The 144,179-nt window shown below is 47.1% G+C and overlaps 1 protein-coding gene across 1 annotated transcript; it reads right to left on the reverse strand.

The window, feature by feature from the left end:
- Positions 1 to 20,939: 20,939 nt before the first annotated feature.
- NPC1L1 (NPC1 like intracellular cholesterol transporter 1) lies at positions 20,940 to 88,038 on the reverse strand. The gene is made up of 20 exons (XM_075346261.1): positions 87,901 to 88,038; positions 82,508 to 83,842; positions 71,877 to 72,091; positions 69,322 to 69,422; positions 68,109 to 68,281; positions 67,748 to 67,876; positions 65,970 to 66,152; positions 64,146 to 64,260; positions 63,902 to 64,029; positions 63,649 to 63,786; positions 62,817 to 62,906; positions 62,256 to 62,446; positions 54,667 to 54,785; positions 52,428 to 52,551; positions 51,005 to 51,060; positions 50,755 to 50,905; positions 48,191 to 48,422; positions 47,567 to 47,680; positions 47,249 to 47,411; positions 20,940 to 22,902 (listed from the first exon to the last, which is right to left on the reverse strand). The coding sequence occupies exons 1-20, from the start codon at positions 87,952 to 87,954 to the stop codon at positions 22,694 to 22,696; spliced, it is 4,020 nt and encodes a 1,339-aa protein (XP_075202376.1). The 5' UTR covers positions 87,955 to 88,038; the 3' UTR covers positions 20,940 to 22,693.
- Positions 88,039 to 144,179: the final 56,141 nt, after the last annotated feature.

Here is a 144,179-nt window from a genome sequence, read left to right on the forward strand (position 1 = left end):
ACCCAGGATAGGAGGGGGAGGTGACATCACACACAGGAGAGCAGATTCCACCCACTTTTACTGCAGTTGTAATCCAGGCTAGGTTTACACTTGGTTTTCAGCAGCTGCTCCCCCTAGTGTTTAAGAGTGAAAAATATCAAACTTTTAAAAAAATTGTTTTATATTTTTCTCAGTTAAAACCAAATAATATTTAAACAAAACATTACATAGTTACTAAGGTTGAAAAAAGACCTAGGTCCATCTAGTTCAACCTTCCTCCACCAGTTCTACATTTGGTCACTAAGTCATTTATAACCAACAATGTTGTGTGTACTGAGGAAATCATCCAGCCCCTTTTTGAAAGCTGTTATAGTATGTGCCATTACTACCTCTTGTGGTAGGGTATTCCACAGTCTGACTGCTCTAATTGTAAAGAACCCTTTCCTATATAGCTGCCGGAAACGCTTTTCTTCCACTCGCAGTGAGTGCCCCCTGGTCCTTAGTATTGTCTTCGGAAGAAATAAGTCATGTGCCAGTCCTTTATATTGACCACACACATTTTTCACATTTTCTTAGGTGGATGAAAAGATCTGGACTGTGAAAGAATCCACGACCATCTGGTGAGTGACCACTGCACACACAGGACACCTATTATATCAGAATATTGTATCTGATGTTACTTAGGGGAATAGTTCACGATAAAGACCATTCCTCTAAGATAACAGAAGATCTGGAAGATAGAAAATTTCATGTTTCTTCTTATTTCTTCCAGGATGAGCCCGTGCCAACTGCCCAGAACTTCTTGCCTCCTGACCCATGCCTCATGTCTCTGCTGCTGTATGTCACCACGGCTGCCCATCAACACCATCTCTCTCTACACCATCTTCATGCCGCACCATTGCTAAAACATTAAAACATTAATACTTTACATTTTTTCAGTTTTTGTTTTTTTTTTTATCGACACCTTCCCTTTAACCCTCTGAGCCCTGTCACTACTGTATACCTGAGACCTAAGCTTCCCCTTCCAACTAGGGAACCCAGGACTGGTGACTAATGGTGGCTGATAGCACTGCGTCCGTAGACACAGACACGGGAACTTAACTTACTGTCACTACACATATAAATACACATTATACATTCTACTAAAAGCCATGACCTCTTCAGGGGGCTGCAGGGCACAAGTCACTCTCCTATCCATGGATGACATCTGAGTGCAGTCCGATGCACGCTGCCAATTGTGGCATGCTGCAAATTTTTTCTCGTGATGAATTGTCATGAAAAAAAAAAAACCGCTGGATGACACTGCCCCATAGTATAAGATCAGATAGCACTCATCTGAGTTATACGCTCATGTGAGCGAGCCCTTAGTCATAGCCTTCCAAACGTTATTGGAACTATGTCTGAACGGGAAAGCTTTGTCTACCTGGAGATACATAGGATGAATAATTCTGTGAGATTGCTCCATATATCCGGTACATTGAGATCATGTGGAAACTCTCAGTATCTCGTCTGCCTTAGTTTAGGAATATTCATTCTGTTAGCAGTACCAGCCCAGACTTACGGCTTACTCAGCACCCGCCATAGACACTCAGCGGCCAACATTAAATCCTGGGGCGTCACACCTTCATGACTAATACTGGAGACATCCAGTACCTATATTTATGTCATTATTTACAGCATGGGCTGTCAGTGAAAAGTAAATGAATTCTATATGTTCATTATTTATAGCTCTGTAGATGATACTTTGGAAATAATAATATCTAAAGGGTTTGTTCTGTAAGAAAAGTCACCTCTGCAGAGCTCATCCACATCACATTGGCTGAGTCGTAATGCCAGTGGATTCTTCAGTGGTCCAAACAGGGTTCAGAAGGTCTGGCAAAAGGCAACCGAACCCCATATGAAAAAACTATGACCCATGTATATACTAGTAGCAACATAATGTAGGATGCAATTAAAAGGAATCTGTCAGCAGGTATTTGCTATGGAATCTGAGAGCAGCATGATGTAGGGGCAGAATAGTTCTGGTGGAGACAGAGTTCTGGAAAAAAAAAAGGGTTTTCAGCTCACCAGTTTGTTGTAAATTCAGCTGGATGAAAGCTCCTGGACGGTGCTCAGTAGAACAAGGGAGGCTGTAGACAATCAAAGTAAGGAGGTGCTCCGGCACAAAACGTCCATGCAGACAGAAATTGTTAAAGATTAAAAAAACATCTTTAATTCCTAATAGATAAAATACATAGTGAGGATAAAATTTCCTATGATTGACGCGTTTCAGACGCTGGGTCTTTAGTCATAATCATCATAATCATGACTAAAGACCCAGCGTCTGAAACGCGTCAATCATAGGAAATTTTATCCTCACTATGTATTTTATCTATTAGGAACTAAAGATGTTTTTTTAATCTTTAACAATTTCTGTCTGCATGGACGTTTTGTGCCGGAGCACCTCCGCACTTTGATTGGAGACAGAGTTCTACAAGTTTAGATATTTCTCAATAACATTTGCTCTGTTGCCCAGTGTAAGCTATTGTTCTGAATTTTCTATTGTTTTGAGCTGGGTAGAGGTAAGGAGATAGACTAGGAAAAAGATGCACACAGTTAATGTCTAACAGAGTGACTGCAAGCTAACACCACCAACTGCTGGTCAAAGATTATAGAGAAAGTGCAAGCAGAAAGAATTGCATTAGAAGGAACTCAGAGGTGAAGTACATGTTCCCTCAGGAGGAAGAGATTGAAGATGTCAGGTCAGATGACATCTGTGACATAGTTAATAATTCTAAAGAATCTGAGAAAGCTGAGAAGAGGATAAGTCAGCACTTGGACCTATAGCAGAACGGTCGTGTGAGCAGCGGAGTTGGCTTATAGGCGCCATTACAAGAGACCTGGCTCGCGTTAAGGAATTGAGAGATCAGACAGGAGAGAAAATTTGAAAGAGACTAGATCTGTCACGCTAGGTACAGGGAAGTACCAAGAGCACGGTGACAGGGAAGGGAAACCCTGTGTTTAGGAAGAGGGAAGATGGTGACCCCGGATCTACCTACTGCTTGTCGCTGGGGTCCCTCACCACCCTAGATAGGTTATGCACCTATGCGCCGAGGCAGATACCTGACCCTAGGTATCCCTAGTGCAAGGCCCTAAAACGGGAACAGATGGGATGAGCTCTTCGTCAACCCCACTAAACAGAAGAAGTATTTAAACACCAAGGGAAAACTGACAATGAACAAATGGGATTGACATCAAGCTCCTGCTGGTTCCAAAAGGGAGATGGATGTGTGGCGCCCCTGACCTGGTCAGGCACCACTGAGTACTGCACCCATGCTGGGGACAGTACAATACAGGTAATCCAGAAGGCTGACTGGGGTGTGGAACACAGGCGCATAGTGACCAGGTCTCACACATGTACCCATGAGAGGACCCCTGGGGATCCCAGGAGGGGGCAAGCCTTCACCTTCACTGGAATAGTGGAGGGGGTAGAGCCTCCATCTCCTCTCAAGGGGTGTGGTGGAGAGTCTGGTTGCTAGGTGGCGTAGGCAAGAACAGGAGAGGAGGAGCAGTGAGCCAGTTCAGTGTAGAGTCCAGGGAGCTCAAGTGAGGAGCGGATCCCTGGAGCTGTGCAATCTGACAGCGTCCGCGCAGTGGCTACAGACGGGGGAGAACGGTCAACTAGGAGTGCTACCTGAAAGCCAGCTTCAGCTAGAGAGTGCAACGGAGTGGGAAGTAAGGAGACTTCTAGAGAGCACCAGGCCCAACCGGGCGGCAGATCCCGAAGCGAGGATAGATTCACCTTTCCCTGCTAAACCTGCCGGTGTGGGGCTCTTACAGCCCACACCACAACAACCAAAAGCCGCAGCCACGTAACCGCAAGTAGGGCCCATAGGTCACAGGAGGCAAGAGGCTGGAGTGGCCTGGCCCGGGGAACAAGCACACGGCAAAACAAGAAGGGGAGAGAGGCTTGGAGCATCTTCCCTGGGTGACCCCCATAGGGACTCAAAGTCGGGGTCACCCCAAACCACCAAGGGCTAAGGAAGGCGAGTTTGTAGTCACCCTCATACAGTCAGCCGGAAGGATACCTGGTTCCCACCCGGTTCATCCCAGCTACGCCCGGGTTACTCACCCTGCCACCTGAAGTGAGTAAAAACCCTGAAAGACACTTTGCCTGTGTGGTCATTCTGCGACTTGTGGTACTACAAACCTACACCGGGCCCTGGGGCTTGCCTCACTCTCAGGAGGCTACTACATCCGACTGCACCCACCATCAGCCCCAGGCGTCCCCTAACCTGCAGTGGCGGTCCCCACTGACCGCAATACTGAGAGTGGCGTCACGATCAAACAAGAAGATTTCCTACCAGTGACGGAGACCCAGCAACGTGGAGTCCCTGAAGGTAATGCACCGACACCGACACGACCCCTGGGGGCTTCACATCTGGCGTCACGAACAGGATAAGGACTAGACCTGTTCAGACAGGTGACCATGTGCCTGGGCGGTTCGCTTGGAAAATTGGAAGCGCCGCCATATTGCCACCATGAAAAGCGCGCTGAAAAACAACAGCAGCCCGCGCTGGAAGAAGTTACCGCCCACGAAGAGGTGTGGCTACCCAGAGATCCCCTGCAGAGTCCTGACCTTGCCAGCTATGAGAGTGGAAGCGTCGAGAGACGGCGGGAAGGAAAGGAAGCCACAAGCCTGCTGCTGGGAGAGGAGCTACTGAAAGAGGCAGAGCAGAAACTGGACCGCTTGTTACAGGAGGCAGCGAAGAGTCCACTGCTGGGAGACCGTGCAGAAGACGGCGCAGAAGAAATGGCGTCTGACCGCAGGAACCCAGAACCAGGCTCCGCTGCCTGGTGGTACCGAGAGCTGGCCCAGTTTTGCAACCGGCTGGAGACCCGGGTCGTGGAGCAGATTCGGGAGGAACGGATGGAACTGCAGGAGATGACCGCGGCGGTTCGGGCCTATGAAGGGAGAGCTGCGCGCCGGGTGTCAGGCGGGACGGCGACGACGCAGACCCCAGTGCTACCAACAACGGGTGAGTCGAATGATGCCCCGGCCCGCGCAAGTGCCCCGACCCCTGCTGCCACGTCCGCGGTCCCTGAAGAGGCGTCCGGTGCGGCGACGCTGAAGCAGGCCGCAGCCACGCCAGGTGCGGCCCTCCAAGCCCCAGCGGCTGCAGCGATGCCCTGCTCGGCCCACCAAGACCCAGTCCCTGCAGCGATGCCCTGCCCGGCCCGCCAGGACCAGGCCGCCGCCATACAGGGCGCGGCCCGCCAAGCCCAGACTGCTGCAGCGACGTCCAGCCCAGCCTGCACAGAGCCCCCTGCAACAGCGACACTGATCCAGGCCGCCGCCATGCCAGGCGCGGCCCGCCAAGTCCAGGCCGCCGCCATGCCAGGCGCGGCCCGCCAAGTCCAGGCCGCCGCCATGCCAGGCGCGGCCCGCCAAGACCAGGCCGCCGCCATCCAGGGCGCGGCCCGCCAAGACCAGGCCGCCGCCATCCAGGGCGCGGCCCGCCAAGACCAGGCCGCTGCCATGCCAGGCGCGGCCCGCCAAGAAAAGACTACCTCAGCATTTACCCCGGCCTGTAAGGCCAGAGCAGACACCGCTCCCCGGTCCACAGAGGTCCCTGATAGGCAGCCCACGGTGGGTGAAGACCCTGCATATTGGCAGATGAAGGCTGACCTGGAGGCCAAGTTCCCACAATGGTTGGTGAGCCAGTACATACCCCCTCCGCATACCCCAAAGAGTCTCCTGCTAACTCCTGCAGCAGCTACACCAAGGAGTCCCTCACCTGGGCCGGCCGAAGAGCAGCCATCCCCGGCACTGCCACAGCTGGAGTGCCAGGAAGAACTAAGGGGGAGAGGAGGCCAGGAAGCAGAAGGGTTGACTCCGACTCCAGTGTCACCAGTAGCAGTTGTGTATTCAGAGCCGGAAATGCTGCCATACGCCCGCTGGGACGAGGAGGACCTGACCCCCTCTGCAGAAGAAGAGCTGCCTAAGAGCTTCACCTGGGAGCCCACAAGCATGAATCCAGCCCGCAAGACACGGCGCAGAAGAACACAGTTTGCTCCAGCACCACAGTCTCCTGAACAGAGAGCAGTCACCGCCAGAGACCTAAAGGAGAAGCGTTTGTTGAGAGAGTCCAAAGCCCAGGCTAGAGGACCCCTGTGTTATGGCGTAGTGGAAGACTTTAATCTGAAAAGCGGCTATGGATTCATTGTAGCACCAGGAATAAAAGAAGGGATATTTGTAAACCGCAGAGATGTGAACGCTCATCTGCCAAGAGGACACCCTTGCAGAAATCTAAAGATGGGAGATTCCGTTCAGTTCACCCTGCATCAAGGCGAAAGAGGATTGTATGCTCTGGACGTAACGCTATGTCCCAACAAACCTTACAGCCATCCCCTGCAACAAGAAAGACAAGAAAGACAAGAAAGACAAGAAAGACAAGAAAGACAAGAAAGACAAGAAAGACAAGAAAGACAAGACAGAGATAAAGAAACAGATACAGAAAAGGAATCAGATGCAGACCAAGAAAGGAAAGACACAGAACCTACAGATGAGGCAACCACAGATGAAGACAGAGACAAAGAGCAAGAAAGTCACAGGTGCCAGTGCCCAACGTGCCCTCGCCCTAGTGAAAAAGAGGAGTAAAGTAAAGGAAAGTAAGAAGTTTTGACCAGTTAAAGTTTTGAAAGTTTTGTTTGCAACGTTTAAGAAATGCGCCCACAAGAACTATTGTGAGAAACAAACTTAAGGCTATGAACTTGCTATAGCCACAAACTCTCGCAGTGTAAATAGTTACACCAGTGGCACCACCACCAGGGCCAGCCTGTTTAGGGGCTTGGCTCGTCTGCAACCAGGGGGGCCCGTCCGTAGAAAAGGGCCTTGGCTCACCTGCGACCAGAGAGCACGCCTGTTTATGGGGCCTTGGCTCGCCACCACAAAGAGGGTACCTGGTCAGCACCAACTGTGGAGGCCGCCTCTGCATCCTGCCAGAAGAGGCTGACGGCGCGGATCCACCAGGCCAGGTATACCCTGAAACCACCAGCCCATGAAAGCCGCCTCTACATCCTGCCAGAAGTGGCTGAAGTCGCGGCCAACGGGAGAGGAAGATTGGAGGAAAGGTCTGGGGAAGTAGATGGCCCAGATCTGGTTACCAAAAGGACCGGTGACCTGCCTCCTGAGAGGGTTTGGGTGGGTTAACGGACTTGTGGGTGGAGGGTGGTGATGTCTGATACCTGGTGCTTTTAAATGTTTTACATGTTTTAATGTTTTATGCATTTTAAAATGTTGTCTTGCAGCCCGAGGACGTGCTGGTGATAACTAAGGGGGAATGTGGCGCCCCTGACCTGGTCAGGCACCACTGAGTACTGCACCCATGCTGGGGACAGTACAATACAGGTAATCCAGAAGGCTGACTGGGGTGTGGAACACAGGCGCATAGTGACCAGGTCTCACACATGTACCCATGAGAGGACCCCTGGGGATCCCAGGAGGGGGCAAGCCTTCACCTTCACTGGAATAGTGGAGGGGGTAGAGCCTCCATCTCCTCTCAAGGGGTGTGGTAAGAGAGTCTGGTTGCTAGGTGGCGTAGGCAAGAACAGGAGAGGAGGAGCAGTGAGCCAGTTCAGTGTAGAGTCCAGGGAGCTCAAGTGAGGAGCGGATCCCTGGAGCTGTGCAATCTGACAGCGTCCGCGCAGTGGCTACAGACGGGGGAGAACGGTCAACTAGGAGTGCTACCTGAAAGCCAGCTTCAGCTAGAGAGTGCAACGGAGTGGGAAGTAAGGAGACTTCTAGAGAGCACCAGGCCCAACCGGGCGGCAGATCCCGAAGCGAGGATAGATTCACCTTTCCCTGCTAAACCTGCCGGTGTGGGGCTCTTACAGCCCACACCACAACAACCAAAAGCCGCAGCCACGTAACCGCAAGTAGGGCCCATAGGTCACAGGAGGCAAGAGGCTGGAGTGGCCTGGCCCGGGGAACAAGCACACGGCAAAACAAGAAGGGGAGAGAGGCTTGGAGCATCTTCCCTGGGTGACCCCCATAGGGACTCAAAGTCGGGGTCACCCCAAACCACCAAGGGCTAAGGAAGGCGAGTTTGTAGTCACCCTCATACAGTCAGCCGGAAGGATACCTGGTTCCCACCCGGTTCATCCCAGCTACGCCCGGGTTACTCACCCTGCCACCTGAAGTGAGTAAAAACCCTGAAAGACACTTTGCCTGTGTGGTCATTCTGCGACTTGTGGTACTACAAACCTACACCGGGCCCTGGGGCTTGCCTCACTCTCAGGAGGCTACTACATCCGACTGCACCCACCATCAGCCCCAGGCGTCCCCTAACCTGCAGTGGCGGTCCCCACTGACCGCAATACTGAGAGTGGCGTCACGATCAAACAAGAAGATTTCCTACCAGTGACGGAGACCCAGCAACGTGGAGTCCCTGAAGGTAATGCACCGACACCGACACGACCCCTGGGGGCTTCACAGATGAATCTAGCAGGAAAGCTACCTATACCAATGAATACTGACAGCAGGAACAATTGAAAGTCAGGGAGCATTCTGCTGTGACCTTTGATGGCCAGAAACCACGATTGTCTGTCACACATGACTCCACCCGTGACAAAACCTGAGGGAAGACGCGAGAGAGACCAGACCCGAGAGTGACCAGTCTCAAGAAAAGACCCCAGGGAGACCAGAGTCAAGAAAGGTGAAGTGAGTGAGCAGAGTGACGGCTAGGCCACAGTGAAGGGACGATTGGGCCACAGCAAAGGGACGATTGGGCCACAGCAAAGGGACATTTGTATGGGATGTCACTTTCAGTGTAGACGTACATTACAAAATGGGGACGGGAGCCGCGCTTCAGGGATTGAAAGTGGCCATTATAACGAATGTACCAGGTTACTCACCAATATGGGACTTCCTCCTTTGATGCGCTAAGTAATCAGACCCCCGTGGCGTGAAGCACTTGGGGATCTCAGTGTCAGTAAAGTGTTCCGTTCTGTATGCTGATAGCGAGGTTCTGTTGTGGGGCCGGTCCTTAACCCCAGATCCTGTTTGCTATTTGCTGTAGACTCAGTGGGATGGGTCCGGTGACTGTTCTAGCCGTTCCCCGCAACCCTTGCAGAGTTGATAGACAACATGAAGTGTATCTGTGCCGCCCCGCGACAGCCGACGGGCTGCTCTGATCCGGATCCGCAGTGGCTCGAGGGGTCTCTGGACCCGAGACGGGGTCGCGTGGCCGCTCGAAATGAAAAAGGGGGAAAAGATATTTACAAAAGGGGGGGGAAAGGATTGGATAGTGTTTGTGACGCCACCCACGGGTCGTGGTAAGGCAGGATACCACCGCTGCTGCTTTTGGGGGAGAGCGCCCGGGAGCGATGGAACGGCAGCTTGTGATGTTAACCCCTCCGTGGGCAAGGGAATGGTGTCCTGGGGCTCGGTGATGGATGGCTGGGGACCCGTCGGGAGTAGTGGGGCACAATGTACTCACATAGTCCAGAGATGCTGACACTGACACCAGGTAAACCAAAGTCCTGAATGCCTTGCAACCTTTGTGTGAGCACGCTGGATCCATGCCCTTTTGGCGTTGCTGGTTGGTCTGAAGCCTTGTCCCTTGGCACTGTATTTTTCTTTGTGTGGATCCCTCTTTCCTGAAACTACTTGGGTCCCGCGCACCTGCGTGGCTAGCAAGGTGAGCTTGCTCTCAGGGTTCACGCTTGGGATTTTCTGGACAGATTTGGGAAGTCCTATCCCCCTCGTTGCGCTAGTCCCCTATTTTGGAGAGGCTGGAGAACGGTTTGTGAAGATTCAGTCCTCGTCGGGTGCATTACTGGGCTGCATAAAGCTCCTTCCCAGCCTAGGGTCCACGTACCCCGTCGTGCCCTGGCCCCTGCCCGGTTGTAGCACAAGGCTGTCGGTCTGCCCTCCATGGCAGTACCGTGCCCCTTGTCACTACCCCCTGCAACCGGGTATCCAGCTCCTTCCAGGCCAGGCCAACGTCTGGCACCTGGGACGGGTACAGGAGCCCAGCTCCGCAGCGTGACCTTGTCCTTTCACCACTCACTGACACTCTCTGACTACTCTGACACTTCTGGCCCTCCTTTTACCATCCCCCCATCTGGGTGGCCCTCTTCCCCTCAGGCTGCCCAGTGGGTGTTTGGTGGGTGTGGTGCAGTGTGTTCCTCAGGATTTGTGTATACCTGTTCTTAGCAACACCAAAGGGACAGGACCCGTAACCAAGGAGTAGCGGGTACCATGCAGAAGGGCAGATTGCACGGCACCCATGTGACGACCTGATAGGCCCGGGCATCACATATCTGCCCTAGGACAACAAGGAAGAAAAACGGGCACTGCAGCACGATTGCTGTGGAGTGGAGTCGTACTTACAGACCTTGTAGATAGCCCTCAATGGACTGATGTAGCAGCCCCAGGTGGTGCTCAGCCCGCAACGCGGTCAGTGTTCAGATGAATTCAAGCGGAGAAAGAAAGGCGGCATCTCACCTTGAGTTTTTTCCAGCTTTAATTCAAAGCATGTGCATTACAACATGTGGGGGAGAGGAGAGTGCAGGAGCGGCAAGCGGACGACGTCCGTTTCGCGCTGTAACAAAGTGCTTTGACTAGTCCTGAGGACTTGGGCCACAGAGCTTGCGGCATGTCCACTCTGCTCTGTGTCTGTAGCTGTTCTGTTTCTGTTTTAGTTGTGTTGTGTGTTCTGAGCTGTTGCCCCCAGCCGCTGCCACCGGCTGGTTCACTACTCTCACTAGGTCAACCTGCTCTTCCCACTGTGTGCTCCTGATTCCCCCAGGTGGTTGCTTTTCCCGGACCCTGAGTCCCCGGTTCCAGTGGATCCTCTGGTGCGATGGCGTCCTGTAAACCCACTGCTATAGTGACCCCCTACTGTGATCCAACCCTGGCCCGGTCCCCATTGGGGAGGGCAACCCAGTGTTACTGTATGTTCGTGTGAGTGGAAACCAGTACCGACCTCTCTTAGACCCATGATAAGTACTACACCCTAATGGAGGTGCAGTACCCTGTGGCGTCTGAAGCCTCAGGGGCGCCACACTTGCAGCCTAGCGGGTAGACTCAACGACCCCCATTAGGGCCTGTGTGATGTTTTGTGTTACCTTGAGAGTGACAAGGGTGACAGGCCTAGTTGTGACAGTGATACCAATTGGATTTGGGTATTACGACTAAGATATCACCGACAATAACAGTTATTTAATGGTAATAATAGAACTATAGTGTTTTAAATAGCATTGTGTTAGTATTCTGTTAATCTGAATTACTATATTTTACTTGTAACATAACTTGTTCCAATTTCACTGCTTACGCTATCCTCTGATAATGTGCCGAAAACATCACTTTGTACTGTGTTAAAATAGTGGCTGGTTTAAGTACCGCTGTTTACTCATTGTCTGCTCTGTTGCATCCTCATACTTGTTTACATAGAGGCAAGTAACTAACCTTGGGAAGTCAGCTCTGCAGGAAAATTAATCTCTCCATCTTTTTCCGCACCGGTGCTCCGATTCTCGCATGCGAGATAATTGGATCTCAGTGACTAAGGCGGGCTTTGCACGTTGCGACATCGCAAGCCGATGCTACGATGTTGCACGCGATAGTCCCCGCCCCCGTCGCAGGTACGATATCTTGCGATAGCTGGCGTAGCGAAAATTATCGCTACGCCAGCTTCACATGCACTCACCGGCCCTGCGACCGTCGCTCTGGCGCTCCTTCCTAAGGGGGCAGATCGTGTGGCGTCATAGCGACGTCACACGGCAGGCAGCCAATAGCGGCGGAGGGGCGGTGATGAGCAGGATGTAAACATCCCGCCCACCTCCTTCCTTCTCATTGCAGCCGCGAGGCAGGTAGGAGATATTCCTTGCTCCTGAGGCTTTACACACAGCGATGTGTGCTGCCGCAGTAACGAGGAACCACATCGTACCTGTCTCTGCACCGGCATTATGGAAATGTCGGAGAATACACCGATGATACGATAACGACGCTTTTGCCCTCGTTAATCGTATCATCTAGGATTTACACACTACGATGTTGAAAGTGACGCCGGATGTGCGTGTCGCAGGCGGAGGAGGGGGCGCTGCGCTCTCCCACTGCTCGGGTCCGGCTGCTGCTGCTGCGGCTGCTCGGTGGTGGCTCGAGCGGTAGGCCGGATCCCAGGGACTCGAGCGGCGTTCCTCGCCCGTGAGTGAAAAGGGGGGATTGATTGTGGGGAGCTGATATTGTCCGTGACGCCACCCACGGTTGTGGTGAGATTGGTGACACCACCGCTGCTCTGGACGGGGATCCCGGGAGCGAAGACAGGGAGCAGCCTGGTTGTTAGTTCTCCACTCCGTGGGTAGGGGGTTGGTGGTCCCGGGGCCCGGTGATGGGGTAGGGATGGATGGCAGGCGGGTTACGGGGCCTGGCGAGGTGCAGGGTCGCGGGGGCAGCGCTTTGCCGCACGGCACGGTGGTACTCACTCAGCCAATGATGTACACAGAGTCTCCGGTAAAACAAACGGCTGGATGGACGGGTCCCACAGACGGCTGCGGTGTTGTTTCTCCCGGCAGGTTGATGGTGACTGCCTTTCCCTGTACCTGTGTAGTGTAAATGGTTCCAATGGGTTCCCACCGGTAACCCGCTCCCCAGCTTGAAGGTTGCTGAAGGAGCCCTTTTTGCCCACAGGCTCTGGCCCTGGGAACTTTAGCCTTGGCGGTGACTGTGTTTCCCTCTCTCGGTTGGACTGTTGCCTTCTGTCGGGACTTGGCTGCTGGGAAACCCAGGAGGTTCCCTTCGCTAATGGATTTGGCAAATTCACGGCGACTCCTAGCCTTGCCGGGGTCCGTAAGCCCCTGCCGGATGGTGCTGGCTTATCTTTGCGTACCGGTCCGGTACCGCCGGGCCACCGCCCGTCCACGGTCCTCACGGCTAGCTCAAATAGGCCACTCCTGCAGACGGTCACCACCGTCTGCCAACCTTGCTGTTCCGTCCGTGCCACACACCTGGACCACTTTCTCTCTGTTCCTTTACCACCTCACTTCTCAAACTCTACAACTGATCTCTCTTACACTAAACTGACTCTTTTTTCCCACCTCCAGGACTGTGAACTCCTCGGTGGGCGGGACCAATCGCCTGGCCCACCCCCTGGTGTGAACATCAGCCCCTGGAGGGAGGCAACAAGGGTTTTTGTCTGACTTCGGTGTGCCTGACCGGGAGTGTGGGGTGTGTTGGTGTTGTTCTGTGACGACCTGGCTTGTCCTGGGCGCCACATTCCCCCTTAGTAAAACACAGACCGTCCGCGGGCTGCCCGTCCATCACCGGTTTTATTTTCACAAACTGGAAAAGATAAACGGTAAAATAGGTTACAATTATATTAACTTCTTCCCACATCGGGAGGCATATTCTTAAACGTTACTAAACGGTTTCGGCTTCCGCTCTCTCCCACCCAAGCAACCTGGCCCTGATGCTGCCCCTAAGCAAATGGGCAGCATCCCTTGACCCCAGTCCAGCACAAGTTACCCGAGCGGGTTCTGTCCTTTTCAGGGGACCCACGTCCATGGGGAACCCCTGAAACCCCCAGAGGATCGCCACCGGTTCCGGTGGTGGCTGGGCCCCAGCCTACTCCACTGCGGGCCCTTCCTCCAATCTGCCTCTCCGGAGGCGGTCACGGTAAAGCCATAAAACATTTTTATTTACAAACTACAAGTTCGTGGTTGCCCTGCCAGTTCTCGGGCTTGTCCGTAGTAGTCTCTACGCAAAAACTTTTCAAACAGTCCCCACGGGGACAACAGTTGCCGGCAACGACCAGTTTCAATCACTCTGTAAATCAGATGAATCTTCAGTAATCATTCTTATCATTCATAACTTCCAAACTTTTAAAACGGTACTTTCTACAAACAAAGTTCTGGTGGTCCCAACGGGGACAACTTGCAACGGGACTCCGCTGCCCTCATGGTGCACTTTCATCCTCCCCACCCGGCTCTGGGTGGAAGAACACGGGCACCAGCCCCTCCAGCGCATAGCAGGCGCGGCGAGGAAGAGCCGCCCGATACCCGTTATTTCCGCTCCGAGGAATGTAAGTGGCCTCCATGTCATGCAGGGCGACGACTCCTTCGTCCTCTGCCGAAACGGGCTCGGTATCAGGCCCGGAGTCTCTATCGTCCGGCCCTGCGCCAGGCGGGCTGCCGCCAGCTGCCGCAGTCTCCAGGCTCGCCACTCTCACGGCCACTGCTACGAAGGGGTGTACGCCCGACGGGCCAGGCGCAGCGTGGTGCACGGGCAAGAAGGACGGAGGCGGCATGGGGGCCAGGGGTAGACCGGGTCCCTCAGCAGGAACAGCCGGTCCCTCGGGGACACAGGGGCGTGGGTCACTCACCAGCTCCTCCATCATGGCCTCCATTCCATACACCCGGGCGACTGCAGCTACCTCCTCCACCTCCGCGGTCCACTGCTCCATCAGCCTACATATCTGACTCCGGTAGCGTCGGCAGATCCCTGCCGTTCGGGCCCTCAGCCATGCCGCTGTTCCGGGCACCGGCTCGGTAGCCTCCGCATAGCTGGGTGGAGCGGACATTCTTTGCAGGGGTCAGCAGATCGTGGGGTCCTGGCGTCCCTGCTTGTATAGCCGCGAGCTACATGCGGCCAGACGCCATGAGTCCCCCTTAGTCTTTTTCCGGCTCCTCCTCTATCGGGGCGGGGTTTCGGCCTTCGCGCCTCCCTTGCTCGAGGAGACGCTCGAGCGGGAATCTTTCGCGCCAAAGATGGCGGCTTCTCAAATTTTCCGACCAGACACCTCCGGCGGTAACAAGGCGCACCTCTACCAGACGGCAGAGCGGTAAGATCCTGTTCGTGACGCCAAGTTGTCGCGGGCGGAGGAGGGGACGCTGCGCTCTCCCACTGCTCGGTCCAGCTGCTGCTGCGGCTGCTCGTTGGTGGCTCGAGCGGTAGGCCGGATCCCGGGGACTCAAGCGGCGTTCCTCGCCCGTGAGTGAAAAGGGGGGATTGATTGTGGGGAGTTGACATTGTCCGTGACGCCACCCACGGTTGTGGTGAGATTGGTGACACCACCGCTGCTCTGGACAGGGATCCCGGGAGCGATGACAGGGAGCAGCCTGGTTGTTAGTTCTCCCCTCCGTGGTTAGGGGGTTGGTGGTCCCGGGGCCCGGTGATGGGGTAGGGATGGATGGCAGGCGGGTTACGGGGCCTGGCGAGGTGCAGGGTTGCGGGGGCAGCGCTGTGCCACACGGCACGGTGGTACTCACTCAGCCAGTGATGTACACAGAGTCTCCGGTAAAACAAACGGCTGGATGGACGGGTCCCACAGACGGCTGCGGTGTTGTTTCTCCTGGCAGGTTGATGGTGACTGCCTTTCCCTGTACCTGTGTAGTGTAACGGTTCCAATGGGTTCCCACCGGTAACATGCTCCCCAACTTGAAGGTTGCTGAAGGAGCCCTTTTTGCCCACAGGCTCTGGCCCTGGGAACTTTAGCCTTGGCGGTGACTGTGTTTCCCTCTCTCGGTTGGACTGTTGCCTTCTGTCGGGACTTGGCTGCTGGGAAACCCAGGAGGTTCCCTTCGCTAACGGATTTGGCAAATTCACGGCGACTCCTAGCCTTGCCGGGGTCCGTAAGCCCCTGCCGGATGGTGCTGGCTTCTCTTTGCGTACCGGTCCGGTACCGCCGGGCCACCGCCCGTCCACGGTCCTTACGGCTAGCTCAAATAGGCCACTCCTGCAGACGGTCATCACCGTCTGCCAACCTTGCTGTTCCGTCCGGGCCACACACCCGGACCACTTTCTCTCTGCTCCTTTACCACCTCACTTCTCAAACTCTACAACTGATCTCTCTTGCACTAAACTGACTCTTTTTTCCCGCCTCCAGGACTGTGAACTCCTCGGTGGGCGGCACCAACCGCCTGGCCCTCCCCCTGGTGTGAACATCAGCCCCTGGAGGGAGGCAACAAGGGTTTTTGTCTGACTTCGGTGTGCCTGACCGGGAGTGTGGGGTGTGTTGGTGTTGTTCTGTGATGACCTGGCTTGTCCAGGGCGCCACATGCGTCACTTTCGATTTGACCCCACCGACATCGCACGTGCGATGTTGCAACGTGCAAAGCCGCCCTAATGCTTGGCTCACACTCGGATCAGAGTTTGAGCGGAGTTTCATTTGGATATAACATCAGATTCTCTCGCATTATGCTATACTCCAGTGTGAGCAAACCCATAATCTCAGGCAGGAAAGTGATTTCATTTTAATCAATTCACCAAATATTTGTGAAGGTTGATGTTGTCTTTCTTGTTTATGAGCAGCTCCAAATCACTTGGTTTTCTACACAAATACGTGTTGCAGAAAGATAAAATTAAGTCTTGCTGCCACTAGGGGGAGATGATCGCATGGGAATTATATATTATTGAACTCAATAACAAATTAGCAAGCAGTGCACTCCTAGTGGTGGGAGAAGAATTACCGTATATCCTTTCAAAGGCATAGCTATGGGTTCAGTACATGGGAGACCACTAATCCACGTACAGGGTAAAAGGGCAACACTGTTTTAAACTTTTGACTTTCAGTCTCCATATGTCGCCATCCACTACAGCTCTGATCGTGAGACTACCTTCATTTCATGGACAACAATCTTGGCTATCTGAAATATAAATTCAACTTGCAACTATTTAGCATCTGATTAGTTATGCAGATTCTTGTCATGTCAGTGCATTGTTACTGTTTTGCTCCCATAAATCTAAATTTAATTTTTATTATTTTGTTAGTGTTTTTTTATTCCACCTTTTGGCTTTCATCACTGCCTGAATCCTTCTGGGAATGCTCTCAATAAGATTCAAGCATGTCTCAACCGAAATGTGAACACAGGTCTCTTCTACACATTCCTAATGAGGGACCTCAAAGCTGGGACTCCTTGTTCTTGGCCGTGGGTGGCCGAAGTTGTTGTTTTCCATTCCTCATGTTTAATTGCACACATTGTGCATTCCCCTGCTGGATTATGGAACATTTAGCTGAGAGTGGCTCCTACACCTTTCATCCTGGACTGTGGCCAACCAGCCAGCCATGGATTCTGCCTCCAATCCCCATGGGCTTTGCTCCAATACCCTAATGGACATTGCCCCATAATGGACTCACGGCCTTTTATGGACTTTGCCTCATCCAACCTTAGACCTTTCCACTTATGGACTATGTCCTTGACATAGGACTACTGTTTCGGGTAGGGGGGAAGGACCACATACTGTCCCAAACAGGTTGAATAAAAAGGGACTGTGCCCTAGAACTGAGAGGACTACCTTTTGTGTTGGCCTAAATGCCCCTAGTTAAAGAAACTTGAAATTTATGTTTCAGGGGTCCCGACCTATTGGAACCGGGGTCGTGATGACCCAAAAGAGGAGAGGACACATCCACCTATCGAGAAACCAAAATAGAGACTGTTGTTTTTATGTTTTATGTGGTGTGCATTAGTGTTTTCTGGGTCCCCAAATGGTCGAGGCTGACCATTATTAAAAAGGAGAGAAATGTAAGAGGGGTGTTCTTGCCCCTGGAAACATCAATCACATTGTAAATAATGGCTTGCATCTTTTGTAGATAATATGTTATGTGAACTGTGGTGATAATCCATGGATTGTAATGTGTTCTTGTGTAATGTATAGTGTAATATGATTTTTAGTTTTGATAATGTGTAATGGGAAGCATGTCAGAGAACTTGTGTAGGAAGCTACCAGACCATGGGGTTTGCAACAGTTAAGTGTTGGGACTAGCCCACAATGGGTGGGGTTAGTAGATAGGGTAAGAGTTGGTTCATTCTAGAAGAGTCAGTTGAGTTTAGGGAGTGAATATCTAGTAAGCATCAATTATGGATGGATAGTCTGTAGGTCATGAAAGTTGCATACAGTGGGTGGCTTGTGGTACTAACAGGAAGAAAGGAAACTGGAGAAGAGACAATATTAAGCCTGAGAGTTAACTGAGCCATGGAGTGTGAACAGCATTGAAATGAGAGAACGATCCTCAAACAGGACGGACTCAGATAATAGGACCCAGAGGACAGGACTCTAGTGGCCAGGCCCATTAGTTGTCAAGGTAACAGGTTTATTCTAACGCCCACGACTACTTTCCCCCTCCACTCTACACCTACAAGACTAAGGTGCACTTTGCACACTATGACATCGCAGCTGCAATGTCAGTGGGGTCAAATCGAAAATGACGCACATCCGGCGTCGCAGTCGATATCGTAGTGTGTAAATCCTTTTTGATACGATTTTTGAGCGCAAAAACGTCCAAATCGTATCATCGGTGTAGCGTCGGTCATTTCCATAATTTAGGAAGGACCGATGTTACGATGTTGTTCCTCGTTCCTGCGGCAGCACACATCGCTGCGTCCTGCGGCTCATGCCGGCTATGCGGAAGGACAGAGGTGGGCGGGATGTTTACGTCCCGCTCATCTCCGCTCCTCCGCTTCTATTGGCCGCCTGCCATGTGACGTCGCTATGACGCCGCACGACCCGCCATCTTAATAAGGAGGTGGTTCGCCGGCCAGAGCGACGTCGCAGGGCAGGTGAGTGCATGTGAAGCAGCCGTAGCGATAATGTTCGCTACGGCAGCTATCACTAGATATGGCACCTGCTACAGGGTGGGGCCTATCGCGCTCGGCATCACAAGCATCGGCTTGCGATGTTGTAGTGTGCAAAGTGCCCCTAAGAGAGTTGCATCAATGTTCTGTGGATGCTGATACAATTTTCAATTGTTATTGTAAGTCAACCAAGTATCTGGGGCACTAGGCTGACTCCATCATGTAGGCAGACTTGGATCCTCTGCCCCCTGCCTCACACCCAGCTAGCTATGCTACTGCTTTAAAAGAGTTTTCTGGTTTTGAAAATGCCCTTAATTCTGGGGAATGTTTGTTTTAAATAAAAAAAAAAACCCCTATGCGTTAGGGCTAGGACACACGGCGAGAAAAACGGTGCAAGTGGAATGCGATAAAAAAATCGTATTCCACTCGGACCAATATGACTCTATAGGCCCGCTCCCATGAGCGATTATTTTCTAGTCGCAGCATGCTGCAAGTGTAATGCGATCATGTTTCACTCGCACCCATTCAAGTCTATGGGGCGAGAGAAACATCGCATTGCACTCTCGATACAGCGGTATAATTTGAGTGCAGTGCGAGAATCGCAATAGCCGGCCACGGAGGAGAGAGGGAGATAAATCCCTCTCTCCCCCCGCAGCGCCGACCCTCTCCTCCGCAGTGCCAGCTTCCCCCTCTGCAGCTGTGGTCTGATCACACGATCGGACCACAGTCGCACGACCCTCGCATAACATTCGGCTCCCGCTGTGCTGCGAGTGTGAGCCAAGTGTCATGCGAGGACTCGCTCATAATCCCGTGTGGCCCTCAGCCTTACACCCCCTCCACAGGTCCAACACTGAGTCCCTGCAGTGCAGCAATCATGTTTAATAAGTGAGTTCAGCAGCTTTGAACGTTTCGTAATGTCAACTCTGGCAGAGCTCCTGACTTCACTGAATGTCTGCAGCATTATCGCTGTTTTTTACGGAAACAGCAGCAGAAACTCAGCATTGGACCAGGGGAGGGTGAGCAAAGTAAATGAGTATTTTTTTGTCAAACTGTAGCCAAAGGAAAGGGATGTTCGGATGCAGGTCCTAGTCTGCCAGCCTACATCTGCCTCTGATATACAGTAGAGCTGGATCAAAGAAGGGACAAAGAAGAGAGAGACTCCATAGCAAAGATCAAAATGGGCTCTCAATTAATGGTTTTGTTTACCGATAGACCAAGGATCTTTTATTCGTTTCTCCCCACTGTAACACTATGTCCCTGCGCTCCTTGCTCTGTTTCAGGAACGTGCTCAGTCACTCACTACCACGGCTGGGTCCATCCACGCTGCCCGGCGTCTCTACCACTCATCCACATGGTTTCTTCTCCCCGCCTCCCAGAGTCTTTGCACGCGTCACAGCATCTCTGGGAACGCTTCCAAGGAATGTGCACGTGCCGCTGCCCCTCTCTTAAAGAGCCGGCATGCCACTCCCAGGAGGTGTCTTTCTTGCCTATTGCTGAGAGGCACTGGGTATTTAGGGCAATCTCACACTAAGGAGTTGCCTGTTCAACACCATTGTTCCAGTTAGTCAGTTTGTTCTGTCTAGTCAGTTGTTAGATCACTTTTCCCATGCTGTATCCTGGTCCTGTCCTGTCCCGTACCTGGTTCCCAGCCGGTTCATGCTATTGGCTCCTGGGGCCAACCTGCCTGTTGGTACCTGGTTCCCACCAGTTCAGCCTGTTGGTTCCTTAGGCCAGCCTGTCTTGTCCCGTACCTGGTGCCCAGACCATCCTGCTTGTACCTAGACTCTGCCTGCACTTTTTGTACTAGAGTCTGCCTACCTGTCCTGCCCGTACCTGGACTCTGCCTGCCTGTACCTTGACTCTGTCTATTTGTCCCGGTCTTGCCTGTACCTGGGCTCTTCCTATCTTATCCCGATCCTGCCTGTACCTGGACTCTGCCTGTTTTTCCTGCCCTGTGCTACCTGCCTTGAGCCACCCTGGTGGTCCCTGTCCACACTTGAGACTCTGTCCTGTGTGGTCCTGTGTCCACCCCTGTCCTGGGAGTCAGCTGCCACAGCCCCAGTCCTCTACCCCACATTAGATTAGGCCCGGGGTCGCCCTGTGGTCCAGTGGGTCCACATTCTTTCTCACCGCAGTGCCATCACCCGGTGGGCAAGTGTGACACCCATTTAGTGTCACTGAATCTTCTGCCAATTTTTAGCAATGCAGTCCTTCTGCCAAGAAGAATCCTGCATGGATTCTCAGTAGCAAAATTGATTAGATCAAGCAAGCTTTTCAAGGGTCATACCATCTGCATGCCTTTGAGTTAAACAACATAAGTCGACACAGTAGGACCAGTTTTACTCCCAAAAACGTATCAACCAGAACACTTGACTTTCGAGCAGCTTTTTACCACTGCTTGGTAATACAGACAAGGTGCAAAAATATTATTTTATTGTACAATATTTGTTGATATAATATTAACGGAAACAAACAGAAAAAAATTAAACTGCTTCCACATTGTATCCTGCCTCAGATAGTCCTGCTGGGCTTAAAGAACAGTCCTACTAGCAGCGGCTTAACTACCACATGCTAACTATGATTTAGAATAACAAACTTGGGACATTTAGGCCATGTTTGCATGGAGCAGAAATGTTGTATTTTTGTCCACTACATTTATTTGTACTAAAATCTGCTGCATTTAACATTTCGAGCAAATTGGACGCGATTTCATGAAAACGTATGCCCATTGTGCGTTTAAAGATACTCTTTAAATTTACTTTTTTTCAGTTGTGTTTAATTTCCCTAAGATTCATCATGGTGGAGAGCCTGACAACTCTAATAGCTGTGAAATACCCAGGGTCAGTATTGGGCCATCTTCTTTTTAATGTCTTTATTAGTAACAATCTAAATAGAGAGTAAAATTTCAATATTTGCAAAAGATACTAAACTCTTCAAGGTAATAAACACAGAGGGATTGAATGATACAGAACGATTTATGTAAACTGGAGGCTTGGGCTGAGAATTTGCATCTGAGGTTTAGGTAACTTGTAAGGTCACATATTTGGAGAGAGGAAACAAAATGTACAGATATTTACTAAATGGTAAAACATTGAGCAAAACTGTTACTGAAAAAGACTAGTGCATTGATGAGAAGGTCAAAGATGAACTAAAGCGACCTAGGTTTTAAAGGGAAGGGGTAACTGCAATACTAATGTTATTAAACTTGGGTTACTCAGTTTGGAAAAATCAAGGCTTAGTGGGCGATCTTATTACAATCTACAAATATATACAGTACAGACAGTACAGAGATGTTTCTAGTGACCTTTTTACACCTAAGACTATGACAGGGACAAGGGGGCATCCACTACATCTAGAGGAAAGAAGGTTTGTTCTTCAAAGATGCAGATTCTTTACTGTTAGAGCAGTGAGACTACGGAACTCTCCGCCACATAATGTTGTAATGGCTGATTCTCTACAAAAAGTAGAAGCAGGCCTAGATGATTTTCTTAAAAAATATAATGGGGCGTTGATCCAGGGAGATAGTCTGATTGCCCTATGTGGATTGTCAAGGAATTTTCCCCTAAAATGGGGCGATTAGAATCTAACTCATGGGGTTTTTGACTTTCCTCGATCAGCATGTCTGGCTATGGGTTGAACTTCATGGATTTGCATCTTCTTTCAACCGTCAAAACTACGAAGATATGAAAACCCTTAAAAAAATCATAGCAGCAGGTGATGCAAACACCTGTAGAAAAAGTGCAACTGAAAACAAGACATTCACGGTACGCAAGAATATGGCTTATGCCTACAAAACATCCACTTTTAAGGTTTTTTTCCCTAAAGCCCTTGAGTCTGTCCTTGCGAAATCACCACTGTTGGCGAGTGAGTTATGGAGGGTGCAGAACTGGCTGTCGCACCCTGGTTCTGGAATCTGAGGTCCGATGGTCCTTCAGTCCATATGACGAGACTAGTGCTATAAATTGAGTGTGCTAGCTGGAGGTCCTGATAGTATTTTGGCACCCAGAAGATTACACCTTTACATAACGTCCATCAGTAAAGTCTACGATGACATGACTGCATACATGTCACTTATTGCAGAAGTTGCTGGATCTTGAAATAGTTCTTGAAGTAATGGAAAGCACTAGCAGTCGTGAAAAGTCTGTCCTTAAGGCTAGCGTTTCTTTTAAGGTTTTCCGTTCTTTTTTGTGTTTTTCTCTTCTTCCTGGAAGGCCATGTTACTGTACACATGGGTGCCGTTCTCCTCAGTCTTGCTTTTCCCATCTCCCGGGAGGGTGGTCTCATAATACGCATTATCAATCTGCTCCTTGTTCTCCTTGGATAGCTGTTCTTTCTCCTGGTACTGAAGTAACACTGCTCGGTTTACATTGGGACCTGCAATGGAATAAATTCAAGCGTCAGAGCATAAGACAAACCTAAATACACTTAAATTCTTTGTCTATTTTATTACATTTTACTATAAATATCTATATATATAATTGCCTTATTCTGTCTGTCTGTCTGTCTTGCTCCAAAATTGTGTCTTACGGTGACAAACAGTGGATTGGCCGCTCGCCTCGGCTCCACCCCCCCGCACGGATTGGTGTGGCGCCCCTGACCTGGTCAGGCACCACTGAGTACTGCACCCATGCTGGGGACAGTACAATACAGGTAATCCAGAAGGCTGACTGGGGTGTGGAAACACAGGCGCATAGTGATCAGGTCTCACACATGTACCCATGAGAGGACCCCTGGGGATCCCAGGAGGGGGCAAGCCTTCACCTTCACTGGAATAGTGGAGGGGGTAGAGCCTCCATCTCCTCTCAAGGGGTGTGGTGGAGAGTCCTGGTTGCTAGGTGGCGTAGGCAAGAACAGGAGAGGAGGGGCAGTGAGTCGGTTAGAGCAGAGAACTCCATAGGGCTCAGTGAGGAGCAGACCTGTGGGGCTGTTGCTGTCTAACAGCGCCCGCGCCAGTGGCTACAGACGGGGGAGAACGGTCAACTAGGAGTGCTGCCTGAAAGCCAGCTTCAGCTAGAGAGTGCACGGAGTGGGAAGTAAGGAGGACCTGCTAGAGAGCACCAGGCCCAACCGGGCGGCAGATCCCGAAGCGAGGATAGATTCACCTTTCCCTGCTAAACCTGCCGGTGTGGGGCTCTTAAAGCCCACACCACAACACTACAAAAGCCGCAGCCACGTAACCGCAAGTTAGGGCCCATAGGTCATAGGAGGCAAGAGGCTGGAGTGGCCTGGTCCGGGGAACAAGCAAACGGCAAACGAAGGGGAGAGAGGCTTCAGCATCTTCCCTGGGTGACCCCCATAGGGACTAAAAGTCGGGGTCACCCCAAACCACCAAGGGCTAAGGAAGGCGAGTCAGTAGTCACCCTCATAAAGTCAGCCTGAAGGATACCTGGTTCCCATCTGGTTCATCCCAGCTACGCCCGGGCTACTCACCCTGCCATCAAAAGTGAGTAAAGCCCTTGAAAGACATTCCTGCCTGTGTGGTTATTCTGCGACTTGTGGTACTACAAACCTACACAGGGCCCTGGGGTTTGCCTCACTCTCAGGAGGCTACTACATCTAACTGCACACACCATCAGCCCCAGGCGACCCTCAACCTGCGAGTGGCGGTCCCCACTGACCGCAATACTGAGAGTGGCGTCACGATCAAAACAGAAGATTTCCTACCAGTGACGGAGATCCAGCAACGTGGAGTCCCTGAAGGTAATGCACCGACACCGACACAGCACCTGTGGGGCTCACATCTGGCGTCACGAACAGGATAAGGACTAGACCTGTTCCGACAGGTGACCATGTGCCCTGGGCGGTCCGCTTGAAAAATTGGAAGCGCCGCCATATTGCCACCATGAAAAGCGCGCTGAAAAACAACAGCAGCCCGCGCTAGAAGAAGTTACCGCCCACGAAGAGGTGTGGCTACCCAGAGATCCTCTGCAGAGTTCTGACCTCGCTGATGAAGAAAGCGGAAGCGTCCAGAGACGGCGGAGCAGAAGAGAAGCCAGCAGCTTGGTAGAGAAAATGGAGTCCAGACGCGGATACCCAGAACCAGGCACTGCTGCCTGGTGGTGCCGAGAGCTTGCCATCTTCTGCGACCGGCTGGAGGCCGGGATTGTGCGACAGCTTAGGGAAGAACGCACGGAGCTCCTGGAAATGGCTGCGGCGGTGCGGACCTATGAGGAGGGAGCCGCGCGGAGCCTGCCGGATCGAGCGGCGACGACGATTCAGACCCCGATGGGTGAGTCCGGTGTTGCCCCGGCTAGAACAAGAGCCCCGACCCTAGCTGCTGCGACCGCGGTCCCAGAGGAGGCGCCCGATGCGGCGACGCTGAGTGAGGCCGCAGCCACGCTAGATGCGGCCCGCCAAGTCCAGGCCGCTGCAGCGATGCCCCGCCTGTCCCGCAGGGCTCCGACCACCACGGCAGTGCTCATCCGTGCTGCAGGTGTGACGCTGACCCAGGCTGCCACCCTGCTAAACCCGGTCCGCCAAGACCCCAACGCAGCAGCGACGCTAGTCCGCGCCGCAAGTGATATGCTGAACCAGGCCGCAGCCCCGCCGGGTGCGGCCCGCCAAGCTCCGATCGATGCAGCGACGTCCAGCCCAGCCTGCACAGAGCCCCCTGCAACAGCGACACTGATCCAGGCCGCCGCCATGCCGGGCGCGGCCCGCCAAGACCAGGCCGCCGCCATGCCAGGCGCGGCCCGCCAAGACCAGGCCGCCGCCATGCCAGGCGCGGCCCGCCAAGACCAGGCCGCCGCCATACAGGGCGCGGCCCGCCAAGAAGAGAAGACTACCTCATCATTTTCCCCGGCCTGCAAGGCCAGAGCAGACACCGCTCCCCAGTCCACAGAGGTCCCTGTTAGGAAGACCCTGATAGGAGAGGACCCCGAATACTGGAAGCTGAAGGCTGACCTAGAGGCCCAGTTTCCACAAGAGATGGTGGATCGGTACCTGCTCCCTCCGTATACCCCCAAGGAGATTCAGACAACCCCTGCAGCTGCGCCAGAGAGTCTACCGCCCAGACCAGCTGAAGACAGCCCATCCCCAGCACTGCCACCAAAGGAGTGCAGCGAAGAACTAAGGGGGAGAGGAGGCCAGGAAGCTGAGGAGCTGACTCCAGTGCCACCAGCAGTGGACCCATACCCAGAGCCAGAGATGCTGCCCTACTCTCGCTGGGATGAGGAAGACTTGACACCGTCAGCAGATGAAGATCAACCTAAAGACCTCACCTGGAAGCCTGCAAGCATGAATCCAGCCCGCAAGACACGGCGCAGCAGAACACAGGTTGCTCCAACACCACAATCCCCAGAGCAGAGGGAAGTCACGGTCAGAGACCTGGAAGAGAAAAGGTGCCTAAGAAGGTCCAAAGCCCAGGCTAGAGGACCCCTTTACAGAGGAATAGTAGAGGACTTCAACCTGAAAAGTGGATACGGCTTCATTGTAGTAAAAGGAATAAAAGAGGGCATATTTGTAAATCGAAGAGATGTTCAAGCCCACCTGCCCAGAGGACATTCAGGCAGAAATCTGAAAGTTGGGGACTTAGTACAGTTCACCTTACATCAAGGAGAAAGGGGCTACTATGCCTTAGACGTAGCACCATGTCCCAGACAAGAAAGACAAGAAAGACAAGAAAGACAAGAAAGACAAGAAAGACAAGAAAGACAAGAAAGAAAAGACAGAGATAAAGAACCAGATGTAGAAACAGACGAAGACCAAGAAAGGAAAGACAAAGAACCTACAGATGAAACAACCACAGACAAAGATCCTACAGATGAAACAACCACGGACGACGACGGAGAGCAAGAAAGTCACAGGTGCCGGTGCCCTACATGCCCACGCCCTAGTGAAAAAGAGGAGTAAAGTAAAGGAAAGTAAGAAGTTTTGACCAGTTAAAGTTTGAAAAGTTTTGTTTGCAACGTTTAAGAAATGCGCCCACAAAAACTATTGTGAGAAATAAACTTTAAGGCTATGAACTTGCTATAGCCACAAACTCTCGCAGTGTAAATAGTTACACCAGTGGCACCACCACCAGGGCCAGCCTGTTTAGGGGCTTGGCTCGTCTGCAACCAGGGGGGCCCGTCCGTAGAAAAGGGCCTTGGCTCACCTGCGACCAGAGAGCACGCCTGTTTATGGGGCCTTGGCTCACCACCACAAAGAGGGTACCTGGCCAGCACCAACTGTGGAGGCCGCCTCTGCATCCTGCCAGAAGAGGCTGAAGGCGCGGATCCACCAGGCCAGGTATACCCTGAAACCACCAGCCCATGAAAGCCGCCTCTACGTCCTGCCAGAAGTGGCTGAAGCCGCGGCCAACGGGAGAGGAAGATTGGAGGAAAGGTCTGGGGAAACGGATGGCCCAGATCTGGTTACCAAAAGGACCGGTGACCTGCCTCCTGAGAGGGTTTTGGGTGGGTTAACGGACTTGTGGGTGGAGGGTGGTGATGTCTAATACCTGGTGCTTTTAAATGTTTTACATGTTTTAATGTTTTATGCATTTTAAAATGTTGTCTTGCAGCCCGAGGACGTGCTGGTGATAACTAAGGGGGAATGTGGCGCCCCTGACCTGGTCAGGCACCACTGAGTACTGCACCCATGCTGGGGACAGTACAATACAGGTAATCCAGAAGGCTGACTGGGGTGTGGAACACAGGCGCATAGTGATCAGGTCTCACACATGTACCCATGAGAGGACCCCTGGGGATCCCAGGAGGGGGCAAGCCTTCACCTTCACTGGAATAGTGGAGGGGGTAGAGCCTCCATCTCCTCTCAAGGGGTGTGGTGGAGAGTCTGGTTGCTAGGTGGCGTAGGCAAGAACAGGAGAGGAGGGGCAGTGAGTCGGTTAGAGCAGAGAACTCCATAGGGCTCAGTGAGGAGCAGACCTGTGGGGCTGTTGCTGTCTAACAGCGCCCGCGCAGTGGCTACAGACGGGGGAGAACGGTCAACTAGGAGTGCTGCCTGAAAGCCAGCTTCAGCTAGAGAGTGCACGGAGTGGGAAGTAAGGAGACTGCTAGAGAGCACCAGGCCCAACCGGGCGGCAGATCCCGAAGCGAGGATAGATTCACCTTTCCCTGCTAAACCTGCCGGTGTGGGGCTCTTAAAGCCCACACCACAACACTACAAAAGCCGCAGCCACGTAACCGCAAGTTAGGGCCCATAGGTCATAGGAGGCAAGAGGCTGGAGTGGCCTGGTCCGGGGAACAAGCAAACGGCAAACGAAGGGGAGAGAGGCTTCAGCATCTTCCCTGGGTGACCCCCATAGGGACTAAAAGTCGGGGTCACCCCAAACCACCAAGGGCTAAGGAAGGCGAGTCAGTAGTCACCCTCATAAAGTCAGCCTGAAGGATACCTGGTTCCCATCTGGTTCATCCCAGCTACGCCCGGGCTACTCACCCTGCCATCAAAAGTGAGTAAAGCCCTTGAAAGACATTCCTGCCTGTGTGGTTATTCTGCGACTTGTGGTACTACAAACCTACACAGGGCCCTGGGGTTTGCCTCACTCTCAGGAGGCTACTACATCTAACTGCACACACCATCAGCCCCAGGCGACCCTCAACCTGCAGTGGCGGTCCCCACTGACCGCAATACTGAGAGTGGCGTCACGATCAAAACAGAAGATTTCCTACCAGTGACGGAGATCCAGCAACGTGGAGTCCCTGAAGGTAATGCACCGACACCGACACAGCACCTGTGGGGCTCACATCGGCCGTTCACCTCGCCTCGGCTCCTCCCCCCGCACGGATTGGCCGCTCACCCGGGCTCCGCCCCACACACGGATTGGCCTCTCGCCCCAGCCCCCTCACGCATTGCACGCTCGCTCTGACCCCGCCCCCCGCACGCATTCCCCGAACCGATACGGAGACCCGACTCCCAGGTGAGAACAGACACACACACACATCAGATCACACTCACTCTCACACACACACCTCACACACACATCAGATCGCATCCACATACTCACAACATCCCGTGATATCGCTTGCTTCTCGGCGGCGATACTGTGCAGTGACCTTCCAGGACCTGCCGGAGGATCACATGGCCGGAAGCATGTGGTATCTCCGGATGTTGTGATTGTGTTAGCGCGTATGTGCAATATCTTCAGTGTGTGAGTGTATGCGATCGGATGTGTGTGAGTGTGTTCTGATGTGTGAGTGTGTGTGAGTGTATGCGATCGGATGTGTGTGAGTGTGTTCTGATGTGTGAGTGTGTGTGTGTGTGCGTGTATGCGATCGGATGTGTGTGAGTGTGTTCTGATGTGTGAGTGTGTGTGAGTGTATGCGATCGGATGTTTGTGAGTGTGTTCTGATGTGTGAGTGTGTATGTGTGTGCGTGTATGCGATCGGATGTGTGTGAGTGTGTTCTGATGTGTGAGTGTGTGTGTGTGTGTGTGAGTGTATGCGATTGGATCTGTGAGTGTCGGCAGAGAAGCACAGCGTGCAGCACAACTGCTGGGACCGCCCGCATGGGGGATGGATCACGATGGGGAGTGCGCAGCATGGGGGATGGAGCACGATGGGGAGTACGCAGCATGGGGGATGGAGCACGATGGGGAGTGCGCAGCATGGGGGGATGGAGCACGATGGGGGAGTGCGCAGCATGGGGGATGGAGCACGATGGGGAGTGCGGCAGCATGGGAATGGAGCACGATGGGGAATGTGCAGCATGTGCGATGGAGCACGATGGGGAGTGCGCAGCATGGGTGATGGAGCACGATGGGGGGTGCCGCAGCATGGGGGATGGAGCACGATGGGGGGGTGCACACCTCCCCCCAAAAACACACACACGCACTGCACAACACACCACACACACAATGGGAACCACAAACACTGCCCTACACAGACACCCACACACACAGACAACGCCGCACACACACACAACACCCAACACACAAACATACGCACATACCGCACAACACACACATTGCACAAAACATACCTCCCCCCAAAACACACACACACACACCCCACACCCACACAAACCGCGCACAACACACACACACACGCTACAGACACACAGCGCTCCACAAATAACGCAACACACAACACTGCTCTCACCCCCCCGCCACACCAAGACAACACCCAGAACATGTACAACCCCTACACAAACACTTGGTAACTACACACAACAACATCTAACTATATATATATATATATATATATATATAACAAAAATCATACATTAACTACACAATACGTAAATTCTAGAATACCCGATGCGTAGAATCGGTCACCTTTTAGTGTAATATATATATATATATATTGTGGTAGATCCACTCACTCAGCTGCAGTATGAGGTAGACACAGGAATGTGTGGCGCCCCTGAGGCTTCCGTCGCCACAGGTCATTGCACCCCATCCAGCGGTGTGATGCCCCATTCTGAGAGAGGAAGAGAGTGAACTCCGGTCCCCTGGTAAATCCACACTACACCAACTGCTAGGAACACCTGGACCAGGGAAAGTGGCAGACAACCCTCCCATGCTGCATGCTGGGAGGGGTCATAACGACCCATCCCTGCTCCTATAGGGTAGAACAGGGCAACTGGGGAGGTGGGAGGAGCCATCTGAGAGCAGACACAGAGAGGAAGGTCAAGTTTAGTGAGTCTACCTCAGGGAGTGAGAGAGTGAGGAGCAACATGTAGTTGGAGAAGAAGAACGAGAGAAAGGAGGGAGGAGGAGGCCTGCTGGAGGCAGGCAAGGAGGAGAAAAGGAAAGAAAGAAAGAAAGAAAGAAAGAAAGAAAGAAAGAAAGAAAGCTCCAAGTCAGACAGGAGCAGAGAAACAGAAGGAGACGCTTCCTGGTGAAGATCATGGGACCCAGAGGTCCAGGTGACACCACGTAGAAGACAGAAGGAGTCGCAGGGCCACGGGTAGTCTGTATAGCTGTCGGGGCAGTTTAGAGCTACGGTGGCCTGTTCCACAAGAACATCGGTGGAGTGATCAAGCTGCGACAGGGGACAGTCCCTAGAGACTGGAGGAGTGCAAAGATCATCTCCAAACAGTAAAAACCGAGGCCCAGGGAACGTTGTAGACTCCCAGGGCCAGAACCCATAGCAGACCTTTCAGAAAAGGGGTAATCAGCCGACAGGTGACCCCCCAGCCTGGAGGCTGTAGTGGAGGCCAAGCCAGGTTTATCCTATCAAAGGCAAGGCTAAGGAAGACAGCAGAAGGAAGAGACACTAAGAGAAGGGTACCGGCTTTCACTCTCAGAATCACCCAGAAACGGCGGAGGTCCCTGACAGTGGTCCCAGCAGTCCAAGGGTCCCTACAGTGCTGTGACAAGAAGTGTGAGTAAAGAACTTGAACTGCACCCTTGAAGTGGTCTCTGTTATTTCAGCTGCATAGACATTCACAAGCACCAACTGTGCCCCGGGGATTGCTCCACCTGTGGGGAGCAGTACCACCATTGCTGCTATATCATCCCCCGGAGGCCTCATACAGCAGCGGCGGCTTCCTCCAACACAGAAAAACACAGAATAATGAGTGTGTTCAGAGGCCTGGCTTTTACCTCTTGGACCACACCTCAAGGTGGAGATATGGTGAACAGCCATCCCACCCATCTCTTTAGCTGTTCACAAAAAACCCGGCCCAGTTGTAAGCAATTTAACCCTCTCCGCACCTAGTATGCTGGAGCATTACATCCGGGTTCACATCACTGATTTTAGTAGTCTCAGCGACACATACCTCCCCTCTTGCACTTTACCAGTGATCATATCACTATATACATATATATATCTATATATATAATTGCCTTATTCTGTCTGTCTGTCTTGCTCCAAAATTCTGTCCTTACCGTGACAAGCGTCTCATTGGCCGCTCGCCTCGGCTCCGCCCCCCCGCATGGATTGGCCGCTTGCCCAGGCTCCGCCCCCCACACGGATTGGCCTCTCACCCCGGCCCCCTGCACGCATTGGCAACTCGGCCACGTCCCGCCCCCTCACGCATTGCACACTCGCTCTGGCCCCGCTCACCCGCACGCATTCCCCGAACCGGACACGGAGCCCCGACTCCCAGGTGAGTGCTGTACCCCCGGGAGCCCACATCAGCGTACGCCGCCAACCCAATCGACACATACCCTCGCATTGCTGGGGTTTCCGGCGTACGCTGGTGTGGGGCTCCCGTGCGAGCGGGGGGCGGGGTACGCTGGTAACCATGGTACACATCGAGTAATATTGTGTAGCATGGTTACCAGCGTACACCGGCTCCCAGGTGAGCGCATCAAGGTCCTGCAGCGGCGGAACACACACACACGCACACACATAAGAACAGACACACACACATCAGATCACACTCACTCTCACACACACACTCACACACATCAGATCGCATCCACTCACTCACAACATCCAGTGATATCGCTTGGTTCTCGGCGGCGATACTGTGCGTGCAGTGACCTTCCAGGACCTACCGGAGGATCACGTGGCCAGAAGCATGTGGTATCTCCGGATGTTGTGAGTGTTTAGCGCGTATGTGCAATATCGTCAATGTGTGTGCGCGTGTATGCGATCGGGTGTGTGCGTGTATGCGATCGGGTGTGTGCGTGTATGCAATCGGGTGTGTGAGTGTATGCGATCGGGTGTGTGCGTGTATGCGATCGGGTGTGTGCGTGTCGGCAGAAGGCAAAGGAGCACTGCGTGCAGCACAGCTGCTGGGACCGCACACCGGAGGGCACAGGCAGAAGTGGGGTGTGAGTGTATGCGATCAGATGTGTGCGTGTATACTGTTTGATATGTGACTGTGGAGCATGGAGTGCGCAGCAAGGGGGATGGAGCACGATGGGGAGTGCGCAGCATGGGGGATGGAGCACGTTTGGGAGTGCGCAGCATGGGGGATGGAGCACGTTTGGGAGTGCGCAGCATGGGGGATGGAGCACGATGGGGAATGCGCTGCATGGGGGATGGAGCACGATGGGGAGTGCGCAGCATGGGGGATGGAGCACAATGGGCAGTGCGCAGCATGGGGGATGGAGCACGTAGGGGGGTGTGCAGCATGGGGGATGGAGCACGATGGGGTTTGCGCAGCAGGGGGATGGAGCACGATGGGGGGTGCGCAGCATGGGGGATGGAGCACGATGGGGGGTGCGCAGCATGGGGGATGGAGCACGATGGGGGGTGCACACCTCCCCCCAAAACACACACACACACCGCCACACACGCACTGCAGAACACACCACACACACACTGGGAACCCCAAACACCGCCCTACACAGACACCCACACACACAGACAACGCCGCACACACACAACACCCAACGCACAAACACCGCGGCACACACAAATATACGCACATACCGCACAACACACACATTGCACAAAACATACCTCCCCCCAAAACACACACACCCCACACCCACACAAACTGCGCAACACACACAACGCTACAAACACACAGCGCTCCACAAACAACGCAACACACGCAACACACAAACAACACCGTTCTCACCCCCCGCAACACCCAGAACATGTACAGCGCCCTACACAAATACTTGACAACTACAGACAACATCTATATATATATATATAACAAAAATCATACATTAACTACACAATACGTAAATTCTAGAATACCCGATGCGTAGAATCGGGGAGCACGTTTGGGAGTGTGCAGCATGGGGGATGGAGCACGATGGGGGGATGGAGCACGATGGGGAGTGCGCAGCATGGGGATGGAGCACAATGGGGAGTGCGCAGCATGGGGGATGGAGCATGATGGGGGGTGCGCAGCAATGGGGGATGGAGCATGATGGGGTTGCGCAGCATGGGGGATGGAGCACGATGGGGGGTGCGCAGCATGGGGGATGGAGCACGATGGGGGGTGCACACCTCCCCCCAAAAACACACACACACACCACCACATACGCACTGCACAACACACCACACACACTGGGAACCACAAACACCGCCTACACAGACACCCACACACACAGACAACGCCGGCACACACACAACACCCCAACACACAAACACCGCGGCACACACAAATATACGCACATACCGCACAACACACACATTGCACAAAACATACCTCCCCCAAAACACACACACACACCCCACACCCACACAAACCGCGCAACACACACACACAACGCTACAGACACACAGCGCTCCACAAAAAACGCAACACACACAACACAACACACAAACAACACCGCTCTCACCCCCCGCCACACCCAGACAACACCCAGAACATTTACAGCCCCTACACAAACACTTGGTAACTACACACAACAACATCTATATAATATAATAAAAATCATACATTAACTACACAATACGTGAATTCTAGAATACCCGATGCGTAGAATCGGGCCACCTTCTAGTATATATATATATATATATATATATATATATATATAAGCTTAGTTACCCTATAGATACATCTGGTACATCTTCTCACTCCACCGCTCTTTTAGGTTAACACCTGCATATAAGGGCACAAACACATCAGCGGTATTCTGCTGCACTGCCGGATCCGGCATAAGGGCAGTACAGTACAATACAGTTCACAGCCAGTGCGGCAAGCCCCGGTCACATGCTGTCACATGCTCCGGTCACATGACCGCATGTGCCCGAAGCCTGCCAGTGAACTTTAATGTACTGTACTGTCCTTATGCCGGATCTGTGAGTGCGGCAGGAAAACACTGATGTGAAACTAGCGTAAGACATAAGTCTTAATAAGCTGAATAATTAAAGGAAACCTGTCAGAAGATTTGGGGCCTATAAGCTGCGGCTACCACCAGTGGGCTCTTATATACAGCATTCTAACCAGGGCCGGCGTCAGCACTCGGCATACCCGGGGCAAATGCCGGGGCCCTGGAGAGCTAAGGGGGCCCACTCGGCCTCGTCACTTCAGCTGCCCCCAGGCCCTGCCCACTCTCCTTCAGTTCTGCTGCCCCCGGGCCGAGTTCCGGGGACCGCAGCCCTGGGCAGGAAACTGTGGCTGCCGTCCCTTAGCTAGTTTCACACTTGCATTGCAAAAAGTGTGATAGTAAAGGCCACGGATTCCAGTGAAAGTTTTCTTTAGCCGAGAGAAAGAGCCCTCATCATCACCGCACACATTCCGACATCACCGCACACATTCCGACATCACCGCACACATCCCGACATCACCGCACACATCCCGACATCACCGCACACACCCCGACATCACCGCACACATCCCGACATCACCGCACACATCCCGACATCACCGCACACATCCCGACATCACCGCACACATCCCGATATCACCGCACACATCCCGACATTACCGTACACATCCCGACATTACCGCACACATCCCGACATTACCGCACACATCCCAACATCACCGCACACATCCCGACATCACCGCACACATCCCGACATTGCCGCACACATCCCAACATCGCCGCACACATCCCGACATTACCACACACATCCCGACATCACCGCACACATCTCCGCACACATCCCGACATTACCGCACACATCCCGACATTACCGCACACATCTTCACCGCACACATCTCGACATTACCACCCACATCTTCACCGCACACATCCCGAGATTACCGCACACATCCCAACATCACCGCAAACATCCCGACATCACTGCACACATCCCGACATTACCGCACACATCTTCACCGCACACATCCCGACATTACCGCCCACATCTTCACCGCACACATCCCGACATCACCGCACACATCCCGACATCACCGCACACATCCTGACATCACCGCACACACCCCGACATCACCACACACACCCCGACATCACCGCACACACCCCGACATCACCGCACACATCCCGACATCACCGCACACATCCCGACATCATCGCACACATCCCGACATCATCGCACACACCCCGACATCACCGCACACATCCCGACATCACCGCACACACCCCGACATCACTGCACACATCCGACATCACTGCACACATCCCGACATTACCGCACACATCCCGACATTACCGCCCTCATCTTCACCGCACACATCCCGACATTACCACCCACATCTTCACCGCACACATCCAGACATCCCCGCACACATCCCGACACTACAGCCCTCATCATCACCGCACACACACCGGCACTACCGCACCCATCATCACCGCACACACACATCGGCATTACCTCAGTGATGTCCCCGCTGACAGCGCGATTCACTTCAGTTGCTGCGTGGAGCTCACAGGAGCAGCGGTGTTCTACTGCAGCTCCTGTCAGCTTCATGTAGCAGAGCTGGATGCGGGACCACGTGTGGATTACACCGGACCTGGAGGGGTATTTGGGGATTTTAATAAAGTGGTGAAAGAGGGTGGTTTTTTTTGTCTTTTATTCCAAATAAAGGATTTTTTCAGGTGTATGTGTTTATTTACTTTCACTTACAGGTTAATCATGGAAGGTATCTGGGGGAGACGCCTGCCATGATTAACCTAGGACTTAGTGGCAGCTATGGGCTGCTGCCATTAACTCCTTATTACCTCGATTGCCACCGCACCAGGGCAATTCGGGATAAGCCGGGCAGAGTCCCGGGACTGTCGCATCTAATAGATGCGGCAATTCCAGGCGGCTGCTGGCTGATATTTTTAGGCTGGGGGGCTTCCCATAATGTGGGGCTCCCCATCTTGAGAATACCATCCTTCAGCCGTGTGGCTTTACCATGGCTGGTATCAAAATTGAGGGGGACCGCACGCCGTTTTTTTAAATTATTTATTTATTGTACTGCACAATATAGACCCGCCCACCAGCGGCTGTCATTGGTTGGAGTGAGACAGCTGTAACTCAGCGTAGGGGCGGGTCTGACTGCAACCAATTATAGGCGCCGGTGGGCGGGGGAAGCAGTGAATACGAGATTGAATAATGGGCAGCCAGCTTTTTCAAAAGAGGAAAAGCTGCCGGAGCAGTGTGAGTGTGTCTGTATGTATGCAGCAGAGCAGTGTGTGTCTGTATGTATGCAGCAGAGCTGCGTGTGTGTGTGTCTGTATGTATGCAGCAGAGCTGTGTGTGTGTCTATGTATGCAGCAGAGCTGTGTCTGTATGTATGTATGCAGCAGAGCAGTATGTGTGTGTCTGTATGTATGTATGTATGCAGCAGCAGTGTGTGTGTCTGTCCGTATGTATGCAGCAGAGCAATGTGTGTGTCTCTGTATGTATGCAGTAGAGCAGTGTGTGTGTCTGTATGCAGCAGAGCTGTGTGTGTCTGTCTGCATGCATGTATGATGTATATCTATGTATATCAGTGTATATGACTGTATAGATTTGTCTGTTTATATGTATTTTGTGAGTTTGTCTTTAAATATGTATATGTACGTATCTGTGTATGTGTGTGTGTCTGCGTGCTTATGGGGCCCACTGGGACTCTTCCGCCCGGGGCCCACAAAAACCTGGAGTCGGCCCTGATTCTAACATGCTATGTATAAGAGCCCAGGCTGCTGTGTAGAGCATAAAAATCACTTTATAATACTTACCTAAAAGGTCGCTGCGGTGGAGTTGGGGCATATGGGCATCTCCATTCTCCAGGTCTGGAGTCTCCTATTTCAGCCATCTTTGTGATCGTTCTTCTGAAGCCAAGGTGCATGACGCATCCTACATCAGGGGTCTCAAACACGCGGACCGCGGTCCGCATGCGGCCCGTCAGGCTGCTTCGTGCGGCCCCCAGGCCCGTGCCCCTGGTCACTATCGCAGCCGGTGCAGGGGCCGCAGCCACTGTCTGCACTTTGTTAGATGAGTGTTTTGCCGGCGCTGCGTTCTCAGAGGCAAGGACTGTGCGCGCGCAGCGCCGGCAAAACAACCATCTGATCTGACATAAATCGCTGCCAGGGGCTGTGGCCCCTGCACCGGCCGCGATAGTCACTGGGGCACGGCCTGCAGACAGCAAGAAGCAGAGATGAGAAGCCGAGGGAGCGCGGGACAGGTGAGAAGAATGGTGTTTTTTTATTTTTTGTGTATGTGAAGGCCGGCACATTAACCCCTTAGCGACCTATGATGTACTGGGTACATCATGGCTCCCTGGTACTTAAGGATCCATGACATACCCAGTACGTCATGGCGAAATCGCAGCCCCGGTGGCTGCGATCGCTGTTTGCATTGCAAATAGCAAATACCTTAGATTCGGGGCGGAGGGGACCTCAGGAGGGGTGGTGTCTCCTCCCCGGACCTACGGAGGCTGTGATTGGCTGTGCGGCGTTCGTCAGCCAATCACAGCCACTGTAATATTGAAAATGGCTGTAACATTGAAACCCAACCATGATCAGTGCAGCTGTAGCACCAATCATTGGCTGGAGCTGGGTGACCTCAGTTTCACCCGCCCCCAGCTCTGATTGGAGAGACCGGCCTTGTGACCGATCTGTCCAATCACTGTGGATTTGGGGCCAGAGACCGCCCCCTCAGCTTCACTCAGGAATCTGTGGGTGGAAGCCGAGAACGATCGGTAAATTATCACCTTTCACCCGCCGCCACTGCCCCCACCACCCATTACTACAGGATGGGGACATTACTATAGAATAGGAACAAGGTGGGCACATGACTATATAATAGGGACAAGGTGGGCACATGACTATAGGATGGGGACAAGGTGAGCACATGACTATAGAATAGGGACAAGGTGGGCACATGACCACAGGATGGGGACAAGGTGGGTACATGTCTATAGGATGGGGACAAGGTGGGCACATTACTACAGGATGGGGACATTACTATAGGATGGGGACAAGGTGGGCACATGTCTATAGAATAGGGACAAGGTGGGCACATGACTATAGGATGGGGACAAGGTGGGCACATGACTATAGCATGGGGACAAGGTGGGCACATGACTATAGCATGGGGACAAGGTGGGCACATGACTATAGGATGGGGACAAGGTGGGCACATGACTATAGGATGGGGACAAGGTGGGCACATGACTATAGGATGGGGACATTACTAAAAGATGGGGACATTACAAGGATGGGCATAATACTATTGGATGGGGACATTACTAAAGGATGTTGGCCAAAATTTCTATATAGTGATAATTGTAACACTATTAGTTACAAAAAAGGGATAAAATGTAAAAAGAAAAAAAAAAAAAAAAAAAAGCATGACTTTTTTTTTTAACATCACATTTTTTTTTTTTTAGATTTAACCAAAGAATGTGCACATTTGTTATAATAAACAAGTGAAAAATGTTGAAAATCAGTCATCCAAAGGTGTGTAAAAAAATATATATGGTACCAATAAAAATGTCACTTTGTCCTGCAAAGAATGCGGCCCCCCAAATTATTTTTTTTCCTCGGTGCGGCCCATACACCCAGCCGAGTTTGAGACCCCTGTCCTACATCATCCACACTCACCAGCATTGAGGTCCTGCACAGGCGCACTTTGATCTGCCCTGGGCAGGGCAGGTAAAGAAGGGAATTTTGTTTACTTACCGTAAATTCCTTTTCTTCTAGCTCCAATTGGGAGACCCAGACAATTGGGTGTATAGGCTATGCCTCCGGAGGCCGCACAAAGTATTACACTAAAAGTGTAAAGCCCCTCCCCTTCTGCCTATACACCCCCCGTGCTCCCACGGGCTCCTCAGTTTTGGTGCAAAAGCAAGAAGGAGGAAAAGAATTATAAACTGGTTTAAAGTAAAATCAATCCGAAGGAATATCGGAGAACTGAAACCATTCACAATGAACAACATGTGTACACACAAAAAAACAGGGGCGGGTGCTGGGTCTCCCAATTGGAGCTAGAAGAAAAGGAATTTACGGTAAGTAAACAAAATTCCCTTCTTCTTTGTCGCTCCATTGGGAGACCCAGACAATTGGGACGTCCAAAAGCAGTCCCTGGGTGGGTAAAATAATACCTCGTGATAGAGCCGTAAAACGGCCCCTTCCTACAGGTGGGCAACCGCCGCCTGAAGGACTCGTCTACCTAGGCTGGCATCCGCCGAAGCATAGGTATGCACCTGATAGTGTTTCGTGAAAGTGTGCAGGCTCGACCAGGTAGCCGCCTGACACACCTGCTGAGCCGTAGCCTGGTGCCTCAAAGCCCAGGACGCACCCACGGCTCTGGTAGAATGGGCCTTCAGCCCTGAGGGAACCGGAAGCCCAGCAGAACGGTAAGCTTCGAGAATTGGTTCCTTGATCCACCGAGCCAGGGTTGATTTGGAAGCCTGTGACCCTTTACGCTGGCCAGCGACAAGGACAAAGAGTGCATCCGAGCGGCGCAGGGGCGCCGTCCGAGAAATGTAGAGCCTGAGTGCTCTCACCAAATCTAACAAGTGCAAATCCTTTTCACATTGGTGAACCGGATGAGGACAAAAAGAAGGTAAGGAGATATCCTGATTGAGATGAAAGGGGGATACCACTTTAGGGAGAAATTCCGGAACCGGACGCAGAACCACCTTGTCCTGGTGAAACACCAGGAAAGGGGCTTTGCATGACAGCGCTGCTAGCTCAGACACTCTCCGAAGTGAAGTGACTGCTACTAGAAAAACCACTTTCTGCGAAAGGCGTGAGAGAGAAATATCTCTCATTGGCTCGAATGGTGGTTTCTGAAGAACCATCAGCACCCTGTTCAGATCCCAGGGTTCTAACGGCCGCTTGTAAGGAGGAACGATGTGACAAACCCCCTGCAGGAACGTGCGTACCTGTGGAAGTCTGGCTAGGCGCTTCTGGAAAAACACAGAGAGCGCTGAGACTTGTCCCTTAAGGGAGCCGAGCGACAAACCCTTTTCCAGTCCAGATTGAAGGAAGGACAGAAAAGTGGGCAAGGCAAAAGGCCAGGGAGAAAAACCCTGAGCAGAGCACCACGACAGGAAAATTTTCCACGTCCTGTGGTAGATCTTGGCGGACGTTGGTTTCCTAGCCTGTCTCATAGTGGCAATGACGTCTTGAGATAACCCTGAAGACGCTAGGATCCAGGACTCAATGGCCACACAGTCAGGTTGAGGGCCGCAGAATTCAGATGGAAAAACGGCCCTTGAGATAGCAAGTCTGGTCGGTCTGGTAGTGCCCACGGTTGGCCGACCGTGAGATGCCACAGATCCGGGTACCACGACCGCCTCGGCCAGTCTGGAGCGACGAGTATGACGCGGCGGCAGTCGGCCCTGATCTTGCGTAACACTCTGGGCCACAGTGCCAACGGAGGAAACACATAAGGGAGCTGAAACTGCGACCAATCCTGAACTAAGGCGTCTGCCGCCAGAGCTCTGGGATCTAGAGACCGTGCCATGAACGTCGGTACCTTGTTGTTGTGCCGGGACGCCATGAGGTCGACGTCCGGCACCCCCCAGCGGCAACAGATCTCCTGAAACACGTCCGGGTGAAGGGACCATTCCCCTGCGTCCATGCCCTGGCGACTGAGATAATCTGCTTCCCAGTTTTCCACGCCTGGGATGTGAACTGCAGAGATGGTGGAGGCCGTGGCTTCCACCCACATCAAAATCCGCCGGACTTCCTGGAAGGCTTGCCGACTGCGTGTGCCGCCTTGGTGGTTGATGTATGCCACCGCTGTGGAATTGTCCGACTGAATTCGGATCTGCTTGCCTTCAGCCACTGCTGGAACGCTTTCAGGGCAAGATACACTGCCCGTATTTCCAGAACATTGATCTGAAGCGAGGACTCTTGCTGGGTCCACGTACCCTGAGCCCTGTGGTGGAGAAAAACCGCTCCCCACCCTGACAGACTCGCGTCCGTCGTGACCACCTCCCAGGATGGGGGTAGGAAGGATTTCCCCTTCGATAATGAAGTGGGAAGAAGCCACCACCGAAGGGAAGCTTTGGTCGCCTGAGAGAGGGAGACGTTCCTGTCGAGGGACGTCGGCTTCCTGTCCCATTTGCGTAGGATGTCCCATTGAAGAGGACGCAGGTGAAACTGCGCGAAAGGGACTGCCTCCATTGCTGCCACCATCTTCCCCAGGAAGTGCATGAGGCGCCTCAAGGGGTGTGACTGGCCTTGAAGGAGAGATTGTACCCCTTTCTGTAGTGACCGCTGCTTGATCAGCGGAAGCTTCACTATCGCTGAGAGGGTATGAAACTCCATGCCAAGGTATGTCAGCGATTGGGCCGGTGTCAGATTTGACTTTGGAAAATTGATGATCCACCCGAAACTCTGGAGAGTCTCCAGGGTAGCATCGAGGCTGTGTTGGCATGCCTCTTGAGAGGGTGCCTTGATCAACAGATCGTCCAAGTACGGGATCACCGAGTGACCCTGAGAGTGGAGGACCGCTACTACAGTAGCCATAACCTTGGTGAAAACCCGTGGGGCTGTTGCCAAGCCGAACGGCAGTGCCACGAACTGCAGGTGTTCGTTTTCTATGGCGAAGCGCAGAGAAGCGCTGGTGCTCTGGAGCAATCGGTACGTGGAGATAAGCATCTTTGATATCGATCGATGCAAGGAAATCTCCTTGGGACATTGAGGCGATGACGGAGCGGAGGGATTCCATCCGGAACCGCCTGGTCTTTACGTGTTTGTTGAGAAGTTTCAGGTCCAGGACAGGACGGAAAGACCCGTCCTTCTTTGGGACCACAAACAAGTTGGAGTAAAAACCGTGGCCCTGTTGCTGAAGAGGAACAGGGACCACCACTCCTTCTGCCTTCAGAGTGCCCAGCGCCTGCAGAAGAGCCTCGGCTCGCTCGGGAGGCGGGGATGACCTGAAGAATCGAGTCGGGGGACGAGAGGTGAACTCTATTTTGTAACCGTGAGACAGAATGTCTCTCACCCAACGGTCTTTTACCCGTGGCAGCCAGGTGTCGCAAAAGCGGGAGAGCCTGCCACCGACCGAGGATGCGGAGTGAGGAGGCCGAAAGTCATGAGGAGGCCGCTTTGGTAGCGGCACCTCCGGTGGTCTTTTTAGGACGTGACTTAGACCGCCATGCATCAGAGTTCCTTTGATCTTTCTGAGGCCTTTTGGACGAGGAGAATTGGGACCTGCCCGCGCCCCGAAAGGACCGAAACCTCGACTGCCCCCTCCTCTGTTGGGGTATGTTCGGTTTGGGCTGGGGTAAGGATGTATCCTTTCCCTTGGATTGTTTGATGATTTCATCCAAACGCTCGCCAAACAATCGGTCGCCAGAAATTGGCAAACTGGTTAAGCGCTTTTTGGAAGCAGAATCTGCCTTCCATTCCCGTAGCCACAAGGCCCTGCGTAGTACCACCGAATTGGCGGCTGCAACCGCCGTACGGCTCGCAGAGTCCAGGACAGCATTAATAGTGTAAGACGCAAATGACGACGTCTGAGTGGTTATGGACGCCACCTGTGGCGCGGACGTGCGTGTGGCTGCGTCAATTTGCGCTTGACCTGCTGAGATAGCTTGTAGCGCCCATACGGCTGCGAATGCTGGGGCAAAAGAAGCGCCGATAGCTTCATAGATGGATTTCAACCAGAGCTCCATCTGCCTGTCAGTGGCATCTTTGAGTGAAGCCCCATCTTCAACTGCAAGTATGGATCTAGCCGCCAGTCTGGAGATTGGAGGATCCACTTTGGGACACTGAGCCCAACTTTTGACCACGTCAGGGGGAAAGGGATAACGTGTATCCTTAAGGCGCTTAGAAAAACGCTTATCTGGACAAGCATGGTGATTCTGGACTGCCTCTCTGAAATCAGAGTGGTCCAGAAACATACTCGGTGTACGCTTGGGAAACCTGAAACGGAATTTCTCCTGCTGAGAAGCCGACTCCTCCGCCGGAGGAGCTGAGGGAGAAATATCCAGCATTAGATTGATGGATGCAATAAGATCGTTCACTATCCCCGTCAGGAGTATCAAGATTGAGAGCGGCCTCAGGATCAGAATCCTGATCAACTGTCTCCGCTTCATCAACCAGAGATTCCCCCCTCTGAGACCCTGCACAATATGATGATGTCGAGGGAAATTCTAAGCGAGCTCGCTTAGTCGGCCTGGGGCTGGGGTCTGTGTCAGAACCCTCAGCCTGGGACCCATGAGATACCCCGGGAGGACATTGTTGGTCCAACTGAGGTGGGCCAGGGAACAAAGATTCAACAGAGTCCCTGTGCTGAGATACCGGCCTGGACTGCAAGGCTTCTAGTATCTTAGCCATAGTCTCAGAGAGTTTTGCAAACTCCGTCCCCGTCACCTGGACAGTGTCAGCAGGTGGCTCCCCCTGGGCCCCTCTTAGCAGAGGCTCTGGCTGAGTAAGTGCCACAGGGGCCGAACAGTGCACACAATGAGGGTCAGTGGAACCTGCCGGTAGCGGGGTCGTACATGCGGCGCAGGCAGCATAAAAAGCCTGTGTTTTGGCACCCCTGCCTTTCGTGGGCGCCATGCTATTATCTTCCCTGAGCAACACAATAGGGTATATAGCCAGAAATCAACTGTGCACCATACAGTGTAAAATATATATACCATAAACATATAATGTTACACTACTGCACAATGGGGCTAGCACCACAGGTGCTGCTTACCACCCGCTTAAAGCGGTTGTGAGGCCACCAGAGTCCCTGCCTGGGTCTCCCAGACTTTGTCCCCCTCTGCAGCGTCCGAGGAGCTGACAGGAATGGCTGCCGGCGTCCTGAGGAGAGGAGGGAGCCGTGGGCGTGACCCAGAAAGTGCGGGAACTGGTGCCCGCACTGTGCACAGTGAGAGGGGTGGAGTATGCAAAGCATGCTCCAGCCCTCAGTGCTGCTCGTTCTGTGCAGCATCCCGCCCTTCCCCTGCCTGTCAGGGCTGGGGGTGGGAAGAAAGGAAACTAGGCCGCAAAAAGCCGGGGACTCTAGTAATAAACGCGGCCGCCGTAAAAGCGCGGCCGGCGTGGAAGTCCCCGGCGCACTACAAGTCCCAGCCGCGCCGAGGTGTTTCCATGGCAGCGGCGGTCAGTGCGGCAGTCCCTATACATAAACACACTCAGCAACGCTGAGTGTGTAATGGCACATATTAACCCGGTCAGCGCCGCGGTCCCCGGTGCACTAGCACACCCAGCAAAGCTGGAGTGTTGCTGTGCGCTGTCCCCACAGGGATACAGAGTACCTCCAAGTAGCAGGGCCATGTCCCTGAACGATACCCGGCTCCTATCCAGCAGGCTCCACAGGAGTTGTGGATGAAGCACGGTCTCAGTGCCTGGAGACCGATAGGATCCCACTTCACCCAGAGCCCTAAGGGGGATGGGGAAGGAAAACAGCATGTGGGCTCCAGCCTCCGTACCCGCAATGGATACCTCAACCTTAACCACACCGCCAACAAGAGTGGGGTGAGAAGGGAGCATGCTGGGGGCCCTATATGGGCCCACTTTTCTTCCATCCGATATAGTCAGCAGCTGCTGCTGACCAATCTGTGGAGCTGTGCGTGCATGTCTGCCTCCTTCGCACAAAGCAAAAAACTGAGGAGCCCGTGGGAGCACGGGGGGTGTATAGGCAGAAGGGGAGGGGCTTTACACTTTTAGTGTAATACTTTGTGCGGCCTCCGGAGGCATAGCCTATACACCCAATTGTCTGGGTCTCCCAATGGAGCGACAAAGAAAGTATTGTAGTGCGCCTGCGCGGGACCGGCGAGTGTGTATGACGCAGGACGCATCATGCACAGAGGCTTCAGAAGGAGGATAAAGATGGCTGAAAGAGGAGGTGCCCGTACCGGAGAACGGAGACTCTCATATGGCCAAGCTCCACTGCAGCGACCGTTTAGGTAAGTGTTATAAAGTGATTTTTACATTCTACACAGCAGCCTGGGCTCTTATATACAGCATGTTAGAATGCTGTATATAAGAGCCCACTGGTGGTGGCTGAAGCTTATAGGCCCCAAATCTGGTGACAGATTCCCTTTAAGCACTGCATGGTGCTCTGGTGCTATAAGAAGGCTTCACCACAAGTTATTTCCCTTGGCACCATTCAACCTAAAGGCCTAAATACACAATAAACTAAAGAAGCCAACAGTCTAATATGTTTGGTGGTCTCCTGACTCTCCTCTGATGTAGGGGGGGAGGAAAAATCCGGCCTGCTGGATTTCCAATGGCAGTACCTTTGTTCTCCGAGAGATGATTTTGGCAGCGACTCTCTCACAGAGAAAGCTGAGCTGTACCTTCCTTTGTATGGGGGAGTCATGGAGATATATTATATGGGGGGCTTAAAGGAGCTGTCCACAACTAGGAAAACTCTTTCTGATTCCTCTTGTTTCCCCAAGTTAAAATAAAAGACCCTGTACTCACCTTCTGTTCTGGCATTGTTCAAGAAATGTTGGTAATCGCGGTTCGGGAGTCACGTGACGTGACATCATGCAAGCCCCACGTTTAATCACCGCCGACTACTCTTTCCCCGCCTTCGGACCAAATGAACAATCAACAGGAAGTGAGTGCCAGCCGCAGCATCCCTTCCTGTTGATTAACTCATTTGGTCCGAAGGAGGGGACAGATGCCGGCAGTGATTAGACACAGGGCTCGTTTCACATCACAATGTCACATAAGCCCCCGAACTGCGATTACTGACAGCGCTTGAATGGCGCCAGAACGGGAGGTGAGTACAGGGTCGTTTTCTCCTGGGGGAAAGAGATGGAACCAGAAGGGGTTGCCCTAGGAGAGGACAACTCCTTTAAGATTGGCTTTAGCAGAAGGACAAGCATAATCTGCCTTCTATGTGATCCATTAATGGCGCTCACAAGTGATGATGCAATGTGGCAGAGCATGATCAAAGAATACTGAAATAATCTTATGACTTATGGTACATGTATAAGCATCTAGATATAGTATGTCTATAGAAGAAAGGATATAAGCTTTTTTGTTCTTTTTGCACCAGCCATGCTATAGGCCTATTAAGGCTATGTGTCCACGCTGCGGAAAATGCGCGGATTTTGCCGTGGATTTCTCGCGGAAAAGCCGCGGATTTCCCGAAAATCTGCAGCTCAGGCACTTCCCAGCCATTTCTATGGCATTTTGGAAATGCTGTGCCCATGCTGCGGATTTTTCCGCAGCGGATTTCGTGCGGATTTTGATCCGGAAAAATCTGCAACATATCAATTATTGTTGCGGATTTTCATCCGGATTTTGGCTTTAAAATTAAAAAAAAAAAAAAAATCCGCACCAAAATCCGCATCAAATCCGCGACAATTCCGCGGTAAATACGCGGCAAATCCGCACCTTTGAAAAAGTGCGGATTTTGCGGGAAAGCCGCGGATTTTGAAGCAGAAAACTCCGCAGCTACATTCTCCCGTGGACACATAGCCTTAAGGGGGCTTTACACAATGCGACATCGCTAATGCGGAGTCGTTGGGGGTCACGGAATTTGTGACGCACATCCGGCCGCATTAGCGATGCCGTTGCGTGTGACACCGATAAGCGATTTTGCATCGTTGCAAAATCGCTAATCGGCGACATGGGGGTGCATTCTTAAAAATCGTTACTGCAGCAGTAACGAAGTTGTTCCTCGCTCCTGCGGCAGCACACATCGCTGCGTGTGACGCCGCAGGAACGAGGAAGCTCTCCTTACCTGCCTCCCGGCTGCTATGCAGAAGGAAGGAGGTGGGCGGGATGTTACGTCCCGCTCATCTCCGCCCCTCCGCTGCTATTGGGCGGCGGTTCAGTGACGTTTCAGTGACGTCGCTGTGACGCCGCACGGACCGCCCCCTTAGAAAGGAGGCGGTTCGCCGGTCACAGCGACGTCGCCGGACAGGTAAGTATGTGTGACGGCTCTGGGCGATGTTGTGCGGCACGGGCAGCGATATGCCCGTGTCGCGCAACAGATGGGGGCGGGTACCCACACTAGCGATATCGGGACAGATATCACAGTGTGTAAAGTAGACTTTAGGCTCCTCAGAAGACTCCACAATTATTTTTCTTGCCTAAGAACCACATGGAACTTACCAAAGTAGCTGAGTGCGACGGGGAGGAAGACGAGGCCATGCACCAGTCCCAGCAGAGTTATCGTCAGATTAAGGCGGAAGAAGAAGATGTGAATGAGCTGAGCTTTGGCAAATGCTAAAACAATAATTCCTGGAAGGTTTGTCATTGCTACTCCTGCGAATACCTGCGTGCAACACAAAGAAATGGAATCAGATAACAAGAATTCCTTCAGGGGGATTTGAAAATCTGTTTATTAAACTAGACAATCCCTTTAAGACATTAAGATGCCTTCACTCTTTGGTGTCTCCCTCTTGTTCCCATCCCGTCTCTTATACTCACAGCGCTGCCCATATAGATTGTCGCATCTCTTGCCCGATCTACTTTGGTGGTTTTGTTGCTCATGGCAAAAGATCTTGTAAGGTGAGAGACAAATTCCACTGAAATCCCAATGGCCTATAAGGAAAATAACAAGGATAGAAGGGACATTAGATAATCTAGCCATTAAAGTAGTGAGAAAGAAACTTCCTAACATCAATACACCCCTTTATGTCCTCTTATAATGGAGTTAAACAAATCCAAACAATAAAATGCTTTGTGCCTGAAACTACCACTAGAGGGAGCTCTCTACATGAGTTCAATGGTAGCTATATCAATATGTAGTGATGAGCTCCCCCATATTGTGAAGGCAGGAATAAAGAAATGCATTATTTACTATGGACATCTATACAAATATTACAAATAAATGATTAAAATAATAAATGGAAATTAGGACCACTGCAGGTAATATTTTATGTAACCTCTAATAAACCCTAAATCGCTAGGATAGTTACTCTATGGTTTAGTGAATAATACTAATCTGAAATAATTGTTAACCCCTAAACAACGATTATTATAGTGGAAATCTCCCTTAAAGAGCCCACACTTGGCCTTGCACAATATAGATACTCGATAGGGAGCACTCACCGTTACCAGGTTGATAAGTGAGACAGCGTTATAATCAATGCCCCATATAGTCATGACGCCAACTGTGTCAATGATGATCATAAAAATGGTAATCAGGTTAATTAATCCCGAGCGCAGGTCCATGCCCAGAAGGATGCAACACACAGCGAAGGTGGGCAACAGGCAAATGGCTAAGGTGAAAAGCCCCTCCTGAACAACGGTTAGATACTGTTCATAATAGACATAGGTTATCCTGTTGAAAGAAGGGTTATATATGGTGAGAATGAGGATCATCTTATGGGAAATATTGTAAGCCAAGCAACGCAAGGCTAATTATATATATTTACAGAAAGAGAGAGCATAATTACAATGGCACAGATTCATGAATGTTGGTCCATCCTTTCTTTCAGTGGCGTAACTAGAGTCCAATGGGCCCCGGTGCAAAGTTTGTTTAAGCCTGGGCACCCCCCATGTTGGTCAGATATATGGGCCGTTGTAGCGTTCTAAATCATATAAAGATATCAAAGTTGACCCCCTTCATTGTATAGTACTGACTTCTATCATGTACTAATGTCCCCAATCCTGGGCCACTCCCTGGTAAATATGTCCCCCATTCTGTTGTATGATCTCATCATGGCTATATCCTGAAATATATGCAACTATCCGGGTATATATGTCCCCATCATAGCCCCATCCTGGTATATATGTCCCCATCATGGCCCATCCTTTTATATATGGCCTTTCTTGGTATATGTGTCTCCATCATAGCCCCATCCTGGTACTGTATATGTCCCCATCATGACCACATCCTGGCGCATGACCCCATCATGGCTATATCCTGGTATATATGTCCTCATCATGGCTCATCCTGGTATATGTTCACATCCTGGCACTATCATGATATATGTCCACATCCTAGCCCCATCCTGGTATATTATATGTTCCCATTCTGGTATATATATCCCCATCATAGCCGCATCCTGCTATAGATGTTCAGGGTTTAGATTACATACATCAAAAAAGAACATGTAGCAAAAGGAGTATTCACTGTACATAATGTTATGGCATATCACCAAGACAAACCATAATATTAAAGGGCAATTCTAAAGTATAGGGAATAATTTACTAATTGCTGGGTATCCGACTGTTGAAACCCCCAAAGATCCAGTGAGCAGGACTCTGGAACCCAGTAATGGGCCCTTTAAAGCCACCAAGGAAACAGAGGTGGACATGCTCATATTCCCCTCCATTCATTGCCCATGTACATTCATTGCTGTACAGGCCTTTCTACAGCAGTTCCATAGACAATGAATGGAGCGAAGTCGAGCATGAATACTTCCACTGCTTTCAAGAAGGAGACCGCTCTTTGGATCAATGGGGATCTCAGCAGTCAGATCTTTAGTAATCAGTAAGTTATATCAGTAATATAAACGTCTGCATTCACTAAAGACAGATTTTACCTGGGAATGGAGAATTTTGATAAGGAAAGATCAGTCCAGGAGGAGAAAGAGGCAGAATTGTCTGATAAGATATATTACAAAGTTGCTTACTTTTATGTGTTCTATTGATTTATGAAATAAAAATTAAAATGATGGTTATGCTTTAAGTGAATAGGGATGTGCTGCAGTTCCTGTAGTCTCCTGGATGGCAGGCGAAAACATTAAAGGAAACTTGACAGCTGAAAAAACGTGGACAGCGTGTTTGATCATAGTCAGGTATGTTTGGCTCTGAAATGCTGCTGCATTTAAGAGAAAACCATGCATTTATAGCTGCTGGAGACATAACGGCATGGCAGACTAGTTGGATAGGCAGATTCCCGGCAGCTGTTCCCCACCCGCTGCCTATGTGTGCATATAAGCAGAGACCTGTCATTTCTGGGAAGTGGGCAGCGATAAGCCGCCGAGGACCCGACTGTAAAAACTAGTCAGCCATGCTGTTCCATCTCCAGCAGCTATTAATGTATGTTTATCTCTTAAATGACACAGTATTTCAGAGCCAAACATACCTGACTTTGATCATACAGCCAATGTCTGATACATGCTGCCCGTGACTTGGGCAGCATGTATCAGCTGTCAGGGTCCCATTAAAGGCGACATAGTGCTAAATTAGTGCTATGGCCCTATTAATTCTGAGGATAATTGTCCTAGGAGTGAGCGCGCCCTCCACCCATTAATAGCAAATCATTTGTAATTGATGATACTTAAAGTTAAAGTATTGTAGGACTCTGTCCATCGGCCATGTCATTAATCTGTGGGCAGTGGACGGGATCCCTGAGAATGACCTGCTACCTCTCAGCATCTGCGGCTCCTCTTCTAGTTAGCCGATCTGGCGCAACGTAATTGTTGTGGCGTGATACGGATGTGACGTCACACCAGGCCGGCTAATCAGAAGAAGAGCCACGGATGCCGGGAGGTAAGAGATGGTTCTTAGGGTTCTTCTTGAGCAGCCACATATTAATGAAGTGGCCGATGCATCAGGTCCTGCGAATAGATTTGCACCAACTCCTTTTAAAATCAATCACAAATTATCCTGATTTTGGTATTTGTTTATGACCATTTTTAGGGAAAAAAAAGTAGAAAACTCACGTGTAAGGGAAAACAGCAAAATTAGGATCCGTGCCTGGTATTTTTCTCAATGACTCTGTGATATCAGCAGCCAGTTCCCGGGCATATTTCAGCGCAGCTGTGTACTCCTGAGAGTTCTTCAGGGGTGTGTGATAGGCCATGAAGCGCGTTGCTGCACCAGATAATAAACCAGAGTAAGTTTATGAGTATCAAAAAGGTATTAGAGACAAGAAGGGGCATTTCATTGTACAATGCAGGTGATGCTCCTTACCTAAAATTTCTCCCACATCATTCCTTCTAACCGCATTATCATAAGCGCCCAGGCCACTGGAAAGAAATAAAAAATCATATCATGTTTGGAACCATGTGCAATGTAAAGCAGATTTGTGATGACTGAAACAATCAATGGGGAAAGCATTGATGGTGTCTCATTGCCATAATGCACGGGGGACCTGGGTGTCATGAGTGTGTCCCGGGCTGGGGATACCTCTGGTATGTCTGGGACCAGAAAGTCACAATGTCTTGTTGTTTGTAGGCTATTTCTGGTATTTGAATATGTCTACTTTCTTTTAGTGCTGGACTCTTTCCTCTCTGGCTGTTCTTTGTAGCCTTAATCTCAGGTACTTTTATGATCACTACCCTTCACTATAAATAGTCAAGTGTCTTACCATCCAATTCCAGTTATAGATTTTCATTCTATTGCTGACCACTTTGGAAGAAGACTTTGTAGTGCATTTTTTCTAACTAAGTACTCCCCCCTATAACCAGGCTGTGTCCATCCTCCTTTATAGCTGGAACCTAGATGCCCAGACATGTAGGTTTTTAACCCAGATAGAGGCATTTAAGTTATGTTCCCGGTATATAGAGATATACCTTGCCATTGGTTACCCGGCTCACATGAATTGGCCAATACATAAGCTATGTATCTCTTTTTTCAAATATTCCTATAGCAGTAATGCAATACCAGAGTTCCCTTATTCAATGTTCGCATTCTAGAGTGCAGCTGTATGTATTTTGTAGTTATATTGTGTTTTCAGCTAGCACCTATACACACTTGTTGGATGTGAGGGTCAGTCTTTTGATACACTTTGGAAGAAGCCTGTCTCTGGAAGAAGCTGAGGAGTCTGACTATTGCAGCTGCGGTGTTTTACTGCATTAAAGAACCTTGGAGTGTTTTCATTTTTGTGTCATTATTCCCATGTCAATACTTTGTGTTGTATTATTGCAGTGGTGAGACTAGTGCTCTCACCGGCCATCTCACTAGCCAGGGTGAGTTCAGTGCAAGCAAGGGCCTAAGCATGTAACAGAGACAGGGGGAAGGATCCCTATAAGGATGTTAGAAAGCTTAGGGTGCAGACTCAAGTGAGTTGCAGGAGGTGTCCCTTCTCCCTATCGACAGGGTCGTCCTTCTATACCAACCCCGTTGTCACCCTTGTTTTGCGCTGCACACTGAGCGTCTGTATGCTCTGGCATGACACTGGGTTGAAATCTGATCAAGGGAAATTCTTCTCCTTCATATTTTCTTGACTTTTTCAGTTTCTTTCTACACTTTCACAAACACACTGATTGGCTATTGTGCCTTTTAGATCATTACTGCGGAATATTGGTGCCACACAAGCAAAAAGAAAAGAATACATATCTTTTCATGTACATATGTATATCTTGGAATGCTGGATATGGCTGGTTTTACTCACCCTTTTGGACATTTTAGATTTGGATAATCTCCCAGGAAATCCGGCAAATATTTGTTAAAGTCTTCCACTGTTGGTCGTAAAGGTCCATTTGGAGTTCTCATACAGCTCCTTCTACATGGTGCGGCTGTCATAAAATGAATCACAATTAGTTTATACAGTCCAAATCATAAAAAAGCAGATTCTATATTGATGAATCTGTATCTATATCTTAGTGACTTTTTTATATTTTAAGACTTATATTATTTTCCTGGGCACTTTTGTACCCCAACGTAAAATCGGTGTGACCCCCTTTCCTTAGTTGCCATTATATCGGTGTTTTCTTATGACCTTGGTGCCAATTTAGCCATTGGCACCACGGCCATGATGTGACTAATTCCCATACGTAGCTGCAACACTAATTACGTCAGGCATTGTTCACATGTGGTTTTTCATTCTGTCATAGGCGTACATCAACAGTAATCCCCATCACATACTTTTATCAGATAGCTGCGACATATGCCACGGTACAGGAAAACCATTGCATACATCATCCATGTACTCCCATTGTATAGTAAAGTGCAGCAGACTATGCTTTTCAGGTGAAGCATATGACAAAAAAGATACCCTTTGTCATACACTGACTACACAAGGCCCTATGGATGATACATTTAGTGTTTTCTTTCCTGGCACATAGGCCGTGTTTCCTCATATAAGACATCCCGCGAGTATACAACATGTCTTCTATATAGGAGTCATGGTCTTTTATATAGGAGTCACATCTCCTGCAACCAGGTAAAGCATATATGGGGAGGTCATGTTAAAGCTTCACCTGGCAGAATGTGGATGAGAGGGATCTCGGTGTCCAAATAGTTGGAGGAGTCGGTCAGAAGCGGGCCCCACTTCACCTGTCAGACCTATATTGCATATATAAGGACCTGCTGTTGTTATCTACATTGATTAGATGTCTTTATGATGTAGAATTTTTTAAATGTATTTTAAAGCTGATCGTACACATGTTATGGTTGATGACCGATATTCCTAACCAGGGGTGTAACTACAATATATGCAGGGGTTGCAATGGGACCCAGACCCTGGAGCCTAGAGGGCATGAAAAGTCCCTTTGGCCTATATAAAAAAGACTAATGGTATTAAAGACTTGCAATAATTGGGAGCCTCCTTGAAGTTTTTGCGTTGGGGTCCATGTGCCATGATCTTTAAGTTATTCCTAACCTCCCCATTGCTCTTGAATGCTTAATTGAGCTATGCATGTATGTGTTCTACAGGGACAAAAGGGCTGCAATCCAACAAGATTTACATTTCCCCAATATCATCTGTTGGGGGAGAGTTAGGAAGCCCCATACACAACCTGACGAACACAAGTTTGGCTAAGTTTGCTCAACTGAAACTAAAAACCTCCTTTCTTCCTGTCTCTACCCACAATTCCCCAGACCTGTTTTTTCTTAAAGAGACAGATATAATCATTGTACATTACAATACTCACCTTGGTTCCTCTCCTGGGGATCACATGACATTGTGATCCCTGAGGTCAATCAGTGCTGTCTTCACTGTCCTCTCCTACAGTCTTAACCAGACATCTTGAGGAAGTGAGAGCTGCTGCTCCTCTTTCACTCCTTCCAGATGTTATTACATCTGAGGAAGAGGAAAGTGATTGGCACCAGGGATCATGTGACATAACAATGTCACACGATCCCCGGGAGAGGCACCCATGTGATTATAAGTTTTTTTATTTTACTGGGGAAAATATATGGATTCAGAATGGTTTGGCCGAGTAGTTGATAACTCCTTTAATGTCTTTAGGGCTGTCAAATCTATTGAATTCTGTTATTTGCTATTATGTGTAAACTAAAATTTTGTACAGAACACTTATATTCATGAAGTGTATAACATAAACGGACATTCAGGCAACACCTGGAGGTTGGTGGATATCTCAAGCCTGTACGTTTGTTCTTTTCTTACCAGCCATAAACTGAATCGCCGAAACTTCTAAATTGGGATTAACGCTGATGATAATACCTCAACTTTTGACACAATTGTGTTCCCATTCTTCACCACATGTAGGCATGGCTTTTGGCCACATCATGGGATCTTACCCTAAAGACAACTGACTGACTACTTTGACCGACAGTCTCAGTTGTTAGACTATATACAGCTAGTAACTGAAAAACGTGTCCATATTTTTGCCTGGTAGTCGTGTAGTGATTGCCTTGTGTTGGTTGCTCGTGCTCTAGCTAATACTTACGGGCGGTGGAGGAGCAGAAGGTGCCATTGCTGTTAAATAATCTGCAGCAACCTGATGAGGGATTTAACCAGTCTACAAAATCATCAACCCAGGAAGATGCTGGGACCGCCAAGTAGGATCTGCAAAGACGATACAAAGCACAGTTAATTTTGCTTCAGAACAATGTACAAGACCAGCAACAGGGGGGGGGGGTTGATCCATAAGATCAATTAAAGATTTTTTTTTTGGGCCCTTATGCATGTACCTCTAAATGAGTATTCCCATGTCCTCTAGATACACCATTAAAAGGGTTGTCCAGGAGCGAATATTTGATGACTTATCAATATGTTATACCATTGATATAAGATTTAGGGGTGGAGATATCATTGGTGCAACCCAGGGCTCAAGACGTAATGGGGCTACTTATATCTCCAAAGCAGGAGGAAAAGGGCATTTTGATGAGTTATTGGACTGAAACGGGCATACTTTTTTGCTTTTGGTTCTTGTCTATCTGTGTGTACCGGTGATAAAGATTGGAGGGGATCCAATCCCCACATAGACCAGCAAAGAACAAAGGGGTGTACACGGCAGAACATAGTAGCCCCCTACTATGTTTGAGTAGTAGATGAAGTGCAGTATTCGGCAGAACCCGGTGAATCGTGTACGGTGCTGGTGTGCTCCGGTCTGTACTTTAATTGGTTCCAGCCGTTGCCGGAGCAGTTTCCAGCTGTGTACAGTGGTGGTGCCAAATGTTGGACACCCACACGTCTCATATTAAAGACCCCTATTGTTCAATCTGGGACAAGCTTCTTATTGTCAGTCCATAATGGTCCCACCTCTGGGGGCTGCACCTTTTTCATGAACAGCTCCTTGCTTTACAGCTGCTGTAAATAGAGAGGAGTCCTGCACGTGCAACTCTTTCCATTCACATCTGAAAGTAGGGGCTACATTGTATAAAAGTCTAATCAGCCATGTTGGATTACACTTTTCCTGAGGGTACCGATAAAATGGCTAACCTTCTATATTTCTTTGTATGATGGATGACAGATGGCCAGTTTGGCCGCTTAATCTTTATTTTAGAAAATGTGTTGTAGATATGTTTTTGTGGCAGTTGTTAATATGTAAGAATTGGGCTATGTTCACATGTTGCGTTTTTGCTGTATTTTTGTTCTGGGTCACCAAAAACGCAGAAAAAAATCACAAAAATGCAGCAAAACTCACTTTTTTGAAGCAGCTTTTTTTTACTGCCAAGAGAGCAAGTTTTGGCTGTAGCAAAAACGCAACGTGTGATCATAACCTTACAGATTCTCCTCCTTTGTGAAGCGTTGCCCTCCTTCCTCACATACTGCACAGCTCTTCTGTTATCAATAGAAGCGTTGACGGAAGAGCATGTGACCTGACCGGCCCATCAGCCTCATCCAATAGAATAACCCTGCATGTGATTAAGCTATTTTTCCATTGGATGAGGCCATTGGACATATCTGGTCACATGCTCCTCCATGAGCAGCCATTTTGAGATGTTAAGAGCTCTGCATAGTGAAGGCTGTATTAACAAAATCATGTCCCCTTTGCATTTTGTGATCCAAAGATAAAGGGGCCAAGTCCTTTAAAGGTGTATTACCCCATTTATCTATAGACCCGGGCCCCATAGCGTGCTGCTATCACAGTTCCCATACAAACTAATGGAATTTTTTCCCATCTCTTCATTGTGACTTGTTGAAATAGGAGCGGGCCCTTATTAGTGAGACCTGCATTTACTATACATTTATGGCGTATCTTGTGGATGTCATGGGAATACCCCTTTAAATATCTTTCACAAGTGTTCAAACCAATATGATAATTTTCTCAATTTCCAGGAACAATAATTATAATATGCAATGTAGTATATAATAAATTGCGATGAAGTCCAAAGATTAAACTATGTATTATACACTATCAAGGGGCATGATTAGAGGAGCGAGTGTGCACAGAGGTAACTGGGTGCTCATAGGCGATAAGCTGTGACTCCGGGTGTGAGGTAGCACCATGATAAGCACAGATAAGGTAGATAATGTTTACAGTCCATTCACACGTAGGAATTATCATTAAAATGGAAGATGGCTATTTTTTCCAACAACTACCATTAGGCAGTAGCAGTACATTTCCTTATATACTTTCATGTCCCTCCATGTCAGATCCTTTTTTGATAGACTTTTCATAGTGAAAAACTTTGTAATGCACCAATCAGCCAGACTGGTTATTATCTGACAGACTGGCCTAATTAACAGTGGATATGTGGCAAGATATATATCTAACATTCAATCCTGGATATTCAAAGACCAAACTATTACATTGAAACCTGTCAGAGTGTATGAATCTAAAGGCGGCGTTACACGCTACGATATATCTAACGATATGTCGTCGGGGTCACGTCGATAGTGACGCACATCCGGCATCGTTTGACATATCGTAGCGTGTGACAGCTACGAGCGACTGTCAACGAGCAAAAATACTCACCTTATCGTTGCTCGATGACACGCCGTTCATTTTCAAAATATTGATCAATTTCCTGGATGCAGGTTGTTCGTCGTTCCCGAGGCTGCACACATCGCTACGTGTGACACCCCGGGAATGATGAACATAGCTTACCTACGTCCCGCCGGCAATGCGGAAGGAAGGAGGTGGGCGGGATGTTATGTCCCGCTCATCTCCGCCCCTCCGCTTCTATTGGGCGGCCGCTGTGTGACGTCGCTGTGACAAGGAACGTCCCTCCCCCTTCAGGAAGTGGATGTTCGCCGCCCACAGTGAGGTCGTTCGGGAGGTAAGTACGTGTCACGGGGGTTACCGACTTTGTGCGACATGAGCAACAAATTGCCTGTGTCGCACAAACGATGAAGGCGGGTGCGAGTGCACATGCGATCACACGAGAAATCGTAGCGTGTAAAGCGTCTTTTAGTATAAAAATTATATCTGTTTCATAATAATCCAATGCCATCGCTGAGAAATTAAACTGAACCCATCGCACATGTGATGCCCTGGACTAGCCAGGTAGTCCCATACATACCAACATACACTCCCCCACCCTAGACAGTTACAACAGTCAGACAAAAACCCTTGTTGCCTCCCTCCAGGGTCTGATGTCCACACCAGGTGGGGCGGAGCCAGGCGGTTGGCCCCACCCACCGAGGAGTTCACAGGCCTGGAGGCGGGAAAAGGAGTAGTTAGAGTTTGGAGGTGAAAGTGAAAGGTCTGTGTGTGCCTGGGTAGGAGCCCAGGCACTAACAGTAAGGTTGGCAGACGGTGGTGGCCGTCTGCAGGAGTTGGTGGAACTCCGCAGAGCCGTAAGGACTGGGGTCAGGCGTCGGCCCGCCGTTACCGAACCGGGGAACAGAGTGAAGCTAAGCACACAGGCAGGGCCATCGGACCCCAACCAGGCTTGGAGCCGCCGTCAATAGTCAAATCCGAATGTAACAGGAACCCCAGGGGTTTGCTAACAACCAAGTCCCGATTGAAGGCAACAGTCCACCCAGAGAGGATATACAGCCACCGCCACAGGCTAGAGATCCAAGGGCCAACGCCTGTGGGCAAAACAGGCTCCTATGGCACCTATACGCCAGGGAGCGGACTACCGGTGGGCAACCACAGGAGTCAGAACATTCTAACAGGTGCAGGGAAAGACAGCCACCATCAGCCGTCCGGGGAGAGCACAACATCAACACTGCAGCCGGCTGCGGGACCCGTCCATCCGGCCGTTTTGGTTTACCAGCGACTCTGTCAGTGATTGTCTGAGTGAGTACACCAGTGCCGTCCGGCACTGCGCCGCGCTGTCCCTGCAACCATGCACCCCAGCCAACCAGCATCCCCGTTACCTCACCGGGCCCCGGGAGCACCGACCTCCTACCCACGGAGGGGACAACATCCTAGCTGCTCCCTGCCATCTCTCCTGGGATCCCCGTCACCAGCAGCGGTGGTGCCATCATCACCACGTCCCGTGGGTGGCGTCACGAACAATTTCCCTAACCAAACCACCCCTTTTCATTCACAGGTAAGGATCGCTGCTCGAGTCCCTGGGTCCGGCCCACCGCTCGAGCCACCGAGCAGCAGCAGAAGCCCCGGACCCGAGCGTGGCAAGCACGCCCCTCCGCCCGCGATATATACTCTAAAAAATTGAGTTAAATACCTTGTAAAAAATCTCTGAGCTCCTCTGAGTCTGCAGCTCTTTTTCGTTTTTCTCTGCGTCACTCCATTGCAGAGATATTTACATTTGTTTTCTGTGCACACTATGTAAAATCTCTGATTACAGATCAACAGTGTGTTTTTTCAGAGTCTTCTCTGGGGGGCGTGTGCTTTCACCCCTCTTTCCCCAGATGCTGCCAATCACAGTTCAGCTGCTGACCTAGCAGTCTTGAGATGTGATTGGCAGGATTTGGGAGGGAGAGGTGAAAGCATGCGCCCTCAAAGAAGAATATATAGAAGCGCCCAATTGGACTGCAAAGCAGAGATTTCACATTCAGTGCATTCCAGAAAAAAACAAATGTGAATATCTCTGCAATGGAGCAACGCAGTGCAAAACGGAAAAGAGTGTCAGAATCAAGGTAGCTCAGGGATTTTTTCGAGGTACATAATACAATTTTTTTAAAAAAAGTAAAATGTTCTCTTTAAACTTTGAATTCATATGTAAACTATCCTGGATGTGCACTGGAGGGTTGTGGTTGCATTTAAGTTGTATCAGCATCTTATCAGTCCACTTCCTACAAGAGAGATATGTTTATTTTGTAACTTGGGTCTTTACCTCTATATAGCTAATTTTATTATTAAAGGGGTTGTCCAGTCTAATAACAAATAGAGTAAGGGGTGCTTCACACACAGCGAGCTCGCTGCCGAGATCGCTGCTGAGTCACGCTTTTTGTGACGCAGCAGTGACCTCATTAGCGATCTCGCTGTGTGTGACACTGAGCAGCGATCTGGCCCCTGCTGCGAGATCGCTGCTCGTTACACACAGCCCTGGTTCGTTTTCTTCAAAGCCGCTCTCCTGCTGTGACACACAGATCGCTGTGTGTGACAGCAAGAGAGCGATAAATGAAGCAAGCAGGGAGCAGGAGCCGGCGTCTGACAGCTGAGGTAAGCTGTATCCAAGATAAACATCGGGTAACCAAGGTGGTTACCCGATATTTACCTTAGTTACCAGCCTCTGCAGCTCTCACGCTGCCTGTGCTGCCGGCTCCGGCTCTCTGCACATGTAGCTGCTGTACACATCGGGTTAATTAACACGATGTGTACAGCAGCTAGGAGAGCAAGGAGCCAGCGCTAAGCAGTGTGCGCGGCTCCCTGCTCTCTGCACATGTAGCTGCATTACACATCGGGTTAATTAACCCGATGTGTACTGTAGCTAGGAGAGCAAGGAGCCAGCGCTCAGTGTGCGCGGCTCCCTGCTCCCTGCTCACACTGGTAACTAATGTAAACATCGGGTAACCATACCCGATGTTTACCTTAGTTACCAGTCTCCGCAGCTTCCAGACGGCGGCTCCGTGCAAGCGCAGCGTCGCTTGCACGTCGCTGCTGGCTGGGGGCTGTTCACTGATCGCTGGTGAGATCTGCCTGTTTGACAGCTCACCAGCGACCATGTAGCGATGCAGCAGCGATCCTGACCAGGTCAGATCGCTGGTCGGATCGCTGCTGCATCGCTAAGTGTGAAGGTACCCTAACTGCAGACTACTGAAACCTCACATCGCATGCACTGAGGATTTTCCAGTGTTAGCGCCGAGAACGATGGTCACGTGATCCAAAGTATGCAATATGATTACTCCCGGCCAGAATCTGACTGGACTATTTCTGGCCTCATGCAATACACTTGCATTGAGTGCTCTGATACAGGATAATATTCACAGCGCGCAGTGTCCACAATGTGAGGATCCATAGGTCTGCAGTCTCATAGAGTGACTGCAGACTTGTCGTTTTGTGAAGGTGGTCTGAGCTATAGCTTGTTTGTTTAAACGTAATAAGAATATCTATGTATGTAAATAATCAAAATATAGATGTAGTAGCATAATTATCTGTCTGTCTATGTAGCAATTGCACAGACCTATAATATAATTCAAAGCTGTATAGTCATGAAGGGGTTACCAAGAATAAGTGAACAGATGTACAAATAATGGAAGTCTTTTAATGATGAGTAAAAGTCTTATCAGTAGTGTTCACACAGAATGTTTTAACGAACAAAGATGTGTTTCATAACATGCTGAGAGAAATTAAGGAGTGGAACACTCCTTACTCCCTGTTTAGCTTCAAGGCCAACGTGGCATTTTGTATAATTAAGTTTCTTTCAAAATACACGAGTCAGTTGATGAAGGAGAGAACATGTCTGTGTGTTCATTATCTGATACATTGATATATCGGCACTGATATACAGGTAATATGACACCGTCTCTGATTCCCTGTATGAAGATACCATTAGCAGTCTTCACCCAAAAATCTCTACCTTGACAGTTTTAAGGCCCCGTCACACTAAGCAACATCGCTAGCAACATCGCTGCTAACGAACAACTTTTGTGACGTAGCAGCGACGTTGCTAGCGATGTTGCTGTGTGTGACATCCAGCAACAACCTGGCCCCTGCTGTGAGGTCGTTGGTTGTTGCTGAATGTCCTGGGCCATTTTTTAGTTGTTGCTGTCCCGCTGTGAAGCGCAGATCGCTGTGTGTGACAGCGAGACAGCAACAACTAAATGTGCAGGCAGCAAGAGCCGGCTTCTGCGGAGGCTGGTAACCAATGTAAACATCGGGTAACCAAGAAGCCCTGTCCTTGGTTACCCGATATTTACCTTTGATACCAGCCTCCGCCGCTCTCACTGTCAGTGCCGGCTCCTGCTCTGTGCACATGTAGCTGCAGGACACATCGGGTTAATTAACCCGATGTGTGCTGTAACTAGGAGAGCAAGGAGCCAGCGCTAAGCATTGTGCGCTGCTCCCTGCTCTGTGCACGTGTAGCTGCAGCACACATCGGGTAATTAACCCGATGTGTGCTGTACTAGGAGAGCAGGGAGCCAGCGCTCAGTGTGCGCTGCTCCCTGCTCTCTGCACGTGTAGCTGCGTGAGCTGGTAACCAAGGTAAATATCGGGTTGGTTACCCGATATTTACCTTAGTTACCAAGCGCAGCATCTTCCACGCGGCGCTGGGGGCTGGTCACTGGTTGCTGGTGAGCTCACCAGCAACTCGTGTAGCCACGCTCCAGCGATCCCTGCCAGTTCAGGTTGCTGGTGGGATCGCTGGAGCGTCGCAGTGTGACATCTCACCAGCAACCTCCTAGCAACTTACCAGCGATCCCTATCGTTGTTGGGATCGCTGGTAAGTTGTTTAGTGTGACTGGACCTTTAGACTGGACAACCCCTTTAATATTATTCTAACAGGTTCCCTTTAAGATAATTGAACCTGTAGCATTATCACAATGAGATAATCATCAGTACACATTATAGGAGTGGTCAGGGGTGCTCACTGCTGGCTACCACAATTTGAGCATTTTAACTGTGACCACTCCATGAACAATACTATACTATAAGTACAGTATGTAATAGATAAAACAAGCTTGGAGATTCATGGCTACTTTCCATGTCATGCTTATCTCGGAAGCATTTACCTGTCAGGATAATCAGTAGCATACTGTATCTTCTGTGTCATTGAGTTATTGTTACAGCCTGCGCTGGAGCAGATACCATTTATTCCATCTAATGAGGAAAAGTTATATCCAGCTGTGGTCACAAAGTACGTAGGAACTCCGACCTCAAAATACTCGTTTAGATGATTAAAATAAGTAAGTACATAGGAATCCTGTGGAGAGGTAAGACATGGAGAAATTAGACGTATGAAAGATATGTATAAAAATAAAATAAAGCAGCACTTACCAAAAAGGGTAAATTCTTATGCCCAGACATCACTATTAATTATAATATTGGTGTAGTCTGGGCATTAAGACCCCATAAGTCACTAGAATGAATGGACAGCAATTTGACCAATTTGTGGGGGTATCAGTGACCAGATGAAGGATGTCCCCTAAAGTGCTCCTCTATTGTTATAATAGGGACAATTAGTTTTTGTAAAAAAAGAACTGGATCCAATCTTATCATCTATTTATGTATATTTTAATCATCATCATCATCATTTTGGTTTGCTATCATTTATGCCCAGATAATGTATTTACCAGGGGTACAGACAGCTCCTGATTTAGGCCCACACGAGAATACATCATGAAATATATGCCACAGCAGAAGAGGAACATGAACACAATCATCTGTGAAGAGAGAAGGACACGGCGGTCAGTAGGGGATGTAACATGGAAGTAAAAAGTCAAATAAAATGTATCATGTTGTCATGAATGTGCCCCAACCTAATGTCATCTCTGTTGGACCTGGGGTCAAGACTTAGAGGTCTCAGCGTATAACTGATTTCAGACCTCCTGTAGGGCTCACTTGACTGTTGTCTTGTTGATGTATCTTTCCTTCTATGCTGAAGGGGATAAAAACACTTTTCTTATTGGCTGAGAATTCTCTTAGCCATTATTTCAGCTGCAGCTTGTAATTATCTCTCCCTTCTGCTAGATCTCCCTGCCCCTGGCTTTACTCCATGCCAGATATAGAAATTTTTGTATTCGGACCACTGTGAAGAAGCTCGTTTCTGTTAAGCTGAGGTGTTCTTTCTTTTAGAGCAGTGCAGCTTTCAATTGGAAAAGATTTTGGAGTTTTGTCATATCTGTTGCCTTGCCTAGATTACCTGTGTGTTTCTCTGGTCTCCTGTCCCTTTACTACCTTGGGAGAGAGGGGACATTTAGGTGAGTCATATTCAGGAGCTTAGCAAAGTATGAGACTCAGGCATCTCCACCTTCAGGGGTTATCCTGAGGACAGGGATTAGCCTAGGTTCCCTAGTTTTAGGGACAGCTCAGGTGCACACTGTCACTACTACCTAACCGTCACTGGCTTGACACGTGCAGAAAAAAAGACACACGATTGAGTATTATAGATTATGGATTACTCACCACTATCACTCGACTGAATGAATTCAGAAGAATGGGACAATAGACTTTCTTCATGAAAGAAACCAACAGTCCCTTAGATTTCTTCTTGCGTTTTTCAGTTTTGCTTTTGATACAGCAGCAAATATCAAATCTATTTGCCTAGTGGAAGAGTACAGTAATAATCTATTAGATGAAGTAATGTATAATGTTATCATAAAGTCATCTGCCCATGATGTATTTGTCACCCCCAGGGCCCCAGGTTTTCTCATGTTACCTCTTCCCGCTTAGCATCCAAAGACACGAGGGCCACAAACACGGTGATCTGCAGGGCAAAATCAAGCAGTATGGAAAGGGCGGCATTAAGGGCGAAGGTCCGAACAGCGGGCATCTGTGTCAGGGAACCTGGACCAAAAAAGATACGGTAATTCAAGATGTGACATGGTGCAGACTGTTTGACAATAGGAAAGCAGTCAGTAATGATAACTATACCCCAATAGACATATGGAAACTGTTATTACCCAGGAAAAAACACAGAGACTCCGACAAGCTGCAAAGTAGCATGCTGGGGGCCACACCACCAAGGACTCTTCCAATTTGTTCCTCTCGTCGTTCACCTTCTCGACGTTCATCTCTCTAAAAGAAAAGAAATATTTATAGTGCAGATAAGAACTTACTAGGTTTAAAGAAACAGTCCCATTAAAGTTTTTATCCTCTACAATCATCATATTATATTGCACTGTGCACTTGCAGTTGCTTATTTTGCCTTTCTACCCAAAAAATTCTTCTCCTGTCTTTCCATTATGTAGAAACAGGAAGTCTCTTTTCACTGTATGAGTCATCCCCCTCTTTAGCTCCTGTCCCAGGTATACCCCTCCTCCACCTACAGTTGGCTTTTGCAGTGATGACTCATGCAGGGAAAATAGACTTCTTGTTTGTACATAGAGCTTAGGCTGCTTTCACACTACGTCTTTTTAACATGCGTCCTGAACATTTTTTTAACGCAGAAACGGATCCAGTGCAAATGCGTTTTCATTTTAATGCATTTGCAATGGACTCGCGTTAACATGCGTTCACCTGCGTTTGCGTGCGTTATAGTGAGGATCCAGCAACTTGCAGTTTTTTAACATCTTTCAAAAACGCTACTTGTAGCGTTTTTGAGCTGCGTCCAACTTCTGCAAATTGCTGGATCCTGACTAAACAGCACGCAAACGCATGTGAACGCTGGCGTGCTGATAGGCAGGATCCTGCTTGCTCTACTGAGCATGCCCAGAACCAGCCTCCGTGATCAGTCTCTCTCTCTCCTACCTCTCTGTCTCTCTCCCCCTCCCTCTCCCCCACCTGAGAGCTGCGGACACTCGTAACCAAGGTAAATATCGGGTAACCACTTATCTTAGTTACCCGATGTTTACGTTGGTTACGTGTGCAGGGAGCCCGGCTCCTAGCAGCTGCAGACGCTTGTAACCAAAGTAAATATCGGGTATCCAAGCAAGTATACCCGATGTTTACCTTGGTTACGAGCCTCGCAGCTGTCAGATGCCGGCTCCCAGTCTGGCACGTTTAGTTCCCCTCACTCCCAATCACATGACTCCAATGCCCGCCCCTAAACATCCAGTGACAGGATCCTGCAAAGTAACACATGCGTTTGCATGCATTTTTTGCTGTAAAAGCAGGATCCGCTTTTGCAGCAAAAAAACGTTCAGGACGCATGTTAAATAAACGTAGTGTGAAAGCAGCCTTAGAAGGATATAGCTAGTTAGTTTTTAATCATGTGATGTCATAGATCTAATGGAAAAGAGAAAAATTAGCTGGGTAGAAAGGCAAAATGTGCAATTGAAAGTGCATCGTGCAATATAATATGATTGCAATATATTAAGAGGATAAAAACTTTGACGGAAGGGCTTCTTTAATATGACATACTGTATTGTCCCCAACCTTTAAAATATGTAATGTAATGTTTATCTCACGGTGATATTATATGTGCTAAACTATTAAACTGAAATGGGGTATCCACACACAGTTGAGTGAATATGTTTATACATAGACAAATATATAAGAGGAGGGATCCCTTTTATTGTTCCCATATTGGGGCAGAAAGTTTCTTCGTTTTTGTAACATTTGGCAAGGCACTTGGGAAGTTCAGCAAGCTCATGTTTGTTAACATTATAATGCAGATTGCTGCTTCAGCCATCCTAAGCTAGATCTCTCTTCTCATGATCTCCACAGTCATGGTAGGTACATACTGTATGTTGACGATTTCTTTTTTTTTTACTGTCAGCCCTTTTATCACAAGTAGACTATATAGCATTCAGTAATAATGATTGTTTTTAAAGAATTTATCTTACCTGAAGCTCAAGGACGAAGATAAAGATGTTGTCTGCTCCAACTGCTAGAACCAAGAAAGGCACCACTTCCACAATGATGAGCGATGATGCTATTCCAATGTAGCTAAAGAAACCCATTGATGCCAGAACAGCACCTAAGACAACAAGAATTCCACCTAGACCGAGGGTCACTTTAGAGTCCACCTGGGGAAAAGTAACAGTCATTACAATGGTGTGCGTTGGAGTCATAGTAACAAGAACATGAGTTTGGTTGAGGATACATTTCAGTATTTATTGTGTGTCTGATCTTAAACTTGAGGTTATTTACTTATTAAATCATGAAAGGCCTGGTGTGGACACCTTATTTTCCTTTGGAAGAGAACTTAGGCTTTGGGTGAACTTGGCATTGTGGAAGTATGGAAAAGTCCACTCTTCATGACAATTGATAACATAGGGCCCAAACACCAGGATACCCACAATCTTTAAAGAACCAGGGCCAGATCCCTCAAGTGTTTCTTCTAAACACAAATACTGTCAGAAGAAAGCTGTCCCATGTTAAAGTAAGGATATCCTTGGAGTGTTGGGATAGTGTCTGTAGCTGCCCAATAAATTGGTCTAAAATATTCATGTAGGTATGTAGACTGTCTGTTAAGGATAAAAGTCGATTGAAACGAGCATCGGGGATGGCCAAGCCACATTTGGAACTAGAATTTACTGGGGAGAAGTTCTACTTAAAAGGTCTATGGTAAATCTCTCAAATAAGAATATTTTATACCTTGGAAATAGGACACAAGAATGTAAGAGAGAATCAGAGTCAGAAGGTAGATAGGCATAAACAGTTTTTGAGCTCCTTGCATTTCGACTGTGGTTTGGCAAGAGTATAATGATTGCCATAAGAGAACTGTATTTTTTTATTATGGTGCATGGTCACATTACCAGTAGGGCTTCTGTGTAACACTAGTTGGGCAGATGGTGAACCTGTTGTCACGCTGTACTCTAAGATGTACAATAGCAATACAGCGCAGTAATGTGGGACTGAGAGGATTCCTGAAACTATCTGAGAAGGTAGTTAGCTGGTAAACCACTAGGGGGCGTAAAAGTGGAGGAAACGTATGAGCAGGGAATTCCCTAGCAGAGGTAATACTAGTCAAGCCCACCAGATGGCAGTAGAATTGTCAGAAAGCCATGTCACAACATGAGGTCTTGTAAGTACACAAGGGCAAAGTCTAAACGTAGTCAGAGGGAAGCAAATAGTCAGTAGCCGGGAAATCAGAGCCTAGAAGCGAGGGGGAGTGGGAAGACAAGACAGAATAAAGGTAAACAGATAAGGAACAAACAGGGAGACAGCGGGAGAGACACTGATGGAAACAGACAACAGAGGAGGTTAACAGGTCAGGTGAACACGGAGGTCAGGAGGGGGCAGAGCAGACAACAGGTCACTCAAGAGCAGAACACAGCAGAGCCAGAAGTATCACTGGCGAAGTCCAAGAGAAACAGTGCCCTAATAAAGCAGCCTGACCTCCAGAACGAGGCAGAAAGGATTAACCCCTAACGTGACTTGCATCAGAAGTGAAACTAAAAAAAAGGCTCAGCTCCAGCTGAGCCAGGAGTCAATCATGACACCTGTCTTTTAAGGATGCAGGAAAAATAGTGAAGTGTACATTTTTAGCATTCCATTGACATCATACTCCAGCCCAACAGGTCATTAGCTTGTCAATGGATTCTGCAAAATTTGAACAAGTCTAACAAAAATATCTAATTTATATTGACGGAATAAAAAAATATGAAGTTCATCTCACCAACACTCTCCGACAACTGCTGTACTCTCCCAAGGCAAGAGCAATGTACAAGAAGATCACCAGGTAACTGATGGCAAAGATGGGAATGTCTTCTGTTGTGGTTCGACTGATTTCATCCTCTAGAGATCTCTGGTGACAAAATAGGATTAGAATTACTTTAAAAAACAAAACAGAATTTTATTAGTTAAAAAATGGAAACACCATTAAAAAGAGGATTTAAAAGAAGATATAGTTCAAAACTACTAATCACAAAATATAAAGTGAGGGAAAAATTCAAAAATTTCAACCAGTAATGAAAATTATCTCACTTGGTCATGTCCATTTGCTTATTTAGCTAATGCTGGTGTGGTAAGACACTTACTTCTGCCATATAAGCGAACGTGAAACTACTTTTTGGATTTTTCACATATTCTTCCAAAATGTCCAGGAATTTCTGCTCCCAAACCATGACATAGTCAAACTTAGGATCAGAACGAGGGAAATTGTTCAAAGAGATGGTCAAAATCAAAGCTTTGGATTCTGAGAAACGATTGTCTGAGGACAAAGAGTAAAAGATTGTTAGAGATACTGGCATAGGGGTAGTGCAAACCAAGCCAAAAGTTATCTCCTGTCCTTCCAAAACTATTGAGGGCAAAAAATGTTACCCATACATGAATAAATCTCCTGGCTTCAAATCTGAATTCTTGGGATCATCCCATGCTGATACTATAATTTTGGCCATATTTAAACTTTTTCATAGTCTTCAATTAACTAATAACGAAACTCACAAGCCATTACCAGACATGGCCAACAGACGTTGCAACTAGTTATACTTGTCCCCTCCATGACAGCCATTTGAATTATAGGCCAACTAAATGATGGCTTAGAGAGGACATTCTTATACGGAGTTACCCTAATGTGACATCTAGCTTGGTATATTTAGGATGAGTAGATGATTACTTCTAGCTTAACTTTTGCTTGCACTGGGTAAAAGATGGAAAAAAAAAATCTAATTTGTTGCAACTGGTGTTTGTCTACGTTCCTGTCTTAAAGGGATTGTCCGGGGCTATTATTTTTTAACTAAATGACTAAGAACTAATAGCCAGATAGTTATTAACTACCTGTCTGATATACTTGGTGCTATCTCTGCCAGGACAGAGTGGTTATAGACCAGTCATGCCGGCGATTCAGGGGCTTCCACTAACGTCGTGTCTACAGAGAAGTGGGTTCTCTTCCACCTTATACTGGCGTTAGGCTGATTGACAGCTGGCTCCTCGCGACCTAAGTGCGGGTAGTCGGCTGTCAATCAGCATGGAGTCTGCAGTCATGTCCAATGATAGAACACTCTGGAAGAGGAAGAGCTACTCTGTTGACATGGAGCAGCTGAATCGCCGGGAGGAGATCAGTGACCGCTCTGTGCCAGTGGAGATCGGTACCAGGCACAACAGGTAAGTAGTTAGCAACTACCAGCCTCTTAATTTTTAGGCCTTTAGTACAAAAAGAAAAAGAAAGAAAACAAACCTGGCTAAGTCCTTTAATTTCATAAGAACCAAGTTACTATATACTGTATATATAAATAAAAAAAAAAGAGTTACCATCATAACCTCCCACAGCGAGGAAGGGGAAGACCGGTGCACCATAATCTGCCATACAGCTCAGTTCCAGGTCTGTAATATCCTTGAATGACAGTGGTGAGCTACAATAACAAAAACATTATTTGGTTTCATTGATTAGGTATATAGTGGACTCTACATCAACCACTGTGACCACAACCAATTCCAAGAATGAAAGGGCCACATTTTGTCTGCACAATGACTTTCCTGACTAGTTAAATATGCCCCACATTTGTGAAGGTGTTGGGAGATGGGGGCAGTATGTAGCTTTAGTATAAATCAGGGGCGTAACTATAATAGGTACGCGAGGTGCAATCGCACCTGAGCCCTGGAGACTAGGCCAGCCTGATGTATCATGTGACATGTCACACAATCCCCTTGATAAATTATGTGATAGGTTACATGGTTAATGTACAGGTACAAATCTGCAGATATAAAATGAGAAAGACAGTCCCTAGATACAAGATGAGCCATCACATAGCCCCTATATAAAGGACAAGCCCTCATATAGCCCGTATATATAGGATGAGCCCTCATATAGCCCCTATATATACAATTTGCCCTCATATAGTCCCTATATATAGGATGAGCTCTCACATTGCCATTATATGTAGAATGAGCCCTCACATAACCCCTATATATAGGATGAGCCCTCACATAGCCCCTATATACAAGATGAGCCCTCACATAACCCCTATATATATAGGATGAGCCCTCACACAGCCCCTATATACAAGATGAGCCCTCACATAGCCTCTATATATAGGATCAGCTTTCACATAGCTCCTATATATAGGATGAGCCCTCACATAGTCCCTATATATAGGATGAGTCTTCATATAGCCCCTATATACAAGATGAGCCCTCACATAACCCCTATATATAGGATGAGCCCTCACATAGCCCCTATATAGAAGATGAGCCCTCACATAACCCCTATATCTATAGGATGAGCCCTCACATAGCCCCTATATACAAGATGAGCCCTCACATAGCCTCTATATATAGGATCAGCTTTCACATAGCTCCTATATATAGGATGAGCCCTCACATAGTCCCTATATATAGGATGAGTCTTCATATAGCCCCTATATACAAGATGAGCCCTCACATAACCCCTATATATAGGATGAGCCCTCACATAGCCCCTATATACAAGATGAGCCCTCACATAGCCTCTATATATAGGATAAGCTTTCACATAGCTCCTATATATAGGATGAGCCCTCACATAGTCCCTATATATAGGATGAGTATTCACATAGCCCCTATATATAGGATGAGCCCTGACATAGCCCCTATATACAAGATGAGCCCTCACATGGCCTCTATATACAAGATAAGCCCTCACAGCCTTTATTTACAAGATGAGCACTCACATAGCCCCTATATATGTAAGATGTACTCTCAGATAGCTCCTATACAGTATATAGGATGTACCCTCACATAGCTCCTATATATAGGATGAGCCCTCACATAGCCGCTCCATACAAGATGAGCTCTCATATAGTCCCTATATATAGGATGAGCCCTCACATAGCCCCTATAAATAGGATGAGCTCTCACATAGCCCCTATATATAGGACGACCCCTCACATAGCCCCTATATGTAGGATGAGCCCTAATATAGCCCATATATACATGATGAGCCATCAGATAGCCATTATATATAGGATGAGCCCTCACATAGCCCCTGTATACAGGATGAGCCCTCAAACAGCATCATATACACAGGATGAGCCCTTATATAGCTCCCTATATACAGGATGAGTCCTCAAACATTGCATACATACATGTATTAAAACAAACAACACATACTCACCTCCCACTCGCTCCCTACTGCTCTGGTCCCCATGGATTCACTTCTTGTGGCTGGCACATACATGCTCGTGCACACCGGCTGATGACGCCATCACGCTGGTAACTCACAGAATGGGCAATGGGAGCTCCAGATAATATGTCTGTCCGAAGATGTGCATTGGCCGAGCAGAAAAATTATAACGTGACTAATCTGCTCATGGACTTCCCTAATGTCTCAGGGCCCAGCAGTATCCCACATTGTCCTCATTATAATCTGCATATGGCCTTAACCATTATACTTAAGTTACTGTAATGTCCTGCACATGAGGTAAGTGACATAACTTATCAGGAGAACTATATGGTGGGGTGCATTGTGAAATCCCTGCCCTACTGGTCCTATACAAAATATGTAGTATCCCCAATAGTAATAACATTTCTGGTCACCCAGCACTTGAATGAACCAAAGCATGCTGAATAGTGATGGGCGAATAGTAACTATTAGTGTTCGGATAATGCTTACTGAATACCGGGTACTATTCCAGTATTCCTAACAACAAGAAAAAATGCTTGGGTTTCCCATTGACTGCCGTTATTCGTGAGGAATACCAGAATAGGACTTTGGGATCTGTTACGAATAATCCAAACACAAATAGTTACTTTTCCCCCATCACTTATGCTGAATCATGACTTTCAGATGTGTATGATTTTGGGATCCTTGCCTTAAGCGCAATACTTACTTGACACAATACATGAAATGATCCCTCCAGCCCACACGACCCGTTTCTCCAGATATTGTTTGTGTCACCTCCAGGTTGAATCTTGTTTTGTTGTTCTGGAAGTATTGCATCAAGCTATTAACCGCACAATCTGTTGTTGTAGGATTTGTAGGGTTCAGGGGCGCGTAACAAATATCCTTTATGGTAACATTCACTTTATGCTTCTCTGACCATACCTGGGGGGTAAGAAAAAGAAGACAAAAAGTAAACCTCATGATGTATACAAAAGCTAGGTTTGCCTACTAAACCCTTCAAAGATCAGTTGCTATCACCAAAAAATGTTGTTATTCGGTGCTGGAGAAGAAAAGCGGGGTTAATGCAATACTGCTGCTGAATTAAGAGATTGTTGATTATTGATCATTTTTGTTTTATTTCATAGGTCTACGCGTTTCAGGGCTCAAGGCCCCTTCTTCAGGACCAAAAGGAGGAATCAACAATACATGTATTGTTGATTCGTCCTTTTGGTCCTGAAGAAGGGGACTTGAGCCCTGAAATGCGTAAACCTATCAAATAAAAGAAAATTATCAATAATCAACAATCTCTTAATTCGGCGGCAGCGTGGCATTAACCCCGCTTTTCTTCTCCAGCACCGAATATTGACCTATGTGGGGCTACGACAGCCGCCATTTCTTTACAAGCCTTCATAGGGGTTGTGACTTTCACAACCCCATTAGGTGAGTGTAATCATTTACATACTACAAATTTATATCTGGTAAGACCCTATTTGTGCTCCTTTTTCTCAACTTTATACAAGAAAAGTTGTTGGCTTACCGTATGTTTAGTACAACAACTCCAATCCTGTTTATTAGTGTTCAGTTGCTAGGTTTATGTGCTGTTAATAAAGTTATAACACAAAAAAATGGAGAAAGAGGCAATAACAGGAAGAACATGTGACTGTATGCTTTTAGCCTAGTTTCCTGTGTCTATGTGAGAAGAAGCTGCCTGCTGAGCTGCAGACAGACATACAGAAATGATTACTTGCTGATTTATGAAGCTGATTATATTTGTTCCTGATTGTTCCTGAATAAAACCCACATGCTTGGACAGTATTGTTGATAATTTGCTGCCAACAAAAGAATGGAGAAAAACAAATTTCAGATGAATTGGCATCCATCTGACATCCATCTGACACATGGCTGTGAGATGACCACCAGTGTGGGTGCCACTCTATGAAGCAACTTTCTCTTTTATCAAAGAGAGGGGTGTCTTTAAGCCCCTTCACCCCCGCGTTTGGTTTTCACCTTTCTGAAGAGGCCAATTTTTCTAATTCACTTTATGACGTTATAACTCTGGAACAGTTCCTGGTATTTCTGAGATTGTTTTTTAATGACATATTGTACTTCACGATAGTGATAAATTTAAGACTATTTTTTGCGTCTATTTGTGACAATATTGGAAATTTGGCAAAAATGTAGAAAATTTTGCAATTATCCCTTCACCCCCGAGACCATTTTCATCTTAAAGGGAACCTGTCACCACTTTTTTGGCCTATAAGCTGCGGCCACCACCACCAGGCTCCTATATACAGCGCCCAGGCCGGCGGTATAACATAAAAAAAACTTTATAATACTTACCTAACGGTCACGGGGTGGGCCTTATGGGTGTCTCCATTGTCCGGTGCTGGCGCCTCCTCTTTTGGCCATCTTCGTCCTCTTTCTGAAGCCTGGGTGCATGACGCGTCTACGTCATACACACTCGCCGGTCCTGCGCAGGTGCACTACGCCTGCTCAGGACGTGAATGCCGGCGAGTGTGCATGACGTCGGACCCGTCATGCACCGCGGCTAGAGAAGAAGGAGCACAAAGATGGCCAAAAAAGGCGGCGCTGGAACCAGACAACGGAGACGACCATAAGGCCCACCGTACAACTGTTAAGTAAGTATTATAAAGTGGTTTTTATGTTATACCCCCGGCCTGGGCTCTAATATACAGCATGTTAGAATGCTGTATATAAGAGCCCGGTGGTGGTGGCCACAGCTTATAGCCAAAAAAAAGTGATGACAGGTTCCTTTTAATGACAGAACCAATTTTTGCTATTCTTACCAGTGTAACTTTGACAGGTTATAACTCTGGAACACATCAATGAATCCTAGTGTTTCTGGGACTGTTTGTTCATGACATATTGTACTTCATGATAGTGGTAAATTTTGGTCAATATTTTTTGCTTTTATTTGTGAAAATATTGGAAATTTTATAAAAAAATGTAAAATTTCGCAATTTTCAAACTTTACTTAAACCAAAGTTATGTCATACAAAATAGTTACTGAATAATATTTCCCACGTGTCTAATTTACATCAACGCAATTTTTGAAACATCTTTTTTTTTTGTCAGGAAATTAGAAAGGTTCAAAGTTTATCAGCAATTTTTTATTTTTCCAACAAAATTTCCAAAACCCTTTTTTTAGACACCAACATCACATTTGAAGTGACTTTGAGAGGCCCATGTGACAGAAAATACCCAAAAGTGAGAGCATTTCAAAAACTGCACCCCTCAAACTGCTCAAAAACACATCCAAGAAGTTTATTAACCCTTCAAGTGCTTCACAGGATCTAAGGCAATGTTGAAGGAAAAAATGAAGATTTTACTTTTTCCCACAAAAATGTTAATTTAGCCCCATATTTTGCATTTTCACAGCAGTAACAGGAGAACATGCACCATACAATGTGTTGTTCAATTTCTCCTGAGTTTGCCAATACCCCATTTGTGGTCAAAATCTAATTTTGAGGCACAGTGCAAAGGGAAGAAGTGCCATATTAGAATGCAGATTTAGTTTGAATGCTTTCGGGTGCCACGTCACATCGACAAAGCCCCCTGAGGTGACAGAACAGCAGAAACCCCCCATAAGTGACCCCATTTTGCAAACTGCACCTCTTAATTAATTCATCTAGGGGTGCAGTGAAAATATTGACATTACAGGTGTGTAAGAGGTGGTTATATCCCTACAGTTTTATGTTGATGGTGTTGATGATGGATATGTGACGCCCTGGACCCCAGGGGTCACAGAACAACACCACATACACACACCCCCTCCCCCGCTCAGGAACACCAGTCAAACAAAACCCTTGTTGCCTCCCTCCAGGGTCTGATGTCCACACCAGGTGGGGCGGAGCCAGGTGGTTGGCCCCACCCACCGAGGAGTTCACAGGCCTGGAGGCGAGAAAAGTAGTTCAGTTCAGTTGTGGAGTTGAAGTGGAGAGGTGGAAGTGTGAGGAGTAAAGACTGTGTGTGTCTGGGTCGGAGCCCAGGCACAATCAGCAAGGTCGGCAGACGGTCGACAGGAGTTGGTGGAGGTTTGCGAAACCGTAGGACCGGGGTACCGAACCGGGGAGCAGATTAAAGCCAAGCACCAAGGCAGGGTACTCAGACCCCGACTAGGCTCGGAAGCCGCCGTAAAGGTCAAATTCTCTGATTGCGGTCTGGATCTCAGGGGTTCATTCCCAACCAAGTCCCGTCAGAAGGCAACAGCCCAACCCGTCCGGATAAGAGCCACCGCCAACGGCCAGAGATCCAAGGGCCAGCGCCTGCGGGCAAAACGGGCTCTCCCGACACGTACAAGCCGGGGAGCGGACTACCCGTGGGAATCCATAGGAGTCAAACACTTACACATAGGTGCAGGGAAAGACAGCCACCATTAACCCGTCTAGGGAGAGTGAAGTTACCGCAGCCGACTGTGGGCCCCGTCCATCCAGCCGTTTGGTTTACCACAGACTCTGTTCTTGTCTACCTGAGTAAGTACACCAGTGCCATCCGGCACCGCACTGCACCGCAACGTCACACCCGCATCCACACTGCCTCCCCGCATCGGCACCTGCACCTATCCCTCCTCCCTACTCGCCAACCGGGGCCCCGGGACCAACAGCCCCTACCCACGGAGGGGTCAACACCTTAAGCTTCTCTCCACCATTTCTCCCGGGATCCACCCTCACCAGCAGCGGTGGTGCCCACCATCACCACAACCCGTGGGTGGCGTCACAACCAACATCCCACCTCAAACCTTCCCCCCCTTTCACTCATGGGCGAGGAGGCGCTGCTTGAGCCCCCGGGTCTGGCCCCGTGCTCGAGCCACCGAGGAGCAGAAGCACCGGACCCGAGCGCCAGCGAACCCCCAGGCGAGCGGCGTTCCCGACCCCTCCGCCCGCGACAGATACTAGCCTGAAGAAACCAGTTAGTGTCATGCACCTCACCTAAAGTCACACCCGTATGGCCCGGTGTCCATTCCTTCCTTCAGGTGTGTCACAAAATGTTTTACAATTGGGCAGTGAAGAAAAAATATTTACATTTTTACCACTAAAATGATGTTTTAACCTCAGATTTCCAATTTTCACAAGGGGAATTTGCGGACTCCATTTGCAGAGCCCCTAAGTGCCAGAACAGATGAAATTCCCCTCAAATAACCATATTTTGGAAATTACACCCCCTCTTAGAGCTCATCTACAGGTGTAGTGATGATTTATTCTCTGGAAACCGCTTATAGAGTGAAACGCAATGAATGTTGCAGAATTAAAAATTGCAAATAAACTCTTGTCGTGCCCAGTACATTGTAGTGCCCGTACATGTTGTCCAGCTCGTGCTTCTTACAACCTGTACTCCATAAATTAAGCAGGCTCTCCTGACTACAATACTGTGCCAGACATGTGGACGTTAACTGTAATTTAGGCACATTGTGGGGTTCAGGAGGGAGAGGGGCATTTGGATTTAGGAGCGCAGATTTTGCTGGATTTCTTTTTTGGCGGGAGTCATAGCATTATTTTCAGAGCCTTTGTGCTACCTGTAACCTGGAAGACCCCAATATTTTCTTTAACAAAGGACAAACCTGAGTGGGGACTTGTGTTTTTGTAGGTTGAGTTGAATGCTATTTGGTAGGGATTTTGGTACAGAACATTTTGGATCAGTCCACATTTATCCTGTGCTCTATGCTAAACACTTAGGCGGGCTTTGCACGTTGCGACGTCGGTAACAATGTGTTACCGATGCTGCAGCAATAGTCCCGCCCCCGTCGCACGTGCGATATCTAGTGAAAGCTGCTGTAGCGATTATTGTCGCTACGGCAGCTTCACACGCACATACCTGCCGCGCGACGTCCCTCTGGCCGGTGACCCGCCTCTTTCCTTAGGGGGGCGGGTCGTGCGGCGTCACAGAGACGTCACACGGCAGGCGGCCAATTGAAGTGGAGGGGCGGAGATGAGCAGGATGTAAACATCCCGCCCACCTCCTTCCTTCTCATTGCAGCCGGGACGCAGGTAAGGTGATGTTCCTCGCTCCTGCGGCTTCACACACAGCGATGTATGCTGCCGCAGGAGCAAGGAACAACATCGTACCTGTCGTACCATCGGCATTATGGAAATGTCTGAGGCTGCAGCGATGATACGATAACGACGCTTTTGCGCTCGTTCATCGTATCAAAAAGGTTTTACACGTTGCGATATCGACTGCGACGCCGGATGTGCGTCACTTTCGATTTGACCCCATCGACATCGCATGTGCAATGTCGCAACGTGCAAAGCCGCCCTTATATCAGGGTTTCCATCTAAATCATGATTCTGGTGAAACCCCCAAAGGAGCCATTCACAATAATGAGGGAGCAGAGTTACTCCAGACTCTGTTTGGCCTCTGTTTAGCGGTGTCCGTCTTTTCAAAGGTGAACAAAACTGTTGATGACCGCACTTTTGTGCACAGAAGGCAGTTCAAAGTGACTCCCTCCGCCTCATTACAGTGAATTTTCAGTTGGGAATTTTATCTGTATTACGATTTTCAGAGATTTACTCGTAATCCTCAGTTTAAGCACTCAGCTTAGAGCGCAGGATAAATGTGAGCAGCGCCTTACTGCGATCTTTGGGAGGCAAAATGAACAAATCAACAGCAGTTGAAGTAATATGACAGATTTATTCTTTGGGTAAGTATGATTACAGTGATACCACATTTTTTATAGTTTTTTTTATGCTTTAATGCCAATGATATTACCTGGTTATACCATAAAAACTATTTTATAAAAAAAAATGTTTTTGCATTGCTGAATGCTGAGAGCTTTAGCTTTTTTTTTTTTTCACTGAAAGAGCTGCATGGCGGCTTGTTTGTGGCTTGTACCATGACTTTATGATTGTGTTTTATTCCATTTTTTTTGTCAGCTGTATGATGAAAAGACAATTTTTGCTACTTATTTTATTTTTTTTTTATTGTGTTCACTGAAGGGGTTAACAAATGTGACAGTTTGATAGATTGTGTTGTTATGGATGCAGCAATACCAAATAGTTAGAAATGCCACAAGACAAAAAACAAATTGTGACATAAAAGCCCCCCCACACCCCTGCAAATGTTGAATTGGGGTCTTAATGTCTGATCATGAGAGTCCAATAATGCAGAACACAGTGTTCAGACATTAATCTATGTGTTCTCTTCTTATGAGCAAACCCCTTAAATTATCATTTAGAAAATTTAGAAAGAAAGATGTAAAGCTTTAGGGCGGCATTACACGTGACGATTTATTGTGCGATCACATGAGCAATCGCACCCGCCCCCGTCGTTTGTGCGTCACGGGCAATTAGTTGCCCGTGGCGCACAAAGTCGTTAACCCCCTGTCACACGCACTTACCTCCCGAACGACCTCGCTGTGGGCGGCGAACATCCTCTTCCTGAAGGGGGAGGGACGTTCGGCGTCACAGCGACGTCACACAGCGGCCGACCAATAGAAGCAGAGGGGCGGAGATGAGCGGAACGTAACATCCCGCCCACCTCCTTCCCTCCGCATTGCCGGCGGGACGCAGATAAGCTGTGTTCGTTGTTCCCGAGGTGTCACACGCAGCGATGTGTGCTGCCTCGGGAACGATGAATAACCAGAGCACAGAAGGAGGAACGACATTATGAAAATGAACGACGTGTCAACGAGCAACGATAAGGTGAGTATTTTTGCTCGTTCCCAGTCGTTCATAGCTGTTACACGCTACGATATGTCTAATGATGCCGGATGTGCGTCACTAACGACGTGACCCCGACGACATATCGCCCGATATATCGTAGTGTGTGACGCCGCCCTTAGTCTTGTTTCCTGGTCATTCACATTATTTTAAAGATAACACAGCCTTTCCAATTACAAAAAAGTATTACTTAAAGGGGTATTCCCATCTCCAGGATCCTATTCTAATATGTAGTAGGTGTAATAGTAATTATATTAGAAAATACCTCCAATTAGAAATGTAGTATAGTTCTCCTGATATAGACATGTCTCTTACTTCATGTGAAGGATATTGCAGCTTAGGTATCCATGGTTATGAAAACAAGCAACTAACTAACTGTCACTATATAAATGGCTGTAACCATGGATACCTAAGCTGCAATGCCCTGCACATGGGGTAAGAGACATGGTTATATCAGGAGAATACTACATTTCTAGTTGTAAATTGTGTAAATTGAAGGTATTTGCTAATATTATTATTATTATTATTATTATTATTATTATTATTACACAGACTACATATTGGGATAGGTTCTTGGAGATGGGAATACCCCTTTAAATGAAGCGCTGGCGTTGATAGATATTATTGTAGGCCAATGTAAAATCAATCACCTTTGTGATATACCTCTAAATCTGAACATACGTCCCAAAACATCACTGATATCAATGACAAGCAATGAATATCATATCTTGGAGCTTTAGAATGAAATAAAATGTGAATCACTGTGAAGTATCTGCTCATTTCTCACCTTGTAGCTGCTCATTTTTCACCTTGGCCAATGAGTCATCTTCGAAAACAGGCGTGCACCAATTCTTATTTTAGTCTGATAGTTTTTAAATATTTAAAATGTCGGGGACTTTTTGTCCTTCTCATATGAGTAATGGGTTCATTAAGTATTTTTCAGATTCCTCTAGTTTGACCCAATTTCACTCCTCATTTGGCTTCTATTCCCTGCCAGCTTTGGTTACACCTTTCGCAAGAATTCCCCCAGCCTCGACCCCAAATTTTGAACATTAGCCTATATCTGTCACCTTGGTGCTGAGATATGAACTTCCCTCCTGTCTTTAAATCAACTATTGTAAACAGTGACTATTTCGGGCAGTACCCTGGGGATTCCCTCTGTAAAAGTCCGTATCATTAGGCTTAAAGAGAACATGCCACATTGTACATGAACTCTGATCTACAGACACCAAGGAATAGAGAAGGAGATGCTGGGCAGAATGATATATAGGTTTGTTGAAAAAGATTGAGTATAACTTGGATTTTCTTCATTGAAATCCCTGGTTTTAGTATATATAGGGGCCAAGTGGGCGGTCCTACTAGTGATTGACAGCTACCCCCTTATGTACAGTAATAAATAAATCTTTATTTGTATATAGCGCTAACATATTTTGCAGAACTTTACATACATTAGCAAAACTGTCCCCATTGGGCTCACAACTTAAATTCCCTAACTATATATCTTTTTGGAGTGTGGGAGGAAACTCAGGCAAACACGGGGAGAACATACAAACTCCTTGCCGATGTTGTCCTTAGTGGGATTTGAACCCAGGACCCCAGTGCTGCAAGACTGCAGTGCTAAGCACTGAGCCACCCAACAGGAAAGACTGTCAATCAGTAATAGGACCGCCCACTGGACTCATAAATACAAATGCCAGGAATTTCAATTAATAAGATGCAAGATTTACTGGATCTTACAAAAACCAGATCATCTCCTGCTGCCCAATAATATTCTGGTGGAAGGTCGGATATCATTTCCAACATGGCAGGTTCCCTTTAAGGTTGAAGAACAGATAATTTCCAAACTTTGCGCCCTGGTCTAGTTTATGCCAAATCTATGAACAACTCCGATCCTATTGTCCTCCATGACATGAACGTACACACATGAGTATACTGAATGCTGTGAGTAGCCTGTGAATTATTGAGCAATATTTCATAGTAGATCGGAAATCAGTGAATGACGCTACCGTATATCACTACATCTAGATAATCAGAGGAAGCCATGTATATTGCTATGCGTTCCCTCTGCCTGTGTAATAAATTCAGGACTCCTTCTCGTTAACATTGACTGAATGAGAATTTTTATGAATCACTTTACTTACTAATGTACAGATCTAAATCCAGATCTATGGGTCTAAATCTAGAACTATTATTTATTTATTTATTCCAAAAACTCTGGTGCTTTCCTTGACATAAATATCACACAGACAGCCATGGTAGATGGTTTGTGGCCCTAAAGAAGAGGCACCCAATAAGTGTAGCCCTGTCTTCTTTACTACGGGTTTTGCTATCCAGCAAAAATCTCCCTCTCCACAGAGACTTCCACCAAATATAGGAATGGGGAAAACAAATGGTTTTAAGGGAATCTGTCACAAGGTTTTTTCACCTAGTCTTCAGTTTAGTGATACATTGTTGGAATCAGGGTACAAGACCCAACATTGTTTTGCAAAAGCCTAAAATCTGGTGACCGATTCCATAGGTAAAGGAATCAATAAGCACCCATCTCTCCTGTTATCAGGATGGCATGGAACTACTATCAACCACCACTAGACGGTGACAACTCCTTAATGATTCTTTCAATTATTATTCCTCCAGTTCTCGCTCGAGCATTAGATCACAAAATAGAATCAAGACATATGACCATCATTAAAAATTAGAAGCTTTAGTAAGTAATAACTTATGTATTAGAATCGTCGTTAGATGCCACCTTTTAGATGACCATAAACCTCCAAGTGTTGTTGACCCACAGCTATTTTTCCCGACACTCATGAACACTTGGTACAACCATGGGAGAGCTAAAGGATTGGGTATTGAAATTCAACCCGCTCAACATTTCTTTCTCCTGACATCATATGCTGGATCAAATGCAAAAAAAGCCCAATCTCCGTAAGATAGTGGCCCATCCCTACCACAATCAGGGTGTTTGGATGATTTTCTCTAGTGTGTATTTGAGCCTCTAAGTTTGCCATGTAAATGAAATATTAACTTTCAGACTATAGACATCAGATTCTCAGCAGATTTAATCAAATTTAGAGGGTGTCACGATTCCTCTGTGCAGAGCATCTCGCACACTATGAGAGGCTCTGCTGTGTTTACCTGGTGTACTGAGCTGTTAGTAGTCGAATTACAGCAAAGGCTTCCATTCTGGTTCTGGGAGGTGCTGGATGGCTCAGGTGTTTCATCTTCCCTGTAATGGCTCTGCTTCTTAACTGAGCAAGCGCTCCCAAAACCCTGCCAGTCGTACATTCTGGTTTTGAAGGCATGCTGTTAGCCTGTATTCCCGTGTTCTGATTCATGTTGCCTAACCCTGGATTGTTGTTTGACTCACCTCTGCCTGCGCCCCGTTCTTGACGTGACCTCCTGGTATTTTGACCTCATAACGTTACCTGACCATGTCTGAGTTTACTCCCTGTATTCACTATGTGCCGTCCTGGATTTCTGACCCTGGATCGTGGCTTAACTACTCCTCCGGAATTCATTACGTGTCCTCCTTTTACCTGACTCCGGGGTTTGTCTGACTACTCTCACGTTCATACTACTCATAAGTAGTGACTAGCATCATAGAGGGATTTATCAAAAAATAAACATCTAACGACATGAGATTTTCATTTCCAAGAGGTAATGACCATAGTAGTTCACTTACTTCAATACTTTGCAGCCTGTTCTGTAGGTCCAGAAGTTCCAGTAGGATATCCGGGGAGAGAATTCCACTAAAATTCAGTTTTCCGAAAAAGAGGGAATCGTAAGAGTACGAAGGCCTGTTCTTAGCTGTGATGATTAGCTGGTTTGTTCTGAAGAATGGACCAAAATTTGCATCATGGAAGTCTTTTTCCTGTCTGGCTCTACTGTTTGGTGCTGACCACAGTTCCACTGGATCGGTAGTCAGTTTAATTAATGCCATGCCCGCTGAGAGAACAACAACTACTACTGTGCAGATGGCAATGACAGTTTTAGGGTAAGTAGCTATACGAGTGCCCCACCATTGAAATGCCCTCTCCAATGAGCGATTAGTCATGTAGCTCACTTTCTCGGAGCAGTTCAGGTCGGAACGTTGGACACGTGGTGGCTCTTTGTTTTTTTTCTTGTTCTTGTTGCATTTTTCTGCTGCGCAATTTATACCCAAAAACACTACAAAGAATAACAACAGAGTACCAAAAACTACAATGCTTATGATCAAGTACCCATCTACAGCGCCTAACTTGAAAGGGTCTGGCAGTGGCTTTGGTGGAGGGATTTTTGGGCATGATTCTTTACAGTCCTGACAAGTACAAGCAGATTCTGGATCTCCCCCTGGTCCAACGTTACAACTCCATACTGTGGTATCATGTGGTATGATTCCTTCAGGAACATCAGTTTTATTGTCTATAAGTTTGAAATCAATGACAAGCGGTGCCAACCCATTGCTGATGTCTCCTTGAAAGTCAAGCCAACGTTGAGTGGTGCAAAACTCTGCTCCATATTTTCCACACATTGTAGAAATAGCAAAGCCACCAGTGGAGGGCAAGCGAACATTCCTGCAGGAGTCAAAGGTTCTGTCAGCAAATTGGGTCTCATAAAAACACTGATATTCCAGGACGCCCATTTTAATCTCATTGCTGATATTGAAAGGGTGCGTGCGGACGACATTAATGAAAGTGCTCTGGTTTGGGCTGCAGGTGTTCTGGCAATGAACGTTGATAAAGTTTTCAGCACATGACGGACATCGATTCAAGATGGCCTTAGAAAGGGACATGCTTTTTGAAAGGCTTTGCAGTTGTGCTACGGAGCAGCAGGCATATGTATCATTGTCTCCATTGTACAGCATTGGGCAAATTTCTTTCAGACGATTCAGGTGTAACCCAGATAATTTCCTGGCTTCGGTATTGGATTCACAAGGAATATTTGTCTCGAGCAATGCACCAGAAATCTCAGGATTTTTACCACAGTCCTCATAAATGGAGCAAACTCCATTCTGTTTTATGGTGGTCTTTCCTATAACCTGTTAACAAAAAAAATATGTAGCTGACATGATAATATATGGCAATGCTCTAACTGGGCAATAGCAGTAATAATACAATACCATAAAACCTCATAGGACATTATAACCAGGACTAGCATTGCAGATAGAAACTCAAAAACCATGTGAACTTGATATGTGGAAAGAGACAAAACAACAAAAACAAGCAAAAAATAAAGAGAAAAGTGACTATACAAAGTAATAAGTAAAATATATCTTTGTACCGTGTTAGCCAGTAGAGATAAAAAAAATTGTTTAAAAGATCAGAGAGTCCTCAGTGGTTGATACCTTTTAATGGCTAACTGAAAAGATGGTAATAATTGCAATTATTACCATCTTTTCAGTTAGCCATTAAAAGGTATCAACCACTGAGGACTCTCTGATCTTTTAAACAATTTTTTTTATCTCTACTGGCTAACACGGCATCTTTATGGAACTAAAGACACTTCTGAAGAAACGCGCACAACTGGACAGCGACATATTTTTCTTATCCAAATGCAAAAAGGAGAATCTGATCCCCAAAGGACTCTGGATTACAAACCCAATTCTACATACCTACAACACCCATTATGCACAAAACCTTTGTCACAGGACTTCTGAGAGACTAAGGAACCACCTTTTGCATGTCTTCCACAGCATCAAGAGTAAAATCCAGAGAGAATTTGAAACACAAAGGAAGACACTTCCAGAAAGCACAGAACAAAAAGTACAACAATACTACAACAGACTACGAACCCTTCTGATCCACAACAAGGAAAAGAAGCTACATAGACTGCGCCTCAATTCAGGACTTAATACAAACAGGTGGAGAACAAAGCCAAAACCTGACAACTTGGACAACTACTCCATTCAAGGCACAAAAGCATCTAACTGTGTTATCAATCTCTCGGATTACAAACCAAACAAAGTGGAACTTGCTGTGCTTTCTAGAGGACTCTCATTTTGTCCTACTAAAGCTCTAGACAAAATTGAACTCTGCAGCGACATGGAAGATTACTTCAGGAGACTACGTCTGAGGGAATATTTTAGCGATGCAGATGTTTCAGAATCCACCCAGACTGAAGGAAGACGGATCTTGACAACCAAGAAAAGATCAGATTGGACACCTGCACCTGGACGCAACCCTCATCTGGATAACTATATAGACACTTTCAGACATTTGGTAAAATCCACTTTCCTAGACACACACAGGAGGCAACCATCCAACATCAGTGCCCAGGAGAGAAGGGCCATAAAATCTTTGAAAACCAACAAAGAAATCATCATTAAACCTGCAGACAAGGGGGGTGCAATAGTCATGATGAACAAATCAGACTACATGAAGGAAGCACACAGACAACTGATGAGCACACGCTACTATAAGAAATTGGAGTCTGACCCTACACAGGACTATTACAAGGAACTTAACAAGTTGGCCTCTTGTCTGCCTGACATATCCATAAGAACTGATGAACTGATACCGGTGAGTCCAAGAATAGGCACATTCTACATGCTTCCCAAAATTCACAAATCTGGAAACCCAGGAAGACCCATCATTTCATGTGTGGGCACCCTCACTGAACAAGTCTCTGGATGGGTAGAGGGTATCCTTAAACCCTTGGTAAGGGATACAACCAGCTACATCCAGGACACTACTGACCTATTGAAAAAACTATCAGCAATAGGTCCTCTTCCAGAGGGAACCATCCTTGCTACCATGGATGTGGAATCCTTGTACTCGAATATTCCACACCAGGATGGATTAAATGCTTGCAAAGTTTTCCTGGAAAATACAGGAATTGATGCCAATTCTGTGGTGAAGCTTACAAAATTCATCCTCACCCATAATTACTTTGCATTTGACAATGACATATATCTACAGGAGACTGGGACTGCAATGGGAAGCAAAATGGCACCACAATATGCAAATCTTTTCATGGCCAAGCTTGAGAGTGACTTTTTATCCTCTTGTCCTATCAGGCCTCTGGCCTACTACCGTTACATTGACGATATTTTAATCATCTGGACAGAGTCTGAGGAGCAGCTGAAGACCTTCCATGAACACTTTAATCAGTTTCATCCCACCATCAACTTAACACTCAGCTACTCCTGCACGGAAATCAACTTCTTGGACACCATCATTAAACTACGGAACAATGAAATAGAGACATCCCTGTACAAGAAGCCAATTGACCGTCCAACATACCTGAAATGGGACAGTTTTCATCCAAAACACATAAAAAACTCTATTGTATACAGCCAGACTATCAGGTACAATCGGATATGTTCCAACAGTACAGATAGAGACAATCACCTTGAGGGCCTCAGAAAGACCTTTCTGAATCAAGGCTACCACCCAAGAACAATTGAAAACCAGATTACAAGAGCCACCAGAATATCAAGAAACCATCTCCTACATTATAAAACTAAAGAAGAAAACAACCGGGTCCCTCTTGTAGTCACCTACAATCCACATCTGGAGGTGTTTAGAGGAGCTGCAAGGAAACTACAACCATTACTGCAAAAAGATGCCCAGTTAAAATCTATTTTTCCAGACCCCCCACTTCTGTGTTTTAGACAGCCCCCAAATCTAAGAAGCATCATTGTCAGAAGCTCCCTGTCCTCTCCAACAACAACAGGAACATTTCCCTGCAACCAGAAAAAATGTAAGACCTGTCCATTAATATTGACAACGGACAAGATAAAGATTCCCAGATCACATCAGGACTACAAGATCCCAGGTACCTTCAGCTGCATCACAACTAATGTGGTGTACTTAATTATATGTACCAAATGTCCAACTGGGGGTCTGTATGTAGGGGAGACCGGACAACAGCTCAGGACAAGGATGAATTCTCACCGCCACACAATTAGAGAAAAAAGGATGGATTTACCTGTGGCCAAACATTTCTGTAACCCAGACCACAGCATCATGGACATGAAATTGCTGGTATTGAAAGGAAACTTCAAGTCCCAGAGAGATAGGAGACTATGGGAGTACAAACTTATGATGACCTTTGACACATTCAGAGTAGGAATGAATGTGTCTCATGGATTCATGTATTTTTACATCAATTAAGAGATGTGCTCTTCTGACCATCCGAGCGTGTCACAGCCTGGACCAGACCCTTATGAAAGGACAATAAAACTTTCACACTGAACTGCAGCAAAATTTATGGCCACAACAGTTTGCCCCCTGCCATAGTGATAGTTCTGTTTTATATAACTTGTTTTTTTTTTTTTTTTACTGCACTATTCTAAGACCTGTTGTGTATAAATATGTGACTCTTCAGATTTTGTGTTATACCATGCCTGATGAAGAGACCTGAGTAGTCTCGAAAGCTTGCAATTATTACCATCTTTTCAGTTAGCCATTAAAAGGTATCAACCACTGAGGACTCTCTGTTCTTTTAAACAATTTTTTTTATACAAAGTAAAAAAAGAAGAAAATACACGATGGAGTCTTGGAAATGGTAATCAGAACCTCCTAAAGATATCTACAAGCCAACGATGCCTGATTTCTCAAAATGGTTCCAAACTTGCTGACCGTAGTTACGGAGAAATTGGTCCTCTTTACTTACGTCTTCTCGTAAACTGTGGTTTAGAGATATAATAAATAAATGTTGATCAAAGCTTACTTAGACAAGGGTATGAAATGTTTGGTCTAAAAATCACAAAAATACAGAGTATCCTGACTTAGTCATACATATGTACTCAATGCCGATTACTACGTAAGACAAGCCTTCATAGTTCATCAACTATAAATGACCAAGAACTCAAATAAATACTAACAAGAAACTATTGAGTGGTCGTAGCCTTGATATTTGGTTCTACTGGAAGCAAGTTTGGATGGATGATTCAAAAATTAAAAAATATTCTATCCATTATCACGGTAACCCTCGTGGTGTGCACAGACCAAGCATCCGAGGTTGGCATTTCGCGATCACTATATATACATTGCATAAACTACACATACTGCTGATTCTTCCACTCAAAAATTAACTGCGTTCTGAGATCTTCCAAATTTATCAAAACTACTCAGTTTTTAAATGGATACCAACCTGAAGAGGGAAAACAACTTCCAGTATCACCACTATGAGAATCCTGGGGAACATCTTGCTTTCCTACAAACTAACCCACCGGGTGGGCGTCAGAAAAGCTGGACGATATCTGTACCAGGAGCCGGGATGTTCAACTGTACAAGCCACACTTACAATGTAATATTGACCGGAGTTTTTCTAGCTCAGACTTTTACACAGGAGCCAATTGGGACTGACCGATGTGATAAATCCTGCTTCTTATTAACTAGGAAAGGAGTGGGTGGAGGGATGGCTCAGTCCACAGCATTCACTCACAACGAGGGACAATACTGAATAAACAGTGACTAAGGGACTCTGCCAGATATTTACTGTAGATACAGAATATCACAAAAGTCAGTACACCCCTCACATTTTTTTAAATATACTATTATATCTTTTCATAAGACAACACTGAAGATACAACGTAAAGTAGTCAGCTTGTATAACAGTGTGAATTTGGTGTCATCTAAATAACTCCACACACAGCCATTAATGTCTAAACCGATGGCAACAAAAACAAAAAGTGAAAATGGACAAATTGTAACCCAAGTGTCAATATTATGTATGACCATTATTTTCAAGCACTGTCTTATCTGTCTTGGGCATGAAATTCTGTAGTGCTTCACAGGAGCCACTGGATCCTCTTCCATCCTCCATGACGACATCATGGAGCTGGTGGATGTTAGAGACCTTGCGCTCCTCCACCTTCCGTTTGATGAGGCCCCACAGATGCTCAATAGGGTTTCAGTTCAGCATCTTTACCCTCAGTTTCTTTAGCAAGGCAGTGGTCATCTTGGAGGTGGGTTTGGGGTCATTATTATGTTGAAATATTGCCTTGCAGCCCAGTTTCCATGGGGAGGGGATCATGCTCTGCTTCAGTATGGCACAGTACATGTTGGCATTCACGGTTTGCACAATAAACTGTAGCTCCTCACAGCCGGCAGCAATCATGCAGCCAGAAACCATGACACACCCACCACCAAAACTGACTGTAGGAAAGACACACTTGTCTTTGCGCTCCTCACCTGGTTGCCGCCACACATGCTTGACCCCATCTGAACTAAATATGTTTATTTTGGTCTCTTCAGACACAGGACATGGTTCCAGTAATCCATTTCCTTAGTCTGCTTGTCTTCAGCAAACTGTTTCTTATTCATCTTTAGAAGTGGCTTCAATCTGGTATGACAGCTACGCAGACCAATTTGATGCAGTTTGTGGTGAACGGTCTGAGCACTGACAGGCTGAACCCCACCCCTTTAACCTCTGCAGCAATGCTAGCAGCACTCATACGTCTATTTTGAATAGTCAACCTCTGGACATGACACTGAACATGTGCACTCAGCTTCTCTGGTTGACCATGATGAGGCCTGTTCTGAGTTGATCCTGTCTTGTTAAACCTCTGTATGGTCTTGTCCACTGTACAGCAGCTCAGTGTCAGGGTGTTGGCAATCTTCTTATAACCTAGACCATCTTTATGTAGAGCAACAATTCTTTTTTCAGATCCTCAAATAATTCTTTGCCATGAGGGGCCATGTTGATCTTCCAGTGACCAGTATGAGAGTGTGTGTGTGAGGGATAACACCAAATGTAACACACCTGCTCCCCATTCACACCTGAGACCCTTTAATATTAATGAGTCACATGACACCGGCGAGGGAAAATGGCTAATTGGGTACAATTTTCACTTAGGGGTTTACTCACTTTTCTTCTCAGTGGTATTAATGTCTCTGTGTTGAGTTATTTTGAGGGAATCAAATCTGCATTGTTATACAAGCTGTACACTGTCTACTGTACATTGTGTCCCAGGGTCAGATCTTCAGTGTTGTCTCATGTCAAGATATAATAAAATATTTCCAAAAATGTGTGAAATATTGTATGAAATGGATAGATAGATAGAGAAAGGGATAGATAGATAGATAGATAGATAGATAGATAGATAGATAGATACATTAGATAGATAGATAGAGGGATAGATAGAGCGATAGATAGATAGATACATTAGATAGATAGATAGATAGATAGATAGATAGATACATTAGATAGATAGATAGAGGGATAGATAGAGCGATAGATAGATAGATACATTAGATAGATAGATAGATAGATAGATAGATAGATAGATAGTGACAGATCAGTACAGAAGGTGAGTGTACTCTGCGTGTGAGAGCTCACTGCCTACCGTACATAGGGAAGGAAAAACTGATAGATTGCATATATTAATCATATTGCAAATCTTCATTACATTTGTGACCATAGAAATAAATTTACAATGAAGCTTGATATAAGGTTTACAATACGCTCAGCTTGTATTAAGACTGAAGTGGTCCTATAAAAATATAGTTTTATAATACAATGTATAACAAGAAAATCTGCGACAACAGTTGAAAACATATTTTTGTTTCTAGGAATAAAGTTGTCCTATTTTTATCATACTTTTGTCTTTTTTGACACACAAGTGCATTATTCAACTGCACAGAGTTCCGAGGTTTCAGAACTAGGAATCTAATCGTATTTTGATGCGTCATTTAAGTGTCAAAATAGCCAAAGAAACAACCTAATATAATGTGAATACCATCAAAGCACATAAGGCGGCATACACCGAGCAGAAGTCAATGTAAATACCAGACTTTCTCGGTTGCTGTTTTGTTTTTTTAATCATTTCCTTATTTGATTGTTTAATTTGGAAACTATTTACTTTGATATGATGTGTTTTCTCAAGTAAGGGGACTTATAGCTGCCACGCCCCTCTAAGAAATATTCAAATTGTCTCTCCAGTAAAGGAGACAAACTCTAGCACAGCGCCACCTATTGGAAGTAGCGATCCTAAAAGTCACAAGTGGATTTTTAACAATCCTTTGCAATATGACTCAGGATATATAAGCCAGATCAGAATCCCAATTTGCAGACACGGTGTTTCGGGGTGCTTGCCCCTCGTCAGTGCAAAGTATGGGGGTGTCTGATCTGGCTCATGAGAAAACAGTTGAGTTTTACATCTTCTAATATGGAGCAGTAGCTCGGGAGTCATACTTCCCTGTGCATGAAACCAGAGCTGTAAGCAGCAGCACGACAATTGTGTGCTAGGGGAGGACAATTGTGCGCTAGGGGAGGACATTTGTGCACTAGGGGAGGTCAATTCTGCATTAGGGGAGGATAACTGTGCACTAGGGGAGGACAATTGTGCACTAGGGGAGGTAAACTATGCACTAGGGGAGGACAATTGTGCACTAGGGGAGGTCAATTGTGCACTAGGGGAGGACAATTGTGCACTAGGGGAGGTCAATTGTGCACTAGGGGAGGTCAATTATGCACTAGGGGAGGACAATTGTGCACTAGGAGAAGTCAGTTGTGCACTATGGGAGGTCAATTGGGCACTAGAGGGGGTCAATTGTGCACTAAGGGAGATGAATAGTGCACTAAGGGAGATAAATAGTGCACTAGAGGATGTCAATTGTGCACAAGGGGGGGGTCAATTGTGCACTAGGGGAAGATAATTATGAACTAGGGGAGGACAATTGTATACTGGGGAGAACAATTATACACTAGGGGAGGACAACTGTGCACTAGGAGAGGTGAATTGTGCACTAGGGGAGGTCATTTGTGCACTAGGGGAGGGAAATTGTACACTAATGAAGGACAATTGTGCACTAGGGGAAGATAATTATGAACTAGGGGAGGACAATTGTAGACTGGAGAGGACAATTGTGCACTAGGGGAGGATAACTGTGCACTAGGGGAGGTCAATTGTGCACTAGGGGAGGATAACTGTGCACTAGGGGAGGTCAATTGTGCACTAGGGGCGGTCATTTGTGCACTAGGGGAGGAAAATTGTGCACTAGGGAAGGTCAATTGTACACTAGGGGAGAACAATTGTGCACTAGGGGAGGACAATTTGGCACTAGGGGATGTAAATTGTACACTAGGGGAGGACAATTGTGCACTAGGGGAGGACATAGCAATCCTGGAACTTAGTGATTGTGTCAAGATATCAAAATCATACCAATGTTTGTTAATGGAATTTATAGGATTTTAGGAAAGTTGCCTAAGAGCTGTAAAAATATATTATATAAAAAATATAAAACCTTCGGCATCAGTATATATTGTTGTAAAATATAAAAAAAACCTATAAGCAGCGGTAAAACTATTGCTCACTATGGAAGGCCTAAAGGGTGCTTTACACGCTGCGACATCGCTACCGATATATCGTCGCGGTCACGTCGTTAGTGACGCACATCCGACACCGGTAGCGACATCGCAGCTTCTGACACCAAGGAGCAACAATCAACGAACGCAAAACTACCAAAATCGGTGATCGTTGACACGTCGCTCCTTTCCTTAATATCGTTGCTGCCACAGGTGCAATGTTGTTCGTCGTTCTTGCGGCACCACACATCGCTATATGTGACACCGCAGGAACAACGGACATCTCCTTACCTGCGTCCACCGGCAATGCGGAAGAAAGGAGGTGGGCAGGATGTTACGTCTCATCTGTACCCCTCCGCTTCTATTTGACGGCTGCCGTGTGACGTCGCTGTGACGCCGGACGAACCGCCCCCCCCCTTAGAAAGGAGGCGGTTCGTGCGGCAGCGATCACTACAAGTCGCCCGAACCACGGCGACGGGTGCTATCGCTCGCGACATCGCTAGCAATCGTTAGCAATGTCGCAGCGTGTAAAGCATCCTTTAGAATTCCCAAAACTTAGTACTGGTGTCAAAATATCAAAATCACTGATGGTTATAGGGATACCCCCCCCAAAAAAAACCAAAACAGTATGATCTACAACATTGCTGCAGGACTGACATAGATTTAATAAATGAAAAATTGTTATTTTTTATTTCTTTTATATTTTTTTAGTTCTTTACATGTTTTTGTTAAAATCTCTTTATATCAAATCACCATGTAATAGAAAATGAGCATTTCGGGAATTAATAATTTAAGTTTAGAGCCAATGAAGCCAACACTTTGTCCAAAATTTTCTTTAAAAAAAAAAAAAGAATTCCTGCGAAGTATTACAAAACATAGCATTATAGCAATGTAGGTTAAAGTTATCTGCATCTTATCAAGTGGGGCCTCCTGATATCTCTGGTTGCAGGAAACCTTTGTCCATTGTTTGCTTTGGATTTTTCAAGGCCAAGATTGAAATCTGCCATAAAATCATCACAGTAACACGTCATGAGATTTTATTGATGCGGTATCCATGACTGGTGATCTGTGAAAAGACCTCAGTGTTCATCGAATTAGGTAAAAGCTAAAAGGGGGTGATTGTTTTTGAAAATGCATTTTTATTATAAGCACCGTATTTTTAGTTTTATAAGACGCACCCCAAATTTAGAGAAAGAAAAAAAGGTAAAAAAAAATTGGGGTTGAAAATGGGGTCGACTTATAATCTGTACCTTACCTGGGGCGGCAGCAGTGATGCAGTGGGGTCACAGGAGGCAGGGGCAGGGGTGGAGTAGGGTGATGCTGCAGGCAGTGTGGCAGGTGCCCCGGCTATCCTTGCGGCAGTCACTGTGAGGCAGGAGCCATTCAGAAAGTGTTGGCGGTGCGGGGTTCAAACAAATGGCCCCTGGGTTTGGCGCGTGCGCAGATTGAGATCTTGGCTCAAAGAGGATCCCAGATCTCATCTGCGCACGCTCCACCTCCAGGTGCCAATTTCCTTATGTCCGCTGCAGGGAGATCAATGGGCCAGAGGAGACACATGCGCAGATGAGATCTCGGCTGTCATTGAGCGAAGAGCTGAATATGTGCACGCATCGACTCCCGGGCGCTATCTCTTTGAAGTCCGCATTACTGTTATTTTCTGGATGGCTCCTGCCTCATAGCGCCCTCAGGACCACCCTACTACTCTTCCGCCGCTACCTCCTTTGACCCCACTCCCCCCTCCACACCCCCTGGTAAGCTACAACCGGATTATAAGACACACACAGCCATTTTCCCACCAAATTTTTGTGAAGAAAAGTGTGTCTTATCATCCTAAAAATATGGTAATCCTAAAGATCAGCTAATCCCATGGTATAATGCTACGTGAATGACTCGGGGGTTAGAAATACCCAGCCTGCAGGCCATTTACTGCCCACTATATCAATTAGTGCCATCTCTGAGCATATCCACAGAGGGCTACAGTGCGTGGACCGCTGACCCTGATTTTCTGGCTACCGACCCTATAATTTTAATGTAGAGTGCGCACATACAGCAGTCACTACTGAATGTTGTTGCGGCGTGCAAAGGCTGGGTTAAGTCTAAAATTGGCTACTGGCAGCTTCAGGTTGCTCTTTATTGGCAATTAGAGCATTCTGCTATGTCATGACTATAGCAGCTGCAGTGTCTCCTATGTTATGTATACAGCAGTTTCAGTGTCTCCTGTGTGATGTATACACAGCAGTCTCGGTGTTTCCCATGGGATATGTACTGTATAAAGCATCACTTTTGCCACGTGACATCAAAGCATCTTTTATTGGAAAATACAACTCCATGACCCTAATCTCTTTAGTACATTTATCTACCCATGGTCTTGCCTGAGGGTCTAGTACTGGGGAATACCATCCTGGACCGCGAACGCCTCTAAACAGCCTTCTATATTAACTTGATGACTTTTTTAAGCCAAAAAGGGTTAAAAAAAACTGAAATAATGCTGTGATGTCACTTTATATCAAATAACTACATGGTGTGAAAATTAGATATGAAAATGAACCAATAAAATCACTTGGTTGTGTCTAACAGAGTAACGCTTAATTTTCTGACTTTATGGTATACTGTCATTGTTGAACGTGTTGGCACTTGTTTCAGAAAATGAAGTATTTTGTCCACAACATTATTGCAATTACACATTTTGCTATACACATGTTTATTTCCTTTGTGTGCATTGGAACAACACAAAAAAAGAAACAAAATAAGGTAAATTGGCCATACTTTCACACAAAATTCCGCAAATGGTCCAAACAAAATTGTTAATGTTCCAAAATTGTGGGTAAACAACTTTATTTCAAGTATGTGATGCTCCTTCAAACTCATCTGTGGCAAGTAACATGTGCGGGCAATATGAAAATCACACCTGAAACCAGATAAAAAGGGGAGAAGTTGACTCAGTCTTTGCATTATGTGTCTATGTGTGCCACACTAAACATGATGAACAGAAAGAAATGAACAGAACAGTCTAAAGACTTGAGAACCAAAATTATTGAAAAATATCAACAGTCTCAAAGTTACAAGTCGATCTCCACAGATCATGATGCCCATTGTCCATGGTGCATAAAATAATCAAGAAGTTTACAACCCACGGCATTGTAGCTAATCTCCCTGGATGTGAATAGAAGAGAAAAATCGATCAAAGGTTGCAACGCAGGATGGTGGATAAGCAGCCCCAATAAAGGTCCAAAGAAATTCAAGCTGCCCTGCAGGCTCAGGGTGCATCAGTGTCAGAGCGAACTATCCGTCGATATTTGAATGAAATGAAACTCTTTGGCAGGAGACCCAGGAGGACGCCACTGCTGACATAGAGGCGTAAAAAAGCTAGGCTGCAGTTTGCCAAAATGTCTGTGAGTAAGTCAAAATCCTTCTTGTGGACAGATGAGAACAAGATAGAGCTTTTTGGTAAAGCACATCATTGTACTGTTTACTGAAAATGGAATGAGGCTTACAAAGGAAAGAACACAGAACCTACAGTCACATATGATGGAGGTTCAAAGATGTTTTGGGTTTGTTTTGCTGCCTCTGACTGTGCAAGACATCATGAAATCTGTAGATTACCAAAGGATTGTGGGTCACAATGTTGTGCCCAGTATAAGAAAGCTGGGTTCGTGTCCTAGGTCATTGGTCTTCAGGTAGGACAATAATCTCAAACATACTTCAAGAAGCCCCAGAAATGGATGGAAACAAAGCACTGGAGAGTTGTGAAATGGCAGCAATGGGTCTGGATCTAAATCCCATTGAACACCTGTGGAGAGATCTTAAAATTGCTATTGGGAGAAGATGCTTTCAAATATGAGAGATCTGGAGCAGTTTGCAGAAGATGAGTCCAAAATTCCAGTTGAGAGGTGTAAGAAGCTTGTTGATTGGTTGCAGTTATTTTTTCCAAAGGGTGTGCAACCAAATATTAAGTTCAAATATTATGTCCGGCCTATTTTTGGAGTTTTGTGTGAAATTATGTCCAATTTGCTTTTTTCTTAGTTTTGTTGTGTAGTTCCAATACACACAATAGAAATAAACATGTGTATAACAAAATGTGTAATTTCAATAATTTGGGGGGAGAAATACTTAATTTTCTGGAACAATTTCAAAGGTGCCAACATTTTCGGCCATGACTGTATAAAGCAGAATATCAGTGTCTCCTATTTGATACATACAGCAGAGTCTCAGTTTATCCTATGTGATGTATATACAGTAATCTTAGGTTATCCTATGTGATGTATATACAGCAGTCCCAATGTCTCTTATATGATGTACAGTATATACAGCAATCTCAATGTATCCTATGTGATGTATATGGCAGTCTCAGTGTCTACTTGTGATGAATTCCTGAAATTTTTGAAAGATTTTGCATCAGTTTAGCAGAACATTTCCTTTCCTCTGTAAAAGCTCTCCAGAAATGTTAAAAACGAAAAAAAAGAACATTTTTGATTAAGAACATTTTTTATTTTATGGACGTTTCATGCTCCATGTGTGACATTTTAAATAACAAAAAGAAAGACAAACAAAGAAAAGTGCTTTAACAAAAAGCGCAGATTATGAATCGGCTGATTGGTTTTTCTAGGAAGCCGCCAGAGTATGTAGGGCAGGGGAGGAGGACTAGGAATCTACTGATAATGGTGAGTACGTGGCTGAAGGAATATACCTGATGCAAGACACTTGGATGGAGTTTTCATCTAGGATTGGCGATTTATTCTGTAAAAAAATGCTGGATCAGGTCAAGGCAGTTTGGCCTTAAAATATGATATTGGTTATTGTTTTAGCTTGAAACAGCCTTGATATTTGACCCCAATAACTGATGCCATCAGATTATCTCAGGGTGCAGAGCTCGGGAGCTGATAAGAGCAAATCCAAGGACTTAAACAAGGAACTCAGCCAAGGTAATTCCTAGATCCTCCGCTACTAGTAACTATACAACTTAATTAAGAATTAAATAAAGAGAAACGTGACAGCATGCTGAGCTGCTGATAAACACGTGAAGCTACAATGTGTCCCCTATACTTAGACGTCTGTACACATAGCTAAAATCAAAAATTACTCAGCCCCCATTGAAAACTAAGTTAATGAGCAAAATGAGCAAATGTTTTGCAATAAAGCATTGGAACCAGAACAATGTAAAATGATCAACACAACTACAATAACAAGTGGTTTCTCCAAATTTAACACAATTTAACACTGATTACTGCAGTTTCAGAATTATTTGATCCCCTAGGGCAGTGATGGCGAACCTATGGCACACATTCCAGAGAGGTATGCAGAGCCCACTTCTTCTGCACGCACACCGACGCAATCGTGCTAGCAGTTCAAAGTTGTGTCGGAGCAAAGGAGACAATTATCCTCGCCCCGACACTCCTTTCCTAGGCCAGAGGCCTGTAACCTAGGAGACACCGGAAGCATCATTAAGCCAGGTGTCATCACATAACGTCTTGTGGCAGCGGCGGCGTAATGACTTCCTGTGGCCGCGCAGGAGCTTAGGGGGACATTTACCAAGATGGGGAACATTTACCAGGATGAGGGACATATACCAGGATTAGGGACATTTACGAGGATGGGGGAAATTTATCAGGATGGGGGACAATTACCAGGATGGGGGACAATTACCAGGATGCACGACATTTATCAAGATGGGGACAATTACCAGAATGAGGGAAAATTACCAGGATGGGGGACATTTACCAGAAGGAGGGTCATTTAACAGGATGAGGGACATTTACCAGGATGAGGGACATTTACGAGGATGGGGGAAATTTACTAGGATGGGGGACAATTACCAGGATGGGGGACAATTACCAGGATGCAGGACATTTATCAAGATGGGGGACAATTACCAGAATGAGGGAAAATTACCAGGATGGGGGACATTTACCAGAAGGAGGGTCATTTAACAGGATGAGGGACATTTACCAGGATGAGGGACATTTACGAGGATGGGGAAATTTACTAGGATGGGGGACAATTACCAGGATGGGGGACAATTACCAGGATGCAGGACATTTATCAAGATGGGGGACAATTACCAGGATGGGGGACAATTACCAGGGGGGGGACAATTACCAGGATGCAGGACATTTATCAAGATGGGGGACTTTTACCAGAATGAGGGACAATTACCAGGATGGGGTACATACACTACAGTTCAAAAGTTTGGGGTCACCCAGACAATTTTGTCTTTTCCATGAAAAATCATATTTATTTATCAAATGAGTTGCATAATGAATAGAAAATGTAGTCCAGAAATTGACAAGGTTAGAAATAATGAATTTTACTTGCTCCCTTTGCAGCAATTCCATCTTTGCAGACCTTTGGCATTCTAGCTATTAATTTGAAGAGGTAATCTGGAAATATTTCACCCCATGCTTCCCCCCTCCCAAAAGTTTGATTGGCTTGATGGGCCCTTTTGGCGTACCATACGGTCAAGCTGCTCCCACAACAGCTCAATAGGGTTGAGATCTGGTGCCTGGGCTGGCCACTCCATTACAGCTAGAATACCAGCTGCCTGCTTCTTCCCTAAATAGATCATGCATAATTTGGAGGTGTGCTTTGGGTCATTGTCCTGTTGTAGGATGAAATTGGCTCCAATCAAGCGCTGTCCACAGGCTATGGCATGGCATTGCAAAATGGAGTTTTAGCCTTCCTTATTCAAAATCCCTTTTACCTTGTACAAATCTCCCACTTTACCAGCACCAAAGCAACCCCAGACCATCACATTACCTCCACCATGCTTGACAGATGGTGTCAGGCACTCTTCCAGCATCTTTTCAGTTGTTCTGTGTCTCACAAATGTTCTTCTATGTGATCCATACACCTCAAACTTCGATTCGTCTGTCCATAACACTTTTTTCCAATCTTCCTCTGTCCAATGTCTGTGTTCTTTTGCCCATATTAATCTTTTCCTTTTATTAGCCAGTCTCAGATATGGCTTTTTCTTTGCCACTCTGCCCTGAAGGCCAGCATCCCGGAGTCGCCCCTTCACTGTAGATGTTGACACTGGCGTTTTGCGGGTACTATTTAATGAGGCTGCCAGTTGAGGACCTGTGAGGCGTCGATTTCTCAAACTAGAGACTCTAATGTACTTGTCTTGTTGCTCAGTTGTGCAGCGCGGCCTCCCACGTCTCTTTCTTCTCCGGTTAGAGCCTGTTTTTGCTCTCCTCTGAAGGGAGTAGTACACACCATTGTAGGAATTCTTCAGTTTCTTGGCAATTTCTCGCATGGAATATCTTTCATTTCTAAGGGGTACTTTGCACGTTGCGACATCGCTAGCATCGGCTAGCATTGCCGAGTGCGATAGTACCCGCCCCCGGCGCACATGCGATATCTTGTGATAGCTGCCATAGCGAACATTATCGCTACGGCAGCTTCACACGCACTTACCTGCCCTGCAACGCCGCTCTGGCCGGCGACCCGCTTCCCTCCTAAGGGGGCGGGTCATGCGGCGTCACAGCGATATCACTTGGCAGGTGGCCAATAGAAGCGGAGGGGCGGAGATGAGCGGGATGTAAACATCCCGCCCACCTCTTTCCTTCCGCATAGCCGGTGGAGGCAGGTAAGGAGTTGTTCCTCTCTTCTGCGGTGTCACACACAGCGATGTGTGCTGCCGCAGGAACGAGGAACAACATCGTATCTCCTATTGACGCGACATCTTGGAAATGACCGACGCTACACAGATCACCGATTTTCGACGCTTTTGCGATCGTTTATCGGCGCATCTAGGCTTTACACGTTGTGACGTCGTTACCGGTGCCGGATGTGCGTCATTTTCGATTTGACCCCGACGATATCGCAGTAGCGATGTCGCAACGTGCAAAGTACCCCTAAGAACAAGAATAGACTGTTGAGTTTCACATGAAAATTCTCTTTTTCTGGCCATTTTGAGAGTTTAATGGAACCAACAAATGTAATGCTCCAGATTCTCAACTAAGCTCAAAGGAAGGTCAGTTTTATAGCATCTCTAATCAGCAAAAATGTTTTCAGCTGTGCTAACATACTTGCACAAGGGTTTTCAAAGGATTAGCCTTCTAACACAGTTAGCAAACACAATGTACCATTAGAACACTGGAGTGGTGGTTGTTGGAAATGGATATTCTATGCACCTATATAGATGTTGAGTTCAAAACCAGACATTTGAAGCTAGAATAGTCATTTACCACATTAATAATGAATAGAGTGTAATTCTGTATAATTTAATGTTAACTTCATTGAAAAAAAGTGCTTTTCTTTCAAAAATAAGGAAATATCTAAGTGACCATAAACTTTTGAACTGTAGTGTATATCAGGATTGAGGACATTTAACAGGATGGAGGACATTTAGCAGGATAGGGCCATGATAGGCACAAAGTTAACAGAATGTAGGAAAGATATATCAGAAAGGGGGACATATTTACCAGGAAATGGCCCAGGAAGGGGGCATTAGTACAGGATGGGGGACATTACTACATAATGAAGGGAGAGTGGAGCAACTCGTATGTCTTTATGGGATTTAGAGATATTCACACTTTGAAATGTAGATGTGGATCTCAGGGTGGAATCTGATTGCATTCCATGCTAAAATCTATCTATCTATCTATCCAGAAAGTGTGGAAAGGGCAGTGGGAGTGGCTCAGCTTCAATGTGTGGTAAGCACGTGTGGCGCCCCTGACATGGTCAGGCACCACTGAGTACTGCACCCACGCTGGGTGAGTGCAAGACAGGTAATCCTAAACGCTGGATAGGGTGTGTACGCATAGGCACATTGTAACCAGGTCACACACACACCTTAGAGGGGACCCCCTGGGCAGACCCAGGAGGGGGTGTGGCCTCCACATCTCAGCTAGTGGTGGAGTGAGGGTCTGGAAGCGAGTTGTGCAGTGGCAGTCAAAGGAGTAGGAGTGGAGCAGCTGAGTCTGAAGTCAGACCCTGCACATGCAGTGGCTGTTTGCGGGGAAGATCGGCTACCACACAGTTGGCCAGAAAGACACTTCAGGAAGAAGTGAGGCAGTTGAGTACGGGGACTCCTGGTAGGCCAGGCACTTACGGGGAACAGGTTCCTAAAGGTAGGCATCCATTTAGTGGCCTGCTAAAACCTGCCGGTGAGGGCACTCCAGGTATCTCACCAACCAACAGAGTCCGCAGCATACGCAGCAACGAGGGGCCCATAAGTGAGATAGGGCAAGAAGCCATCTTTACTTGGTCAAGGCTGCCAGCAAACGGGCCAGAAATGGGAGAAAAGGCAAATGCGACTTCCCTGGATGAATTCCATATACTTCAAGTCGGGGGTTATCCGAAACAAGAAGTGCTAGGAAGACGAGCTTACAGTCACCCCTACACCAGCCTGAAGGATACCTGGTTCCCTCCGGTTTATCTCAGTATCACCCGGGCTGCCTCACTCTTCCAGCAGAAAGTGAGTAAAGAGTTGAAAGACATTTCTGTACTGAGACTGAGTTATTCTGCGACCTGTTGTTCCACATACATACACCCGAGCCCCTGGGGCCGGCCTCACTCTCGGGAGGCCACAGGAACTATCTGCAGACACCATCAGCCCCAGACGCTCGTTAAACTGCAGCGGCGGTCACCCATACGCCTGACCTCAAAACCGAGAGTGGCGTCATGACAAAAAAGTAAGCAACCTGACATACCTGTTGCCAAAAGGAATCCCTACAGAGGAGTCCCCGCAGTGTACTGGAGGCGGCCGCTGCAGCGCTGTAGCGGGCGACTCACACGCATGAGCTTGATGCCCCCATACTGAAGAGAAGACTGCAAAGGTAAGTTTAAAATCAATTAATTGTTTACATAATAGAATTGGCTAAACTGCCATGTTGGCACTTTACAAAAAGAAAAAAAAAATTGGTTTTGGATTGCAGTTTGGGCACCCAGCCATTCTTATTTTCATTACTCATATGTCATTATGAATTATATTTTCCACCTGGGCTATTACTTTCAGATTTTTTTTTTCCTTTTGGTTCACCGTCCAAGTCTTGTCAATTTTGTCCTGCGCATTGGGACTATTGGGACTATTTTGTTTAATTTTCCTGTGCTTCACTTTAGCATTATTGGCCCAAACCCGATGCATAGCCGGCCTTTGGCAGCTGAATCTTGGTCCAAACCTCACATGGGGGATGGCCTCCAGTTCATTAATATTCTTTGGTTTGTGTTTTGCACCAAAGATTGTTGTTTTTTTTGTGGTTCCATTCGGATTGCAGCAAGTTGTTAGGCTAGGGCCCCACTTTGCATTTTTACCTGCTTTTCAGGTGCTTTTTGGGTGCGTTTTGAGAAGCACCTTTTTTATGCCAAAATGCTTGCGTTTTCATTTTCCAACCATTTCAATCGCATTTGTGATTTTTCCGACCCCACTTTGCGTTTGTAAACGCATCTGCGAATTTGCATATTTTGTGGCAAAAACCATGCGTTCAAAGAAGCAGCATGTCAATTGTTTTTGCCATTTTAGGTGCATTTTGCTAACATTGAAGTCAATGAGAAATGGCAAAAACCAAGATTCCTGCAAATTCCTGCGTTTTACCTGCTTTTTCAGTGCAGAAAACATGCGTTTTGGACATCAAAATAATGATTTCATATGTCCCTCTACACACACACATAGTCCGACAATTAAATTAAAGAAAAATAATAATTTATTGCTATTTTTCCAATAAATAGTATATTACCGCTATAATTTTATTAAATATTTCAATTTCCTTAATTATTTCTAAAATTCTATATGTGTTCCTTTTTTTTCTTTTTTTTTCATTCTGTTTGACTGTTTAAACTTTATTTAGCAGTGCCTTGATGTTCAAAACGCATCTGTCAAAACACAGGTGAAAAAGCAGGTAAAAAGCGCTGAAAACACATCTAAAACGCGGTAAATACGCATGCGTTTTCAGCGCTAAAGTTCTGAAAAAGGCAACTTTGGTCAAATCAATTAAGCCCAAAACGTGCGTTTAGAACTGCATGTAGGACGACGCAAAGTGGGGCCCTAGCCTAACAGCCATTTATTAAGCTTTAGGCTTGTGAATAATAAGACTCTATTAGTCAGTAAACATGGCATTTTCTGTTGAATTTGAAGAAATCACTTGGTATATTAGTTGTGTTTTTGCTTGATTTGTTTTTTTGCAAATGGCAGAAAGTTAATAAATTATGCTAATAAATGTACTATAATTTGCCTTCAGATCCATACAAGTGCTTCTCAATAAATTAAAAAGTTAATGTATTTCAGTAATTCAATACAAAAAGGGAATTACATATATTATATAGAGTCATTACACACAGAGGGATCTATTCCTATATATTATCTAGAGTCATGACACACAGAGGGATCTATTCCTTTAAATTATATAGAGTCATTACACACAGAGGGAGCTATTCGTATATATTACATAGATTCATTATACAGTCATATGAAAAAGTTTGGGCACCCCTATTAATGTTAACCTTTTTTCTTTATAACAATTTGGGTTTTGCAACAGCTATTTCAGTTTCATATATCTAATAACTGATGGACTGAGTAATATTTCTGGATTGAAACGAGGTTTATTGTACTAACAGAAAATGTGCAATCTGCCTTTAAACTAAATTTGACCGGTGCAAAAGTATGGGCACCTCAACATAAAAGTGGCATTAATATTTTGTAGATCCACCTTTTGCAAAAATCACAACCTCTAGTCGCTTCCTGTAGCTTTTAATGAGTTCCTGGATCCTGGATAACGGTATTTTTGACCATTCCTATTTACAAAACAATTCCAGTTCAGTTAAGTTTGATGGTCGCCGAGCATGGACAGCATGCTTCAAATCATCCCACAGATGTTCAATGATATTCAGGTCTGGGGACTGGGATGGCCATTCCACAACATTGTAATTGTTCCTCTGCATGAATGCCTGAGTAGATTTGGAGCGGTGTTTTGGATCATTGTCTTGCTGAAATATCCATCCCCTGCGTAACTTCAACTTCGTCATTGATTCTTTCACATTATTGTCAAGAATCTGCTGATACTGAGTTGAATCCATGCGACCCTCAACTTTAACAAGATTCCCAGTGACGGCATTGGCCACACAGCCCCAAAGCATGATGGAACCTCCACCATATTTTACTGTGGAGAGCAAGTGCTTTTCTTGGAATGCCGTGCTTTTTTGCCTCCATGCATAACGCCTTTTTCTATGACCAAGCATCTCAATCTTTGTTTCATCAGTCCACAGGACCTTCTTCCAAAATGTAACTGGCTTGTCTAAATGTGCTTTTGCATACCTCAGGCGACTCCTTTTGTGGCGTGCTTGCAGACATGGCTTCTTTCGCATCACTCTCCCATACAGCTTCTCCTTGTGCAACGTGCGCTGTATTATTGACCGGTGCACATTGACACCATCTGCAGCAAGATGATGCTGCAGGTCTTTGGTGGTGGTCTGTGGATTGTCCTTGACTGTTCTCACCATTCTTCTTCTCTGCCTTTCTGATATTTTTCTTGGCCTGCCACTTCTGTGCTTAACAAGAACTGTACCTGTGTTCTTCCATTTCCTTACTATGTTCATCACAGTGGAAACTGACAGTTTAAATCTCTGAGACAACTTTTTGTATCCTTCCCCTGAACAACTATGTTGAATAATCTTTGTTTTCAGATCATTTGAGAGTTGTTTTGAGGAGCCCATGATGCCACTCTTTATAGGAGATTCAAATAGGAGAACAACTTGCAAGTGGCCATCTTAAATACCTTTCCTCATGATTGGATACACCTGCCTATGAAGTTCAAAGCTCAATGAGGTTACAAAACCAATTTAGTGCTTCAGTAAGTCAGTAAAAAGTAGTTAGGAGTGTTCAAAACAAGAAATTGATAAGGGTGCCCATACTTATGCACATGTCAAATTTTTTTCTGTTAGTACAATAAACCTCATTTCAATTTTCAATATTACTGAGTCCATCAGTTATTAGATATATGAAACTGAAATAGCTGTTGCAAAAACACAAATTGTTATAAAGAAAAAAGGTTAACATTAATAGGGGTGCCCAAACGTTTACATATGACTGTACACAGAGGGATCTATTTCTATATATTATAGAGTCATTACACACAGAGGGATCTATTTTTATATATTATATAGAGTAATTACGCACAGAGGGATCTGTTTCTATATTATATATAGAGTCATTACACACAGAGGGATCTACAGTATTCCTATATATTATATAGTCATTATACACAGAGGGATCTATTCCTATATATTATATAGAGTCATTACACACAGAGGGATCTATTCCTATATATTATATAGAGTCATTACACATAGAGGGATCGATTTCTATATATTAGAGTCATTACACCAAGAGGGATCTATTCCTATATATTATAGAGTCATTACACACAGAAGGATCTATTTTTATATATTATATAGAGTAATTACGCACAGAGGGATCTGTTTCTATATATTATATATAGAGTCATTACACACAGAGGGATCTATTCCTAAATATTATATAGAGCCATTATACACAGAGGGATCTTTCTCAAGCGTTTTTGTGTTTATTTCTGTTAATGTTGATGATTATGGCTTACAGCGAAAGAAAACCCAAAAGTCATTATCTCAGAATATTAGAATATTATATAAGACCAACTGAAAAAATGATTTTACACTCAGAAATGTTGGTGCCTACTGAAAAGTCTGTACAGTAAATGCCTCAATTCTTGGTCGGGCTCCTTTTGGATGAATTATTGCATCAATGTGGCGTGGCATGCAGGTGATCAGCCTGTGGCACTGCTGAGGTGTTATGGAAGCCCAGGTTGCTTTGATAGCCGCCTTCAGCTTGTCTGTATTGTTGAGTTTGGTGTCTCTCATATTCCTCTTGACAATACCCCATAGATTCTCTATGGGGTTTAGGTCAGGTGAGTTTGCTGGCCAATCAAGCACAGTGATACTGTGGTTATTAAACCAGGTATTGGCACTTTTGGCAGTGTGGACAGGGGCCAAGACCTGCTGGAAAATGAAATTTACATCTCCAAAAAGTTTGTCGGCAGAGGGAAGCATGACGTGTTCTAGAATTTCCTGGTAGATGGCTGCGCTGACTTTGGTCTTGATAAAACACAGTGGAGCTACACCAGCAGATGACATGGCTCCCCAAACCATCACTGATTGTGGAAACTTCACACTAGACCTCAAGCAGCTTGGATTGTGGCCTCTCCACTCTTCCTCCGGACTCTGGGACCGCGATTTCCAAATGAAATGCAAAATTTACTTTAACCTGAAAACAACACCTTGGACCACTGAACAACAGTCCAGTTCTTTTTCTCCTTGGCCCAGGTAAGACGCTTCTGGCGTTGTCTATTGGTCATGAGTGGCTTGACACAAGGAATGCAACAGTTGTAGCCCATGTTCTGGATACGTCTGTGTGTGGTGGCTCTTGAAGCACTGACTCCAGCAGCAGTTCACGCCTTGTGAATCTCCCCCAAATTTTTGAATGGCCTTTTCTTAACAATCCTTTCAAAACTGTGGTTATCCTGGTTGCTTGTGCACCTTTTTCTACCACACTTTTTCCTTCCACTCAAGTTTCCATTAATATGCTTAGATATAGCACTATGTGAATATCCAGCTTCTTTAGCAATGACCTTTTGTGGCTTACCCTCCTTGTGGAGTGTGTCAATGACTACCTTCTGGACATCTGTCAAGTCAGAAGTGTTCCCCATGATTGTGTAGCCTACTGAACCAGACTAAGGGACTATTTTAAACCAAAATGAGGGAGCCAGCACAATTTCTAAACTGTACTTATTAATAAATGGAGATTTTTGGCAAAACATTGCTATATTTTGAGCTACCCCGCCACTCCACGGCAAATCTCAAGGGGCAGTCCTAACTAATATTTTATTTTATCTGTGCCATGCGGCCTCACACATTTAAAAGCAGAACTATTTGAAACAGCACTTACCTGGTGCTTTTCTTTCCCATACCTGTGACTAAATCACAGTTGTGGGCAGGACAGGCCCAGGCAAGTGCTGCTTATATTAAATAGCCTGTGGACAGAGCTGATAGCTGAGTGTGAATAGTCCCCAATTGCCAAAATCAGACAGCTAGAACAACCAAAATATGGGTGCACGGCTTGGTGGAGGCTAACCACCTGCCAATAGAAACATCAAAATGAGGGAGCTGAGGTAAGTGCTGTTTCAAATAGTTCTGCTTTTAAATGTGTGAGGCCGCATGCCACCTTTCAGATAAAATAAAATATTAGTTAGGACTGCCACTTGAGATTTGCGTGGAGTGGCGGGATAGCTCAAAATGTTGCAATGTTTTGCCAAAAATCTCTATTTATTAATGAGTACAGTTTAGAAATCATGCTGGCTCCCTCATTTTGATTTCACTATTTTAAATGCTTAGGAAGTCTTTGCAGGTGTTTTGTGGTAATTATTCTAATTTTCTGAGATAATGACTTTTGGGTTTTCATTGGCTGTAAGCCATAATCATCAACATCAACAAAAATAAACACTGGAAATAGATCACTGTGTGTGTAATGACTCTATATATTATATAGAAATAGATCCCTCTGTGTGTAATGACTCTATATAATATATAGAAATAGATCCCTCTGTGTGTAATGACTCTATATAATATATAGAAATAGATCCCTCTGTGTGTAATGACTCTATATAATATATAGGAATAGATCCCTCTGTGTGTAATGACTCTATATAATATATAGGAATAGATCCCTCTGTGTGTAATGACTCTATATAATATATAGAAATAGATCCCTCTGTGTGTAATGACTCTATATAATATATAGGAATAGATCCCTCTGTGTGTAATGACTCTATATAATATATAGGAATAGATCCCTCTGTGTGTAATGACTCTATATAATATATAGAAATAGATCCCTCTGTGTGTAATGACTCTATATAATATATAGAAATAGATCCCTCTGTGTGTAATGACTCTATATAATATATAGGAATAGATCCCTCTGTGTGTAATGACTCTATATAATATATAGGAATAGATCCCTCTGTGTGTAATGACTCTATATAATATATAGAAATAGATCCCTCTGTGTGTAATGACTCTATATAATATATAGAAATAGATCCCTCTGTGTGTAATGACCCTATATAATATATAGAAATAGATCCCTCTGTGTGTAATGACTCTATATAATATATAGGAATAGATCCCTCTGTGTGTAATGACTCTATATAATATATAGGAATAGATCCCTCTGTGTGTAATGACTCTATATAATATATAGAAATAGAACCCTCTGTGTGTAATTACTCTATATAATATATAGAAATAGATCCCTCTGTGTGTAATGACTCTATATAATATATAGAAATAGATCCCTCTGTGTGTAATGACTCTATATAATATATAGGAATAGAGACCTCTGTGTGTAATGACTCTATATAATATATATGTGAGCAAGGATGGTTGACCTTAGGGAGATCAACATCCACCACTGCGGAGACACCATCACGTGTTTCTCAACGCAGTGATTCTAGAGCAATGCCCCCTGGGAAATATTCAAATCAAGAAGGCCTGCGGAGACACCATCACATGTTTCTCAACGCTGGCAGGAAACTAGCCAGGTCTTTCACCGGGAAGGAACAACCACGGGAAGGGCAGTCTCCAGTCAAGGAGACCACCTATGCCAAACATGGTATCCATCCACAGACAGCCGTTTCGGGGTATTTGCCCCTCATCAGTGTGGAGTAGGAATCTGGCTAGTGGGACATTGCCTAGTAAAAGACTATGTGAGCAAGGATGGTTGACCTTAGGGAGATCAACATCCACCACTGCGGAGACACCATCACGTGTTTCTCAACGCAGTGATTCTAGAGCAATGCCCCCTGGGAAATATTCAAATCAAGAAGGCCTGCGGAGACACCATCACATGTTTCTCAATGCTGGCAGGAAACTAGCCAGGTCTTTCACCGGGAAGGAACAACCACGGGAAGGGCAGTCTCCAGTCAAGGAGACCACCTATGCCAAACATGGTATCCATCCACAGACAGCCGTTTCGGGGTATTTGCCCCTCATCAGTGTGGAGTAGGAATCTGGCTAGTGGGACATTGCCTAGTAAAAGAATATTTCCCAGGGGGCATTGCTCTAGAATCACTGCGTTGAGAAACACGTGATGGTGTCTCCGCAGTGGTGGATGTTGATCTCCCTAAGGTCAACCATCCTTGCTCACATAGTCTTTTACTAGGCAATGTCCCACTAGCCAGATTCCTACTCCACACTGATGAGGGGCAAATACCCCGAAACGGCTGTCTGTGGATGGATACCATGTTTGGCATAGGTGGTCTCCTTGACTGGAGACTGCCCTTCCCGTGGTTGTTCCTTCCCTCTATATAATATATAGAAATAGAACCCTCTGTGTGTAATTAATCTATATATTATCTAGAAATAGATCCCTCTGTGTGTAATGACTCTATATAATATATAGAAATAGATCCCTCTGTGTATAATGACTCTATATAATATATATGAATAGATCCCTCTGTGTGTAATGACTATATATAATATATAGAAATAGATCCCTCTGTGTGTAATGACTCTATTTAATATATAGAACTAGATCCCTCTGTGTGCAATGACTCTATATAATATTAGAAATAGATCCCTCTGTGTGTAATGGCTCTATATAATATATAGAAATAGATCCCTCTGTGTGTAATGACTATTTAATATATAGAACTACATCCCTCTGTGTGCAATGACTCCATATAATATATAGGAATACATCCCTCTGTGTGTAATGACTACAGTATATATAATATATGTAATTCCCTTTTTGTGTTGAATTACTGAAATAAATTAACTTTTTGATGATATTCTAATTTATTGAGAAGCTATTGTATACTGAGCTGCAGACTGCGAGGAGTCACACACTTTACCCCCATATGTTCGTAATTCTGGTTATCTTTGATAAGGAAAATAACCAATATTGCCATTAAAACCTATAAGCTGCCAACATTGCTTAACCTAATTAATAATTATTTTCTTATTAGTATATATTATGCTGCACTGCACATTTATCTCTTCAACTCTGTAGAATGTTTTGAAAAACAATTTAGCAAAGAGACTTCTAGTATGTAACTGAAGGCCAATTGCTTATCGTAAGAACGGTATATTGAACTTTTGGGCATAAAATTATCCTTAAAATTCTGGAAATTGTTTAAACAATACTGATTCTTCATAATATTATTTTTTTGGGGGGGGCCTGTGCAAAAAGTCTTATGCCTGTGTGCCGGAATGTTGAATGAAACATTGCACCCTTTAGAGGTCAAGCCAGACCTCTATAACTATGGTCTCCGTGAACGTATTTCTTTTCTCTCTCACCTTTATCTTTCCCTTTTTAATTACTTTTATGCTAAATAAATTTCCTTTTTATTCAAATCACCTGTAAAGATCATATCTGTAGCCAATCAGTGAGCTCAGCAGCTTTGAGTGGCTCGTGCCACCATCTCAGGCAGAGCCCCTGAGGTCAGATTGACTGCAGCGCTATCGACAGTGGTGTAACCAGAGTCCGGTAGGCCCCGTTGAAAATTTTGGACCTGCCTACCCGCGCATATTGGTCAGATGTATGAGCTATTGTAGCATTCTAAATCCTATAAATACATATGAGTTGCCCCCCCTCCTCCTTCATTATGTAGAAAGTTCACGCATCCTGGTAAATATCTCACCCATCCTGGTATATCTGTCCTTCATCCTGATATATATGTTCCCATCCTGGTATATGTCCCCCATTCTGGTATACATATTCCCCATTCTGGGCCCATCCTGACATATATGTACCCCATTTTAATATATATGTCCTCATCCTGGGCCCATCCTGAAAGCTACAGTGGGTATGGAAAGTATTCAGACCTCTTAAAATTTTCACTTTGTTTCATTGCAGCCATATGGTAAATTCAAAACAGTTCATGTTTTTTCTTATTAATATACACTCTGCACCTCATCTTGACAGAAAAAAAAACTGAAGTGTAGAAATTTTTGCAAATTTATTAAACAAGAAAAACTTGAATATCACATGGTCATAAGTATTCAGACCCTTTGCTCAGTAATGACTGGAAGCACCCTTTTGAGCTAGTACAGCCTTGAGTCTTCTTGGGACTGATGCAACAAGTTTTTCACACCTGGATTTGGGGATCCCCTGCCATTCTTCCTTGCAGATCCTCTCCAGTTCTCTCAGGTTGGATGGTGAACATTGGTGGACAGCCATTTTCAGGTCTCTCCAGAGATGCTCAATTGGGTTTAGGTCAGGGCTCTGGCTGGGCCAATCAATAAATGTCATACAGTTCTGAAGCCACTCCTTTGTTATTTTAGCTGTGTGCTTAGGGTCATTGTTTTGTTGGAAGGTGAACTTTCAGCCAAGTCTGAGGTCCAGAGCACGCTGGAAGAGGTTTTCTTCCAGGATATCTCTGTACATGGCTGCATTCATCTTTCCTTCAATTGCAACCAGTCGTCCTGTCCCTGCAGCTGAAAAACACCCCCATAGCATGATGCTGCCTCCACCATGTTTCACTGGTGGGATTATATTGGGCAGGTGATGAGCAGTGCCTGGTTTTCTCCACACATACCGCTTAGAATTATCACCAAAAAGTTCTATCTTCATCTCATCAGACCAGAGAATCTTATTTCTCATAGTCTAAGAGTCCTTTGTGTGTTTTTTGGCAATCTCTATGCGGGCTTTCATATGACTTGCACTGAGCAGAGGCTTCCGTTGCATCACTCTGTCATAAAGGCCCGACTGGTGGAGAGCTGCAGTCATAGTTGACTTTGTGGAACTTTCTCCCATCTCCCAACTGCATCTCTGGAGTTCAGCCACAGTGATCTTGTGGCTCTTCTTTACCGCTCTCACCAAGGCTCTTCTCCCACGATTGCTCAGTTTGGCTGCATGGCCAGGTCTAGGAAGAGTTCTGGTGCTCCCAAACATCTTCCATTTAAGGATTATGGAGGCCACTGTGCTCTAAGGAACCTTGAGTACTGCAGAAATTCTCTTGTAATCTTGGCCAGATCTGTGCCTTACTACAATTCTCTCTCTGAGCTCCTTGGGCTGTTCCTTTGATCTCATTTGGTCTGACATGCACTGTGAGCTGTGAGGTCTTATAGAGACAGGTGTATGCCTTTCCAAATCAAGTACTATCAGGTTATTTAAACGCAGCTGGACTCCAATGAAGGAGTAGAACCATCTCAAGGAGGATCACAAGGAAATGGACTGCATGTAACTTAAATATGAGTGTCTGAGCAAAGGGTTTGAATACTTATGACCATGTGATACAGTTAGGTCCAGAAATATTTGGACAGTGACACAAGTTTTGTTATTTTAGCTGTTTACAAAAACATGTTCAGAAATACAATTATATATATAATATGGGCTGAAAGTGCACACTCCCAGCTGCAATATGAGAGTTTTCACATCCAAATCGGAGAAAGGGTTTAGGAATCATAGCTCTGTAATGCATAGCCTCCTCTTTTTCAAGGGACCAAAAGTAATTGGACAAGGGACTCTAAGGGCTGCAATTAACTCTGAAGGTGTCTCCCTCGTTAACCTGTAATCAATGAAGTAGTTAAAAGGTCTGGGGTTGATTACAGGTGTGTGGTTTTGCATTTGGAAGCTGTTGTTGTGACCAGACAACATGCAGTCAAAGGAACTCTCAATTGAGGTGAAGCAGAACATCCTGAGGCTGAAAAAAAAGAAAAATCCATCAGAGAGATAGCAGACATGCTTGGAGTAGCAAAATCAGCAGTCGGGTACATTCTGAGAAAAAAGCAATTGACTGGTGAGCTTGGGAACTCAAAAAGGCCTGGACGTCCACGGATGACAACAGTGGTGGATCATCGCCGCATACTTTCTTTGGTGAAGAAGAACCCGTTCACAACATCAACTGAAGTCCAGAACACTCTCAGTGAAGTAGGTGTATCTGTCTCTAAGTCAACTGTAAAGAGAAGACTCCATGAAAGTAAATACAAAGGGTTCACATCTAGATGCAAACCATTAATCAATTCCAAAAATAGACAGGCCAGAGTTAAATTTGCTGAAAAACACCTCATGAAGCCAGCTCAGTTCTGGAAAAGTATTCTATGGACAGATGAGACAAAGATCAACCTGTACCAGAATGATGGGAAGAAAAAAGTTTGGAGAAGAAAGGGAACGGCACATGATCCAAGGCACATCACATCCTCTGTAAAACATGGTGGAGGCAACGTGATGGCATGGGCATGCATGGCTTTCAATGGCACTGGGTCACTTGTGTTTATTGATGACATAACAGCAGACAAGAGTAGCCGGATGAATTCTGAAGTGTACCGGGATATACTTTCAGCCCAGATTCAGCCAAATGCCGCAAAGTTGATCGGACGGCGCTTCATAGTACAGATGGACAATAACCCCAAGCATACAGCCAAAGCTACCCAGGAGTTCATGAGTGCAAAAAAGTGGAACATTCTGCAATGGCCAAGTCAATCACCAGATCTTAACCCAATTGAGCATGCATTTCACTTGCTCAAATCCAGACTTAAGACGGAAAGACCCACAAACAAGCAAGACCTGAAGGCTGCGGCTGTAAAGACCTGGCAAAGCATTAAGAAGGAGGACACCCAGCGTTTGGTGATGTCCATGGGTTCCAGACTTAAGGCAGTGATTGCATCCAAAGGATTCGCAACAAAATATTGAAAATAAAAATATTTTGTTTGGATTTGGTTTATTTGTCCAATTACTTTTGACCTCCTAAAATGTGGAGTATTTGTAAAGAAATGTGTACAATTCCTACAATTTCTATCAGATATTTTTGTTCAAACCTTCAAATTAAACGTTACAATCTGCACTTAAATTCTGTTGTAGAGGTTTCATTTCAAATCCAATGTGGTGGCATTGTGTCACTGTCCAAATTGTGTCACTGTCCAAATATTTCTGGACCTAACTGTATTTCAGTTTTTCTTATTTAATAAATTTGCAAAAATTTCTACATTTCTGTTTTTTTTCTGTCAAGATGGGGTGCAGACTGTACATTAATGAATACAAAACCAAACTTTTTTGAATTTACCAAATGACTGCAATGAAACAAAGAGGGGAAAATTTAAAGGGGTCTTTTCGGCTTTCTCATAGACTTTGCTGGGGAAGCTGAACGCATGCAGTTACGCTGCAGTTCAAAACGCAGCGTTTCCGCTGGAAAAACTCAACGTGCGCACATAGCCTTACTGGCCAGCCACGCTGTGGAGTAGTTGGATGTATATGATGGAGCATTGTCCTGCAAGAAAATCATGTTTACCGACTTCTTCCTGTACTGCTTGTTTAAGTTGTCTTCCAGAAACTGGCAGTAGGTCTGGGAGTTGAGCTTCACTCCATCCTCAACCCGAAAAGATCCTACAAGTTCATATTTGATGATACCAGCCCATACCAGTACCCCACCTCCACCTTGCTGGCATCTGAGTCGGAGTGGAGCTCTTTGCCCTTTACTGATCCAGCCTCTGGCCCATCCATCTGGCCCATCAAGAGTCACTCTCATTTCATCAGTCCATAAAACCTTTGAAAAATCAGTCTTAAGATATTTCTTGGCCCAGTCTTGATGTTTTATCTAGGTTTCTTGTTCAAAGGTGGTCGTTTTTCAGCCTTCCTTACCTTGGCCATGTCTCTGAGTATGGCACACCTTGTGCTGTTTAATACTCCAGTAACGTTGCAGCTCTGAAATATGGCCAAACTGGTGGCAAATGGCATCTTGGCAGTTATTTTGCACCTTTTTTGCCCAAGACGGTTCTTGCGACCCTGTTGGCTATTTGCCATGAAACGCTTGATTGTTCGGTGATCATGCTTCAAAAGTTTGGCAATTTCAAGACTGCTGCATCCCTCTGCAAGACATCTCCCAATTTTGGACTTTTCAGAGCCCGTCAAATTTCTCTTCTGACCCATTTTGCCAAAGGAAAGGAAGTTGCCTAATAATTAAGCGTACCTTTTATAGGGTTTTGATGTAATTACACCACACCCCTCCTTATTACAGAGATGTACATCACCTGATTTACTTAATTGGTAGTTGGCTCTCAAGCCTATACAGTTTGAGTAGAACAACATGTGTGACGCCCTGGGCAAGCCAGGGGTCACAGGTAATGACATCACCACACCCTACACCCCGGTTAGGTACACCAAAGCTACACCAGAAACCCTTGTTGCCTTCCTCCAGGGGCTGATGTCCACACCAGGGGGTGGGCCAGGCGGTTGGCCCTGCCCACCAAGGAGTACACAGTCCTGGAGGCGGGAAAACCAGGCAGTTCAGTTGAGGAGTAGAGAGTGAACCTCAGTGAGAAGCAGGAGAGATTTTGGAGGAGAAAGTGTGAGGAGCTGAGGAGTAGTGCAGTGAAAGTAGTAAAAGAGAAGAGTGACAGTTTGAAAGCCTGAAGTTGGTCCGGGTGTGTGCCCCGGACCGAGACAGCAAGGTTAGCAGACGGCAGTGACCGTCTGCAGGAGTGGCCTATCGGAGTTACCGTAAGGACCGCGGACGGGTGGTGGCCCGGCGGTACCGGACCGCGGACCGGTACACAAGGAGAAGCCAGCACCATTGGCAGGGGCCTTTCGGATCCCGGCAAGGCTAGGAGTCGCCGTGAATTTGCCAAATCCGTCAGTGAAGGGGACCTTCAGGGTCTCCAAACAGCTAAGTCCCGATTGAAGGCAACAGTCCAACCGTATGAGAGAGACACCACCACCGCCAAGGCACCAGTTTCTCAAGGCCAGCGCCTGCGGGCAAAGAGGGGCTCCTCCAGGCCCATATCCAAGCCGGGGAGCGGGTTACCGGTGGGAATCCATCGCTACCAACAGTGAACGTAGGTGCAGGGAAAGAGACAGTCACCATTAACTACCGGGGAAAAGCAACAGCAGCCATCCGTGGGAACCATCTTTCCAGCCGTGTGTTTTACCGAGAACTGTGTCATCGTCTCAGGCTGAGTGAGTACCACCGTGCCGTGAGGCACAGCGCTGCCCCCGCGATCCTGCACCTCACCAAGCCCTGCACCGGCCCTGCCATCCCTCATCCTCCACCTCATCCCAGGGCCCCGGGACAACCATCCCCTACCCACGGAGGGAAGAACTAACAACTTTGCTGCTCCCTGTCACCGCTCCCGGGATCCCCATACAGAGCAGCGGTGGTGTCCACACAATCATCACAACCGTGGGTGGCGTCACGGACAATAAATCCCCAAAACCAAACCCCTTTCACTCACGGGCGAGGAGCGCCGCTCGAGTCCCCGGGATCCGGCCCATCGCTCGAGCCACCGAGCAGCAGCAAGCCGCAGCAGCAGCGGCAGCCGGACCATCTGGTCCGCATCCATGGGAAGATGAATAGCACGGCCTACCTGGAGATTTTGGCCAAGAACCTCCGCTCCTCCATCAAGGATCTTAAGATGGGTCATCATTTCATCTTCCAACAAGACAACGACCCAAAGCCCACAGCCAAGAAAACCAAGTCCAAGTCAAGAGGGAAAAAATCAAGGTGTTGCAGTGGCCTAGTCAGTCTCCTGACCTTAACCCAATTGAAAACTTGTGGAAGGAGCTGAAGATTAAAGTCCACATGAGACACCCAAAGAACCTAGATAACTTGGAGAAGATCTGCATGGAGGAGTGGGCCAAGATAACTCCAGAGACCTGTGCCGGCCTGATCAGGTCTTATAAAAGACGATTATTAGCTGTAATTGCAAACAAGGGTTATTCCACAAAATATTAAACCTAGGGGTTGAATAATAATTGACCCACACTTTTATGTTGAAAATTTATTAAAATTTAACTGAGCAACATAACTTGTTGGTTTGTAAGATTTATGCTTCTGTTAAGAAATCCTGCTCTTGTTTGAAGTTTGCAGGCTCTAACTTATTTGCATCTTATCAAACCTGCTAAATCTGCAGGGGGTTGAATACTACTTGTAGGCACTGTATAAAGCTGAGTGTATGTATGTGTGTATGTAAGGTGGGGGACAAAAAGGATTTAGTCAGCCACCAATTGTGCAAGTTCTCCCACATAAAAAGATGAGAGAGGCCTGTAATTGACATCATAGGTAGACCACAACTATGAGAGACAAAATGAGGAAACAAATCTAGAAAGTCACCTTGTCTGATTTGGCAAGATTTTTTTTTCAAATTATGGTGGAAAATACAGTTAGGTCCAGAAATATTTGGACAGTGACACAAGTTTTGTTATTTTAGCTGTTTACAAAAACATGTTCAGAAATACAATTATATATATAATATGGGCTGAAAGTGCACACTCCCAGCTGCAATATGAGAGTTTTCACATCCAAATCGGAGAAAGGGTTTAGGAATCATAGCTCGTAATGCATAGGGACTCTAAGGGCTGCAATTAACTCTGAAGGCGTCTCCCTCGTTAACCTGTAATCAATGAAGTAGTTAAAAGGTCTGGGGTTGATTACAGGTGTGTGGTTTTGCATTTGGAAGCTGTTGCTGTGACCAGACAACATGCAGTCAAAGGAACTCTCAATTGAGGTGAAGCAGAACGTCCTGAGGCTGAAAAAAAAGAAAAATCCATCAGAGAGATAGCAGACATGCTTGGAGTAGCAAAATCAGCAGTCGGGTACATTCTGAGAAAAAAGGAATTGACTGGTGAGCTTGGGAACTCAAAAAGGCCTGGACGTCCACGGATGACAACAGTGGTGGATCATCGCCGCATACTTTCTTTGGTGAAGAAGAACCCGTTCACAACATCAACTGAAGTCCAGAACACTCTCAGTGAAGTAGGTGTATCTGTCTCTAAGTCAACAGTAAAGAGAAGACTCCATGAAAGTAAATACAAAGGGTTCACATCTAGATGCAAACCATTCATCAATTCCAAAAATAGACAGGCCAGAGTTAAATTTGCTGAAAAACACCTCATGAAGCCAGCTCAGTTCTGGAAAAGTATTCTATGGACAGATGAGACAAAGATCAACCTGTACCAGAATGATGGGAAGAAAAAAGTTTGGAGAAGAAAGGGAATGGCACATGATCCAAGGCACACCACATCCTCTGTAAAACATGGTAGAGGCAACGTGATGGCATGGGCATGCATGGCTTTCAATGGCACTGGGTCACTTGTGTTTATTGATGACATAACAGCAGACAAGAGTAGCCGGATGAATTCTGAAGTGTACCGGGATATACTTTCAGCCCAGATTCAGCCAAATGCCGCAAAGTTGATCGGAAGGCGCTTCATAGTACAGATGGACAATGACCCCAAGCATACAGCCAAAGCTACCCAGGAGTTCATGAGTGCAAAAAAGTGGAACATTCTGCAATGGCCAAGTCAATCACCAGATCTTAACCCAATTGAGCATGCATTTCACTTGCCAAATCCAGACGAAAGACCCACAAACAAGCAAGACCTGAAGGCTGCGGCTGTAAAGGCCTGGCAAAGCATTAAGGAGGAGGAAACCCAGCGTTTGGTGATGTCCATGGGTTCCAGACTTAAGGCAGTGATTGCCTCCAAAGGATTCGCAACAAAATATTGAAAATAAAAATATTTTGTTTGGGTTTGGTTTATTTGTCCAATTACTTTTGACCTCCTAAAATGTGGAGTGTTTGTAAAGAAATGTGTACAATTCCTACAATTTCTATCAGATATTTTTGTTCAAACCTTCAAATTAAACGTTATAATCTGCACTTGAATTCTGTTGTACAGGTTTCATTTCAAATCCAATGTGGTGGCATGCAGAGCCCAATTCGCAAAAATTGTGTCACTGTCCAAATATTTCTGGACCTAACTGTAAGTATTCGGTCAATAACAAAAGTTCCTCTCAATATTTTGTTATATATAATTTGTTGGCAATGACAGAGGTCAAACGTTTTCTGTAAGTCTTCACAAGGTTGGCAGTATGTTGGCCCATTCCTCCATGCAGATCTCCTCTAGAGCAGTGATGTTTTTGGCCTGTCACTGGGCAACGCGGTCTTTCAACTGCCTCAAAAGGTTTTCTATTGGGTTGAGATCTGGAGACTGGCTAGGCCACTCCAGGACCTTCATATGCATCTTATGAAGCCACTCCTTCATTGCCCTGGTGGTGTGCTTGGGATAATTATCATAGTGAAAGACCCAGCCACGTTTCATCTTCAATACCCTTGCTGATGGAAGGAGGTTTGCACTCAAAATCTCATGAAACATGGCCCCATTCATTCTTTCATGTACACGGATCCGACGTCCTGGTCCCTTTGCAGAGAAACAGCCCCAAAGCATGATGTTGCCACCTCCATGCTTCACAGCAGGTATGGTGTTCTCTGGATGCAACTCAGCATTCTTTCTCCTATAAATATGATGAGTTGTGTTTCTACCAAACAGTTCTACTTTGGTTTCATCAGACCATATGACATTCTCAAAATAGTCTTCTGGATAATCCCAATATTCTCTAGCAAGCTTCAGACAGACCCGTACATGTACTGGCTTAAGCATGGGAACACATCTGGCACTGCAGGATCTGAGTCCCTGGTGGTGTAGTGTGTGTTACTGATGGTAGCCTTTGTTACAGTGATCCCAGCTCTATGCAGGTCATTCACTAGGTCCCCCGTGTGGATCTGGGATTTTTGCTCACCCACGGGGTGAGATCTTGCATGAGCCCCAGATCGAGGGAGATATCAGTGGTCTTGTATGTCTTCCACTTTCTTATTATTGCTCCTACAGTTGATTTCATCACACCAAGCTGCTTGCCTATTGCAGATTCAGTCTTATCAGCTTGGTGCAGGGCTGAAATTTTGTTTCTGGTGTCCTTCGACAGCTCTTTGGTCTTCACCATAGTGGAGTTTGGAGTTTGATTGTTTGAGGTTGTGGACAGGTGTCTTTTATACTGATAACAAGTTCAAACAGGTGCCATTACTACAGGTAATGAGTGGAGGACAGAGGAGCCTTTTAAAGAAGAAGTTACAGGTCTGTGACAGCCAGAAATCTTGCATGTTTTTAGGTGACTAAATACTTATTTTCCACCATAATTTGCCAAAAAAAATCTTGCCAAATCAGACAAGGTGATTTTCTGGATTTGTTTTCTCATTTTGTGGTCTACCTATGATGTCAATTACCTCTCTCATCTTTTTAAGTGTAAGAACTTGTACAATTGGTGGTGTAATACTATTGTATGTTCTGAGGATTTCGATAGCGTTAGGGCAATGACAACCAGAGACGAGTTCTTGGTACAAAGATGTTTATAATATGTAACCACTATAGGTACACAACAGAACAAACACAGTAGAACAATAACACACGAAATACCTTCCCGAAACGGAGCGAAGGGAATTCCCGGGGCCACGCACCGGACTCCCCCAGGGAGACCACCAAGAGCGAACCCCTATACAGGGACTGTCTGGCAATCACCCCGGAAGGCCTAAATGCGCAGCAGCCGGGACACAAGGGGCAAGTGGTAAAGTCCAGAAGTGTCCGTACGGGATGATAGTCCAGAGTGGTTACAAACCGGAAGGAACCGGGCAGAAGTGCTGACCAAAGACGGCAGACGGAGTCCGGGCACAGCTTGAAGAAACCGGGTACGGTCCAGAGTCGGTGTCGGTAGTCTTTCAGGAGGATCCAAAGGCAATCAGGAATTAGGAGCAGCAAAGCAGGAGCACACAGCAAGCAGTATACTCAGGCACTGGACTAGGCTTAGAGGCGGCCTTTTAAGCAGCTGGACAGGAAGTAGGGCAACAGAACAGTAAACTCCATGTTAACCGAGGGCAAGCTCTTTCAAAAGAGAACTGGAAATCCCGGAAACCTGACATTACTCCCCCCCCCAGAAACGGCCTCAGGACGGATCAGGGCCTGGCTTGTCCGGGTACCGCCGATGAAACTGAGCAATCTTCCGGGGTGCCCGAATGTTACCCACCGGTTCCCAGGAATCGTCCTCGGGGGCGTACCCCTGCCAACGTACCAGATACTGAAGCCGACGACGATGGAGCCGGGAGTCAATAATGTCCTCAACCACGAACTGCTCCTCGCCGTCAACCATCACAGGCGGAGGAGGAGGCACGACACGACCATGAAACGTATTAGGAGAAACGGGTTTGAGGAGAGAAACATGAAAGACCGGGTGTACCTTTAGATGGTGCGGTAACCGCAGCCGACAGGCCACAGGGCTCACGATCCCGGTGATCTTAAACGGACCGATGAATTTTTGTCCCAGCTTCTGCGAAGGAACACCCAATCTCAGGTTTTTGGTGGATAACCATACAGAGTCCCCTACCTTATACATGGGTGCCGGTTTCCGGTGAGTGTCTGCCGACCTCTTGTAACGCTCCTGAGCCGTAGCCACAGTGTCCTTTAGAACCTCCAGATTTTGTCGTAGCTCTGTCAATCTGTCCTCCACCGCTGGCACCGAAACCGCAACCGGTGACCTAGGCAAAACATTCGGATGGTAACCCAAGTTAGCGAAAAAGGGCGTTACCTTAGTGGAGCTGCTCTGAGTGTTGTTATACGAGAACTCTGCCAACGGAAGCATCTTCAACCAATCGTCCTGCAGATGGCTGACATAACATCGAAGGTATTGTTCCAGGGTTTGATTAGTCCGTTCGGTTTGCCCATTTGTCTGAGGATGGTATGCAGAAGACAAACAGACATCAATCTGGAGTGCCGTACAAAACCCCTTCCAGAACCTAGACGTGAACTGCACGCCCCGGTCAGAGATGATCTCGTCTGGTACCCCATGCAATCGGAATACGTTCTGGATAACCAAATCCACTGTCTCTGCGGCTGAGGGAAGACCGGTACACGGAATAAAGTGAGCAGCTTTTGTCAACCGATCCACCACCACTAAAATGGTATTGTGACCGCCTGAGACTGGCAACTCCACAATAAAATCCATTGAGATAGATCCCCAAGGGCGAGATGGAACGGGTAATGGTTGGAGGAGTCCCGTAGGAGCCACACGAGGGACCTTGCACCGGGCACAAACCACACATGAGTGGACATAGTCCTTTACATCCTTTAAACAGGTAGGCCACCAGAAAAAACGGCTCAGAAATTCCTGCGTCTTCTGTACCCCCCTATGACCAGCCAACACGGAGTCATGGACCAACTTGAGAACCCGAAGTCTTACGGCCTCCGGGACATAAATGCGTCGCTCTCTCAACCACACACCATTCCGAAGAACAAGAGTTACATCATTCGGGGGGGCAGCAAGAAATACGTCACCATCATAGGCCAGCTTGATGTCCTTCCACAAGTCCTGGTCCTGGATTACTCCAACGAAATTGGCATCCGATAACACGGTCTGAGACGGGGTTCCAGGCACGGAGTCCACGGCGTGGATTCGGGACAAGGCATCGGCTTTCCCATTACGTGAACCTGGACGGTATGTAACGATAAAATTGAACTGGTTAAGGAATAGGCTCCAACGGGCTTGCCGTGGAGACAGGCACCTGGCAGACTTAAGAAATTCCAGGTTACGATGATCTGTGAGTACTATCACTTGCTGCGCAGCTCCCTGTAAGTGGTGTCTCCATTCCTTAAAAGCTGAAATAATCGCCAACAATTCCTTGTCCGCAATGTCATAGTTCCTTTCTGCAGGGGACAACCGGCGAGAAAAGAAAGCACACGGATGCAAGAGACTCTTGTCCCCAGTCCTTTGAGAAAGGATTGCCCCTAATGCATAGTCGGAAGCGTCGACTTCCACGATAAAGGGAAGTGCGGGATTCGGATGTACTAATATTGGCGCTGAGGTAAAACAAACCTTGAGACGATGGAAAGCTTCCTGGGCCTGGGCGGACCACACAAACTTCTGTCCTTTCTTGGTTAACAGAGTGATGGGACGGACGATCTCTGAAAAGTTACGGATAAAGCGTCGGTAAAAGTTGGCAAAACCGACAAAGCGTTGTACCTCTTTGATGTTTCCCGGTTCCGGCCAGTCTAGAATTGCTTGTATCTTGCCAGACTCCATGTTCAGTCCCTGAGGAGAGATGACATAACCTAAGAATTGTATTTGTGAGCAATGGAATTCGCATTTCTCCAGTTTAATGTACAGGTGGTTATCCCTCAGACGGGTAAGTACGGTCTTGACGTGCTCCTGGTGTTCCTGTAGGGAATCAGAAAAGATCAGGATATCATCCAGATAAATCACCATGAATTGGTCCATTATATCTCTAAAAATATCGTTAACTAGATGTTGGAAAGCCGCGGGAGCGTTACAAAGTCCAAAAGGCATCACTAGGTACTCATAATGTCCATACCGACATCGGAACGCGGTCTTCCACTCGTCTCCGGGACGTATGCGAAGTAGATTATATGCCCCACGGAGATCCAATTTAGTGAATATTTTTGCCTGTTGGACTCTCTCCAATAGCTCAGGAATCAACGGTAACGGATACCGGTTCCGGATGGTTATTTTATTCAGTTCCCGGTAGTCAATACAGGGTCTCAGAGTCCCCTCTTTCTTTTTCACGAAAAAGATGGGTGCCCCTGCTGGTGAGGTAGACGGGCGAATAAATCCCTTGGCTAGACTTTCATCGATGTACTCTTTTAGTGCTTCTAGCTCAGGTGCCGCCAATGGGTAGACATGACCAAACGGGATCTCCGCCCCTGGGAGTAAGTCTATGGGGCAATCATACGGTCTATGCGGGGGAAGCCGATCGGCCTTTCTTTTGTCGCATATATCAGCGAAGTCATGATAAACCGGGGGTAAAACAGGTACCTGTACAGTGCCCTCCGCATTCGGTGTTACTGGAACCGGTACAGTTGGACTAATGGTCGGACCACTCTGCGGTGGGAAGGATATTTCCTTAGTCTCCGAATCGATGACTGGATTTGTAGACCGTAGCCACGGAATTCCTAAAATAATCGGAAAATGAGGAGATGAAATCAACATGAAAACAAGGGTCTCCTGCTGACCTGGCTTCATCACGCATTCTAGGGGTACTGTTTCCCGATCAACTGGTCCAGAAACTAACGGAGATCCGTCTACCGTCTCCATGGTAACCGGTGAGGATCTTTGCTGAGTCCGGATACCGTGTTTCCTGGCAAAAGAAGAGTCCATGAAATTTCCCCCTGCCCCAGAGTCTATCATTGCAGATGTAGGTATTAGCTGTCCCTCCCACCGGATCTGAATGGGAAGCGAGCAATGGGTATATTTCCCTTCTGAGTCCTTCGGTGATGTTGACATTACAGTCAAGGGAAATACCGCATCCAGGTGTCCACTTGCCTCAGAGATATCGGACTCTGCGTCCGTGTTGTCACACTCTGCCATGGCTGCCAATACCTTATTTGGGCGATTTGGACGTCTCGGGCAGTCGATCAAGAAATGGTCCGATTGACCGCAATAGAAACACAAACGCTCACGGAGCCGGTGTTCACGACGTTCGTTGGTCTCTCGCTTTTGCAGAGAGTCCACTTGCATAGGAACGTCCTCGGCCTCCCGTGGTGTCCTGAGAGCGGGTTCTCTGGAAGGAAACGCAAAGTTGGTTACCCGGTTTACAGCTGCCCATTTTTCCTGTCTACGTTCCGTCAAGCGGGTATCAATACGCACACAGTGCTGGAGAAACAGTTCAAAATCCCCTGGAGATTCGGAACGAGCTAACTCGTCCTTGATGGTACCGGACAAACCTTTTTTGAAAACAGACAATAATGCATTGTTTCCCCAGTCGGTGTCTACCACTAACCTCTTGAACTCAGTGGCGTATTCAACGACAGAACGCTTTCCCTGACGTAAGGAAAGGAGAGCCGATTCAGCGGTAGCACGGCGATTCGGATCATCAAACATTTGCGCCATTGCGGTCAGAAAGTCATCCAGGTGATTTAAACGGATATCCCGATTCTCTATCATAGGATTAGCCCAAGCCAGTGCTCGTGAGGTTAATAACATGATTATACATAACACTTTTGACCGGTCAGAACGGTAATAATCAGCATGTACATCAAAAAACAGTATACATTGGTTAACAAATCCACGAAACTGACTACGATCACCATTGAAACGGAATGGGGGTAACCTAGGCATACTGGCAGCTGATACGGACGTAGTGGGGACGGCTTCCTGAGCCTCCACTCTGACTTGCAAATCCTGAATAGCCGGACCCAGTACCTGGTGATCATGGCCCAGCTGTGCCTCCACATCTCTAAGTTTAGTTTGTACCGCCTCCATCTCCTGCTGCAAGGAGTTAATCATGGAAAAGAGCTGATCTACTCGTGTCTCAGTCATTGCCCCAGCGAAATCCTTTTGTAGCCTGAGTATAATGTAATACTATTGTATGTTCTGAGGATTTCGATAGCGTTAGGGCAATGACAACCAGAGACGAGTTCTTGGTACAAAGATGTTTATAATATGTAACCACGATAGGTACACAACAGAACAAACACAGTAGAACAATAACACACGAAATACCTTCCCGAAACGGAGCGAAGGGAATTCCCGGGGCCACGCACCGGACTCCCCCAGGGAGACCACCAAGAGCGAACCCCTATACAGGGACTGTCTGGCAATCACCCCGGAAGGCCTAAATGCGCAGCAGCCGGGACACAAGGGGCAAGTGGTAAAGTCCAGAAGTGTCCGTACGGGATGATAGTCCAGAGTGGTTACGAACCGGAAGGAACCGGGCAGAAGTGCTGACCAAAGACGGCAGACGGAGTCCGGGCACAGCTTGAAGAAACCGGGTACGGTCCAGAGTCGGTGTCGGTAGTCTTTCAGGAGGATCCAAAGGCAATCAGGAATTAGGAGCAGCAAAGCAGGAGCACACAGCAAGCAGTATACTCAGGCACTGGACTAGGCTTAGAGGCGGCCTTTTAAGCAGCTGGACAGGAAGTAGGGCAACAGAACAGTAAACTCCATGTTAACCGAGGGCAAGCTCTTTCAAAAGAGAACTGGAAATCCCGGAAACCTGACAGGTGGCTGACTAAATACTTTTTTTCCCCACTGTATGTGTGTATGTCTGCTAAAGGAATCCGCACCATAGTATTTGCAATCATGAAATTTGGCACACCCACCTCATTTCACTCAAGGAACATTATAGACTATGTTTTTAGTGGAAAATTCAACCCCACATTTTACAGTTATTCACCACAAACCTGCTTACATTAAAGTCAATGGAGCTGGGAACGGATCTGTTATTATAGACTCCTATTATGGACAGAGAAAGAGACACACAAAGAGACCCACACACACAGAAAGAGACACACACATAGACAAACAAAAAGACACACACAAAGACACACACAGAAAGAGACAAACACAGAAGAGGCACACAGAAAGAGCCACGTACACAGAAAAAGACACGTACACAGAAAAAGACATACAAAGAGACACACACAGAAAGACAAACACTGAAAGACACACACAGAAACAGACACACAGAAAGAGACACATAGACAGAAAGAAACACACACATATAAACACACACCGAAAAACACACACACAGAAAGAGACACACACAGGAAGATTCACACCGAAAGACGCACACACAAAGACACACACAGAAAGAGACACACACAGAAAGAGACACACACAAAGAAAAACACTGAAAGACACACACAGAAAGAGACACACACAGAAAGAGACACACACAAAGAAAAACACTGAAAGACACACACAGAAACAGACACACACAGAAACACACACAGAAAGAGACACACAGACAGAAAGAAACACTCACAGACAGAAAGACACACACTGAAAAACACAGACAGAAAGAGACACATACAGAAACACACAGACAGAAAGAGACACACACACACACCGAAAGACACACACACAAAGACACACATAGAAAGAGACACTCAGGAATTGTTTGAATGTTTGAGATAATATATTGGCTGTTTTGACATTTACCCTGGATATTTAGCAGGTAACCTATTTCAACCAATCACAGCTCTGCTTTCTTTTTGTTCAAGGAGCTCTGATTGGTTGCTGTAGGCAACAGAGGGCATTGTCTGTATAGGACAGCTTATGTGTGAGTTAATATGATTTTGGTGGTGACGCCTGTTTAGTTTGTGAATTTTATGGGCAAAATAATTTTTTGTTTACTCATTTTGTTTTGTTATTATAGTTAAGAATAACTACTTAATATCCCAGGCGACAACTAATATGTATATACTGTATATATATATATATATATATATATATATATATATATATATATATTATATATAAAAGCATATACTGTAAATATATATATATATACATATATATATATGTATATATGTATATGGTGTGTATATATATATATATATACTGTATATATATAATATGTATATACTGTACTGTAAATATATATATATATATAAAGAACATTTCACTCATTTGGGCAACAAACAACTTATATTATTTTCCAGACATCCAGACCAGACAAAATGTGGAGTGACTATGTAAATATCTTGCTTTACTTATGCTGTTTTAATTTTGATTTATATCTTGTAACCTTAAACCAGAAGGATGAGGATGATCAGACAAATATTTCTTGCTTTTTATCCAAATTTGATCTGACATATTGTTATAGCTGGATCTGGGCTTTAGCACTACCTTTATGCTGTTGATGGTTTTAAACAACAGGGTTTTTTTTTAATAAAAAATTGCAATTTAGGCTTGGATTAGATAGAACAGAGGACAGATGGGTAGGAATAATACATGACTGCAGAATTAGACTCTCTACATCATTTATTCCTTGTCTATTAACGTAGAGATACCTAGCTCTGCTTAGAAAAAAAAATTGTGGGACATTTTTAACATTTGCAAAATTGATTTTTGTTTTTTTTATTTTATATATTTTAGGTGCTTTGGAGCATTGAGAGCACATGCTGAAGCTTTTAAAAGTAAAAAATAGGACTAGGAGCAAGCCTTTTCTGTGAGCCACTAGGCAAAATAGCGCAACTTGTATGAATGGAATAAAAAATAGACAGAATTACAAAATTAGAGCTACTTTTATTCCAAAAATGTCATAGTAACTGGTTTTTATAGGCAATTTATGAAAAACAAACATTAAATCTATAAGTTCAAGGTGTAAAAGCCACTGACACCTGTAATTGACCGCATTAGTGATTGTCTGTACCATTGAGTACCAACGTATTCAATAAGGTAGCATCCTGCCTTCTTACTGTTACTCAGCAATACAGCGTGTTTATGACGTGTCACTTCGAGGAGTGGCTTTTCTGATTCTTACCAATCTGGAGGCCGTGATTGGAGATCTGGTGAGATGACGCTGGGTAATACTGGGTGACGTCGTGTGGGGTGACTCTTATCAGCTCCTGGAATTCTGTTATTGCTGATCTGGGAGATACGTGAATTTCCCTCTAATGAGTCTGTGTACACACAAACACTGGCTGCCTATCTGCTTGTAAAGCCGTCAGTGTATTAATATCTCTCTGGAATCCAGCGTCTGATATTAGATGACTTATTTCTGAGAACGCGTGCAAAGGGCAGAGAAGTTTAGGGCATTGTTTTGTAGCTAGGAGCTGCAGGAAATGTTCCTAGTAAATTGGGCAATCTGGAACGGACAGTGGTGTCGTTTTTTTTGGCTCCAATACAAAACAGGGGCCACCACCCACTATGAGTTTCATGTCACATTTAATAGTAATGATGACTTTATATAGCCAGGAGCCTATCTGGACCTGCAGATTTTTAGTCGCACATAGAGAGGCATTCATGGTTAGGTTCCCGAATAGTAAGAGATTACCTTGTCATGGTATTCGGGCACAATTGCATTGAGCAATACATTTGCTAAATATCTCTTCTATTTCAAATATTCTTAGCAGTTATGCAATTTTCATTATTCATGTTTTCCATTTTTTCCAGTTAGCCACATGTATTTTTTATTGTTCTAATATTCCTATAGCGGTTATGCTTTACCAATATTTCCTCATAATATAGTGTTTAGTGTACAGCTTTTATAGTTTACTATAGTCATGTGACATTCAGGCCTCCTGAGACTACAAGGTCGAGACGCAACAGATCCTTTATGGATGAGTCTATATTCGGTGTGACCGCCCTTTGCCTTCAAAACAGCATAAATTCTCAAGAACTCAGCAGGACCATCTAATCCTAGATCTTCTGTGGAAGCCTCTTATCGAAATCCTTCTGTCTCTTCATGAAATCCTATACAGTAAGGGATGGTGTTTGGTACTGCGCTAAGAGCCAATCAATGCAGTATGGAAGTAATGCTTTATTCATCCAACGCGTTTCGAAGTCTCCGACCTCTTCATCAGGACAATAAGCATATGACTTACAAGAATGTAATGACATTTTAAATTCCAGGGCTTTTCAAAAAAGGTCACCAGGAAAACAGACCACAGGGTTGTTGTGTTACGTAATACATTTTACAAAAAACTTTTACAAGCACATAATCGTCATACATATTGACGTTTAATTAATTAATTAATTAATTAAAAATGTTTAATAAATTAATGGAATAAATATATTTATATATAGCGAATTCAAACTCATAAATGAGCCATAGGATGTATAATAAGGGCCGGGAGTGGAGAAGAGTTCAGAGCAATCTGAAAACTGAAGGAACTGCAAATATTCCCAATGTCTGCAATAGACTGAAAATTATATATGTGTGTTTTTATGAGACCAATAGGTTATGCTTAGGGATTAGTGACTGATATGTGTACCCATATAATGTAACATAATATCACCTAATTCCCTTTAACTAATGACCAGTAACTTTGGGAGAATATACATTTTAAGTATCATACTGTTTGGTTAACCTCTAATGACATCAGACCCTAACCGTTAAGAGATGTGACTGTCTCGGATTTGGTTCATTATAGCCTCAATCCCCTGATGAAGCCAGTCATGGTGAAACATGTTGGGGAGGCTAGTAGTTGAAAATGTTTAAATAACAGTTGCAGCATAGGATTAAATCCAGATAGATAAATGAACAGAGGTGTCTGGTCTGCGGCCATGCAAATCCTTGAGAGACAATTTACTAATATTTTTATATTGACTATATTAAGTATACCACCTTGCTATCGGAAATTGTTTTAAACATTTTTTGATCATTTATTAAATTAGGGAACAAAAGGTAATTTTTAATGGTGTTTAGTTAAGGTACCTCTTGCTGCCTTTGGCAAAATGTGTTTAATAGTATGTTAACCCTAAGCTGACTGGGAACCTGTTACGTCCCCACGGGAGTCAGCTCCATCGACTTCTGCTTCGATCACCAGGCGACGCCGTGTTCCTGCCATGGATAGTGCTGGTGGTTGGAGAGGAGTCGGTGCCAGCGGCGCTAGTGGGCGTAGGTTCCGCTCATCCACTGAGTTGGGTTTCCATGGGATCTGCAGTACCACTGGCTGACTGTAGGTGGTGTGTGTCTTCCAGCTAGTTACCATCATTCAGCTACAACCAATTGGAAGACACCACACCCTTCTTATTCCCTCTCCTGTCTGCTGACCACTGCCTGAGATAGTTCTGTATTCCTGGTTCCTGTTCTGTTTGTATAGTGATTCCCGTGTGCTGACCTCTGCTTGTTTTCTGACTACCCTCCTGTCTGCCGTTTTTGTACCTTGCTGCCAGTCCCAGATTTGACCTATGCTTTGTTTCCTCATTACGCCCTTGCCTGATGATTCTGTTCCTGTATTACATTTCCTGGTTTTTGACCGTGCCTGACTACCACGGACTACAGCCTACCACAGGTGGTGATCTCTGGGGCTCTGTGTAATTCCAAATCCCTGTATAGGGGTTAAAAGGTTGCAGAGTTCTCGGGGTCCTGCTTTGTGAACGGCTTTCCTCTAGCCTCCCTTTACAACCAGTCTGAGTCTGTGGCTCCAGGCAGGCGTTACAGAAACAGACTTGAGGTTTTGTGTTCATTCCGAATTGATGGGACTGCTGGACATCTTCCAATTTCGAAGCCAAGAAAGCTGGATTTGTCTTTAATTTGCTGCACTGTTTTCTTGGCTGACCACTGTGTCTATGGTACTCAATGTTGCTCAGTTTTTGATGCTTCTTCAAAAGAGCTGACAGGACATCTTGAAACCCAAGTCTGCTTTAAGATCTCAACCTTGGAGAAACCTTGCTAATGCAATACAACTACCTTGTATCTTATTTTGTTCAGTCTTGCCATGGTGTGTGACCTGAGACATGAAACTGTCTTCCAGAATCTCACCTTTGTAGTAGAGTTCGGCGGTTTCTCACCCAGTTTAAGCCTCCCACAGTTGTTTATGTTTCATTTAATAACTGTGTTTCAAACTACATATGAAAACAATCATTTTCAGCAATTTGGTATAATTGGTTATTCATATACCTGACTATATATTTTTTTCTAGAAATCATTTTGCATAACAATGAAATTATTTATAGTTTTAACATTAGTTTAGGCATGGTGGTGACTTGGGATCTATCTCGTTCCATGTCATCGCGGTTATTACATGTTCTCTGAGACAGGGGGATTGGAAAAGGAAAATAATCTACCCTAGTTAGGTTCCACACCTATGCGTTGAGCCGGATACCTGACTCCAGGTATCCCTAGTGCTGGTCTCTAAATAGGGAATGGATGTGGTGAGCGCTTTGTCAACCTCACTAAACACTACAGAAGATACAAGTAGGACACACAGGGGGAAAATTCATGAACTACTTATCCTCGGGTGACACAGGTAGAAATTCAGCAAAGATACCACAGAGGAGTATAAGTCACCTGCTTGCAACCTTGGCTTGAATGAACTGAAAAATATCACCAGCACCAGTCCAAGGGAGGAAGGGGTATTTAAGCACCAAGAGAATACTGATGCTCGGCAGCTGGGTGGAAGGCAAGCCAAGCTCCTGCTGAGTCCAAAAGGGGAGAGATGAATCCAGCAGGATAGCTACCTATACCAAGGTATACTGACAGCAGGAACAATAGAATGTTAGGGAGCATTTTGTGCAGCCAAACACTGTGACCTTCTATGGCCAGGAACCACATGACTGTCTGTTACCCATGACACACCCATGACAGGCATTCTATATATTTGCGGGTTCCGATGTTGCTTGCGTCGTATTTGCATTCCAGGCATGTACGATGGAGAGCAGTGTGTGTTCCATGACCGCCCTATCACATAATTTTCTCTATTTGAGGAAGTGACCACATGGCTTAAACAGGAAATATGGTAGGTACCCGGGAGTCCACGTGTACATACACTGATATTCTACATCCAAAGGAGAGAATATATCATCAGCGCTACTGTGAACCAGAGAGTTTCCTTTCAGAATAGAGTGGGTTGCCAGGACAGAGACCAGACAATGTCGGGGAAGTGCGTTTTTATGATAAAAGTGGATTGCAATAAGTAGCACAAAGTAAATCATGGAAATAATCACAAAGGAAATATAACGTACATCCAGCCAGTAAAGAACGGGACCACTGTGCGACCCCAGCGACACTTTCCAATGTATCTGGAGTGCTCAGGAAAAATTTACCTAATGCACGATTTGCCTAGTGCAAGGGCGCGAATACTACTTAAGGCCCCGTTACATGCTACGATTTATCTGACAATATGTCGTCAGGGTCACGGTTTCCTTGACGCACTTACGTAATCGTTAGCGACGTCATTGCGTATGACACCTACGAGCGACTCTGAACAATCGCAAATATAGTGAAAATCGTTAATCGTTGACACGTCGTTCATTTTCAAAATCTCGTTCGTCGTTTTGAACGCAACAGACATATTGCTACGTTTGACACCCTGCCAATGACAAACAACATCCACACGACCGCCTTGGTCACACAATATATCGTTGAACGATGTTGCGTCGTTTGTGAGATGTGTACGTGTGACCGCTACTAAACGACCTATATGCGATCTCGGCAAGTCGTTTCAACGATCTGGGCGTGTCACATCGTTTAAGAGATCGTCAGATAAATTGTAGCGTGTAACGGGGCCTTCAGTTTGGGCTATGAAAAAATAATAAGTGCACAGAAAGACCTGTTGGTGGGTCACCACAAGGGCTTACAAACTTAAATGTAGTGCTAACCTCACTCTCCTCTGTACCCCATACACAGTAGCAGGCTATCCAGGTGCCAAACTTTAAAAGCAACTGCAGTGTACTGTGAGAACAAGTTCAGTTTCTGTCTAAACGGCTGCAGCCTATCTAACCTAGGTTGGCGCCAACCACTAACGGATGTGTGCACACTTCCAGCCAAAAATGTCCTCACGGGGCCTGAGCTCAAGACTTAAGGTCCCGTCACATGCAACGACATATCTAACAATATATCACCGGGGTCACGGATTCCGAGATGCACATCGTTAGCGACGTCGTTGCGTGTGACACCAACGAGCGACCGTTAACGATCAAAAATACTCACCTTATCGTTGATCGTTGACACGTCGTTCATTTTCAAATTATCGTTGAATGTTGTGGCCGCAGGTTGTTCGTCGTTCCTGAGGCAGCACACATCGCTACGTGTGACACCTCGGGAACGACGAACTACAGCTTACTTGCGGCCGCCGGCAATGAGGAAAGAAAGAGGTGGGTGGGATCTTTCAGCAGCTCATCTCCACCCCTCCGCTTCTATTGGGTGGCCGCTTAGTGACGCCGCAGTGACGCCACATGAATCGCCCCCTTAGAAAGAAGGCGGTTCACCGGCAACAGTGACGTCGCTAGTCAGGTAAGTACGTGTGACGGCTCCGAACGATATTGTGCGCCACAGGCAGCGATTTGCCCGTGACGCACAAACGACAGGGGCGGGTGCTTTCACCAGCGATATCACTAGCGATATCGCTGCGTGTAACACTCCCTTTAGGCTATGTGCGCACAGTGCGTTTTTCGCGGCATATTTGCACGTTTTTCAGGTGCGTTGTTGTGCGTTTTTGGGCTCAAAACTGAGGGACTTTGCTTCCCCAGCAAAGCCTATGAGTTTTCATTTTTGCTGTCCGCACACAACTTTTTTTTTTTAGCTGCGTTTTTGAGCTGAAAAAAAAATGGTCATGTCAATTCTTTTCTGCGTTTTACTGCATTTTCCACCCATGCAATGCATTGTAAAAATGCAGAAAAACGAAGAAATCAAAAACGCAACCAAAAACACACCGAAACGCGGCAAAAACGCATGCGTTTTTACCGATGCGTTTTTGCCGCGGGTGCGTTTTTTGCAGCAAAAAACGCAGCGTAAAAAAAACCGCAGCGTGCGCACATTGCTTACGATTCCATTTGCCCGTTACAGGGAGTGAAGGGCCAAAGGAGGGTATCAGTAAATTCAAACGGAGTATCTGTATCTTTGGTGGCCAACAACCATCTGGAAAAGTCAAGACAGGAATATGTTCAACAAGAGGTCTTGTGCTGGCAACACCCGAGGATGTCTTCTGGATTTCAGTTCTCAGTCCTGTAGCAAATGCATGCTTTACCGATGTGGCACTAGCACCTCTTACAAGTGTAGCGGTGACCAAGAGATCACCCTAGTGTAGGATGCAATTACGGTACCCAAAATTAGATTGCAGAACCAAGGGTAGGTTTTTATTAACAGTCAGGAAATAAGCATTTATACAAGTGACTGGGGTAATTATACTGGCGACAGTAAAGTCTTAAAAAACTATAAATCCTAGCTGTATCACGCCAACAGTATGTTGCCACAGCTATTACAAAGATCACCACAACAATAAACTGGAAAAACTCAAATTAATCACAACTACACTGCACTAGCAACCTAACTAGCCTTCGTTACTCAAGCCGCGCAGATACCCCATTCCAGCTAAAGAGGCCTACACTATAGGGGGCTTTACACGGTAGCAATATCGGTACCAATATCGCTAGCGTGCGTACCCTCCCCCATCGTTTGTGCGACACGGGCATATCGCTGCCCATCGTGCACAAAATCGCGCTCCCCCATCATACGGCTTACTTGCCTAGCGACGTCGCTCTGGCCAGCGATCCGCCTCCTTTCTAAGGGGGCGTGTCGTGCGGCGTCACAGCGACGTCACACAGCAGTCGGCCAATAGAAGCGGAGGGGCGGAGATGAGCGGGACGTAAACATCCTGCCCACCTCCTACTTCCGCATTGCCGGTGGACGCAGGTAAGGAGATGTTCCTCGCTCCTGCGGTGTCACACGTAGCGATGTGTGCTGCCGCAGGAACGAGGAACAACATCGCTAATGAGAGGTAAACGATTTTTTGTTTTAGGACGACCTCTCAGCAGCAAACGATTTTGGCTGCTTTTGCGATCGTTTTAGATCGCACATAAGTGTCACACGCTGCGATATCGTTAATGACGCCGGATGTGCATCACTTACGTCGTGACCCCGACGATAAATATTAATGATATCGTAGCGTGTAAAGCCCCCTTATGCCCTGGGAAAGACTTATAGTCCAGTTTCGGGAGTCAAGTCCACTCTCGGGAGCTCGGTGCTGTGATGCTTGTCGGTGCGCATTTCTCCTTGCAGGGCAGGGAGCAACTCTTTCTTCCTCAGATATGCTGACCTCAGGAACGTCTCGGTCCGGTAATTGCTTGATGGTGATCAGGGCTCTCTCGCAGCCGGCACCGTACCTCTCCTCAAACCACCGCTCTTGGACAAAACACAGTGTCCCTTCTGTCTCACTTCCTTCAGGTGATCCAACTGCTCCTCTTCCCGCCTAAACTCTTCTCCCAATCTTTCTCCCTTTCCTGCCCTTTTTGGGACAGGGATAGTCCAAGTTCACAGTTCAGAGGGAGAGCACCGGTCAAGTCAACCAGTCCATAACATACAGAAAACGGGAGCTCTCCTTTTAAAGTCACAGTGCTGTATCCGAAATGCTCACCAGACAGTCTCTTTCTCGCAACCAGATCCAGTACTCTTTTGTCCAGCCTGCACAGAGACCCCCTTATGGACAGGAAGCAAAACTGCAGGCCTTACATCCACACTCTCACACTCCTACAGTAATTTAAATCTTCCTGTCACACAGGTCACCCAATGAACTCCAGAAGGACGGGGGAAAACGCGTCGGGACATGGGTCTTAAGTACTACTGAGGACATTTAGCTGAGAATGTTTGGAGACAATAGGATAAGTATAGCGATTGATAATCTATGTAGCTGGGGCCTTAGATTCACCAACTATTTGTTGACATATGCAGGTATACGCTACTATTTATATGATATACTGCATGGGTGCTTATGTTGCGGGCGGGGGCCGCTGCCGCTTCTTTCGAGGGCCTGCTCGTATCCGGGTTCGCTGCTGTGTGCTCGAGTGGTGACCGGACTCGGGCTTGCACGGCCGTCCGTCCTCACAACTGTCGGAAAGGGGATATTTACAGGGGAGGTGTCTGTGAAGCCACCCATGAGTTGCGGTGAGGGATGGTGACACTGCCGCTGCCTGGTGATGGGGCGCCTGGGGCTGATGGAGCGGGGCAGCAAGACGGGATCCCCTGGAAAGGAAAGTAGGAGCCCTGGTACCGTTGACTAGGAGGCAGACGGCGGTCTCCGTCTGCAGGAGCCGGGAAGACGGCTCGGTGTAACCGAGGTGGACCGGGACAGGGTAGTGGCCCGCCGGTACCGACCCAGGGAACCGACTCGGAAACCAGAGAACAAAGAGGGGTACTAAGACCCTGAAGCTAGGTCCAGAAGCTACTGGGGGCTAGCTAATTAACTAGAGGTCCTGTCCCACCCAAAGTCTCGAGTGAATGCAACAGCCCAATGAGGGGGATAAGCAGTCACCGCCACGGCTCAGAGATCCCACGGGCCAGCGTCTGCGGGCAAAGGGCTCCTTAGGCGACCACAAGCCAGGAGCAGACTACTGAAGTTGCAAGCACAGGCAGTCCACCATCCAACACAGGTGCAGGAGAAAGACAATGACCACCAGCCGGGTGGGGGACCAGACCGCAGCTGGCTGCGGGCACCGACCACCATCACCTTGGTTTACCAGAGACTCGTGTGTTTACTAATAGTGAGTACAACAGCACCCTCCGGTCGCCCATCTCCCTGCACCGCCAAACACCCCCAACGGGTCCCGGGGCCACCATCCCTGCCCACGGAGGGGTTAACAACTTGCTGCCAAAAATCTCCCCCGGGTGCCCCGTAACTGCAGCGGTGGTGTCCACCTTCACCACATCCCGTGGGTGGCGTCACGAACTTAACATGGCTCCGGCCGTACACCTACGTCCCTGTGAGGTAAATCCGGAGATATGACGATAAATCATGACATTCAAGTCATGTCAGGAAGCCCTCTCCTGGTGTCACCCCCCCCCCCCCCTTCCCTTCACACAACTGGTTTAGCAACAAATCCATGGCCATGTCCTGTGATATGGAAATGAGGTGGCTTAGGGACAATGGACACAGGATGACTCCCTGCCGTCACCCTGTAGTAGGAGCTGCTAGCTAGTTAGCAAGGCTATGGAAATAGCCAGACAGAACGACTCCAGTAAAAAATGGTTCATATCTCGCAAGCCATATTTCCGATAAATATGGCAACCATAAAAATGGTGTCTCCGCATGTGGACGATGCCGGCACCCCCTTTTTATGGGAGCAGGACATTGGGAAATGCCCCAGGCGTGATATCAGCCAATGGGGAACTGGCAGACAGGTCATGAGTCCCCTCGTTCTGTAGCTAAATTCATAACTGTCACAATGAGAGCATTGGCGTCCGCCTACGACGCTCCCAGGCAAAGTTATGGCCAATATCCCCTTTGCTGGATAATTCTGATCCATGCAGGGGGAGTGGCAGTGCTTCCCTGTGAGGTCACTAAGGTAGGAGGGGACCTGGATCTGCCCAGGTTGATAACCCTACTTCGGCCATTTTCCAGTGTTCTTCTGCTCGGGGGCCTGGTTGGGACAGACCTGTGAGAGAGTTCCTGGAAACCTGGTCTACAGCGCCCCCCTGTGGCCAGACGCACAAGGTAACTGATTGAATTGCATACCTGTTGTAAACCATGCTTTATCTGTAACTGTACTCTGACATATGTATATTCTGTAGATTCCCTATTGTATATATTGTAGTTTCTAGTGTGCTTTAGGCGATTAAATTATATAATTAATCTTGGGCTGTTCTGTTATCTCGATCTTGAATCCCACGTCTGTGTGTTCGGCTAATAGTTACCGTAAATCGGTTGGTGGCAGCGAGTTGTGCCAAGGATTATTGTGGGGAGGCCAGTGAGATTCAGGGAGGTTTTATATATTCCGCCCGCGGAGGTCGGGGGAATATATACCCTACTCTCACCGGGGACCCTTCAATAATCGGCATAAGTAGTATAGCGGCCTCCTTGCTTATTGTCGGGCAATTCCATAATTGGCCTGACTATAAGAGGGGCGCTAGAGAGCGCGTCACGTGCTCTGTCTGTCGGTCGGGAGGTATAAAGGAGGGGTGACCCCACTTGTTACCCCCCGATTGTGACGTACTGGTAGCCAGCGCGGGGGATTTCTGAGTGACCCCCCCGGTGGTTTGTGACATATTGGTGGCATAGCGGTGGGATCGAGATAATAGTGTGTGTGAGTGTGAGACCCATACTCCCAGACACTAAAGACTGCCTGCAGCAGCTGTGGCTGCTGGGGTCTTCAGACTAGCTCAACACTAGAGTGTCAGAGTGCAGATACTGTAAGGTGTGTGGAGGCATCAGGTGTCAGTTCTGTGTCAGTGACCAAAAGTCTGCAAGAATGGCTGATGGCACCAGGAGCAGAGCTATGCAACTGGCCAATGCTAAAGCAGGAGCCGAAGAGAGGGAGGACGGTGCTGTGGACAGCAATGAGGAGGTTGCCCACGAGTCCTCCAGGAGCTCGACGCCAGAAAACAGCTCTGCAGAGGACATTGCACAACCGGGCACTGCTGGACAAGATGAGGAGCAGCTCGCCCAAGGGTCCTCAACGAGCCAGACGCCAGCCCTCCGCTCTGCAATGGACAGTGAAGCACCAGGCTCCGCAGCGGGCCGCAGATCACCACGTGCCATTCCACCGAGCCTGGGAGGCTCGGATAGCCTTCTTCAAATGGCTATGGCCCTACGCCAGGCTGGAGACCGGGAGGGCTACAAGGAACTCATGGCCGAGCGTGAGCGGCAAGCAGCGCGTGAAGAGCGCCAGGCAGAGCGTGACTACCAGCTGCAGCTAGCTCAGCTCCGGCCCTCATCAGCCACACGTGACCTTCGAGACACCAAACTTCCAAAGGTCCGTGTTGAGGACTTCCCAGTGCTGGAGAAGGATGGAGACTTGGACTCTTTCTTGACTGCTTTTGAACGGACTTGCTTGCAGCACCATCTGGACAAGGACCAGTGGGCCAAATACCTGACCCCCCGTTTAAGGGGTAAGGCCCTGGATGTCCTTGGGGACTTGCCTGCTGAGGCAGATCAGGGCTACGACACCATCAAGCGGGCCCTGATCCAACAGTACAACCTCACCCCGGAGTCCTACCGCAAGAAGTTCCGGAGCCTACAGAAGGGACCAAAGGACTCCTGGGCTGACCACCGGCGGGCACTTGCCCGAGCTGCCGACCACTGGACCCAAGGCCTGCAGCTTTCCACCGGACCGGAGATCCTGGACTTGTTCATCACGGAGCAACTCTTGTGGAACTGCCCTGAGGATCTCCGCCAGTTCATCCGAGACCAGAAGCCAAAGGGGTCCACGGCTACAGCTGCCCTTGCCGATGACTACACCAACAACCGGGCCCCTGAGGCCAGGAGAGCGGCCACCAGCAGCACCTGGAGAGGGGGTAAGATGAATTCTGCGACTGCCCCACCTGCCCCTAGACTGCAGGGGGTGTCCCCCTCAACTCCCCTCTCCAGGCCCGTGGCAGAACCAAGACGGTGCCACCAGTGCAACCTACCTGGACACTTCAAGGCCATGTGCCCTCAGCGTCCCAAGGCCCCGGCTCCGTCCCCGTCCCAAGGGCCGCCCAAGGTGTATTGTGTGGGTGGGGGTGGTGGTAGGTCCCTGGACAGCTTCCAACCTGTCACCGTCGGCCAGTCTGTGACCATAGGACTGCGAGACAGCGCCTCGGAGGTGACTCTGGTGCGGCCTGAGATGGTGTCCCCCCAAGACTTGATCCCTGGAAAAACCCTCGCTGTCTCCGGGATTGGAGGCATTGACCCGGCGCTGCCTGTTGCTGACATTTATGTGGACTGGGGCGCAGGGCGGGGGGTGAGGGAGGTGGGGGTAACTGATCGGATCCCTGCAAACGTGCTACTTGGGACAGATTTGGGGCAAATAACCTCCCAGTTTGGCCCCGCCCCAAAGGCTGAACCTTCAGCCCGTACTGACATGACTCCTGACAATGTTAATGTGTTATCTATGAATGATGTAAGGGAGGAGGGAGTGAACTCTGATATTTCTGCTTGCACAGACACCATAGACACACACGCAGCTGCAGCTGTGACAGGGGAGGGGGTCAGAGAAAGGTGTGACAATGCCTCTACAAGTAACCAGCCTGTGAGCTGGGATCTGTTGCCCTCTGCAGGGATAAGCAGAGAGCAGGGTGCTGCAGGGGGAGGACCAGTGTGTGGGGTGGGGGCTACCACAGCAAATGTGGGGTCCCCAGAGATTTCACACCGGGGTTCTGTTGCTGCAGGAGGGGAACAGGCAGGTGAGATTGGGGCCGGTCCAGGAGCGGAAGTGCTCCCAGGTAAGATCTCGGTGCATGGTTCCCCCACAACCGGGGTGTCAGGAAGCCAGGTAGGTCTGCCTGAACCGGCGACTTGGTCAGGAACGGAGGAGGAGCAGGCACGACCCACGGTCGCAGCGGCTGTGGCCGCTGTCACCCGCAGTGGGAGTGCTGGAAGCCAAGGGGCCTCCCGGAGGTCCGATAGCTCTTCCCCTTCTGACCAAGTGGCAGCCGAGTCGGGTGGAGGCCAGGACACAGGTCCCGGGGTACTGACCGAAGATGTGACAGTCTCGTCGATTCTGGCCACATCTGGTCAGGGGTTTCAGGCAGCGTTAGAAGCTGACGACAGCCTGGAAGCTCTAAAGGAGCAGGCGGCACAGCCTCCCTCGGACTCGGACCCGGAGCGAGTGGTCTGGGACCAAGGACGGCTGTACCGGGCCACGGTCCAGCAGGGTTCACCGGAGGCGTGGCCCAGGGACCGACAGTTGGTGGTACCCTATCCGTTCCGGACGGAGTTGTTGCGGATCGCACATGAGATTCCGATGGCCGGACACCTAGGGATCGCTAAGACCAAGGCCAGGTTAAACCAGCATTTCTACTGGCCAAAAATGGGGGCCGATGTGGCTGCCTACTGCCGTTCGTGTGAAACCTGTCAGAGAGTGGGGAAGGCGGGGCCACACCCCAAAGCCCCACTAGTATCTCTGCCAATCATCGATGAGCCTTTCAGGAGGGTGGCTATGGATCTGGTCGGCCCGCTGGCCATCCCCAGCAGCTCCGGGAAACGCTTCATACTGACGGTAGTGGACTATGCCACCCGGTACCCAGAAGCAGTGGCCTTGTCGTCCATTCGGGCTGACAAGGTGGCCACCGCATTGCTGGAGATTTTCTCCCGAGTGGGTTTTCCCCAGGAAATGCTCACTGACCGGGGGACCCAATTCATGTCCCAGCTGATGGAGGCCCTCTGTAAGCAAGTCCAGGTGCGACATCTGGTGGCCAGCCCGTACCATCCACAGACTAATGGCCTGTGCGAGCGGTTCAATGGCACCTTAAAGCAGATGCTTAAGATGTTGGTCGACTCCCATGGGCGTGACTGGGAGCGGTATCTCCCACACCTGTTATTTGCTTACCGGGAGGTTCCACAGGCCTCAACAGGATTCTCACCGTTTGAGCTCCTGTACGGGCGACGTGTGCGGGGCCCCCTGGCTCTGGTGAAAGAGGCTTGGGAAGGGGATTTGGCCACCCCTGGAGTGTCGGTTATCGAGTATGTCATGCGCTTCCGGGACAAAATGCAGGCCTTGACGCAACTGGTACACGACCATATGGCTCAAGCCCAGGCCGATCAGAAGCGTTGGTACGACCAGAACGCTTGTGAGAGGACCTACCAAGTGGGTCAAGAGGTGTGGGTACTGGTCCCCGTACCACAGGACAAGCTTCAGGCAGCCTGGGAAGGCCCATACCTCGTGTACCAGCAGCTCAACCCTGTGACGTACCTGGTCACCCTGGACCCTGCCCGTGGAAGGCGGAAGCCCTTCCATGTGAACATGATGAAGGCACATCATGAGCGGGAGGCATGTGCGCTCCCCGTGTGCAACCTGCCCGAGGAGGGAGAAGCGGAAACCCTCTTGGATATGCTAGCCCAGGTTAGGGCAGGCGGATCCATTGAGGATGTGGAGGTTGGCCACCAGCTCTTGGAGGACCAACGGTCCCAGCTGTGGGCCACCCTACACCCCTTCCGGGGGTTGTTTACCAACCAGCCCGGAAGGACTGACTTGGCTGTCCATCACGTGGACACTGGGGATCATCCCCCGATCCGGCGTTCAGCATATCGGGTCTCCCTGGAGGTGCAGCAACACATGCGCCAGGAGATTGACGAGATGCTGGAGCTGGGGGTGATCCAGGCATCCAACAGCGCTTGGGCCTCGCCTGTAGTCCTCGTCCCTAAGAAGGACCGAACCACTCGGTTCTGCGTGGACTACAGGGGGCTCAATGCTGTCACGGTCGCCGATGCGTACCCAATGCCACGCATCGATGACCTGCTCGATCAGTTGGCCGGGGCTCAGTACCTGACCATCATGGACCTGAGCCGGGGATATTGGCAGATCCCCCTGACTCACAAGGCCAGGGAACGCTCTGCCTTTATTACCCCATTTGGACTGTACGAGTCCACGGTGATGCCATTCGGGATGAGGAATGCCCCTGCCACTTTCCAGCGGATGGTCAACACCCTGCTCAAGGGACTTGAAGGGTACGCGGCCGCGTACCTGGATGACATTGCCGTCTTCAGTCCCACCTGGGAGGACCACCTAGAGCATCTAGCACAGGTGCTCAGGCGGATCCACCGGGCAGGTTTGACCATCAAGCCGGGAAAGTGTCAGCTGGCCATGAGCGAGGTCCAGTACCTCGGTCACCGGGTAGGTGGGGGAACACTGAAGCCCGAGCCTGAGAAAGTGGAAGCCATCGCATCCTGGCCCACCCCCAGGACCAAGAAGCAGGTGATGTCCTTCTTGGGGACCGCGGGGTACTATAGGAGGTTTGTTCCATGCTATAGTAGCCTGGCAAAGCCCTTGACGGACCTCACCAAGAAGAAGCTGCCCTCTGCAGTCGATTGGACAATGGACTGCGAGACAGCCTTCCGGGCCCTAAAGGACGCCCTGTCCAGCCCGCCCGTGCTACAGGCAGCCGACTTCACGCGGCCGTTTGTAGTACAGACCGACGCCAGTGACTTCGGCCTCGGTGCGGTGCTCAGCCAGGTGGACTCTGCGAGCCAAGAGCACCCAGTCTTGTACCTGAGCAGGAAGCTGTTACCAAGGGAAGTGGCCTATTCCACGATGGAAAAGGAGTGCCTGGCCATAGTGTGGGCCCTGCAGCGTCTGCAACCCTATCTATACGGGCGCCACTTCATTGTGGAGACGGACCACAATCCCCTCAGCTGGTTGCACACCGTCTCTGGGACGAATGGGCGATTGTTGCGATGGAGCCTTGCGCTCCAGCAATACAACTTCACCATTCGCCACAAAAGGGGCCGTGACCACGGTAACGCAGACGGGCTGTCCCGACAAGGAGAGGTCGCGGACGGGCGCACGGGGGAACACCGGAGTGTGCTGCCCCCTAGCGCCCTCAAAAGGGGGGAGGTGTGAGGTAAATCCGGAGATATGACGATAAATCATGACATTCAAGTCATGTCAGGAAGCCCTCTCCTGGTGTCACCCCCCCCCCCCCCTTCCCTTCACACAACTGGTTTAGCAACAAATCCATGGCCATGTCCTGTGATATGGAAATGAGGTGGCTTAGGGACAATGGACACAGGATGACTCCCTGCCGTCACCCTGTAGTAGGAGCTGCTAGCTAGTTAGCAAGGCTATGGAAATAGCCAGACAGAACGACTCCAGTAAAAAATGGTTCATATCTCGCAAGCCATATTTCCGATAAATATGGCAACCATAAAAATGGTGTCTCCGCATGTGGACGATGCCGGCACCCCCTTTTTATGGGAGCAGGACATTGGGAAATGCCCCAGGCGTGATATCAGCCAATGGGGAACTGGCAGACAGGTCATGAGTCCCCTCGTTCTGTAGCTAAATTCATAACTGTCACAATGAGAGCATTGGCGTCCGCCTACGACGCTCCCAGGCAAAGTTATGGCCAATATCCCCTTTGCTGGATAATTCTGATCCATGCAGGGGGAGTGGCAGTGCTTCCCTGTGAGGTCACTAAGGTAGGAGGGGACCTGGATCTGCCCAGGTTGATAACCCTACTTC

This window comes from Anomaloglossus baeobatrachus, chromosome 4, assembly GCF_048569485.1.
Source record: "Anomaloglossus baeobatrachus isolate aAnoBae1 chromosome 4, aAnoBae1.hap1, whole genome shotgun sequence".
NCBI classification, from domain to species: domain Eukaryota; kingdom Metazoa; phylum Chordata; class Amphibia; order Anura; family Aromobatidae; genus Anomaloglossus; species Anomaloglossus baeobatrachus.

Bases quoted from the DNA above. Each gene is read 5' to 3' on its own strand.
- NPC1L1 (XM_075346261.1), bottom strand. From the start codon at position 87,954: ATGTTCCCCAGGATTCTCATAGTGGTGATACTGGAAGTTGTTTTCCCT. The intron at 69,423-71,876 runs GTAAGTATTGCG...TTGTTATTGTAG, and splicing joins CATTTCATGTATTGTGTCAA to CTCACCACTGTCATTCAAGG. The intron at 50,906-51,004 runs GTAAGGAGCATC...TATCTGGTGCAG, and splicing joins TGATGTGGGAGAAATTTTAG to CAACGCGCTTCATGGCCTAT.